This window comes from Muntiacus reevesi, chromosome 2 (assembly GCF_963930625.1).
Source record: "Muntiacus reevesi chromosome 2, mMunRee1.1, whole genome shotgun sequence".
Lineage (NCBI taxonomy): Eukaryota > Metazoa > Chordata > Mammalia > Artiodactyla > Cervidae > Muntiacus > Muntiacus reevesi.
In genome coordinates, this window is record NC_089250.1 from 238,488,946 (window position 1) to 238,610,841 (window position 121,896).

The 121,896-nt window shown below is 51.1% G+C and overlaps 3 protein-coding genes and 1 pseudogene across 5 annotated transcripts in view; 3 read left to right on the forward strand and 1 right to left on the reverse strand.

Moving 5' to 3' along the window:
* ADGRG5 (adhesion G protein-coupled receptor G5) overlaps nt 1–1,580 on the forward strand; it is an 11,232-nt gene extending 9,652 nt beyond the window's left edge. The window contains exons 10-11 of the mRNA XM_065920507.1: nt 827–1,104; nt 1,480–1,580. Of these exons, the coding sequence (XP_065776579.1) occupies nt 827–1,104; nt 1,480–1,580 (379 nt within the window). The remainder of the gene's footprint in view (nt 1–826; nt 1,105–1,479) is intronic.
* A 6,580-nt stretch (nt 1,581–8,160) lies between these two features.
* On the reverse strand, nt 8,161–9,177 carry LOC136157450 (nucleic acid dioxygenase ALKBH1 pseudogene; annotated as a pseudogene).
* Nucleotides 9,178–49,750: 40,573 nt separating this feature from the next.
* ADGRG1 (adhesion G protein-coupled receptor G1) lies at nt 49,751–94,652 on the forward strand. Of its 3 annotated transcripts, XM_065925408.1 has the most exons (15): nt 58,571–58,730; nt 69,814–69,933; nt 80,607–80,700; nt 81,254–81,676; nt 83,265–83,397; nt 83,892–84,039; nt 84,665–84,796; nt 85,122–85,238; nt 85,458–85,503; nt 85,763–85,866; nt 86,626–86,744; nt 88,825–89,093; nt 90,371–90,479; nt 91,518–91,786; nt 93,174–94,652. In XM_065925408.1, the coding sequence occupies exons 3-15, from the start codon at nt 80,613–80,615 to the stop codon at nt 93,302–93,304; spliced, it is 2,088 nt and encodes a 695-aa protein (XP_065781480.1). In that variant the 5' UTR covers nt 58,571–58,730; nt 69,814–69,933; nt 80,607–80,612; the 3' UTR covers nt 93,305–94,652. The 3 variants fall into 3 exon arrangements, with proteins under 3 accessions (XP_065781479.1, XP_065781480.1, XP_065781478.1); XM_065925407.1 differs by lacking the exons at nt 58,571–58,730; nt 69,814–69,933 and adding an exon at nt 49,751–49,883; XM_065925406.1 differs by lacking the exon at nt 69,814–69,933.
* Nucleotides 94,653–97,886: 3,234 nt separating this feature from the next.
* Nucleotides 97,887–121,481, forward strand: ADGRG3 (adhesion G protein-coupled receptor G3). The gene is made up of 12 exons (XM_065920508.1): nt 97,887–97,976; nt 104,598–104,760; nt 110,175–110,313; nt 111,892–112,038; nt 112,877–113,011; nt 113,530–113,569; nt 113,746–113,837; nt 113,990–114,102; nt 116,548–116,828; nt 117,037–117,130; nt 118,445–118,719; nt 121,185–121,481. Exons 1-12 carry the CDS (start codon nt 97,925–97,927, stop codon nt 121,292–121,294), a joined length of 1,641 nt encoding a protein of 546 aa, XP_065776580.1. The 5' UTR covers nt 97,887–97,924; the 3' UTR covers nt 121,295–121,481.
* The last annotated feature ends 415 nt before the right edge of the window (nt 121,482–121,896 follow it).

Here is a 121,896-nt window from a genome sequence, read left to right on the forward strand (position 1 = left end):
AGCATAATGATTTGGTATTTATATATATATATATTGCAAAATGACCATTGCAATACATGTAGTTAACATCCGTCACCATATGTAGTTATAGAATTTATTTTTCTTGTGGTGAGAACTCTACTCTCTTAGCAACTTTCAAATATGCAATGCAGTATTATTATTTATTTTTATTTTATTTTATTTTTAACTTTTTGGCCACACTTCACAGCATGTGGGATCTTAGTTCACAGACCAGGGATTGAACCTGTGCTCCCTGCAGTGGAATTTCGCGTCTTAACCACTGGTGGTTATTGTTGTTCAGTTGCTCAATCATGTCCGACTCTGCGACCCCAGGGACTGTGGATGCCAGGCTTCCCTGTCCTTCACTATCTCTGGGGGTTTGCTCAGACTCATGTCCATTGAGTCAGTGATGCCACTCAACCATCTCATCCTCTGTCACCCCCTTCTCCTTCTGCCCTCAATCTTTCCTAGCATCAGGGTCTTTTCCAAGAAAGACCCTTAATGGCTGGACCGCCAGGGAATTCCCCTGCAATGCAGTATTATTAACAGTAGTCATCATACTGTACATTAGATCCCCAAGACTTACTTATTTTATAAATGGAAGTTTGTACCTTTGACCCACTTCACCCATTTTTACCCACTCCCTCACCCCCACCCCCTGTGGCCTGGCTGGAAAGCCAGTTTCAGGATTTTGCCATGTGTGCGATCAGGCAAGAAATAATGGGGACAGGATTCAGGAGACAGTCCAGAGGCCTAGGAGACCGTGGCTTCCCCGCCTCGGGCCTTGGGAGCCATACCCATCCCGGCGCTTACCCCTCCTCTGCAGATGCTGGGTGCAGAACTCCTGGGTGCACAGTGTCCTGGTCATGGGCTATGGTGGCCTCACGTCCCTCTTCAACCTGGTGGTGCTGGCCTGGGCGCTGAGGGTCCTCAACAAACTGCGGGCGCGGGAGAAGGCGCCGGGTGCCCGGGCCTGCCGGGACACCGTCACCGTGCTGGGGCTCACGGTGCTGCTGGGCAGCACCTGGGGCTTGGCCTTCTTCTCCTTCAGCGTCTTCCTGCTGCCCCAGCTCTTCCTCTTCACCATCCTCAACTCGCTTTACGGTAGGGCCTGTGGATGGCGGGGAGGAAACCCTTGGGGGGGTGGTGGATCGTGGACAGCAGGTACTGTCTACTGCTGAAGGGCTCCAGGTCGAGGGGGCTGAAATTTGGCCCCTGACAGTCTGGTTTGGGGCTACACCAGCCCACAGGAAGGGGGCGCCACCTTGTAATTTGCACAAAGGCAACCTATGGGCTTGTGCAGGCTGGTCCTCCAGCTCCTACGCTCCATCCCTTTTGACTTCCTACAGTGAGGGCTTCTGAGAATTACTCCTGGGCGTCAGGGAGGCCCAACTAGCCCCGACCCAGAAGGTGCCTGGGTTTGGGGGGAGGCCCCACGCTGCTCCGTGACGCTCCCACTGACCAGTTTTTTGCTTGCAGGTTTCTTCCTCTTCCTGTGGTTCTGCTCTCAGAGGTGCCGCTCAGAGGCAGAGGCTGAGGCAGAGATGGAGGTGTTCACCTCCTCCCAGATGGTGCAGTAGTCTGGACTACCTGGACTTTCTGGCCCGGAGCTCCCAGCTTCTCTGGGTGCCTGCAGAAGAGAAGATGGCAGGCCAGCTGCTGGAGGCCAGAGGCCACTGTCACCTCCCGGGGGCCTTGTCCACCTCCATGGCTTCCCCAGGCCCAGAGGGCAGGATGTTGCTCTACCTCCTCTGGCATTATGCTCCGAATGCCAGGTCAACCCCACCTGGGGGCAGCCAACCCTGGTGCCTGGGCCCAGCTGGCCAAGCCTGTGACCAGAGCACTGGTCGCAGAGTCAAAAGGTCATGTTTCCGCGTCTGGCTCTGAGTCTCACTGTCTGACCTTGGACCTGTCATTTCTCACTGGCCCTCACCGACCATCTGTGACATTGGGACAGATGGCTCTGGTCTTGCCCTGTCCCAGAGCTCTATGCAGATTGAATGAGACCAGGGAGGAAGAGGTCATGGTGGGGTGGGGCAGCTGGCCGAGGGCAGCTGGGGGCAGGGTCTTGACCAGCCTGTCCTGGAAAGGCCTGCTGGGCCCTGCTTCCTTCCTTGGGGAGAGGGTCATCCCAGGTCTGGGGTCCCCAACCCAGTGCTTAGAGACCCACCTAGTGTCTGAGACCTCATCAGCCTGTGTCCAAAGTTTCTTTTCCTTTTGCTCCCAGATTATGAGGACTAACTCCAAGCCCACCTTTCCCAAAGATCAGAAAATCCTGTCCTTCCCAGAGGCTCCTCCTCCAGGGCTCCCCAGACCCCTATAGGCCATTTAGACTAGTGACTGAGGTCATAGGACTTCCTGGAGGTGGGAGGGGAGTGCCTCATTCCCCTTCATCTGAGCTCCAGTGGCCAGGCATTTTGATGACTGGGCGGGTTTGAATTTCCTCTGGTAAGGTGTGAGGATGTGTGTTCTAAATCTCAGATTTGCTGGTCTGTTCTCTTGGAGCTGGGAGGCACCTACAGTATTTATGAATTGGTATAAATTATGCCAATTTTGTCTTTTGTCTTTTGTCATGCTGCACATTCTTGTTTCCTTCTCATTTGCTATGTTAGCCGTCACTGTTGTAGAGACTCACCATTGCCCTCGACCTGTCCTAACAGATCGAGTGGACCACTCCTGAAGCCAGCGCATTTCCCAGACTTCCCACCAGGGGGCGATGTTGGCCCACATCGGAAGCCACTGGGTCCAAAACCACGTCTGGAGATGCTGTGGTCGCCTGTCTGTGGACAGGACACACCAGATGGAGAGGCCCTGCCTCCAGGACTGTGCGTGCTGAGTGACCAGCAGGGGGGATACCACCCTGCCTCCATGGCCATTCCTCTTTCCCAACACAGCTGCCCGCTCCGGCTCTTGGTGTCTTGTGCTCTGGGCATCTTGCACTAGAGCAGTGGGCTGGGGTAGTTCTCAGGGACTGGCTCCAGGCCATCAGACAGATTTTGATGACTTTGAACATCACAGGGGGGGAATTGGAGCCAGATCCCTTTTCTCCCAGGGGGACCCTCTGCCCTCTGTTCATTTCTTAAGTGAATAGCCTTTCATGAGGTGGCGAGTGGTTTAATTCCAGGGCTAGACGGCCTGGGCTCAAGTGCCAGGCCTGTCACTTGTTGCCTGTGTGACCATGGACAAACCATTCCATCTGTCTGTGCCCGAGTTTTCCCTTCTGTAAGATAGGGGTAATAGTAACACCTGCTTAGAAGGTTAAATAAAATAACCCATATAAAGAGGCTTAGCAGAGGGTAAGTAAGTGCTCAGTAAATGGTTACCGCCATCGTTCATGTTTTGTTATTACTGTTAGCAGTGCCACCTGAGTTTCAGAGGCCGATCCACCTAAGGTCCAGGTCTGCTTGTCCTCGCAGGTCCAGCTCCTCTCTGGGCACAGCCTGTGTCCCTTGGCTTTGCCACTTTCCCCAGAGCTGCCTCTGCCCCAACCTTGCTGGCCTTTGGTCATTTTAGGAGCATTCTCCATGTGGTACAGCCTCCAGGCCATTGCCACCGATCACCCTACCCCTCTGTTCCCCAATTCTCTGATCTAGTGAATTCTTAGCGGCTCAGTTATCATGTCTTCCATGAAATCTCTCCAGTTTTCCCACAGAGAAGGTCTCTTTCCCACTCTGACTCCAGGCAGAGTGTCCCCCTGCCTCTATCAGGGTGATGTGAGCCCCTCTCTGAACTCCCCTGGTTTGGCCAGCCCTGGCATGTACCAGGCTCCCCAGGCCTTGGGATGGGCCCCCATTCCAATGAGGGTGCCGAGGATCATGGGAATCTCCGGCCCCTCTCTTGGGCAGCTCCAGGGAGCAGTGTCCCAGGCTGACTCCGCAGACCAGTAAAGCAGGGCCTTGCCTGGGAGCTCCCTCCCCCATCCCCACCCCAGCCCGGACCTGGCCTTTTAGATCCTACCAAGCCTGGGCTGCCCAACGGAGGATGTGGCCACAGTGACACAGAATGGGGCTAGTAATTCTAGGAAACAGCCCTAGGCATGTGGCCCTGAGCCTGGTTGGGTTCAGGCTCTGGGTAGGTACCACTTCCCGGAAATGCCCCAGCTGGGTGTGGGGGCAGGGATGAGGGAGCCTCTGTGTCCGCCTCTCACTCCCAGCAGGGTCCTGGCCTTGCCCGGACTCCACACCGGGCCCAACTCTCAGGGGCTTCCAGACTTAGGAAGATGGAGTGGGTGGTGTCTGGGCAGGGCCGCTTCTCAGGGCCAGAGACTCCGAGGAGGCACCTGGTGAGGGATGACAAGTCGATACCAGGAAGGCCACAGACTAGCAGTTTCTGTGTTGCTTTGCTGTTGTTTTTTCAGAAAGGCATAGTGTGTACGGAGGGAGGAGTGTTGAATGAGGGTTGTCCAATAAAACCCAAGATGCTCGATTTGGGGGACAGATACACAAAAAGTTCACTGTTTATCTGAAATTCAAATTTCATCCTATAGATTTCCATCTGCTTATTTTTTCCTTAGTTCTTTTGCTAAGCCTGGCAACACGCTTTTTTTTTTTTAATATAATTTTTGGCTGCTCTGGATCTTCGTTACTGTGCACACTATTTGTGATGCACTAGTACTAGTTGTGATGCGTGGGCTTCTCACTGTGGTGACCTTTGCTGCGGAGCACGGGCTCTAGAGCTCTTGGGCTTCAGTGGTTAGTTGTTGCATGGGGGCTCAGCAGTGGGGCACACAGGCTTAGTTTATGTTGTTAGGAAGGAGCATCAGCGCGGGGGTCTGGGACGTGCAGTCTTTACCCTTCACACATATCCACTGTGTGCCAACTGGGGAACCCTCTGCCACCTGGGTGAGTCCTGACCTCCACTCAGGGCTTCTCTTCCCGGGCTCCCCTTGTCAATCAAGGTTGCCACCGGAATGCTCGAGGGCTCTGCCTTCAGGTGCCCCTCGCATCAACCGTGGTCCAGACCTGGCCTCCATCCTCCTCTCCACAGCCCTCCCTGGCTTCCCACTCCCAGTCTGAGCTTTACTCCAAAGCAGAGGGAATTTTTTTCATCCTGTAAGCTGCCCATGTTCTCTGCTGACACCCTTCCATACCCTTCCCCTCCTCATAGTCACACTTCCCACTGGAGCTCGAAAGGCCGTGGGGGTCAGACTTGTGCTCACGTCTCCCACCCTTCTTCCACCATTTCCTCCTTGTCCTCCTTGTTCCTGCCATGCTCAACCACTTCACGTTCTCTGAACAGGCGCTTTCTCACCTCCAGGCCTTGCACAAGCTTCCAGGAACGCTGTCCCTCAGGTCTTTCGTTTGCAGAAAGATGACAACACACCCTAATGACCTCAGTCTGGCAGCCTCTCCTGATTTCTCTGTCTGGACCAGGAAGCTGCTCTTGACCGGTAAAGCTGATTTTGGAGAGATAGCAGTGAGCGGTCCTGAAGAGAGATCTTAGTTCCCTGTCCAGGAATCGAACCTGGGTAACCCTGGATGAAAACCAGGAATCCTAGTCCCCAGGGGTGGAGGTGAGAAGCAAAGTGACCTGGCTCTTTCCTCCCATTTGAAAACAAGAATGTTTCAAGGAGACAAAAACTGTAAAAACAGGTACAAAGTTTATTATTCAAGACACAGCATAAGGTGTGGGAATGCACACAGAAGCAGTTTGTTTATTTAAGACAGAAGCCAGGCAGAGATACATACCTGGAGAGGAGTGCTGGCGTCCTGAATGGGGCGTGGTAAAGAGGCGATTCAGATCACTTCTATAGGACAGTCCCTCTGGGTCTTTGTTTACATTTGGCCAGTTATCTCATTTTTTCTTTATACCTGACTGGTCCTAGCACCCTCCCCAAGATGCATGTGCAACTATTTGCTAAGATGGATCCTACAGCAGAGGCCTGTGGGTGCATTCCATGCTTATTATGGAGGGTGCCCCTTCCCTTTTTGACCCCCAAGAAGCCTTCCTGCTCCTTCCTGCTCCCCAATGTCCTTCCTGGACATTACATACATGCACGTGTGCAGATAGGAAAGTTTTCCTGACCTCAGGAGCAGGCGGCTTATCTCTTTACTTTAGCAGAGCTCAGCTTTTGCAATTAGCTTTGTCCTTGGAGTGTCTGGATGAGAACAAACCTTCAGTTTTACTCCACTTGACAAACACCAGCTGTCCAGCCCAGGGGCCCCATCTATCGCCTACCTCAAAAGCTAGGATGGGGCCTTCTCTTGGCTCCACAGCCTTTGCCCTTCCCTCATGACAGTAATTGTGGATATCCATATCATGTAAAAAGTGAATTTTATCATCTGCAAGTTTACTTCAACCAATCTGACTTTTAAAAATTGATAAACTAGGGAGAAGCTGACAAATCCTCCAGCAACATGGGATGTTTCAAATGCCTCTCTCTCTCTTTTATTAAAAAAAATTATTATTTTATTTGGCTGTGTTGGGTCTTAGTTGGAGCATGTGGGATCTAATTCCCTAACCAGGGATCGAACTGGGATCCCCGGCATTGGGAACATGGAGTCTTAGCCACTGGACCATCAAGGAAGTCCCTCAGATGCTTCTCTTAGTTACAGATGGCAAAGCTGAACAAACTAACCAAGAAACAGAAGATCTGAATATATAAGAAACAGATTTGATGTAATGAACATTAATTGAATTTTGTCTCCCATAATCAGATTCTCCTTAAGCACTTAAGGACTATTTTTAAAAACTGACAGTAGACTAGATTAGAAAGCAAGTTTCAAAAAAAAAATTTGCAAAGAATTGCTATTGGAACCCTATTCTTTGAACTTGATGAAGTGGAGCTAGTAATAACAAAAAATGTAATTTAAAAATCCCCACATGTTTGGAAATTTGTCACTGGGATAAACAAATTGACCAAGGGAATGGAAAAGAGAGCCTGGAAACAGGAGAAGGCATATGTGGGACTCTGGTATGTGACAGTGGAAGCTAGCAGACCAGGGAAGGGGAGGGACCGTGTGGAGCAGGTGACACATGTGAGAAGTCCACTTGAATCTCTGCCTTACAGTGGATATGAGAATCAGCTCTAGGGACTTCCCTGGTGGTCCAGTGGTTAAAACTCAGGGTTCCACTGCAGGGGGCGCAGTTTCAATCTCCGATTGGGGAACTAAGATCCCACATGCCTTGCGGAGTGGCCGAAGATCTAAAAAACAAACAAACAAAAACCCAAAAAACAAGAATCAGCTCTAGATGAATTAAGTGTTTACATGTCAAAAGCACAACTTCAATACTGTTAGAAGAAAATATAGATTAACATCTTTCTGATTTCAAGGTGGGGAAAAGAGCCCTTAAAGAAAACATCAAAAAAGTGTTAACCATGATGAAACGATGGATGCAATTGACCACATGCTAATTTGTGTTTGAGACGGAGTCACAGATGTAGAAAACAAACATGGTTACCAGGGGGGAGGCAGGGGAGGGATAAATTGGGAGACTGGGTTGACATACACATACTACTGTTTAGATTAAATATAACTAATAAGGATCTCCTGTAAAGCACAGGGAACTCTTCTCAATATTCTGTAATGACCTGTATGGGGAAAGAATCTAAAAAAGGAGTGGGTGTATGTATATGTGGACTTCCCAGGTCATGCTAGTGGTAAAGAATCTACCTGCCAATGCAGGAGACACAAGAAACTTGGGTTCCATCCCTGGGTCGGGAAGATCCCCTGGAAGAGGACATGGCAGCATTCTTGCCTGGAGAGTCCCCATGGACAGAGGAGCCTGGCGGGCTACAGTCCATTGGGTCTCAAAGAGTCCGGCATGACTGAAGTGACTGAGCACGCACATGTATGTATATGTACAACTGATCACTTTGGTGTACAGCAGAAATTAGCACAACATTTTAAATCAGCTATACTCCAGTTTAAAAAAATTCTATTTCCCAAAATACACCTGAAAGGAAGTGAAAAGACAAGCCAAATTTGGGAAAAGATGTAAGCACAGAGTTGGTATCAAGATCCCCTATGAATCAGTAAGAAAAGAAAAACAACTTAGGAGAAAAATGAGCAGAAACCATGAACTGGCATTTCCAAAAAATTGAAAGAGCTCTGGCCAGATAACATGCCATGGCTTTCATCTCAAAAACCCTGAAATACATAGGCAGCGGCCACTCACTCTGAAAGGAAAATCAGATCGAAGTCAGGTCATTAAAGTAATTTAGCCTAGGGTCACTTAATGCATTTTCTCTAATAGACTTTGAGATCTCCATTTACTCACTTCTTTATACCTTAGAAACTCTTTGCTATGTTCCCACATATCTTGGGTCTCTTCCTTAGTCATATGTTTGTCCAGGTTACATACAGTAGGCTTCAGGGAATATAACTTAAGTAGGGGTCCCCAACCTCTGGGATCTAGCATCTGATGATCGCAGGGCGGGGAGGGGGCTGCTCATGTAATAATAATTGAAATAATGTGCACAATAAATGTAATATACCCTGACTCAGTATACACTGGCTATACAGAGTGTATATATTATATACATTGTATATAATATATACACAGTGTATATAATATACACTGGCTCAGTGGTAAAGAATCTGTCTGCAATGCAGGAGACCTGGGTTCGATCCCTGTGTTGGGATGATCCGCTAGAAGGGAATACTCCACTATTCTGGCCTGGAGAAGTCCACGGACAGAGGAGCCTGGTGGGCTATAGCCCATGGGGTCACGAAGAGTTGGACACGACTGAGTGACTAACACTTTCAGTTTTTCACTACTTGAATCATCTCCAAACCATACCTCCCCACCCCGGTCTGTGGAAAATTTGTCCTCCATGAAACCAGTCCCTGGTGCCAAATAGGTTGGGGACCGCTGACTTAAAGGCAGTGCTTTATGCAGTGCCACTGGTAACCTGAGAAGAAGGGGTGTGGGATAAAAAGAAATCCAAGATAGCCTTGCAGTCCAAAGACTCGCCACTTGCTGACTGGCCGTGGTCTTGCACTGTGGTCTCTGACTGGGGACACATCTAGCTGAGATTTGACCACCTTGTGGGCACCAGGCCCTGCGCCGTGGGTGTGAGCCGGCGGGAAGTCGATGTCCCCTCCCAGGTCTGAGGTCCCCGGGGCTCTGTAGGCAGAAGCAGAAAGGCTTCTGGAAGACGTCCTCCACTGCCACCATCACCACAGAACCCACAGCCACCACCTTCCCCGTTTTGCTGCCCAGCCTCGTCTCCATTTGCTTCTGAAAAACAATGAAAGTGAGCGTGGCATTGCTACACCTGGGAGTTTTCAGGCTTTTCTTCCTCTGAGCCCCATCCTCTCACTCATAATGGTGAGAGGGAACCCTTACTATGTACCCGATATTTCCTACATATATTAGCTCATTTAATTTTCCCCACAACCCTGTGACGTGGGTTTGATTGTCATCAGACTCATTCCACCCATGAGGAGACTGGTGCACAGAAAGTTTAAGTGACTTGCCCGAGGTCACACAGCTACTCAGAGCCGGAGCTGAGGTTCACATCAGCTTCTGACTCCTTATCAGAACCGTGAGGGGCTGGGCACAAGCCCACCGGACGGCGAATTCCGTGGAGCCAGGAGCCATGTGTATTTGCGCTGTGGACCCACCCACTTTCTGTGCTTAGAAAGTCAGCCACAATTGTCATCCCAGCAGGATCTGTCAGGGAGGCAGGGAGCTAGCCTAGGAGAGAATCTGAGACAGTCTGAGTTCAAATCCTGGCTCTGCAACTCACTCACCATAGACCTTGGCAAGCCTCTCGAGGCCCCTCTGAGACTTAGGTTTCTCACCTGTAAAATGGGGGCTGTCCTAGTTGCTATTTCCAAGACTGCTCTGAGGGGTCAGGGAGAGATAAGTGTGGCTTGGTCAGGAGTAGGCCCTTCAGAGTGTGCGTGAATGCCTGGTCCACCGCCTCACACACCATTGGTGCTGTGAACTGTCCAAGGACATTTAGATGAGAACCTCAGCCTATGGGTCAGAAGGTCAGCGCCTGGAATTAGGGTGAAGTAGGCTCCTTAGCTGGCCAGGATGGCCAGAGCTGCCAAGCCAGATCCTGGGGCGGTCATTACTTTCATGACCACCAGGGGTCGCGGTTGACCACTCCTGCCTTTCTCCCTGGTCCCAGAGCCCAGAGGCAGCCTGCAGAGGACCTGGGGGACCCCGACATTCCTGCCAACTGCAAGGTGGGAACATTTCCAGCAAGAGTGCATCTGAGGCCCTGACCTGGCTTTCCCACCTCTGTTAAAGAAGAAACCTGGTAGATTTTCCCATCCTCCTGTGGGAATGTCTGCTGTTCTTCTATCCACCCATCTGTCTCTGTTCATTCACTCATCTGTTCATCCGTTCATCCTTCTGTCTGTCCATCTGCTCATTATTCCTTTATTTTCCATTTCATTTGCTCATGAATACACTTATCTGTCCTTTTATCCAGCCATCCACCTGACCATCCATCCATTCATCCTTCCATCCACCCAATACCCAACCTCTGTCTATCTGCCGTCTATCAATCCCACATGCGCAGAGATTATATTGAGGCAGACTTGCTCAGCCTGGGGTTCCCCATGAAGGGAGGAGGCCCAGGTGCTGCTCCAACCACCCCTCTCCCCCAGGCTCACCATCTGCTGGGACCAGGGATATACCAGGCAATGATAACATAACATGATGTGTGTGGACAAAATTGGGGTAGCAAAAATGTCACATTTCATTATTTTTTTTTTCATTTATTTTTATTAGTTGGAAGCTAATTACTTCACAACATTGCAGTGGGTTTTGTCATACATTGACATGAATCAGCCATGGAGTTATATGTATTCCCCATCCCGATCCCCCCTCCCACCTCCCTCTCCACCCGATTCCTCTGGGTCTTCCCAGTGCACCAGGCCCGAGCACTTGTCTCATGCATCCCACCTGGGCTGGTGATCTGTTTCACTATAGATAATATACATGCTGTTCTCTAGAAACATCCCACCCTCGCCTTCTCCCACAGAGTCCAAAAGACTGTTCTATACATCTGTGTCTCTTTTTCTGTTTTGCATATAGGGTTATCATTACCATCTTTCAAATTCCATATATATGTGTTAGTACGCTGTAATGTTCTTTATCTTTCTGGCTTACTTCACTCTGTATAATGGGCTCCAGTTTCATCCATCTCATTAGAACTGATTCAAATGAATTCTTTTTAACGGCTGAGTAATACTCCATGGTGTATATGTACCACAGCTTCCTTATTCATTCGTCTACGGATGGACAACTAGGTTGCTTCCATGTCCTGGCTATTATAAACAGTGCTGCGATGAACATTGGGGTGCATGTGTCTCTTTCAGATCTGGTTTCCTCAGTGTGTATGCCCAGAAGTGGTATTGCTGGGTCATATGACAGCTCTATTTCCAGTTTTTTAAGAAATCTCCACACTGTTCTCCATAGTGGCTGTACTAGTTTGCATTCCCACCAACAGTGTAAGAGGGTTCCCTTTTCTCCACACCCTCTCCAGCATTTATTGCTTGTAGACTTTTGGATAGCAGCCATCCTGACTGGCGTGTAATGGTACCTCATTATGGTTTTGATTTGCATTTCTCTGATAATGAGTGATGTTGAGCATCTTTTCATGTGTTTGTTAGCCATCTGTATGTCTTCTTTGGAGACATGTCTGTTTAGTTCTTTGGACCATTTTTTGATTGGGTCATTTATTTTTCTGGAATTGAGCTTCAGGAGTTGCTTGTATATTTTTGAGATTAATCCTTTGTCTGTTGCTTCATTTGCTATTATTTTCTCCTAATCTGAGGGCTGTCTTTTCACCTTACTTATAGTTTCCTTTGTTGTGCAAAAGCTTTTAAGTTTCATTAGGTCCCATTTGTTTATTTTTGCTTTTATTTCCAATATTCTGGGAGGTGGATAGTAGAGGATCCTGCTGTGATTTATGTCGGAGAGTGTTTTGCCTATGTTCTCCTCTAGGAGTTTTATAGTTTCTGGTCTTACATTTAGATCTTTAATCCATTTTGAGTTTATTTTTGTGTATGGTGTTAGAAAGTGTTCCAGTTTCATTCTTTTACAAGTGGTTGACCAGTTTTCCCAGCACTACTTGTTAAAGAGGTTGTCTTTTTTCCATTGTATATCCTTGCCTCCTTTGTCGAAGATAAGGTGTCCATAGGTTCATGGATTTATCTCTGGGCTTTCTATTCTGCTCCATTGATCTATATTTCTGTCTTTGTGCCAGTACCATACTGTCTTGATGACTGTGGCTTTGTAGTAGAGTCTGAAGTCAGGCAGGTTGATTCCTCCAGTTCCATTCTTCTTTCTCAAGATTACTTTGGCTATTCGAGGTTTTTTGTATTTCCAGACAAATTGTGAAATTATTTGTTCTAGTTCTGTGAAAAATACCGTTGGTAGCTTGATAGGGATTGCACTGAATCTATAGATTGCTTTGGGTAGAATAGCCATTTTGACAACATTGATTCTTCCAATCCATGAACATGGTATGTTTCTCCATCTGTTTGTGTCCTCTTTGATTTGTTTCATCAGTGTTTTATAGTTTTCTATGTATAGGTCTTTTGTTTCTTTAGGTAGATATACTAAGTATTTTATTCTTTTTGTTGCAATGGTGAATGGTATTGTTTCCTTAATTTCTCTTTCTGTTTTCTCATTGTTAGTGTATAGTAATGCAAGGGATTTCTGTGTGTTAATTTTATATCCTGCAACTTTACTATATTCATTGATTAGCTCTAGTAATTTTCTGGAAGAGTCTTTAGGGTTTTCTATGTAGAGGATCATGTCATCTGCAAACAATGAGAGTCTCACTTCTTCTTTTCCTATCTGGATTCCTTTTACTTCTTTTTCTGCTCTGATTGCTGTGGCCAAAACTTCCAAAACTATGTTGAATAGTAGTGGTGAGAGTGGGCACCCTTGTCTTGTTCCTGATTTCAGGGGAAATGCTTTCAATTTTTCACCATTGAGGGTAATGCTTGCTGTGAATTTGTCATATATAGCTTTTATTATGTTAGGTATGTTCCTTCTATTCCTGCTTTCTGGAGAGTTTTAATCATAAATGAGTGTTGGATTTTGTCAAAGACTTTCTCTGCATCTATTGAGATAATCATATGGTTTTTACCTTTTAATTTGTTAATGTGGTGTATTACATTGATTGATTTGTGGATATTAAAGAATCCTTGCATTCCTGGGATAAAGCCCACTTGGACATGGGGTATGATTTTTTTAATATGTTGTTGGATTCTGTTTGCTAGAATTTTGTTAAGGATTTTTGCATCTATGTTCATCAGTGATATTGGCCTGTAGTTTTCTTTTTTTGTGGCATCTTTGTCTGGTGTTGGTATTAGGGTGATGGTGGCCTCATAGAATGAGTTTGGAAGTTTATGTTCTACTGCAATTTTCTGGAAGAGTTTGAGTAAGATAGGTGTTAGCTCTTCTCTAAATTTTTGGTAGAATTCAGCTGTGAGGTCATCTGGTCCTGGGCTTTTGTTTGCTGGAAGATTTCTGATTACAGTTTTGATTTCCTTGCTTGTGATGGCTCTGTTAAGATCTTCTATTTCTTCCTGGTTCAGTTTTGGAAAGTTATTCTTTTCTAAGAATTTGTCCATTTCTTCCAAGTTGTCCATTTTATTGGCATAGAGCTGCTGGTAGTAGTCTCTTATGATCCTTTGTATTTCAGTGTTGTCTGTTGTGATCTCTCCATTTTCATTTCTAATTTTGTTAATTTGGTTCTTTTCTCTTTGTTTCTTAATGAGTCTTGCTAATGGTTTGTCAATTTTGTTTATTTTTTCAAAAAACCAGCTTTTAGCTTTGTTGATTTTTGCTATGGTCTCTTTAGTTTCTTTTGCATTTATTTCTGCCCTAATTTTTAAGATTTCTTTCCTTCTACTAACCCTGAGGTTCTTCATTTCTTCCTTCTCCAATTGCTTTAGGTGTAGAGTTAGGTTATTTATTTGACTTTTTTCTTGTTTCTTGAGGTAAGCCTGTAATGCTATGAATCTTCCCCTTAGCACTGCTTTTACAGTGTCCCATAGGTTTTGGGTTGTTGTGTTTTCATTTTCATTGATTTCTATGCATATTTTGATTTCTTTTTTGATTTCTTCTATGATTTGTTGGTTATTCAGAAGCGTGTTATTTAGCCTCCATATGTTGGAATTTTTAACAATTTTTTTCCTGTAATTGAGATCTAATCTTACTGCACTGTGGTCAGAAAAGATGACTGGAATGATTTCAATTTTTTTGAATTTTCCAAGACCAGATTTATGGCCCAGGATGTGATCTATTCTGGAGAAGGTTCCGTGTGCACTTGAGAAAAAGGTGAAGTTGATTGTTTTGGGGTGAAATGTCCTATAGATATCAATTAGGTCTAGCTGGTCCGTTGTGTCATTTAAGGTTTGTGTTTCCTTGTTAATTTTCTGTTTAGTTGATCTATCCATAGTTGGGAGTGGGGTATTAAAGTCTCCCACTATTATTGTGTTACTATTAATTTCCTCTTTCATACTCGTTAGCATTTGCCTTACATATTGCGGTGCTCCTATGTTGGGTGCATATATATTTATAATTGTTATATCTTCTTCTTGGATTGATCCTTTGATCATTATGTAGTGTCCTTCTTTGTCTCTTTTCACATCCTTTATTTGAAAGTCTATTTTATCTGATATGAGTATTGCGACTCCTGCTTTCTTTAGGTCTCCGTTTGCGTGAAATATTTTTTTCCAACCCTTCACTTTTAGTCTGTATGTGTCTCTTGTTTTGAGATGGGTCTCTTGTAGACAGCATATATAGGGGTCTTGTTTTTGTATCCATTCAGCCAATCTTTGTCTTTTGGTTGGGGCATTCAACCCATTTACATTTAAGGTAATTATTGATAGGTGTGGTCCCGTTGCCATTTACTTTGTTGTTTTGGGTTCACGTTTATACAACCTTTCTGCATTTCCTGTCTAGAGAAGATCCTTTAGCATTTGTTGAAGAGCTGGTTTGGTGGTGCTGAATTCTCTCAGCTTTTGCTTGTCTGTAAAGCTTTTGAATTCTCCTTCATATCTGAATGAGATCCTTGCTGGGTACAGTAATCTAGGTTGTAGGTTATTCTCTTTCATTACTTTAAGTATGTCCTGCCATTCCCTTCTGGCCTGGAGGGTTTCTATTGATAGATCGGCTGTTATCCTTATGGGAATCCCTTTGTGTGTTATTTGTTGTTTCTCCCTTGCTGCTTTTAATATTTGTTCTTTGTGTGTGATCTTTGTTAATTTGATTAATATGTGTCTTGGGGTGTTTCGCCTTGGGTTTATCCTGTTTGGGACTCTCTGGGTGTCTTGGACTTGGGTGGCTATTTCCTTCCCCATTTTAGGGAAGTTTTCAGCTATTATCTCCTCGAGTATTTTCTCATGGCCTTTCTTTTTGTCTTCTTCTTCTGGGACTCCTATGATTCGAATGTTGGGGCATTTCACATTGTCCCAGAGGTCCCTGAGGTTGTCCTCATTTCTTTTGATTCTTTTTTCTTTTTTCCTCTCTGCTTCATTTATTTCCACCATTTTATCTTCTACCTCACTTATCCTATCTTCTGTCTCCATTATTCTACTCTTGGTTCCCTCCAGAGTGTTTTTGATCTCATTTATTGCATTATTCATTTTTAATTGACTGCTTTTTATTTCTTCTAGGTCTTTATTAAACATTTCGTGCATCTTCTCAATCTTCGTCTCCAGGCTATTTATCTGTAACTCCATTTTGTTTTCAAGATTTTGGATCATTTTTATTATCATTATTCTAAATTCTTTTTCAGGTAGATTCCCTATCTCCTCCTCTTTTGTTTGACTTGGTGGACTTTTTTCATGTTCCTTTACCTGTTGGGTATTTCTCTGCCTTTTCATCTTGTTTAGATTGCTGTGTCTGGAGTGGGCTTTCTGTATTCTGGAGGTCTGTGGTTCCTTTTTATTGTGGAGGTTTTACCCAGTGGGTGGGGTTGGACGATTGGCTTGTCAAGGTTTCCTGGTTAGGTAAGCTTGCGTCGGTGTTCTGGTGCGTGGAACTAGATTTCTTCTCTCTGGAGTGCAATGGAGTGCCCAGTAATGAGTTTTGAGATGGGTCTATATGTTAGGTGTGACCTTGGGCAGCCTGTATGTTGACGCTCAGGGCTATGTTCCTGCATTGCTGGAGAATTTGCGTGGTATGTCTTGCTCTAAATCTTATTGGCTCTTGGGTGGTGGTTGGTTTCAGTGTAGGTATGGAGGCTTTTGGACAGTCTCTTATTACTTAAAGTTCCATGTAGTCAGGAGTTTCCTGGTGTTCTCAGGTTTTGGGCTTAAGTCTCCTGCCTCTGGATTTCAGTTTTATTCTTCCAGTAGTCTCAAGACTTCTCCAACTATACAGCCCTGATAATAAAACTTCTAGGTTAATGGCAAAAAGATTCTCCCCCATGAGGGACACCCAGAGAGGTTCACAGAGTTACATGAAGAAGAGGAGAGGGAGGAGGGAGATAGAGATGAGCAGGAGGAGAAAAAGGGGGATCAAGAGGAGAGAGACAGATCTACGCAGTTGCCTGTTCCCAGAGTGTTCCCTGTAGCCCAGACACCCACAAAGATTCACAGAATTGGATTGGGAAGAGAAGGGGAAAGGAGGAAATAGAGGTGTTCTGAGGTAGAAAACGGAGAGTCAAGATTGGGAGAGAGTAATCCACACACTCCTGAATAAAAATGGGAACTGAATATTGGATTCTTAAATGTCCACAATTTATATCATATACTGAAAAACAAAGTTTAAAAATCTAGAGTAGAGGTTAGACTCTTAAAAATACAATATTAAAAACAAAAGCCAAAACACAAAAAAATTTTAGAAATATATATGAAGTTCGGTTTAAAAATAGGGCTTCTCTTTTTTTTGTAAGGTTATAGTGTAATGAAAATGAAAATTAAGGAGTAGTAGAGGAGTAATAGAGGACTTTAAAAGGAAATAAGAGAAAAAGAAAAACAGGAAAAAGAAGAGAAAAAGGAAGAAAAAAAACAAGAAAGAAAAAAAATTATTCCTAATTTAAAAAATCATAAAAATCTATGAAAATGAAAGTTAAGGAGTAATGGGGAGTAATAGGGAATTTTAAGAGAAAATAAAAGAGAAAAAATTTAAAAAAAAGAAAAAAAAATTTTTTTATTAAAAAAAGAAAAGTAAAAATATATCTAGGAATTTCTCTGGAGCTGTTGCGGTCACTGTGGGTTTGGTTCAGTTTCAGATAGCTCCTCGTTCCAGCTTACACTTCTTGATGTTTACCAGGCCCCTTCCGGTGTAGTCGGTGTTATCTACAGGGATTTTAATCTGTTGCACTGGTCCCTTCTGAAGCGGTTCCCTTTATTTATTTGGCTTCTGTTTGCCGGTCTCTTCAGTGCCTAATTTCTGCCCTGGCACAGGCGGGCGGAGGTGGTCTCTTATTCAGGTTGCTGGTTCCGTCGCGCTGCAGGGAGGGACTGGTGCTGCTTTCCCCGTCTACGCTGCTCAGACTCCTGGCTGCTCTATATGGAGCGCGCCCTGCGCTGAGCGGTTCCAGCCCTCGGGTGTTCCACAAAAGCGCAGAACAAAAAGCTGCGCCTGCTTTTTGTGCCTTCCCCGTCCAAGCGGCTCAGGTAGCCAGGCGCTTGACGGGCGCACTCTCCCCGGGTGCGGCGCGCCTTCTCCCCTCCGCGGTCCCAGCCTCAGTTTCCGCCGGCGCCACTCGGGTGCGTGTGCCCTGTGTCTAGCCGCGACCCTCCCGGCGGACGTCAACCATCCAGAATCTCGGGAGGTCTTTGATTAGAAACTGGAGGCCTGTTTGCAGTGTGGTAGGGGATGCGGTCCTTGGGGCCGAGCCTGCCCCTTTCCCCTCCCCCCTGCCTCCTGCCTCCGGCGGGGCTGGGCCGGTCAGCAGCCTGCGAGCTCTTCTCTGGACTTGCTTGGTCCCTTTGTTCTGCGAACGGCCAGCAGTATGTTCGGGCCGGTTAATTTTCTCTCTTGCTATCCCACAGTTTAAGTTGGCAACTCACAAAAGCTCCCTCCGATTGTCCTCAGGGCACTCAGGCCAGGACCCTACCCCAAGCAATGCCGCCTGCTCCTCTCCATTCCGCCCCCACTTGCTGGTGGGAGATGCGGGGTCTGGGGTACTTTTCTGCTGGGAGTTGCTTTTAGGCACGTGATCTGTGGGTTTTATTTATTCTTCCCCTCCCAGTCAGGTTGCCCTCCGAGATTCAAAAACTTCCCCCAGACCCGCCAGTGCAAGGGTTTCCTGGTGTTTGGAAATTTCCTCTATTAAGACTCCCTTCCCGGGACAGATCTCCGTCCCTAGCTCTTTTGTCTCTCTTTTTATCTTTTATATTTTGTCCTACCACCTTTCGAAGACAATGGGTTGCTTTTCTGGGCACCTGTTGACCTCAGCTAGCGATCAGAAGTTGTTTTGAGAAGTTTGCTCTGCGTTCAATTATTCTTTCGATGAATTTGTAGGAGAGAAAGTGGTCTCCCCGTCCTACTCCTCTGCCATCTTGACTCCTCCCCCATTATTAATTTTTGTATCACGTTAGACTCCAAGTTTTTCCCACCTTCGGCATGGGGATTGACATTGGTGGAGAAGACCTATGAATTAAACAAAAATGAGAGGCTTATGTTGCTCCTGGAAGGAAAATGGGGAAAGGGCCTCTGGTTCAAACTTCAGCCTCATAGTCACCACTTTGATGTCCTTGTATTGGAGTCCATGGGGTCTCTTTGTCAGCTGACTCCCTGCTCCTCCCCAGGGTTTGCTGGGATGCTTTGATGAGAAGTTACCTGTCGAAAGACATCCCAGACCTTCCCCACCAGCAGTGGGAGCCTCTGATCTCAGGCGGGTCCTGGCTTCGCTCTATCACCCCAGGAACCCAGGCTTCGGGAACACAAACCAACCCAAAGCCTGGAGTCTGTGGGCTTGGCTGCTTCCTTTGGTGGGGTGTTAGGGGAGGGTGAGGAGTGTAACCCAGGGTGGCAGAAAGCTTTCTTTTTTAATACAATTTATTTTTATTTTTGGTTGCCCTGGGTCTTTGCTGCTGCATGTGGGCTTTCGCTAGTTGCAGTGAGCAGGCTCTAGGCGCACGGGCTTCAGTAGTTGTGGCCCATGGGCTTAGTTGCTCTGCAGCGTGTGGAATCTTCCCAGACCAGAAACCAAACCCGTGTCCCCTGCACTGGCAGGTGGAGTCTTAAGCACTGGACCACCAGAGAAGTCCAGCAGGAAGGTTTCTCATGAGAGAGGGCTTCTCGTTGAATAGAGTGGGACAGGGGCGAGGGGAGGGAGAGATTTGGGGGTAAAAGAAAGAGAGAGAGAGTGCAGACATGTAGGCTTGTGGGGGAAGGTAGGAGAGGCAGGAGAGAAACCAGAGGGGCCCCATCACGGAACTTGGGCAGTAGGGAGGCATTGAAGCTCTTTGACCAGGTGAGTTCCCCATCTGAGTGGTGTTTCCAAAGGGTCACTGGCAGTGAGTGGAGACAGGTTGGAAGGACATCTAGGGGGGCATAGCTGTCTCTGGTTGTCCTTGGGTGGACCTGAAATGCATCCAGAGTTGTGCTGACAGCAGGAATGGAGGGAGGGGCGAGGCTCAGTGGGGCATTGGGAGGGGAAACCCATAGGATGGAAAGCTTGACTGGCCACCAGGTGGGTGGGAGTCATCAAGCCTGATAGTTGGGTCCTGAATGGTGGGGTGGCCTGTCTGTAACTGCGGTGGGGAACTCACAAAGGGAGAACAGGCAGTGTGTGTGCATCAGTTTTGCAGATGTAATCCTTCATGGTGAACATTAATAAATTGTGAACTATAGAGAGTTCACAGGATATACACACAATTTAGCCAAAATTATAGAGCAAATTGCCATGTAACTTTGCCCCTCTGCCCCCCCCGCCCCCCCCGAAACCTCTATCCTTTCTCCACCCCACACCTTCCTGCACGGGGCAGGAAAACATCCTGATGTCTAGAGGCATCACTTCCTTACTTGCACTGACAGTTTTACCACCTGTATCTGCATTTCTGAACAACATAGTTTTGGTTTTTCTTATTTTGGAAGTTTATATAAACAAAACCCACATTTCTTCAACTTACCATTAAATTTGTGGGATTCATCTGTGTTGTTGTGTGTAAATACGTTTTATTCAAGTTCATTGCTATATGCTATTCCAGCACGGGACAACACTACAGCTCTGAACCCTTTCTCCTGTGGACGGATGTTTGGGATGTTTGCAGGTTGAGGTATTGTAAGCGATGAGTGTTCTTGTATGTACACAGAGGTGAGTATTTATGTTTGTGTTGCTCCAAGCTAGGTATCTCGGAGTGAAATTTCTGGGCTACAGGTCATATGCGTCTTCAACTTTAGTCTTCGACTAGACTATGCCATTTTTCTGAAGTGGTTGAACCAATTCTCAGTTCTACTCTGCTCGGATGAGTACTCCCGTGGCCCTCTGGTGCCACACATGCGTGCATGCTAAGTCACTTCAGTTGTGTCCGACTCTTTGTGATCCTATCTATGGATTCTAGCCCACCAGGCTCCTCTGTCCATGGGATTCTCTAGGCATGAAAGCTGGAGTGGGTTGCACGCCCTCTTCCAGGGGATCTTCCTGATCCAGGGATTGAACCTGCATCTCTTAAGCCTCTTGCATTGGCAAATGGTTTCTTTACTACTGGCACCACCTGGGAAGCCCTTGCTTAATCTGCTGAGTGTGTAGTGGTATCTCATTGTTACTGTAAGTTGCATTTCCAAGGCAATTTGATGAGGTAGAGCATCTCTTCATATATTTATTGGCTGGTTGGATTCCTTCCTCCCCCTTTTAAAAGCATCTGTTTAAAATTTTTGCCTATTTTCTATTGGGTTGTTTGTAACATATGCCCCTGGTGGCAGCATCACTCTAATTTTGGCCACTGTCCAGGGTACAAACATCCCACTGCCAGAGAGGCAGTCTGTCAATATTCTATCCAGGGTCTTTTCCAACACTGGGGAAAAGACTGGAATGGGGGCATGATAGCTGATGGACGGGCGCCCCAGCTCCTGACCTTCACAGAGATAGCTCTAGAGTGCCTCAGAGGCCCTGGAGGTCCCACCGGCTACAACAGTGACTTTGATAATGTCCTGGTATTGGGATGTCTACCTGCTGTGTCTCACTCTCTCAACCCTCACTCCTGCCTTGAGCATCATCTTCTAGACACCCAAGCCCTTGTCTCAGTCTCCCTTCTCCTCTTGTTCTTATTGATTTTTAGGGGATATTTATATATCCTGGATATGACTTCATTGTCGGTTAATTTATTGCAATTATATTCTCCCACTCTGTGATCTTACTCACTTTTCTCTCCTACAGTCTTTTTTAAAAAAAATAGTTATTTGTGGCTGTGCTGGGTCTTGATTGCTGCATGGGCTTTTCTCTAGTTGCGGAGAGTGGGGTGCTCTCTTGTTGTGGGGCACAGGGCTCTCACAGTGGTGACTTCTCTTGTTACGGCTCCTGGGCTCTGGAGCTTGGACTCAGTAGTTGTGGCACGTGGGCTTGGTTGCTCTGTGGCTTGTGGGATCAGAGATCAAACCTGTGTCTCCTGCGTTGGCAGGAGGATTCCTTATCACTAAGCCACCAGGGGAGCCTCCCACCCCACCCCATCGTCTATTTATGAACAGAAATTCTTCATTTTTATTATGTTCTAGGTGATAAAATATTTCCCTGATGGCCAGTGTTCGTGTTAAATTCTTCCCTGACTCAAAGGCAGAAAGACATTTTTCTATATCATTGCCAGGAAGTTTTGTAGCTTTTCACTGTCGGGTCTTTATATTTACCTGCAATTGATTTTCGTGGCTTGTATGTATTAGGGTTGAATTTTCTTTTCATTTTTTCCCTGTATGAATACCCAGCTGTCTGAACACCACTTGTATAAACTCCAGCCTTTCCTCAATGCTCAGAAACGCCAGCTCTGTTGTAAATCAGGCAGCCACTTATGTGTGGAACTGTTGGTGAGTGCTGCAGTCTATTTCTGCACGTCCCAATTAAATTTTAGAACTTTATCTGAATTGTGTGCATTTCTGGTTAGATTTATTTCTAGGCACTTGATCTATTTTTGAAGTGTTGTAAATGGTGGTGGTTACATTAGTTTTCTATTAAGATGTAACAAATTATCCCTAAACTCAGTGGCAAAACCTCAAACATTTATCATCTCCAGTTTTTCTGGGTTATGCACCTAGCTGGTGGCTCTGCCTTAGGTCTTTTATGAGGTTGCAGTCACGTTGATGGCTAGGGCTGTGGCCTTACTTTTTTAAGTGTACAATTTCAATAGTTTCTAGTATTGGGTGGACCCAAAAGTTCATTTAGGTTTTTCCCATAAGATCTGGTTTTGCAGAACTGTGCCACCATCACCGCAGTCAATTTTAGAATATGTTTATTACCCCAAAAAAGAAACCTCATCCCCATTACCTCACTTCCGTTTCACCCAAGCTTCCAGCATCAGCAGACATTAATCTACTTTCTGTCTGTATCAATTTGCCTATGCAGTACATTTCATAGAAATGGAATTATGCAATATGTGGCCTTATAACTGGTTTCTTTCACCTAGTACATTTTCAAGGTTTTTCCATGTTGCAGCATGTATTCCTTTTTATTGATGAATAATATGTCATTGTGCGGACATGCCACACTTTTCTGTATTCTTTAATCTGTTGGTAAATATTTTGCTTTTCTTCCACGTTTTTAATAATGCTGCTATGGATATTCATATACAAGTTTTTGTGTGAATATACATTTTCAGTTCTTTTGAGTGTATACCTAGGATTGAAACTGCAAAGTCATATTATAGCTCCGTGTACCAGGGCTGTGGTCTTATCTAAAGGCTTTGATTCCCATGACGAAAAGCTGGTAAAAGAGGCTCGGTTCTTGCCTTCTTTGGATAAAGAATTCAGCAAAGAGACCAATATTGTGAAAAAGTTAAAAGCATTGTTTGTGTGGAAGAAGTATGTGTGAAAAACACAATACATGTGTGCAAAGTTACAGAGGTAATCTCGAGGTGAGTAGCCCAATAGAGGCAGCTTAGGTTGCTTATATAGAGGCAGTTTCTGTTTGTTTTGCTTTGTTTTCCTGATCAATCATCTCCATATTTGGTCCTGATGTGGGCATGCATCTCTCAGCCAGATGGATTCCAGCAGGTGTCTTCTTCATCTTTTCATCCTTCCCCTAGACTGAAGGCCTTCTCTGTGTATGCGTCAGGCTGGGAAATCCACAAGAATGCATCCAATCAAGACCCAATGCTCCCACTGGTATCCCATTTTGAAATGTCAGCAGGAGACCAGCTGCAGCTGCCAATCTACCTCCTACCTTGGCTTGACTTATGAAGGGGACCTGTAGGGCTGCTTCATGACATGACAGCTAGCTTCCCCAGGAGGGAAGTAATTTGAGAGGGAGAGGGAACACCCAAGATGGGAGTCACAGCCTTTTAATAACCTAATATCAGAAATGACGTGTCATGATTTCTGCTATGTTCTGTTCGTTAGAATATAGATCATAAAGAAAGATGAGCACTGAAAAATTGATGCTTTTGAATTGTGATGTTGGAGAAAACTCTTGAGAGTCCCTTGGACAGCAAGGAGATCAAACCAGTTGATCTTAAAAAAAAAAAAAAAATCAACCCTGAATACTCATTGGAAGGACTGATGCTGAAGCTGAAGCTCCAATACTTTGGCCACCTGAGGCAAAGAGCTGACTCGTTGGAAAAGATCCTGATGTTGGGAAAAATTGAAGACAGGAGGAGAAGGGGATGACAGATGATGAGATGGTTGGATGGCACCACTGACTCAATGGACATAATTCTGAGCAAATTCCAGGAGATGGTGAAGGACAGGGAGCCTGGCATGCTGTAGTCCATGGGGTCACCAAGAGTCGGACACAACTGAGCAACTGAACTGAAGTTACTAAGTGCAGCCCACACAAGAGGAGGGGATTACATAGAGGCATGACTAGCAGGAAGCCAGAATCATTTTGGACCATCATATAATGAATAGAACCTGTTACTGTGACCTTTTAAAAATTTTATTTTCTAATTGTGGCTACTATATAGTATTACACAATGATGTTTTAACACTGGTTTTTGTATCCTGCAAACTTACGGAACTCTCTTGTTAATTCTAATAGACTGTCGATTTTTTTTAATAGTTTTTCAATTTTTAAAAGTATACTCATCATCACATCTATGAATGGTGAGGTTTGTTTTCTTTTCGATGCTTGTCTGTCTTATCTCACTTCCTTTTCTTATTGCACAGGCTAGATCTTCACAAAACAATACAGAACTGGTATAGTAATAGCAGTCTTCCTTATCTTGTTACCAAACACAAAGGGAAAGTTTTTGACAGTTTCACTCTGAAGTATAATATTTGCTGTAAGGTTTTTTTCAGTATGTACCCTTTATCAGATTCAGGAAGTTCCTTATATTTCTAGTTTACTAAGATTTTTTTTTAAAACCATGAATGGATATTGAATGTTGTCAAGCATCTCTTTTTCATACTTTGCAATGATCATTAGAACTTTTGTTATTCAGTCGCTAAGTCATGTCTTGCAGCATGCCAAGCTTCCCTGTCCTTCACTATTTCCCGAACTTTGCTCAAACTCATGTTCATTGAGTCAGTGAAATAAAGTTTTATTATTATCCTTACCACTAATAATGCATTTTGCCTTTAAGTCTCCTTTGTCTTTTACAAATAAAGTTATACTAGCTTTTTGAAACCTAGTATTTTTATTTAATTGCCTTAAAATGTTCTCTATTCTTATGCTTTAGATGTGTTCGTTCATTTTTAAATAACATAAACTCCCCCGCATCCAGTCTGAAATTTTTGCCTTTTAACTGGAGCATTTAGTCCATTTATAATTAATGACTGTGTATAGGTAAATGTAAATGTAATGTACATCTACTGTAAACATTTAGAATTAAATCTACTATCTTATTTTGTGGTACTTATCTTACTCATCCTATTTTTTTCTTTTCTTTCTGGCCTTGAAAGAATTGTCTGTATATGTTTTATCATTTAACTCATATCATTTACTTTGTTAGTAAGTTTGAAATGATATACTCTTTTTCTATTCCTTTAGTGCAGGAGCTGGTAACTTTTTTCTGTAAAAAGCCCGATGGTAAATATTTTAGGCTTTGTGTGCCACTGATAGTCTGTCATAGATTCTTCTTTGATTGGATTTTTATAGCCCTTTTCATATGTGGAAACCATTCTTACTTGGCAGGTCATACCAAAAGCAAGCTGGATCTGATCCATGGAACAGTGTCCTGATCCTTGTTATGGTGTTTACCCTAGATAATGTAACATGCACACTTAACTTATTAAAGCCTGAAATTAATCAAGCCTTTATCATTCACCTGAATACCCCATTGATACTATAACATTTTGATACTATTTGTTTCCCACTCCCAATTTATGTTAGATTGTTTGGTACTTTCATTTCATTTTAAATTCCATTAGACTTTATGATTACTATTCCATACAATGTTTTATACATTTGTCCATATTTTATTTATTTATTTATGGCTGCTCTGGGCCTTCGTAGCTGCGTGGGCTTTCTCCAGGTGAGGCGCATGGGGGCTACTCTCTAGTTGCGGTGTGCGGGATTCTCGTTGCCGCGGCTTCTCTTGTTGCGGAGCATAGGCGCTAGGGCACATGGGCTTCAGTAGTTGTGGTGCACGGGCTTTGTTGCCCCGCAGCATGTGGGATCTTCCTGGACCAGGGGTCGAACCCACGATCCTAGCATTGGCAGCCAGCCTGTCAACCTCTGGACCACCAGGGATGTCCTTTGTCTGTGTTCTTTTAGCCACCTTCCTTAGTCCCTGTTCTTTTTTTATATCCCCTACCCTCCCATCTAGATAATTTTCCTTCTGCCTCAAGTGCATGTTTTAAATTTTTCCTTGGTGAGGGTTTGCTGGTGATGAACTCTCAGTTTTTGTTTGAAAGAAAATATCTTTATTTGGCCTTCATTGTTGAAAGATATTTTAGCTGAGTATAGAGTCTAGGTTGGCAGTTATTCTGCTTCATTACATTAAGGATTTCATTCATTCCACTTTTCTATGGTTTCCATCATTGCTGTTGAGAATGATTTGTAAGTCTAATGGCCGTTGCTTTGAAAGTAAATGGTCTTTTCTCCCTGGCTAGGTTTTAATATTTTCTCCTTATTTTTCTATTTATGTTAAATATCAATTTTTTGTATTTGTTCTGTTTGAGATTTTCTGGGTCACTTGTATCTGCCTGGGCCCCTTGTACCTTGCATCAATTCTGAAAAAATACTCAAAATATTCAACCACCATCTCTTTAAATATTTTCTCCTCTCTCCTTGGAATTCTGAAGAAATATACATTAGATTTTTCTCTCACTATATCCTCCATGTGTCTTATCCTCTTATCAGTATCCTGCATCTTTTTGTCTTTATGAAGTACATTCTCAATAATTTCTTCTGATCCATCTTCAAGTTTCTAGGAGTTTCCTTTGGCTCTTTAAAAAATGTGCTATGCCACTTACTATAGTTTACTATCCCCTGAAGCTATTTTCAGCTTGTTGTTCAATTTTGTAGAATGTAGTAAGAATAGTTGTTTAATCTTCTTTATCCAATCATTACAATATCTGCAGTAACCGTGGATCTATTTCTGCTGATTCTGACTTACATTCTCCCTTGTCTTTGTGTAGCTTGTCATCTTTGACCTGCTATGGCCGTTGGCTTCGAAAAATTATTGTGGGACTTCCCCCAAGGAATGGATGTGTTCCCCTCCAGCCTTGTATTTATTTCTTTTTTTTAATTATTAATATTTTTAAAAAATTTGAATTATAGTTTGTAAGGGGAGTGCAGGGACAAAGAGAGAGAGAGCTGGGAAGTCAGGCAAGAAAAGGGAAATTTATTAGAGGAAAAAGAGAGGGTGACTGGCTCTTAAGGAGACCCAGCGTCCTCCCTTTCTGACGGGGTGGGTCCTTCTTATAACCCACCGATGAAAAATTCTCTGAAGGGATGGTCATGGAGCCAGAGGTCTGGAATCTGGTGATCTCGCAGCTTTGAGAAGATAGGTACCAGTGAGAAAACAGCATGCCATTTGGGCAGTTTGGTCAGTCAAGCAGATCACTGTGATTTTACTCTTTGCGAGGTTGACATAATGAGCCATCTTATCAGTGAGGCCCCATGTGGGCCCTGTCACAGTTGATTTACGTTGCATTAATTTCTGCTGTGCAGCAAAGTGATCCAGTTATACATATGTATACACCCTTTTTAAAAATTCTTTTCCATTATGGTTTATCATAGGGTCGTGAATACAGTTCTCTGCCTATACAGTGGGACCGTGTTGTTTTTCCATTCTACATTTAATAGCTTACATCTGCTAACCCCAACCTCCCACTCCATCCCTTCCCAACCACCTTCCCCTTCTTGTATTTGTCTCTGATAGGCAGCTGGGACACTTACAGATGGAAAAATGTAGACGAGTTCACAGCTTGAGGCCCCCTGTCTGCCCCTGTCTGTACCTGGGGTGACAAAGTGCATGTGCGCCAGCCTACAGCTGTAGTTCTCAGAGTGGGCCTCTGCCCTTCCTTCTGCTCTTCTCAATCCCAAATTGCTTTCTGGGGCCAAGGGGAGGGGCATGATTTAGTTCTGGTTTACCTTTTTCTCGAGGAGGGGGTCCCAACCTACATGGGAAGGGTCTGCTTTACGTCTTCCCTCCCTGGACTGGTCTTTGGACTTGACTTCTGTCCTGCTTACTCCGAAGGCCCCCAGACTGAAGCCCAAGTGGGTGGCACCTGCCAATACCCTTCGTACGGAAGTGGCTTTGGTGTTTCTGTCATGCTGGTTACATCTGTGGGGTGATATTTTCTCCTCACATTTAACCTGCTGCTTCCCCACGATCTTTCTAGCTCTTCAATTAGGTTTTTTTTTTTTTTAACTCAGCATTTTAAGCTGTGTTCAGAGGTAAAAGGAAGTCTGCCGTCGCTGAAAACAAAAATCTCAAGATCAGTTTTAGATTTACTGTGTTGGAGGGTCTGAGGGGACGTTTTGTGTTGGGTCGCATCAAAGAAAGTCTTCTCTTTGTAATAATGCCAGTGTCTGCACACATCCAGCCTACAGCTTGTCTGTACTGTCGTGTACCATTGTGAGGGTGCTGGCATCCTCTGAGCTGGAGTGAGCAGAAGTGAGTCAGATGCAGCCGGCAGAACTCAGAGAAAGGTCAGATGCCTCACGGAGGCAGGAGAGTGGAGCCTGACTCCTCAATTCCTGGCACATCTCTCAGTGACCTCACGTCTGTCCACTTCTCCCCAGACTGCCACTGTAAGGACCTCCTGCTGCCTCCCCCGTGGATGGTTGCTGAAATGAGCGCAGCACTGTGGCCGATGTCACTACTGACTGTGCAGAAGTGGCAGCTCCCTCCCATACGAGGTATACAACCCAGGAAGCTACCTAACCTCTCCTGGCCTGTGTTGACAGATCTGCAATATGGGATGGTCATAATAGCAACCAGCTTTGAGTTGATAGGAGAGTTAACTAGCCAATAATTGCAATGCCCTTGAGAGAGTGCCTACAATATAGTAGGCTCTATAAAATCTTTTCAAAATGGGATGAGGTCTCACGCACCTCTCGAGGTCAACTGTAATAATAAACACAATATTACTGTCACATTTTCTCTTTTACTCTCTTGACACCCTTCACTTTAGAGGTGAGAAACCGAGACCCAGAGAGGGCAGGGATTCCACAAAGCAGCTCAGCAGGCCACCATCGCCATTAGGGAGGGCCACTCAGGGTCCCAGCCACACCTCTGTCACCTCAGACTGGCTGTGAGACTGTGGCCTGGTCTGTCCCCTCTCTGGGCTTCAGTTCCCCCCTTGGTGAACCAGGAAGAAAGGCCAGTCATCCCTCTGCCTCCAGCTCCATCTGACCGGTGAAAGGTGTTCTGACCAAGCCCCATGGTTTGTTCTGGGAGATTTTGGGGGGTTGCAATTGCCGAGGTGATTCAAGGATCTAAGCGGGCTGGGAAGATGTGCAATGGGTCATGAGAGCTGCCTTCCAGGAACCCAGAAACTTGAGAACTTGCAGCCTCAAAGCAGCCACATCTACCACTTATAGCACTTAGGAAGGTGTTACCCAGATGCTAACTTGGGTAAGTAGTTTCCCACGGGTCAGGGGGTGGGGGTGGGGGGGTGTGGGGGACGGGACGGACAGAATTCACAGCAGCTCTCTGGCTGGGGGGCCCCAGGCAGGCACAGAGGCCTACTCAGTCTTGTCTTCCCTGAGCTGGGGTAGGACATCTAGGCTCTGGCTTCTGACTCTGGTCCCAGCCAGTCCCTCTCCCTCTCTGGGGCTCAGTCCCTCATCAGTGAAATGGGACCAGAGCCAGCACAGATAAGTCTCCAAGGCCTCACGGGGCCTGGCATCAGGCAAAGGTCCTTGAGGTCAGACTTGTCCCTCCTAGTGTGGGGACACTAGGACCTCCACCTGGCCCCACCACATGGGAAAGGCAGCGCTGAGTGCCCTGACCACCTACTGTCTGACCTCTCTGAGCCTCGGGGCTCCTCACTGGTGCACGAGGAGAATGGCAACACCAACAGGACGGGGCTGGGAGGATTCCCTGAGACAATCACCCAGGGTCTGATGCAGCTCTCAGTGCAAAAAGTAATTCCCACTCACCGACATCCCCTCCTGCCGGGCCTCAGGGGCCAGAGGCAGCTCCCCAGCCCTCGCAGGCCTCCACGCCCAGAGGGAGCCAGACCTGGAAAGAGGCCTTGGCTGTGGTGATTTCGAAGCAGGTGCTACAACCGCCACTCCTGAGGCCTGGGCTCCCCCACACCCATATCCTGCCTCCAGGCCAACCCCCAAATTGGTTATCATTTAGTTAGGGCCACCAGCCTGCAGGCAGTTAATTGCGCCTGTCAGCAAAACAGGAAGAACTTTAGTGAGCAATTCATTAATAAAGCTGGTGACTCCCAGAGCCGCTTCTTTCAGGGAGGACTGATTTCATTAACCACTTCATCACTCAGGCAAAAGCTGATGATATCAGTGGTTTGCATCTTCCAAGATCCTTGGGGGGAGGGGGATATAGAATAACTGCTTCTCATTTGTAGAGAGCCTGCTCTGTGCCAAGCGGTATGCTTTAAATCCCACCAGATTTGGTCCTCACAGTATGAAAGTGTTATTCAGTCGTGTCTGACTCTTTGTAACACCATGGACTATAGCCTGCCAGGCTCCTCTGTCTTTAGGATTCTCTAGGCAAGAATACTGAAGTGGGTTGCTGTGCCTTCCTCCAGGGGATATTCCTGGCTCAGGAATCTAACCCGTGTCTCATATCTTCTGCATTAGCGGGTGGGTTCTTTACCACTAGCGCCACCTGAGAAAGGTACTATTATTATGCCCATTTTATAGGTGGGAATATTGAGGCTCTGAAAGATGATTCTCTTCTCCAAGGACATGTAGCTATTAATAAGTACAAATGGATCCCAGTCTGCCTGATTCCAATTCACGTGGGCTTTCTCTAGAGTGGTGAATGGGGGCTCCTCTTCACTGTGGTACATGGGCTTCTCTCGGCAGTGGCTTCTCTCATGGATCGCAGGCTCTAGGCATGAGGCTTTGGTAGTTGTGGTGTGTGGGATCAGTAGTTGTAGCTCGCATGTTCTAGAGTGGTTGGGGCACAAGGTTTAGTTACCTCATGGCACACGCGATCCTCCCGGACTAGGGATCAAACCCATACCCCTTGCATTGGCAGGAGAATTTTTAACTGGACCCCCAGGAAAGTCCCAAGTGAGATTAATTTTTAATATTAGTCTAATGAATAGCTTTTCATTAATTATGGCATGTGACCCTGGTCATTTAACACAGGATATTGTGTTTTCTTTTAAAAGCAATCATTTGAATTAAGTTTTAAAAGATCCATAGATTTAAAATATTAAGTAAAAATTTGGCAGATTTAATTTCTGGACTTGGAAAAAACTGTGAGAACAAACTTGCCTTCCTGAGTTGGGGATACATAGCCCGGGTTACCGCTGCCCCCTTCTTAACCAAACAGGTCCAGGGAGGTGTTTGTCAGTCTCAAGAGGGTAGTCCCTTCCAGGAGGGGAAGTTGGCCTTCCTCCTCAGCCAACAGACTCACGCTGCAGCCAGGTTATTTATTTCTCTGAAAATCTTATCAGTGTACTACACACACACTCAGTTTAGCATCATGGTTGCCTGGGGTGGAAGTGGCGGGGGGGTTGACTGCAAAGGAGCACGAAGGAAGTTTCTAGAAAGATGAAAATGCTCTGTATTTTGATTGAGGTGTTTGCTACACAAGTGGGCACACTTGTCAAGTAATTGACTTGTACACTTAAAATGTGGAGATTTTTTGCAGGGAGATAAAGCCAATTTGAAAACAATAAAAACCAAAGCCACAAGTATTCACTTATATTGGGAGCTCCTTGTATTCACTGCTAGTTCTAAATCCTGAGACCTGTGCATTGCTACATGATAGAATATGCTGGTCTCATTTAGCTGTTATTTGGATTGCTCCCCCAAATCAGCATTTACAGAGTTCTGCCATGTGCTGATCGTAACAAGGGTGTTTAGACAGTCAGAGAGTTATATTTGGCAAAGGGACATCACAAGTGATTGTTGGGACAATTGGCTCTCCATTTAGAAGGAAATAAAATTAGATCCCTACCTCACACCATATGCACACATACAAACACTCTAGATAGATTAAAGATGAAAGGATTAAATGTTATTTAAAAACTATAGAAGTATTAAAATAAAATATAGATTTTTTTAATAATTTTATTTATTTTTGGCTGTGCTGAGTCTTTGTTGCTTGCTGCATGGGCTTTTTTCAAGTTGTGGTGAGTGGGAGCTACTCTCTAGCTGTGGTGCTTCGGGCTTAGTTGCTCTGCAACATGCGGGATCTTCCCAGATCAGGGATCAAACCCATGACTTCTGCATTGGCAGGTGGATTCTTTACCACTCACTGAGCCACCTGGGAAGCCCTAGAAGAATGTTTTTAATAAGGTCCAGCCAGTAGGAGCTAAAACATGAGGGCCAAAATTCATAAAAGAACATTATGTTTGACTATGTTCGGTGGCTTCAGTCATGTCTGACTCTTTGTGACCCTGTGGACTGCAGCCCATCAGATTTCTCTGTCCTTGGGATTTTCCAGGCAAGAATACTGGAATGGGTTGCCATTTTCTCCTCCAGGGGATCTTCCCAACCCAGGGATCGAATCCACATCTCCTGAGTCACCTGCATTGCAGGCAGATTCTTTACAGCTGAGCAACCAGGGAAGCCCCATGTTTGACTGTAAAATAATGTAAAACATCCTGTGACCAAAGATACTGAGAATTTAGCTAAAAGCCATGCAGTGAAAGTGAAAGTGAAGTCGCTCAGTCCTGTCTGACTCTTCATGACCCCATGGACTGTAGCCTACCAGGCTCCTCCGTCCATGGGATTTTCCAGGCAAGAGTACTGGAGTAGGCATGCAGTAGACCACAGGAAAATATTGCCTCATATGTATTAAAGAATTAAAATTTCTAGCATGAAAAGGGGTCCTGTAAATTAGTAAGAAAATAAATTAGTGGCAAAAAAACCCCATTAAAAATGGGTGAAGGATATATGCATTTGCTTCACATAAGAAGAAATAAAAATGAAAAATGAAATTATGAAAAGATGTTCAAACTCCTTCACAATTATAGTTAGGCACATTAAAACAATGGCATCAGGACTTCCCTGGTGGCTCAGTGGTTAAGAATCCCCTGCCAATGCAGGAGACATGAGTTCAATCCCTGGCCCAGAAAGACTGCACATGCCACAGAGCGAATAAGCTCATGTGCCACAACAACTGAAGCCCACAAGCCCTAGAGCCTGTGCTCCACAACTAGAGAAAGCTGCTCACAGCAATGAAGAACCAGTGCAGCCAAAAAATAAATAAAATTAAACAAACAAACCCTCTGCCCCCAAACCCAATGCCATCAAGTCCCTCCAGACTGGCATAAAAAAGTGGTAAGAGTATGGGAAAACGGACACTTTCACAGAGTTCTGGAAATCTAAATTGGTACTTCTTTTTAAGGAGGGCAATTTAGCAGTATCTAGAAAAGTTTTAACTGCACAAACTCTGACCCAGCGATTCCCCTCTTAGGAATCTATTCTTCAGAAATAGCCACACATGTGCCCAGAATATATGTTCATTGCTGCTAAGCATATTATACTAAAACTTGGAAACTGCCTAAATTTCCTTCAAGATGGGGTTATGGCTAAATCCATTTTATATTGTATGCAATAGAATTCTTGCATCAGTTAGAAAGAATGAAATAGAACTGTAGGTACTGCTCTGGAATAATGTCCATTATATCTTGGCAAGAGAAAAGAAAGCAAGTTACAAAAAACTATGTGTAGCATAATAACCCTATTTTTATAGACCAATTGCATTTATGAATCATAGATGATGTTGTTCATTCACCAAGTCATGTCTGACTCTTTGCGATCCCATGGATTGCAGCACACTAGGCTTCCCTGTTCATCACCAATTCCTGGAGTTTGCTCAAACTCATGTCCATCGAGCTGGTGATGCCATCCAACCATCTCATCCTGTCATCTCCTTCTCCTCCTGCCTTCAGTCTTTCCCAGCTTTAGGGTCTTTTCTAATAAGTCAGCTCTTCACATCAGGTGGTCAAAGTACTGGAGCTTCAACTTCAGCATCAGTCCTTCCAATGAGGTTTCAGGATTGATTTCTTTTAAGATTGACTGGTTTGATCTTATTGCTGTTCAAGGGACTCTCAAGAGTCTTCTCCAGCACCACAGTTCAAAAGCATCAATTCTTCAGCTCTCTGCCTACTTTAATAATAGTAAAGACTCACAATTATATGCCAGCAGCATGGAATTATTATTATTCATATTCAATAGATGAGGAAACTGAGATACAGAGTGGTTAAATAACTTGCCCAAAGTGGCACAGGTAGCCAGTTGCAAAGCAAGGATTTGAATCTTAGCAACCTGATTCCATAACTTAAATACTTGACATTATTTTGGCTTCAAAGCCCCCAAATGCTTTTGTTAAGAGTTGTTTGTGTGTGTGTGTGTGTGTGCTCAGTCGCTCAGTCGTGTCCAGCTCTTTGCAATCCCTGCGGACTGTAGCCTGCCAGGGTCCTCTGTCCATGGGATTCTTCAGGCAAGAAAACTGGAGCGAGTAGCCATTTTCTCCTCCAGGAGATCTTCCCCATCCAGGGATCGAACCCAGGTTTCTTGCATCTCCTGCATTGGCATGGGGATTCTTTACCACTGAGCCATCTGTTAAAGAATTATGACCTCCCAAAACAACACTGGAAGGGCTGAGTCCCTTTTTGACAAATACTTTTAAGAGATAGATATTTTCAAACATGAACTGGTAAATAGTACTTATCAAAAGGCCTGATTTCCTGCCAACCCCCTCCTCAGAGTCCACCACTTAAGTTTTAATTTATGTCGTGGTTACCTCCAGGGCAATAAATAGCATGCTTATACTGCTGTTTTTTGATTTATTAACCTTGGACATTTTTTTATTGACTTCCGTAAGCACTGGAAGAAAGAAAATTCAGTTTATCTTTTTTTCCCCCTCTTCCTGTTATGGTGAGGTTTTCTGCTCTAATTCTAGGCTGGATCCCAGGCTGGGCATTTCATTTACCGTATTGTTGCTAGGATTAGGCCCACTGAGGTTCAGAGTTGAAAGGGCCGTGCCCAAAGTCAGTGTGAGTCAGTGATGGCGGGGGGACAGGACCCCTGGTCTACATGTCTCCAGGACCGGGCTGTTTCTATGACGTCCTGTGGCCCACCCCATGGGTGACTGTGGTGTATTTCTGGCCCGTAGCAGCCCCTTTTGCTCTGGTAGAGGCTCAGACAGCTGGGGTAGGGTGGCCCTGGCCATGTGCCCGAGGGAGGCTGGCCTCAGGCCTCCTGCTGCTCGGAGGCGTGTTTGCGGAGCAGCAGGTGCAGCCTCTGGGTGTTTGGCCAGCAAGGGTTTCATTCTCTGCTTCTGACGGGCGCAGACTTTGACCTTCTGGGGCCTCTACCTTTCAGATCCTTTTCCCCATCTACCCTATATCTTCCGGGGAAAGGCCGAGCCAGTGAGAAATGGTAACCTGATACCCAAGACTCTCAGGAAGAAAACACCATCCTCCCCCTTAGCTGACATGAAGTCACTCGGTAGGAGAGGGTTGAAAATAAAGGACTAATGTTGGGCATTATCCAGGGCTTGCCCAGTAGCTCAGTAGTAAAGAATCCGTCTGCAATGCAGGAGTCACAGGCGATGCAGGTTCGATCCCTGGGTCAGGAAGATCACCTGAAGGAGGAAATGGTAACCCACTCCAGCATTCTTGCCTGGAGAATCCCATGGACTGAAGGGCCTGGAGGGCTACAGTCCATAGGGTCGCAAAGAGTCGGACATGACTGAAGCGATTTAGCATGCACAGGCATTATCCAAAATCAAATAATTCAGAATCTGTGGCAGGAGGCCTTGAGTCTGGATGGACAGGAGCCCAGAGAGGGCAGTGATTGGCCAGAGGCCACACAGCTGCTGCGGGATGAGTACATAGGAGTCCAGTCTTGAAGGCCGCTTCAGCCTGGAGAGAAGCTGGCTGAGTGGGGCCATTGAGGAAATGCAGGGCCAGGGCAGAGGGGGAGGTGGCCACCCGGAAGGGCAGGTGAAAGAGCGGGCAGCGCTGTGGCCGGTATGGAGTCCTGCCCCAAGGCCACAGAAGCGGAGTCCCAGAACCGAGGTCACCTCCGGAACTGAGGCCCTTCGTGTGTGGGTGTGCACTCGGTTGCTCAGTCCTGTCTGACTCTTTGTGACCCTCCAGGGGATCTTCCCGGGGATCGAACCTGCATCTCTTGTGTCTCCTGCACTGGCAAGTGAGTTCTTTACCATTATCACCACCCGAGAAGCCCCTTTGTAACCATTGCCAAAAGCCCCTGGTCCTTACAGGCCAGCTCCCTGACCCCACATTAGGCAAAAATGCCCACCCCGGTGCTCAGCCTATAGCGCCCTAACCAATCACCTAATGCCACCCTTCCAGCAGCAAGTTTCTTTCTCTCGAGGATATAAACACTGGCTACTGACCCACAGAAAGCCTCAACTCTCCCTCGAGTCGGCCTGCTGTCCTGACAGTGTCCAGCTGACTTTCCCTGGTTTGTCAGTATGTCGGCCCGCTGTGCTCGCAGTGTCCACATTACCTTCGCTCTTTGTTCTTAATAAACTCACTCTTTTCTGCGATACTCTGTTCAGACTGCCACGACAGCTGGGTCTGTGTGCAGTGTGGGTGGCCTTCCTAGCCGGGTCCGGCATGACAGAGACGGGAGAGGCAGGGCAGGGACAGCCATGAAGGGGCTCCATGGACGGCGATCTTGCTGAACCGAGCCCTGGGTCACCTCATCCTCAGCAGGAGCTGCGTGCGGATGGGGGGTGGTGGGGCTGCACCCCTCTCAGGGATGCCGCTGGGCTTCTCTACACGGCACGGCTCTGAGAGAGAGCACAGAGGAGGCAGTGGGATTTTCGGGGTGCAGGTTGGGGGATGGGAGAAATGTGGCCCCCCAGTCCCAAACCCCAGTGCCTCCTCCTCCTCTTGAACTGTAGGGTCAGCACCCCCGACCCTGACCCTGGGGTGGCCCTGTGACTCTGTGTTCTGACTCACAGCAGCCGGGGCATCACGTGAGCAAACCCATCAGCTGGGGGGGCGGCCAGAACCCCAGGGGTCAGGCAGATGGCAAGTGGGGGTAGGGCAGGGCAGGGCTGGTACCGAGGGGCCTCTCGAGTGGGGTGGGGTCCTGGCTGGGCCCCAGCCTCCCCAGGCTTACCCTTTGCCAGTTTGGTCCTCTCACCCGTCAGGAGTTCCTTGGGGCCCCCGGGGAGCCCTGCAGATTTGGGGGTCAGGTTGGGGCTGCTGGAGGAAGGAGCATGAGATAAACATTTTCTGACCCCTGCTGGGTGCCTGCCCTGGCACAGGTGGGCTGAGATATCCACACCCCCTGCAGGCCTCTCAAGCCCCAAACTCTCTCTGGTTCGCTGGGGGCTTAGCTGGACTAGAACAGTCCTGGATCCTCACTGTCCTCAGACTCTGCGGGGCCCTGGGCTCAGCGCTTTGCACGTACCTTTATTCCCACCAGTCATAAGCTCCTGATGTGCCCATTTTAGAGACGCGGACACTGAGACACAGGAGGCTTATCCAGGAGTGACCTCTTATCGTGAGGGCTCCAAGTGGACTTTTGTCCATTGTGCTCTTCTGCTCCGCTCCATGGATAGGGGACCCCTCAGCCAGGCCAGACTCCATGCTGGGAGCCAGAGGACATGTGCTCTTGCCTTGAACCCCATCCCTGCCACTGCCATGCCTACACTCTTCTGGGGCGACAAGACCCACAGAGATAGCAAGGCTGCTTGTCTGGGGAGAATCCTGGCTTTGTTCCTCTTGGGTTGTGTGAACTTGGGCGTCTGCACCTCAGTTTCCTCACCTGGAAAAAGTGGATAAAATAGTGTCTGCTGTGGGGCTGCTGTGAGCATGAAGGGGTTAACGTAGCAACGTGTTGACAACCGCACGTGGCCCATATCAGTGTTAGCCTTTGGGATCTCTGGGTGGGGCAGATGGGTGTACTCGGTCACGTGGCCGTGTTTAACTACAAGGGAAACTCAGAAGTAATTGTTCTGGAGAACTGTAAGCCCTGATAAAAGTGTGAAGTTCCATTCCACTTAAAGGGGCACAGGGACATCGGGGAGCACCCCAAGGCTCTGACATGGGGTCTAAAGGCTGCCAATGAGAGGCCCATGGCGGTGTCTGACCATATATATAGGTTTTGACTCTCAAAGGGCTTTAAATTCATTTGACAACCTTTTTTTAAAGAAATTTTTAAAATGTGGACCGGTTTTAAAGTCTTTATTGAATTTGCTACAGAACTGCTTCTGCTTTTTTATATTTTAGTATTTTGGCTGTGAGGCATGTGAATCTCATCTCCCAGACTAGGGATCGAACCTGCACCCTCTGCACTGGAAGGCAAAGTCTGAACTAAAAGTTCTAGCTTTTCTCAAAAGAGCTGAAGGATCAGGCCACACGGGGCCCCAACCCTTTCAAGTGACATTTGGTTGGAGCTGGGCAGCGCTCCGCAAGATGGCCCCTGCTCTCCAGTTCACCCTGGGCTCCCCCACCCATTCTCCTCTCCCTCCTGCTCTCATCAGCTTTGCCTGCGCGGCCCTTGGCGGCTTCTGCAGTCTGTACCTCCTGCTCCAGTTACTTCTGCAGACAGTGCAGCCGAGACACAGAGAAATGCAGGGACTCGATCAAGGGTCACCGGGTGGGCCTAGACAGAGTCGCGCCCCCAGCTCCAGCCTGCAAACTTAGCTTGGGCTTGTTTCTGCCATGCCTGAGGTCCGGGCAGGTGTCCGCATGCCAGGGGAGGTTTGGGGTGCGGGTGGAGGGAGCGGGGAAAATGGCTCAGTGGTTAAGCCAGTGGACAAGCCAGTGGACACCGGAGCCTGGCAAGCTTAGGTTCACCCTGCTACTTTCCAGGGTGATTCACTTTGTGCTGTCTGTGGCTTGTGCTTTTTGTTTTGTTTTGACTTTGAGATGAGATAATAAGAGAGCCTGCCTCACAGAGTCCAAGGCAGATTCGAGTGAGGTGCAGAGTCCGGGGCTCCTGGCAGCGAGCACCTCTTTACATTTTGTACCCGAACTGCCCCTTCCTACCCCTACTCCCTGCCCCACCCTGCACTAGCAAATCTAATATTAGGACAGGAGCTCAGAGACGAGGGAGAAAGAAGATTGGGAGGAGAGATAGCTGCCCCTTCTATGAATGGGGTGAGGGTGGGGGGCAGACTTTCCTGCCAGGGTGGCCAGGCCAGCTCCCCAAGTTGCCGAGGCTGATCTCTGCAAGGCGCGGTGAGTGCTGAGGGGAATGGAATCTGTGTCAGCTGTGGAGGTGGGCCCGAGATGCGCCCATGCTGGGCTTTCCCAGCAACAACAGACACCCTCTCTGACTCAGGAGCTGCGCCTGTCCGCCTCCGATTTCCTCAGTCTGCTCAGGTTTTTAGCCCTGGCATAGGTTAGCATAACCTCAGAGAGAAACCAGCCAGCTGCATCTCAGCTGTTCTAAAGATACACCTCCATGAACGGCACGCTTTGGGGTCAGCCGCGGTGTCCGGGGAGCAGCCCCCCATCATATTCCCTCACCACAGTGCAACATTTGGTTTCAGGCTCTATTTATATTCACCCAGGTACATAGATACCTCCGGTTTTTGTTCTACTTTGACTGTGAACAACCATAATGAAAAAAATTCTAAAACGGAAAGAAACACCCGCAATTCTTCCAACTGGTTTTGCTTCCTGGTAGTATTGTTTCAGGCTTCCCTGGTAGCTCAGACGGTAAAGAATCCGCCTGCAATGCAGGAGACCAGGGTTTGATCCCTGGGTTGGGAAGATTCCCTGGAGAAAGGAATGGCAACCCACTCCAGTATTCTGGCCTGGAGAGTCCCATGGACAGAGGAGCCTGGTGGACTACAGCCAGTTGTGGGATTGCAAAGAGTCGGACACGACTGAGCAACTACCATACACACAGCATTGTTTAAGTGCCGGCTGCATGCCAGGCACTATGCTTTCTGTGATCGATCTCACTGAAGCTGCACAACCACCCAAGGTGGTAGAAACAACTTACAGATGGAGACACTGAGGCACAGAACTGTCAGGTCACCTCCCCAAGGTCACCCAGCAAGTGTGTGATAGAGCTGGGATGGAATGGACTCCAGGGTCCCACACTTAGCCACCCCTCAGGGTTGGGTCTCCTTTCCCCACATCTCTGCTATTGGAAGCTGGACCTAGAGACACAGATTTGATACCACCGGCTTTGCAGAGAATTTCTGAGTAGTCTCTGGGTATCAGCCTCACCTCAGAGCAGACAAACAGGTCCTTGGGATCGGTAGAGATGCCATATTTATTTTCTGCTTATTTTCACTGAATTTATTTTATTAAAAAAATTTTTTATTTTATTATTTATTTTTGGTTACACTTTCTTTGCTGCACTTGGGCTACTCTCTAGTTGTGGTGCATGGGCTTCCCTGGTGGCTCAGGCGGTAAAGCGTCTGCCTGCAATGCTGGAGACCTGGGTTCGATCCCTGGGTCAGGAATATCCCCTGGAGAAGGGAATGGCCACCCACTCCAGTACTCTTGCCTGGAAAATCCCATGGACTGTCGCCTACCAGGCTCTTCAGTCCATGGGGTCACAAGGAGTCGGACACGACTGAGCAAGTTCACTTTCTTTCTTCCTTTCTTTCTTCTAGTTGCAGTGCACGGTTTTCCTATCGTGGTTGGCCTCTCTTGTTGTGGCTCACAGGCTCTAGGGTGCAAGCTCGGTAGTTGTGACAAACGGGTCCAGCTGTCCTGTGGTATGTGGGTTCCTCCTGGACCAGGGATCAAACCTGTGTCCCCTGCGTTAGCAGGCAGACTCTCCACCTCTGCACCACCAGGGAAGCCCTATTTTCACTGAATTGAGTATTTATAGGCAGTTTGGGGGAGGTTGACCATAAGGTGGGGATGGCCAGCTGTCCCGATTTGCCCAGTACTCAGGCGTTTCCTGGAACCCAGAATATTCAGGGCTGAGAGCAGGGACAGTCCGGGGCAAATAGAGCTGGTTGATCACCCTAGTGGGGCAAGCTGGGCCGCGCTTTCTGAGCCACTTCCTGGCGCTGAGCACTTGAACTGTTTCCAGCTCTTGGCTGGTCAGGTCGGGAAGCCCTGTGACCACAGCTTGTCCCTGGAGCATCCTTCCCTCAGGACCCTTTCCTGGTAAGAAGAGGCTGGGCTCTCAGGGTTCCTCAGAGGAGACGTTCAGGACTTACCCCAGCTTTTCTGACCTGTCCCTCATCTGAGCCTGCAGGGCAGCAAGTCTGGGACTTGGGACAGAGCTGAGAGAGGTGAGGGCCTCCGATGTGTTGGAGCCTGTTCATACTGGCCTGCATCAGCCAGTTGTTGGTTATGAAACAGTCCTTGTTAAGCATTAAATCACATAAACTTACAATTAAACTATAATCAAAATGGTAATAAATCCTCAAAATATACTACTTTCTAATTATTATGCCACATTTTGCTATTATCTATGGTTATGGGCTTAATTGTATCCTTCCCCTTGATTCATATGTGGGATTCCTCACCTTCAGTACTTCAGATGTGACCTTATTTATAGATGGGGGTCTTTAGGGAGGGAAACAAGTTAATATGAGGTCGTTAGGGTGGGCCCTAACTCAATATGACTGGTGTTTTTATAAAAGGGAGACATTTGGATGTAGACACACACACAGAGAATGTCATAAAAAGATGAAGGCAGAAATTAGGGTGATGCTTCGACAGACCAAGAAATGCCAAAGATAGCCAGTGAACCACCAGAAGCGAGGAGAAAGGTTTAAAATGGGCCCTTTCTCACAGCCAGCAGAAGGGACCAGCCCTGTGGACACCTTGATCTTGGACTCCCAGCTTCCAGAATTGTGAGACAACCCGTTTCTGTCATCTCAGCTGTTCAGCCTGTGGTACTTAGTCACGGCAGCTTTAGCAAACGAGTCATCTACATGCTTGTGGTTTTTGACATCCATTGCACTGGTAAGATAGAAATGTTAAAGAATAGTGAGCCATGGCACATCTTTCCTCCAATTCCACATTCAAGGCGTGATACATCTTATGGAAAAATGCCTGGACGAACTTTTTGGTCAGTCCAATACCTTGAAATGGTCCGTGGTGGGAGTATTTATACCACAGACATCTACGTATGCTGCAGTACAGATCAGGCCTTGATTTCTCACTTTGTTGATCGTCTCGCTAGACTTAAGGAAGTGGTGGAGAAAATGGTGGTAGGACACATGCAATGAGTGTGTCACGTTTGTGGCCGTTATGTCGTGAATAGCACAAAACAACAGAAAACTGTTCTCCCACTCAGCAGTGTATTCAAAAGCTATTATCCAAGTCAACAAGAATTCCAGGCTTTGAGGACTGTGATCCAATTCAGTAAAAAAAAAAAACCGCTCATGTCACTGATGAACAAGAAAAGTTCCAACACGTCTTTGTCATTTCACTCTTGTCTTAGATGTTGATGAAAATTAAAATCTCAGTGTTTGGGACTTCCCGGGCAATTCTGTGGTTAAGACTCTGAACTTCCACTTCAGGGGCCACAGGTTTGATCCCTGGTCAGGGAACTAAAATCCTGCATGCCATGCAGTGTGGCAAAAAAGAAGGATAGAAGAAGAAAAGAAAATATCACCGATTATGTCTGAACAATACCCAGAGAGCCAGGTGTTACTGTTTAGCTGCTCACTGTTGGTGAGGGTCAGAGGAGGCCAGCCCTGGACCCAAGACTGCAGAGGGCTGTTGGGCAGATAGACAGAGAGACTGCCTGATGGATGAACAGGTGCCAGCCTTCCAGCTCTGGGGGAACTAGCTACTGTGGATGGACCAGCCTCAGTGTCTCCCTCCTGGATGGGGTGGGAGGCTGCCCTACCCTCTGCCCTGGGGGACTTCGGCACAGTTCCTGCTTGAACCCTGAAGGACCCTTGATCCTTGATCCAGCCTTGATCAACAGCCTTGACCTAGTCAGGGCAGAGACTAGTTCTTCAGCTACTCTCCTTAAAATGTAAACGGATGCCCTCACTCCTTGCCTAAGTCCACCCATGGCTTCCTCCTGCTCTGGGATCAAGATTGCACCTGCCTCCCTGTCTCCATGGCCCTCCTCTCTGGCCTCATCTCTCTTGCCCCTGTGCTTCAGACACATTTACTAGCTGCCTGTCTCCCCAACACTCTGAGTTCTTCTACCACTCTGAGCCTGTGTGCACAAGCTGTTCCTTCTGTCTGGTTCTCTGTGCCCTAGGCTCATTCTTTCCAAGACTGGCTCTTCCTCGCCCACCAGGACTTTATTACAAGTGTCACCTTCACCAAGAATCCTTCCATGCTTACCTGGCTAAAAGCAGGTTCCCTGTTGCATGTCATCTCTGCCCTTATGTTGTTGTTGTTTTTTTTTCCCCTTTTTTTGCCTTCTGCATTGCCCTTACATTATATAGAATTATTTTTACTTACTGAATTACTTGATTTATGAATTACTTCACTGAATCTTTTTCAATCCTTCAGCCCATCTGAGTATAAATTCCATGAGGGCAGAGGTGATGTCTGTCTCATGTCCACAGAGCCCAAGGGTGAGGTGTGGCATTTAGCGGGCCCTTGTAAAAATGTTTGTTGAATGAACGAATGAAATACATTTACTGAGAAGCTACATAAAAGAGACAAGTTATGCTCCAACACAGATATGGGTTCAAATGCTAGCTTGGGCACTCATAGGTGATGTGTTCTGGGGTAGGTGACTCAATTTCTTTGCAGCTCCATCGCCTCACCTATAATAATAGCATCCTTCCATAGGATTGTTTCCTGTGGAGCATCCCATGGAACATCCCTCCATAGCTTCCCTGGTGGCTCAGCTGGTAAAGAATCTGCCTGCAGTACAGGACACCTGGGTTCAATCCCTGGGTTGGAAAATCCCCTGGAGAAGGGAAAGGCTACCCACTCCTGTATTCTGGCCTGGAGAATTCCATGGACAGTCTAGTCCATGGGGTCACAAAGAGTCAAACATGACTGAGCAACTTTCACTTTTGATATTTCAATAGGACTGTTAAGGGGATTAAATGAATCTGTTCATGCAGAGTTTAGGCTTCCCTGTAGCTCAGATAGTAAAGAAACTGCCTGTAATTCAGGAGACCCAGGTTTGATCTCTGGGTTGGGAAGATCTCCTGGAGAAGGGAATGGCTACCCATTCCAGTATTCTTGCCTGGAGAATCCCATGGACAGAGGAAGCCTGCTGGGCTACAGTCCATGGGATTGCAAAGAGTCGGACGTGACTAAGGGACTAACATACCCTTTAAAGCTTTATAAAGGAAAGGGCCTGGCATAGAGATGCCCAGAAGAGTTGGATGGTAGTATTCTTGTAGGTAAAGTGCTGAGGACTTTTGAGATGGTGGGACTCAGGGCAGGCTGCCCCCAGTGGGCCACATTGGTGTACTGATTATTTTGAATTGAAGTTTTTCAAGGAGCAGCCGATGCAAGAAGGAAGCTCTGACCCTGCTCTGTCTCCTTGAAAAGCAGGAAGCAATTCTCTGATGTGAAAGGTGCCCTTCCTGTGTGTGGAGGAGGAAGGACACCCTTATCGCCAGAGAGCGGGAATTTGGGCCGAGAAACTGCATAAACAAACGCTGTTAGTTGTTTCCTTATTGACCGCCCCAAGTCCAAACTCTTGTTTTATGTCTGGCTGTGCTGGGTCTTCGTTGCTGTGTGGGCTTTCTCTAGCTGCGGTGAGTGGGGGCTTCTCATTGAGGTGACTTCTCTTGTTACAGAGCACAGGCTCTAGGGTGCGTGGGCTTCAGCAGTTGCAGTTCGCAGGCTCTAGCGCACAGGCTCAAAAAGCTCCATAGCTTGTGATATCTTTCTGGATCAGGGATGGAAACTGTGTCTCCTGCATAGACAGGTGGATTCTTTACCACAGAGGCACCAGGGAAGCCCCCCAAACTCTGTTTAGATTCTTCACTAATTAAGTGATAAGTTTCTCTGTCTTGTTAATTCCTCACAAAATTATTGTTTCTCTGTCTAAAAAGTATAAAAGCTGCCAGCTTGGGCCACTTCTTGGGTTCCTTTTTTTTTTTTTTTTTTTTTCTTTTCTTTCTTGGCTGCACTGCACAGCTTGTGGGATCTTAGTTCCCTAACCAGGGATCGAACCTGTGCTCCTTGCAGTGGAAGCACGCAGTCCTAACTCCTGGACCAGGGAAGTCCCTTGGGTCCCAGTTCTGAGACCTCCCTGCACACGAATTAAAATTTGTTTCTTTATCTCCTGTTAATCTGTCTTGTGTCAATCTGATTATTAGTCCAGCCACAAGAAGTCAAGCGAAGTAGGGGTGAGATGTCCCCCTTTCCAACAGAGGTTCAGAGGCTGACTTCCCCTAGGGAAGAATGGGATAACTCCAAGAGGACTATTTGGAAGAGGGGACATTTGAATCAGGCTATAAGGACGGAGGGTGGGATTTGTCTGGGCAGACACGGGATGGGAGATCAGGAGGGGTGAGGGACACTTGTCCCAATAAGAGACCCGTGGGCAGGTCAGGGCCATGCTGGGACTATGATGAGAGGTTCTCTAGGCTTTTCCCAGACATAGCCCCGGCAAGAGCTGCCCTGTTCTAGACCCACAGTTCCTGCCCCCACAGTCTTGACAGATGGTTTGTAACCTATTTCCTGTGTTAGTTGCTACCCGGGGAGTGCAGACTTCAAGGAGACATGGGCGGGGGGACCCAGCAGAAAATGGGACTCAGTTGTTCTAGAACACAGTGAACTCAACAGAGGACCCCGGGACTACACAAGGGCAGCCTCTGCAGCGTCACAAAATGCCAGGGATGTGACCTGCTGCCACCAACACACATAGGCGATGAGCAAGGTTTTCTCTCTGGGTTGCCCTCGGTCTCAGACACTTGGGGACAGGCACTCGACAGAGTTGTTGGGATGGGGAAATGAGTTTTTTGGTTGGCAGAGTGGTTCCCTGCCCCAAGTCTCCTCCTGTGATTCATTTGAAAACACTGTGGCATGGGTCATCTTATTATCTCCATTTCACAGATGGGAAAACTGAGGCTCAGAGGAGGGCCCTGACCTCTTCAGCATCACAGAGCCAGTGAGCAGCAGACCCAGGACTGGAACCAGTTTCTCCTGATCCTCAGACTGGGTACAGACGAAGGAGCAGGTACAGACAGAACCTGGAACACGTGTGTCCAAGGATGCAGAAGGTGGGGAATGAACTCCTCGTGGGAAGCAGGGCAATTCCCTTAGATATCTCTCTGCCCATCCCAGCACAGTGAGAGCTGTGGGTTTGTACACCCACATCTGGCCAGGGAGGTCACTTTCTTCCAAATGTGGCCAAAAAGGAGGAAGAGGCCAGCTCTGTTCAATATGGAGACCCCACTAAAGCCAATGACGGGCTTTGAAAGTGAAAGTCACTCAGTCTTGTCCGACTCTTTGCCACCCCATGGACTATACAGTCTTTACAAGGTCCATAATTTCATTTTCCCTCTGCACGTGGGTATGGCAAATACAGACTGAGCACTTACCACTTGCCAGTCACTGTTGGAAGCACTTAGCATTTTCCCATTTAATTCTCATCGATTGCTACTGATATCACTCCCATTTTGCAGATAAGCAAACCAAGGCTAAGGGAGGCAAACTGACTGGCAAGAGGAGCTGGGATGTTCCACCAGGCAGTCTGCTCTAGAGCCCCACGCCCAATCACAGCGCTGCTGCCTGCCCTGTGGGCAGTTTGCTTTTGAAAACGTAAGGGAGGTCCTGGCACCCAGGAGTCATTCGGCAAGTATCAGTTTAGTGAATGAATAAATGAATTAGTGAAAAATGACCCATGTGAATTAACCTGTGATTAGAAAATTATTTTAGAGATCATTGAGGAGAATTCCTTCACAGTCCAGTGGTTAAGACTCTGTGCTTCCATTATAGGGGACACAGGTTTGATCCCTGGCTGGGGAACTAAGATGCCACATGACATGGCCAAAAAAAAAAAGTAGAGACCATTGAATCCTCCTCACAGATGTGGCAAGTGTCTATTCTGCAACACTTCAGCTGAGCACTCCTTGGTTTCCCCTGGGTATGGGGAGCTCACTCCCTGACTGTGGGTAGCACTAGCTCTCAGAGGGAGCTTGAAGACTGAGCCTGAGGTCCTGCTAGAGTAATCGATGTCACAGCTGGGGACCCTTTACACCGCTCCACACTTCCCACTTAACACAACAATGAAGGGGTCTGCATTTCCTGAGACTCCCCTCTGAGTGGGGGTGGGGTTGAGCAGAGGGAGGCGGGGTTCACCTAGGGTTAGATAAAGGGCCCCAGTCCTGAGTCAGACTGCCTGGGTATGACCTCAGATGTGTTACTTAACACTCCCCTCCACCCAACCTCACTTATATCTGTAAAACCCACATGAAAAAGCAGGTGTAGCCGGGAGTTGAGGGGATAATCTGCAGGTCCTGGATGGGGGTTCCTAGAGACCCAGCCCCCAGCCCCACAAGTGCTTCTCAGACACCTGCTCTGACAGGGCACTTTCCCATCCATCCCCTCTCCTCCTCCTTTTGCCACTGGAAGAGAAGCAGGGCGAAGGCATGTGCTTTCATTCCACAGATGGCCCGAGGCACAGACGTTAGGCAACCTCCCCCAGGTGCACCCAGCGAATGAGGGCTCCAGCCCCTCCTGTTCACCTGGAGAACCTGCGGATGACGTCACCAGCCAGGGCCCTGAGGGCAGAGCGGGGCAGCGTGGGGGTTGGAATTGAGAGTCATTTCCTAGGCAGGTTGGTAAGAAGTCTAGGGGTCCCCAAGGAGAGAGGGGTCTGGAATTCTCATGCCTCATCTCTGGCCCCGGATTGAATTCTCCTCCGGAGGCCAAGAATCCTGACGTCTTTGCGGGTTCAGCAACAACCTTTCAGAATGTGGTTCAGCGGTGGGGGAGTCACCGGCAGGTATGGAGGAAGTCACAGGGACTCCCCTGCTGTCCTTATCGGGGTGGGTGGCATCTCTGGGGCCATGGGTGCCGCTCTCAGAGCCCCAGGGAAACTCCGTGGTTTTAGGGGTCAGGCTGTCTTCCTGCAGGCCTGTTTCTCCCTGACACCCCACCGCTCTCCTGGTGCCCCCATCTGTGCTCAACTGTGGGCACATCTTGCTGCTGAGCAGAGCAGCCACCCAGGCTCATGGGCAGAGCAGCGGTCATATCAGCAGTTAGAAATTTCCCTGGGGTGAAGATGGGAAGGTGATCTGGGGACCACAAACCACAGTGGGGTATGGGCTAGCCTCCAGGAAAGGGGCTGAGCTGTGGCCAAGAGGCAGACCCTCCCTCAGAGAGTTGGATCTCTCCCACACTTCACCAGACCCGCATGCCTCCCTTGTTCCCATCTGTCCATCCGTCCATCCATCCTTCCTTCATCTCCCTGGGCTCATCTCTACTTCGATCCCTTTATTTAACAAAGCCCAGCTCCTCCTTATTCCTTAAACACACCAAGCAGCCACTCACCACAGGGCCTTTGCACATGCTGTTCCTGCCCCCAGAATGCTCTTGCTCCAGACATCGCAAAGTCTACCTCCCTCATCACATTCAGTCTGTCATGTCATATTCTTAGAGAAAATTAAAACCAACCCTTCCTCCTCCATCCTCTGCCTCCCTTGCTTTATTTTGCTCCATAGTTCTTATCACTGGATATATTTCATATTAATTTCCTAATCCGTTTATTATCTGTCTCTCTCGGCTCTAGGAAGGCAGATGTTTTCTGGCTATGCTGGGTCTTCGTGGCTGCACGTGGGTATTCTCTAGCTGCAGTGAGCAGGGGTTTACTCTTAAGTTGCAGTGCATGGGTTTCTCATTGCAGCTGCTTCTCTTGTTGTGGAGTACAGGTTCTAGGGCAGGGGCTTCAGCAGTCATGATGCATGGGTTAGTTGCCCTGGGGCATGTGGAATCTTCCCAGAGCAGGGATCAAACCCGTTTCTCCTGCACAGGCAGGTGGACTCCCAGCAACTGAACCACCGGGGAATTCTGGACAGAGATTTTTATATTTTGTTTGCTGCTGTATCCCCAGTGCCTAGAACAGTATCTGGTACACTGTAGACCCTCAAGAAGCACTCACTAAATACGTGGCTGAGTCTATCCACCTGTCCATCCTTCTGTCCATCCACCATCCACTGCTTCTCCCCACATTTTCTCCTTCACCCACCAGTCACCCAGAATTTCTCCACACCAGGCCCTGTGCTGGGGTGCGGGTTTGGTGATCTGGCAGGGTTCACAGACAAGGAAGGGAATGACTCTGACCCTGGGGGATAGGCCCCAGGTGAGGGGAACCCAGGGGCTGTGGGAGACACTGTGTTGGGTGGCGGTGGCGGGGGGAGGTGAGGGAGGGCGTCAAGGGGTATTTATGTGGCTCAGTGCCTCACCTCAGTGCCTCACCGCCACGGTGGCTCCTGGAAGAGACTTTGCCAAACGAATCAACAACTGCCTGGATGGCTTCTTGGAAAAAGTGGCGGTTCAGTTCTCAATGCTATGGACACTGGGGTGGGGCGGGGCGAGGAAACAAGCCACCTGGGGAAGTGGGGCCAGGCGAACTGCTGGCCTCAGGCAAAGCCTCAAGGGTGATGCAGGGGCCAGGCAGGTAGCGCTGGGCAGGGGAGACGGGAGTGGGCACGACTGGTCCACAGAGGCCCAGGCCTCTGAGGGGATCTCACGGATGGACGGAGCAGAGCCTGCCTGGACCACTCCCCACTGTACCCCGGGAAAGCTGGAGCAGCTGCCCACAATCCCTCCCATTCTTGCCACCCTATCCTTCCTCTGTGTCAGTTCCCTTTATGACCCACACGAGGCTGAACATTCCGACAGCAGGGACCACACCCCCAGTCCCCATGCCCCAGAGCCCCACTCTCGCTTCCTGTCTCCAGCCAGCTGCAGGCTGTTGGCTTGTTCCTATTACAGGCAGGTGAGTCTGGGTCCAGGCTTCAGGTGGGGTCTGAGCTCAGAGAGGAGGCAGGCAGGAGCTTGCAGAGCTGATCATTACATACAGTGATGGGGGCAGTGACGCCCACCAGCCCTGGGGAAGGGGGCGCTGAGACTCAGAGACATTCAGGGACCCCTGGAGGGCCACAACCCAGGAGGCCCCGGAAAGAGGTGCTGAAAGCCCTTTAAGGGCTGAGGTGAGGGCTGGGGAGCCTTCAGCACCCAAGAGTCCAAGTCAGCCCCTGTAGGGAAACCCAGGAAAGAGAGAGGGAGGCAGGAGCCGTGCGGCCACCGGAAATGGGAAGAGACACACACGCGGGCGGAGCCATACCTGGGCCCGCCTGCCCAGACAAGCTCCGGCTGGGTGCCTGGGCGCCCTGGGAGAAGGTGGACGGGAGGAAGTTGCAGAGAGTCCGGCCAGGGGCCTGCCCAGACCCGAGGTAAGAAGTGGCTGCTTGGGGCGGAGGGGCTGGGGGAGCACGGCTTCCAGCCTGGCTCACTTGACCTTGGCCGACTCCAGGTCTAGCTCCACGCCTGAAGGCAGGTGTGCAGCCCGACAAGGACTCAGGATTCCAGGCTGACGTGAAAGTCCTGGCGGTCCCAGGGTCGCCCCTCGGGGCTCTGAAGGGGGTTTGGCCGTGCTCGCGTGCTGGTCATCGGGGAAGCTGGCAGGCGCTGTGTGCTCCCTGGGTTCAGCCGGGGAGATTGCGGAAGGTGGGGGGCCAAGGGGAGGCTGCAAACCTCCAAGCTTGGTGCTTGGATGGGGAGGCAGGAGGCAGGCACCCAGCACCCAGAGCCTACTTCCACCAGGGATCTCATGGGAAACCGGTTTGGGAGCTGGTTGGCCCAGGTTGTCTGACTTATCACAAGGCGGGGGAAGGCGGTCTCCCTGGGTGAGACCTGACACGGTGCAGGCCTGGGGGCGTGCCTGCCCCTCTGGCCAGCACAGGGTCCTTCCTGCCGCTCCCCAGACCCCTCACCTGGCGGCGTGTCCTGTCCCACCTTGGCTGTCAGAGACAGGAGGCGAAAGGCAAAATGTTCCCCAAATGGCCTTGGACCCGCCCTGGCCCAGGCCCCTGTGATGAGCCCATAGACAGTGGCCCAGGACCGGGGAGCCAGCCTGGAGCAAAGGGCTGGTCCCACCAGTGCCTCCTGTGGAAACTATGGCAGCCTGCCATCTCTGGGCTGGTTCCCTATCTACCTCTAGGGAGGTGGCAGGAGCAGAGATCTGAAAACAAAGACGGGAGCAGACGTCTCCAGCCCCACCTCCACCCACACACACCCGGTCTCCTGGCCCCACACGGCAGCCAGACGGAGGTGGGGGGCTGGAGCCGGGAGGGGGCCCGGCGCCCAGCCAGCTCTGCCCCCACGAGCTTGGCTCCCTGGGACGTGTGGGAAGCAGAAGGGGCTCCCCATGTTCCCTCTGTTAATTAGGCCACCCCTGCTATTGAGAGTCTGTCATCATGGCCCCATTACGCCTCCTGAACCATCTGCGCCCCTGCACTTATGGGGAGGCCCTGGGGGCGCCCTGGCTGCCAGGGCAGAGGCGCAGGCGGGAAGCGGTGCTTCTGGGAGGTGCTGGGGGCCTCTCCCGGGGTGAGGATGGCCTTTCCGCAAAGTACACCTGCCTCTTTATTTCTCAAAAGAGGAGTGACGGTAGCCCCGGGGTCCATGTAAGGACTCTGAGGCACCCTCTTTATGGCTCCCAGGTGCGTCTCCTGCAGCCAACACCTTCCACACAGCTCTGTGTGGGTCTGTGCGTGCGCACTCAGTCGTGTCCGACTCTTTGTGACCTCATGGACTCCAGCCCACCAGACTCCTCTCTCTGTGGGTTTTTCTGGGTTTTTCCAGACAAGAATACTGGAGTGGGTTGCCATTTCCTCCCTCAGGGGATCTTCCTGACCCAGGGAGCCAACCTGTGATTCCTGGGTCTCCTGCACTGGAAAGCAGGTTCTTTACCACTAGCGCCACCTGGGAAGCCTATGCTGGTGCGTGTGCATGTGTGTGTGTGCGTGTGTGTGTGTGTGTGTCTTGCTGGCGGTGTGGCACTGGCTGCACGGGGAGATCAAAGTTGAGAGCCTGAGCCCTGGGGAGCCTGTGGCAGTCAAGCAAGATGACACCTTGTTACCCCACGATGAAGCAAGATCTGCTGTCTTTGCCCACTGCTGTGCCACCTGGCGGGTAGTCGCTCAACCTCTCTGGGCCTTATTTGCCTCCTGTGACTCAGGAGTGGCAATGCCTCATCCCTGACCAGAGACACCTGGCCCAAGTCTTGGGTGTCTGAGCAGCTGCCACGCAAACCTCCCAGGCCAGGGCTGGGGGTGAGCACTGATCAAAGAAGCACAACCATCGAGACATCAGTGGCAGCTAGGGTGGCTGGCCTGGGTCTCTTGTCCAGGAAGGGAGGCTCCTATGGAGGAGGGAGAAGCCTCTTTCGCTCCTCCTAAAGGGCAAATCTTCCTTGAAAAGAGAGCCTGGAATAGTGAGAGCAACTGTGACTGCGCTCCCTGGAAGCCCTGGCCTCAGACAAGCCTGCGCAGACCCATTTTACACCTGTGAACACTGAGGCTCAGAAGCTCGGATCTGGACAGTTGGATGCCAGGTCCCGGGCTGTGCTGATTGGAGGACTTTGGGAGCAGTGCTGGGAGGAATTTAGGTGGGAGAGGGGCAGTAGGGAGCCTCCTAAGCAGCAGGCGAAGAGTTCACTCATTGGAAAAGACCCTGATGATGGGGAAGATTGAAGGAAAATGGAGAAAGTGGTGACAGAGGATGAGATGGCTGAATGGTATCACTGATTTAATGGACACGAATCTGAACAAACTCTGGGAGATAGTGGAGGACAGGGGAGCCTGGCATCCTGCAGTCTGTGGGGTTGCAAAGAATCAGACACGACTTAGGGACTGAACAGCAGCAACCACCGGGTCTCCCCCAGGCAAGCCTGCCTCAGAGCAGAGCACCAGAGGTCCCCTTGGGAAGAAAAGTTCTCCCAGATGTCAGCCCCGCCAACCCCGGAGGAAGGCTGCACCCAGCTCACCAGCTCCAAAACCCTGGGCTGCAAAGGGGTGCCTGATACGTAAAGACAGCATAGGGTCTCACCTGCGGACCCCAGGCCCCTGGGTGCCCCGCTCTGCACCTACTTCCTGCAGCAAGGGTGGTTCAGGCTGGTGGCCTGGGAGTGGGATAGTGGAGAGGGCTTGTGGCCCCTGTTTGCTGGGCCTGCCCTTGCCCTGGGTTCAGGGGCTTTTGGAGGCAGGAACGTGGTCAGAATGGCCTTCCAGGCCTGCTCTGGCCGGATCCAACCTTCCTGCCACGTGTACTTGGGGGGCTGGGCTGAGGTTAGACATTCCGTCATGCCCAGGGAGACGGGGTGGCTGCCCTGTCTACCTTCCGTCTTAGGTAGCTGGTCACCCAGGCGTGCCTGCCTCCAGGGAAGGTCAGCAGGGTGGTCCGGGGAGGCCCAGCCAACCTGAACTTTGTCTAAGGCCCTGCATAATGTGTCTAGGCAGGAATAGGGCGACTGTGGGAGATGGCGAGTGGGGGAGTGGGGTGGCGGTATCTGTCTGTCTGTCTGTCTGGGGCAGGTCCAAGGACACTTCTTGTTGGCATATGGTCAAGATGCCACTGGAAACAGGAAGAGGGTATTGAAGGAAGACGCCAGCCTTGAAGTTGGATCCTATGTGACCTTGGGCTGGGTGCCCTCCCTCTCTGAGCCTCCATCTCTCCCTTCAGCAAAAGGGGCAAGACTTCCTCGGGAGGACTGTGGGAAAAAACACAAGTCCCTTGCTTGGTACACAGGGAGAGCTCAATAGGGGCACATGGGCTCTGAGTCTGAAGCCTTCAGGGGGCAAGGGGAGGTGAGAGGTCAGTGCTGGGGACACAGCTGTGGACACAGGAGCCCAGCGGCTGGTATCCAGGGAGTGTCTTTTTCCCCAGACCACAAGCCCCAGTGCTTTTGAAACCTGATGCAGGTAAACATGGGTGGGGCACCTGCCTGGTGCCCCAGGAGGAGCCAATGGGGTTGAGTCTGTCCTTGGTCCTCCAAATAAGGCCTCAGAAAGCCAGCTTGGACCTGGGTGGCCTCTGCCCTTCATTCCACCGCTGGAGCTGGCACCAGCCTCTTGCACCCCAAGTCTGGACTTGAATCTCCATTAAACTTGTCCCATTGGCTGAAGGTGCCTCTAGCTCTCCTGCATCTTGGATTTGTCAGGCTCCCTGCTCCTCCTCCGGCTGGGGGATGGGTGGCGGAGGCAGCCCTAAAGCACCGGGCACACAGCTCCCTTTGTGAGGGCGGCTGAGTCACATGGCCTGTGCCAACCCCCTGCGCCCTGGGGTGGCTGTGATGGTGTTATCATGGGACTGTGGCTGCCCCCACGCCTGTGGCCAGGAAGCTTTCCCACGGGAATGAACAGGGAGGTGGCTGGGAGCATCAGCCACCACGTACGTAGTCTGAGTCAGGATCTGGGTTCGAATACTGTCTCTCATGCAGACGCGCTGTGAGTCTTTGGGAAAATTCTCTCTCCGAGCCTCAGTCTTCATCTCTGTTAAGTGGGAACAGTCGTCACTGTTTGTAGAGGAGACATTGGACATGAAAGGGCTTTGCGAACGGTGGGGTGTGGGCCTGTGGCATTTGCATTGACTTGATGATAATCATGACATTGACCAACATTTGTCGAGCACCTACTGTGTGCCAGGCACAGTGCTCAGTTATTTTCAAGGACCCTCAACTTGCAAGGGGGAGAAGCCTGAACTTGAACAATTCTTGCCCAATAAGAACCCACCCATACACAGGCAGTGGTGACCTTCCTGACGGTGGGCACAGCGCTTCACTTTGCAAGGCTGCCCAGGCTGAAGGGTTAGCGTCGGGAAAGGGTGAGGCCTCCAGGCAGAAGCCCCGCTGTACCCTCCTACTTGCCCAAGCCTCTGCCACTGTGACCTCCACGAATGTCCCGTCCTCCCTCCTGTACTGGGGACCACACATCCTCCCACCACCCTGACACCCCCACCTCTGTCTCCTGGGCAGGTTTCTCTGAACAGCAAAGCCCTTGCAAATATATCAGAGTACGCGTTTGTGCCAGGCTGGGCCAGGAGCTTGACGTATGTGGCCTCATTTATTACTATTGGTGGTGCTGTTACTATCTGCACAGATGGTGGATGGCTAGAGAGACGCTGCCTGGGTCCCTAGGCTGCCAGAGCCAGGAGCAGAAGCCCGTTGGCCTGAGCCCAGAGTCTGAGTCCAGCCTCTCGGCAGTAGCATTACTACCTCTCTTCCTTCCCTTCAAATGAAGCCCTTTTCTGCAACTTTCTGCACTCTTCACCCCATCTCTGGCCGCTATCACCAGCCAGTAATGTTCATGATCTTCCCTGGCCCTGGGAGACCCCAGCCCTTCAACCCTGAGCCCTAGCTATGTGTTTCCAATGACCTTTTGGAAGGTTCCCCCACTATGTCACAAGGATACCCCCATTCTGCTGTGCCCATGGGCAGCCTCTTCCCTGTCACCCAGATCTGCAGTCCATCCCATGCCCCCTGCATTTCAGGGCAGTCTACAACATCATATCCCCTCTCACATGTGGAGTGGGGGGTCCCAGCCTCTGCTTCTCATTTCTCAAAGTCTCTAGCCTCCCCTAGCCTCCCACCTGCTTCCATCTCTAAAGCCCCAGCGGGGCTCTGGCCTCCCTTCCATATCCCATCCCCTCACTGCTGGTGCAGCTCCTAGAGCAGACCAAGGTTTCTCCTGCTTGAATAAATGCTGGAACCACCTGGGGTTTTGTTCAAATACATATTCTGATTCGGCAGATCTGGGGCACACCTGAGATGCTGGATTTCTAACGTCTTCTCTGGTCATGCTATAGGTCTGTGAACCGCCTTTTGAGTGCTGGTCACAAGAAATTCCTTTCCTGACTTCTCAGCACCTCTGATGAAACCCCTTCAGAAGCAAACTCCCTGCTTTCAGAATCTTCCAGAATCTGCCCTCACCCACTAATTAGATCCTAATTCTTTCCAAAGACTCCTCCCATGTCTCACTTCTCCTCTCTCTGTAGATGCTGTCTCCTCTGCCCAGAAAGTCCTTCCTGCTGGTCTCTGTTCATTGAAACTGATTCTTCGAGACCCAGCTGGTCTCAAGGGGCGACAAACCTGGTTCAAACCCTGGCTGTGACCCTCACCCTCTCTGAGCCTTGTGCCTCTTCAGTGGAGCAGGATAACAACTGTCCTGAGATGCAAGGGAGATGCTGAATGTGATGAACCTAGCAGGAGCCTGGTGCCTGGCAGGTGCTTGGTTGGAGCCCATGGGTCTGGAGACCTAGACACAGACCATTTGTGTCTCTGAAATACCAGCATGACCAGCCCACAGGGTGGAGGATACAAGGACTCAGATAGAGCTGAGCATTTTACACAGAGCCTATGGACACAGCCTTGGTAATCAGTCCCGATAGTAGTACTAATAAGAGGTAGCATGCGTGCTAAGTTGCCTTAGTCATGTCTGACTCTTTGCAACCCTATAGACTGTAGCCCACCAGGTTCCTCTGTCCATAGGGATTTTCCAGACAAGAATACTGGAGTGAGCTGCCGTTTCCTCCTCCAGAGGATCTTCCCTACCCAGGGATTGAACCTGTGTCTCTTATGTCTCCTGCATTGGCAGGCAGGTTCTTTCCTGCTAGCGCCACCTGGGAAGCCCAGTAAGAGGTAGTGCTGTGATTAATAATAATTCATTTGGTTTCTCTTCTCTGACTCCCAGAGCCCCCTGGGGCTCTATGACTGATAACTGACTCCCCAGTGCTGCTACAATGTGAGCCAGGCTTGTCCCCCAACCCCTGGAGCCTGGCACAGTACCCAGCACATAGTAGGTCTCTGAGCAGGCTGATGTGAGAGAGCAGGCAGAGCATGGTGAGCAGACCCTGCCCAGCCAGGCCACCGTCTAGGGCCTTTCCTATGTGGCCAGGGTGGCAGTTAGCTCCAGGTTTCTGCGTCCCTTGCCTGGATGTCCAGCTCAGCAAGTCCTGGCCAACTGCAGAGTGGCGCCGCTGACCCTTCATCCGTGCCCTGCTAGCCAGCACCCTCTGTGGCGTGTGTGTGTGTGTGTGTGTGTGTGTGTGTGTGTGTGTGTGCGCGCGCGCGCGCGCTGTCTGGCTGGCCTGGCTCCCAGAGAGCAGCTGAGGCTGCTCCAGTGACCATCTGGCCTGGCCCTGAAGGACAGACCTTGGGGCAACCAAACCTTAGCAGTGATGATTTGCCCAAAGACATGAATTTAAGGAATCCTTGATCCTTTTCCTGGGTCCTTGCCTCCCTGTTGTTTTTCTGATGAGGAAGAACATCTTCACCCCTTGTTTCTTGGTCTCCAGTGTGGACCGGCCCCTCCTGCCCTGGCCATGAGGCAGTGCTCACTGCAGCCCTGGGAGGGAGCAGCTGGCTGGACATAGGCCCAGTGCCCACCTCTCCCGGGCAGGGGCACAGCCTGATCAGTGGTCTGACCGCTTGGAGAGCACAGCGCTGCTTTCCAGAAGCTCAGGCCTGGGGGCTTCCTTGTACCCCGCTATGTAGCTTTATTGCCCTTCCTCTTCCCTGTAGCTTGATTTATACGAGCAGGTGAGGGATGGACTTCACCAGCAGCAGCCCCTGGCCTCCTGGGCTACCTGAAAAGCTTCCATTCATGCTGCAGCAGGTGACTTTTCCAGGCCCTTCTGCAGATCTCCGCGAGAGAGAAGGGATCTTAGGGCCCTGGGCATCCGTGGTGTCCAGGGCCTGCTCCAGAGGCCTGGGGAGTCTAAGTTCGTGAGCAGTTAGGACAGCTGGCTGTGGAGCCAGACTCTCTGGGGTCCTGTCCCACCTCTGCCACTTCCCAGCTGTGTGATCCTGTGCAAGTCAATTCCCTTCTCTGGGCTTCCTAGCTCTTCCTTCTGATTCAGCATATTCATGGCGAATACTGACTGAGGGCTCATCAAGTGTCAGGCGCTGGTCTGAGCAACGAGTTTTCCCATGGTGCCATGACTATGGCGTCAGAGAAGAGTCTGGAATGTAGTAAATGGTCAGTATATATAATTCTTATTATTAATTATTATTATTACTGTTGTTATTGTTGCTGTCATCACTTGCCCTCATTAGGCTATGAAATCCTTCCAGCACCTGTGACTTGGAAATCATCAGTTCACATTGGAGGGGTGAGGGAAGATGAGGGATTCCCTGCCCTCCACAGTGGGGGAGCATGGGCCATCTGAAGTTCCCTGACTCCCAGGGTGGCCGTGAAGGTTAACCGTGAGAGGAAACTGCTGACAGAGGCCAGTGGCCAGAAAAGGAAAGGGGGCGTCCGCGCATTTCCAAATTTCTCTCTCTGAGCTTTGCGAGCCACCAGGAAGGGTTCCTCCCCTGGGCCTCAGTTTCCCCCTTTGACCCAGCAGACAAACTGGAAGGCCATTTCAAGAAGCCCTTGGGGTCTCAGAGTCCAGGATGTGAGTCTGCTGAATGCTGTGAGTGCTTGGGGGGCATGAGGTGGTTCCCTCTGCTGGGAGGATGAACTGAGGCTCAGGGAAGAGTCAAGGTCAAGTGGCCAGTTGTGTGTGGCCTGGCTGGCCGCATGCCAGGCGGCTTGACCACCCCCCCACCCCACCCCACCCCTTCCCCGGAGTCCCTTCCGCTCTGCTGGTCAGCACCAGCTCACCGGCTCCTGCCTGCTGCCAAGGAGGCCGGCCTTTCTTTCAGGAAGGGGCAGTTGTTCCCGGGCCCTGGGTGGAGGGGGCAGCATCGGGGCAGACTGTTGCCATAGTAACCCTGGCCTCTCTGCGGGAACTTGGGCAAAACAGCCCTGGGGAAGTAACAGATGGAGGGCGAGGAGGCAGTTATCTCTGACCAGCATCCGTCCACAAAGCCTGGCACCTGGATGGGGGGCAGGGGGGGAGGTGAGGCCGAGGTGCCCCCTTGCCCAGCGCTGAGTCACGGGCATCCCCCAATGTCCCCGCCTCAGTGCTCTCGGCCCTGCCCCCTCCCAGCCTCCCTCTGAGAAATCCGTGTGACTCACGTATGGTCCCGTCATCCCCGGCCGAGCTTGGAGGAGGGAGGAGCCCAGCTGGGGCAGGAGAGGGTGTCCCCCCCACCCCCCACAAACACACCGCGGCGCCTCCCCCCGGCTGCACACTGGCTGCCTGCCTTGCCCGGCCTCAGGAGAGGGAGTCTCCACGCGCACCAGCTCCCGCGGCCACTGCGGGACCACGGCTGGCAGGTTCAGTCTCAGAGGTGGATCTTGAAAGGTTGTTCCGCTGCCTGGCCCCACGCGGGACCTTCTTCTGCTCATCACCAGGTACCGGATCAAGGGCTCGATGGCAGGAGGGAGGCGGGACGGGGGTGTGTGCGGCTGAGGGTGGGGTGGCGGTGGAGCGGGGCTCTGAAATCTCTAGCCCACACATGAGCAGGGCTGTGCCGGGGCTGGAGAGCTGCGGGTAGATGGACATCCAGACGCCGCGGAAGGGGGTGGAGCTGGAGAGGGTGGAACCTCTCAGAGCCATTTGTTAGCGGGGAAACTGAGGCTGGGAGCGGTAGGGTCCCTGAGTCCGGCAAGCCTGGGGCTGCTCTGTGGACGGGAAGGTACTGTTGTCTCCTGCCCCCACCGTTCAGATGGGAGAAGCAAGGTTGTGAGAGAGGACAGAACAAGTCTGGGGAGGGAAAGCCAGCCTCTGGCTGCGGGGAGGAGAGGATAGTGCAAGGCGTCTGTCTGGGCACGGGTCCTTGAGGGGCAGCCAGCCTGGCCTGCAGCTGCCCTGGGTCTGCGTCTGGGGACCCCCGCCGCCCACGGAGCCAGGGGTACCGTGGCTCTTCATGGCCCAGGCCCTGCCTTTGAGAGGAGATAACCGGGCAGGGGAGTCTGAACACTGGGGACCTGGGATGAGACAGAACGTCCTGGGAACCAGAGGCTGACGATGGGGAAGTGCTCCCCGCTTGCTAACCGCCAGGCCCCAGGCCCCCATCTGCTGAGAGCTGATAGGGCCTCCCCACCTGGGGGACGGCTGGTTCCTCTCCCCACCTCCTTCCCAACCGGCCTCCTTCCTGTGGTGCCATTTCATGGGAGTTGGAGTCTCCCATGGCCCCCACAGAGGTGGCTGGTGCTCATTTTACTGAGGAGGGTTGGGGGGGCATGAGTTGAGGCAGGGGACCCCTCACCACACCACCACCACTACCATCCTGCTTGGAGCAGCTCTGGCCTGGGTGAAGTGGGGTGGGGAAGAATAGCCTTTGTGACTGTAGAGGGCCCAAGAAATTAATTATATAAATAATAATTGAGTGCCTACTGTGTGCCTGGTGCTGTTCTAGGGGTGAGGACTCATTTGAATGAGACAAATGGGTGTGGGCGGTCCAGGGCCAAGCCCCTGCCCTACCCACCCCATGCTACCCCCAATGGGGATACGCTGAGGGCAGAGTGTTGATTCCTCGGGACTGAGTTGGAGAGAAGGGTCTGGAGTCAGTGAGAACCATCAGGGGCTGAGTTGGTCCCCCAGATCCCAGGACAGGGGTCCCGCGAGGTCTTCCCTGCCAATGACCAGGGCAGGACTAGTTCTTGGGACCAGACCTGAACCCTTTTGCTGCAGGGACCCCAGGGGCCTGAGATGCACCCCCACCTTGGTCTTAGCATCACTGTGGCCACCTTGCCTTGCCTCTCTCTCTCTGGGCACAGTGGCCCTGCTGATAAGTGGAAGTGTGTGTTGGGGTGGCGGGTAGTACCTGCCCTGCCTCCCGTCCTGGGCTTGGCTCCCAGAGGGTCAGGTTGTGAAGGACACCACTCTGGGCGGGCGTGGCTCTGAGGGAGGCAGAGGCTCTGCTAGAGAGCCTGCTCCGTTGTTGCCAGCCTCGGTGTTTCCCTGGGCCACTGGGCAGGACACCCTCAACTTCTCAGGGACACAAACAAACAAGACAATTAGGATCTGAGGCCGAGGAAGGTGATAAGCTTGCTGACGGAGGTGGAGAGAATTTCCTGACCTGGGAGGATGGGAGGCTCCGCAGAGGGCATAGAGGCTGGCCTTGGAGGCTGGTGGGGAGAGGGGGAGGGCTGATGGGGTGGCGGGGGTGGCATTCCTGGCTGAGAAACTGCAGTGGGAAAAGGTTTGGGAATGATGAGAACTGGGGGGACTGGGGCAGGCGATGGTACTGGAGAGCTGGCATGTGTCATTTTGGTAGCCAGGCCGGCAGGTTGCAATCTGCTCGCAGGGGAAGGGAGCTGCCACCCAAGCTGGATGAGGAGGGCAGGGTTGTTAAGGGGGGAGGGGAGGGTCTGGCCACCCGAGGCTCCTGCTTGGAGGGAACAGCTTCATGGCTGAGGGGACAGAGGGGGATGGTGGTCGCCCAGTCCAGGAGAAGGACAGGTAAAAGAGGTGGCAGAGCTGTGGCCAAGTCTGTGTGCAGTGGGGGGTGGGCTTCCTAGCAAGGTCCAGCATGACAGATGCAAGATGGGCAGGGCAGAATCTGCCGTGAAGGGAGCCACGTACGTGGACGGTGCTCTGGTTGAGTCCAGCCCCAGGTCACTTCATCCTCAGCAAGACCATGGTGGGTGGCGAGGGCTGGAGTGAAGAGTCAGGGGCAGGGCTGCTGGGGGGTGGGGGAAATGTGACCACACAGCTCCAAATCTCACTGCTGCTGCCCCACCTAGAACCAGAGCAGGTTCAGCACCCCCAAGCCTGATCCCGGGGCAGCTCTGTGACTCTGTGTTCTGACTCACAGCAGCTGGGGCATCACATGAGCAAACCCAGCAGCTGGGGGGACCGGGACCCCAGGGATCAGGCAGATGGCAAGTGGGGGTAGGGCAGGGCAGGGCTGGTACCGAGGGGCCTCTCGAGTGGGGTGGGGTCCTGGCTGGGCCCCAGCCTCCCCAGGCTTGCCCTCTGCCAGTCTGGTTCTCTCACCCATCAGGAGTTTCTTGGGGTCCCTGGGGAGCCCTGCAGATTTGGAGGTCAGGTTGGAGCTGCTGGAGGAAGGAGCACAAGATACACATTTTCTGACCCCTGCTGGGTGCCTGCCCTGGCACTGATGGGCTGAGACACCCCCACCCCCTGCAGGCCCCTCAGGCCCCAAACTCTCTCTGGTTCCCTGGGGGCTTAGCTGGACTAGAACAGTCCTGGATCCTCACTGCCCTCTGAGGGCCTCTGCCAGGCCCTAAGCTCAGCGTTTTGAAGACACCTTTATTCCCACGCTACGAGCTCCTGGTGTGCCCATTTTAGAAATGAGAGCACTGAGGCACAGGAGACTCCTCCAGGGCTGACCTCTTATCTTGGGGGCTCCAGAGTCTGGGCTCTCGTCCATGGTGCTCTTCTGCCCCTCTCCGTGGGAAGGGGACTCTTCAGCCAGGCTGGACTCCCTGCTGGGGGCCAGAGTACATGTGCCCTTGTCCTGAACCCCATCCTTGCCCCTGTTAAGCCCATGTGCTTTTAGGGCAACAGAAACCCATGGAGAAGGCAAGGCCACTTATCTGGGAAAAGCTTTGTTCCTCTCGGGTTGTGTGAATTTGGGTGTCTGTGCCTCATTTTCCTTATCTGGAAAAGGTAGATAAAACATAACAGTATCTACTTCAGGGGCTGTTTTGAGCTTGAAGGACTAATGCAGTGAAGTGCTGATACCAGCGCTTGTCCCACATGTTAGCCTTTACTATTATGATCTTCCCCTTGGGCAGATGGGTGCACGGAGGCCCAGAGATACATGTAATAGCTTGACGGGGGACGTCTTCCTGCCTCCCAGCCCGCAAGAGACCGAGAACTACCTGGGCATCAGCAGGAACCCATCCCCCACCCCCCACCACGGCCTGACTTGTGTTTTGGTGGGGAGGCCAGGGTGGTGGGAGTTGGGCTCTTGGGCTGGCGCTGGCTCAGGCTCAGGCAGTTTGTGGCGCACTTGGCAGTTCCAGGCAGGCTGAGATAAAAGCTAAGCCCTGGAGGAGCTGGCAGGTCTTCCGGGCACCAGTGGACAGGCTTCTGCATTAGAGAGAGATGGCCTGGGGGTGGGGGCCTCTCTGTCCGGGAGCCAGCCCAGCTCTGGTCCCCTGAAAGGCTGGTGGTTAGACAGCTGATGGCTCCAGCCTGGCTCCCGGGGCTCAGGGCCACTCACACTACCTCCAAGATGAGCAGCAATGAGAGATCAGGGCCACCTCTGACTTCCCTCCAGTCCCCGGGTCTCTGCATTCCTCCTCTCAGAAGCCCTGCCCTTAGCTGTCTGGGTCCACGGGTGAGCGCAGAGGACTTTTGGGCTCGTATCCTGCTGCCTAAGGTCACAACCTCCCCAGACCTCAGTGTTCGCACCTGTGCATGGAGGTGACACCACCACCCCCCTCAGGGTTGTTGCTGGAATTTGGGGGAGATGGCTGCAAAACATGTACTCACAGTGGGCAGCTTTGATGGGTCTTCCCTAAACCTCTGCTGAAAGTTTGGGCTTCAGGTTCGGTCACACAGTAGTTCAGTTAGAACTGAGTTCACATCCTCGAAAAGTGACCTTGACCAGGTGGCTTAATTTCTCTAAACCTCGTTCCTTAGATTGTCCAACGGGAAGAGGGATACCTGAATCCCTAAGTGAGACCCTGTGGGAATCATGTGAATCAGCCCCGGGCTGTACGGGCCCTTGAACAGTAGAGCCCCATTCCCAGCTGTCCTGGACCTTTGCTTCCCCTTCACCAGCTCAGCTGTCCCCCTGGGGGAGGCAGCACAAGATGGGTGGCTCCAGGGTTGCCCCGTTCTGGGCCAGCTGTGTGAACTTGGACAGGTGTATTAGCCTCTCTGTGCCTATTTTTGTCATCTTCAAAATGAGGCTAGTAATGGCGCCTTGGGGCTCCTGGTGACTCAGTGGTAAAGAATGCACCTGCCCAGTGCAGGAGATGCAGGTTCGACCCCTGGGTTGGAGAGATCCCCTGGAGAAGGGCATGGCAACCCACTGCAGTATTCTTGCCTGGGAAATCCCATGGACGGAGGAGCCTGGTGGGCTATGGTCCATAGGGTTGCGAAAGAGTCGGACACCACTTAATGATTCAACAACAATAAATAACAGCAGTGGCACCTTGAGAGGGTTAAGTGAGCCAAGAAATCTCAAGCACTGGGTATAGAGCCGGGAACACCACGAGCGATGTCATCGCCACTCTTCTGGGCCGTCACCAAGCCCTTCTCTGAGCGAGCAGCAGTGAGCTTATCGCAAGCATTAGCCCTGTCTTCCCGTGATGTCACTGAGGAAAGCCCCAGGCCCCAGAGAGCCACCCCTGCCCCAGACACACTCATCCAATGGCCTCTTGATCTGCTGGCCTGAGGAGCTGTCCCAGAATGAGGGTCCCTCCTGCCCCTGGAGACCCAAGGCCTGCCTGGCTTGACCACTGTCCCAGACTTGCAGGGGAGAGCTGGGTTTGAGCTGGGCTGGTCTCCTGCGGTAGCTGAGTCCCCTTGGCCCCTGGGCAGTGAGGGCGGAGGTCACTGGCTGAGTCTGGCCCTCAGGGCTGTGGCTCTGTGGCTGGCATCCTGGTTTCTGACCCTATGGCAGGGGCACAACTGCCCAGACCCACCTGCCTTAATGGTGACAAATGTGAGGGGTGAACCCCAGGGGGCAGCTGAGTCATACTTGGCCTGGCACCCTCTGCCCACTGCTCCCCTGCTTTGTCACCAGTTGAGTGTGTGTCAACCCCCCTGGGTGACTCCTAACCAACCCCCACCCCTGGTGCGTTCAGCTCCACCGCCTACAAAGACCTTCATTCAGTCGTGGGTGCAGTTGCCCTTGGAATTTTGAATCTGTACATTTCACAGATGAGGAAGCAGGCCAAGGTCCCCTGGCTGATCAGAGGTAGTCTCCTGACTCCGAACCTGGATCTTTGCCCGTGGCCCTGCAGACAATGTTCCCAACTGAGGTAGTGAGTTACCCGCCCCTGCTGGTATTTAAGTCTGACAGGGAAGTTGTAGGGGGACCTCAGGTACCCTGTGGGGTTCTTCACAGCTCTTTCCCATTGTGAGCTTTTCCGACTCTGCCCATTCTGGCGACGTTGGTGGGCAAGTGGCACCTCCATATAAAAGCCCCCTCCATAGTCTTGCCAGTATACCCACCATTAGAACCATTCATTACATCTTCAGAGGCTCCTCAGTTCAGTTCAGTTCAGTTGCTCAGTCGTGTCCAGCTCTTTGAGACCCCATGGACTGCAGAACGCCAGGCTTCCCTCCCTGTCCATCACCAACTCCTGGAGCTTAGTCAAACTCATGTCCATTGAGTTGGTGATGCCATCCAACCATCTCATCCTTTGTCATCCCCTTCTCCTGCCTTCAATCATTCCCAGCATCAGGGTCTTTTCAAATGAGTCAAATCTTCACATCAGGTGGCCAAAGTATTGGAGTTTCAGCATCAGTCCTTTCAATGAATATTCAAGACTGATCTCCTTTAGGATGGACTGGTTTGATATCCTTGCAGTCCAAGGGACTCTCAAGAGTTTTCCCTACCACCACAGTTCAAAAGCATCAATTCTTCAGCGTGTTAACAGCTCAGTGAGCTGGATGGGAGGCACAGAGGGCAAGAGGGCCTCAGGGGAACAGAACGGGCGTGAGGAAGGAAGGGCTGATGGAGGAGTTGGGAACGGTGGACACCGCCTCCTAAATTATCAGGTACCCCTGGCTCTCCCTCATCCAGCAGACCTGCACCTGGTAGGTGTGTGCCTGGCCTCGTGGCACTCCCTCACCCCCACCCCTGCATGTGACATCACCTGGCGAGAGCTGCGGGCAGTGGGCAAGGCTGGAAGGAATCCTCGTGCAGTTTCCTCAAAGCTGTACTTATCCTTTGTCCATGACCACGTCTGCCACACCCGCCTGGGGCTCTGCCACCTAGATACACACCCCAGACCAAATGGGCAGAGTCTATTATTCGGTTCCTTGGCTAGAAGCCCAGAGGAGTCCCAGTACCGGGGCTGGGTCTGGGGGTAGTGCACATTGCCATTTGTGGTGGAAAGGACAGCCAGTGTCTCCCCAAGGAGACCCTGCAGCGGGTGTCAGTGCATCTGGGAGTCTGGCCCCTCCCCCGCCCCCCAGGTTTAGGGAATCAGAGTTGGGAGCTGTAGTAACTAATGACCTGGAAGGATGGGAGTGCTTGCAAACCCCATGAGCCTATGGGTGAGGGTCTGGCTTCCGGCCTGGAATGCTTTGGACCCATTGTGCAGCCTCTTGGGCCCCACGTCCACTTCCCTGGAGTGGCTGGCAACTCCTCTCCATGTCCTGGAGATTCCAGGGCTGGGGGTGGGACAGTGGGGGCATCACAGGTGAAGAAGTGCATAGAACTACCTGTGGGTTCAGTTTTAGCAGTCATGTGACCCCAGGAAAGAAGCTTCTCCTCTCTGAGCCTCAGTTTTCCCAGTTGTAAAACGGGCTTAATAATACCTACTCCTCTCAGGGCATCTGTGTATGTTGCAGAAGGTCAGGTGCACATTGTGTGGTTCATGCTCCCTCATGTTCCTGTCTCTGCCCCAGCTCCATCACGAGTCTGCCGGCTGATCCTGGAGAAACACCTGCTTCCAGGTGCCTAGACCCCAGAATCCTCCCCAGCCATGGGCATATACCATTTCCCCTGCTTGCTTCACTTTGGGGAGCCCACGGGGAGTCCAGATGGGAGACCTGGCATTTGCAGCAGTGGGTGCATGACCCACCTTCGTTGATAAATCCCATGTCTGGGCCCCCTCTATCCCGGGGCCATGGGAATAGGTGGTGGAAGGTGTGGCAGTGTTTACTTTGCCTCCATGTAGAGAGAAAACTCAAATTTTGATCACAGTTCAGACAGGATCTCAAACATCAAATACTCTGGCACCTGGGAAAGTATGTCTGTGGTCCCACTGGTCTAGGAAAGCCTTGGGCTTCCGGGCTTGTGCACTGCAGTTCAGTTCAGTTCAGTTGCTCAGTCGTGTTCAACTCTTTGTGATCCCACGGATTGCAGCACGCCAGGCCTCCCTGTCCATCACCAACTCCCGGAGTTTACTCAAACTCATGTCCATTGAGTCAGTGATGCCATCCAACCATCTCATCCTCTGTCATCCCCTTCTCCTCCCATCTTCAATCTTTCCCAGCATCGGGGTCTTTTCCAATGAGTCAGTTGTTCACATCAGATGGCCAAAGTATTGGAGTTTCAGCTTTAACATCAGTCCTTCCAATGAACATTCAGGACTTATCTCCTTTAGGATAGACTGGTTGGATCTCCTTGCAGTCCAAGGGACTCTCAAGAGTCTTCTCCAACCCCACAGTTCAAAAGCATCAATTATTCGGCACTCAGCTTGCTTTACAGTCCAACTCTCACATCCATACATGGCTATTGGAAAAACCATAGCCTTGACTAGACAGACCTTTGTTGGCAAAGTAATGTCTCTGCTTTTTAATATGCTGTCTAGGTTGGTCATAACTTTCCTTCCAAGGAGTAAGCGTCTTTTGATTTCATGGCTGCAGTCACCGTCTGCAGTGATTTTGGAGCCCAGAAAGATAAAGTCTGCCACTGCCACTGCACTACAGGACTTCTTAAAAGCCTTCATCAGGTGGCTCTGGATGGGAGGTGAAGTTTCAGGTCCTGTCCTGGCTCGCAGGCTGTGCACAGTCTTGGAAGCCCCTCTCTGGCCAAGCACCTGGCAGCAGTGTGTATGCCCCTAACTCGGATAGAAACTGGGGAGCGGGGGCGGCTCAGTGCTGGAATCCCCGTGCCGTAAGCATCAGGATCTGGCTCCTACTGGAAACAGGCTTGGAGCCAGCCCGGCCTGGTCAGAGTCCCAGCTCTGTCTCATTCACTCATCCATTTATTAACTAGCTGTCATTGAGCATCTACTGCGGACCAGGCTCTGTAGCACTAGGTACTAGAGATACAAGTGATGAGCAAGATAGACAAGAAAGAGCAAACACAGAGAAATGGATGACAAGCAAATCACAGGGTCATCTCAGACAATGTTAAGTGTTTTCAAGTTTATTATATAAGGTGCCATGGGAGAGGAGATGAATGGGGAGGTTAGTTTTGGTTGGGTGGACATGGAAGGCTTTTTAGGAGAGGGGAGACTTGGATTAAGACTTGAGAAGGGGGACTTCCTGATAGTCTAGTGGCTAAGACTGCATGCTCCCAATGCAGGGGGCCTGGGTTCAATCCCTGGCTGGGGAACTAGATCTCACATGCTGCAACTAAGAGTTTGCATGCCACAGTTAAAGATCCCACATGCCGCAGCTAAGACTGGGCACAGTTAAATAAATAAGTATTAAAAGCAAAATGAAGAAAAAAGTCTTGAGATGGAACCAGTCAGGGAAAGAACCCAGAAAGAATGCCCTACGCTGTGGGGAAAGCATGTGCAAAGGCCCTGATGTGTGTCTGGGGACAGAAAGTAGACTAGCGCATGGAGTTGGTATAACCAAGGAAGGGTGGGGGTGACACAAGGTGGAGGAAATGGAGTGGGGTCACTAGCTTGTTATTTTGGCAGTCATGCTGCTCTCAGAGCATCAGTTATCTGATTTATGAGGCTTATCACTTTGCCCCCGACCTCCACCCTGGTCAGGAGTGTTGTGGGTGTTAAGTGAGAATCTTTCCGGCAGAGACTTGGTTATGGCCAGCTATGCGCTACTGTAGGTTTTTTTTGTTTTTATTGTTATTACAAGTGCTTAGTGACTATGGGTGGGACCGGGGATCCTGGGCCTCTTTCTCTGCATGTGGCTGCAGTTTGTGAGCACCAAGTGTGTGTACAAGGCCAGGGGTGCCCCATCTGTGGCCCCCGCTCTGGCTCCCCTGAACCACAGCCCCCCACCAGCTCCTTTCAAGCCTAGGATCTTTTGATCCACAGCGACTGCCTCCTCTGGCCCAGCAGGCCCTGGAATCCTTTCCGGGCGAAGGTTCCACCGAGAACAGCAACTCTTTTCTTTGCTTTCTCTTCCTTTTCCTCTGGGCGCCAAAAATAGTGCCTGAATAGGACACAGCTCTGGGCCGCCAGTGAGACAATAGCCGCCTCCTGGCTCTGGTCCATCAGTGGGGGAGGGGACGATGGGAATGCAGGGGCACACCATCCCAGGGACCCCAGCCCCTGCTGCCTTTCCCATGGCCTCGGCCAGAAACCACCCCTGAGCCCCTTGGAGTGTGATTGCCGAGGGGATCCTTGCTCATTCTGGGGAAGGGCTCTGAAACCCTGTGCTTCTCCATGATCTGAACAGCCCCATCCTGGGTCTTGATCAGCTGCTGGTCTGGAGCTGAAGGCCCCAGTGGGGGCACCCATGGCCCTGGTCCTCTTCTGGGCCCTGTATGGCACACAGAGGCCATCCCATGGCATTGATGTCCTCTTCCTGTTGACTCAATGGCTGCGAAAGACTTTGCAGAGGTCAAAGAGATGTGTCCTCTTGAAATGAAGTGAGCCCCCTGTCAATGGACATAATCAAATAAAGTCTGGATGTACATTGGATGGGGGTGGGATTAGTCAAGCATCAGATGGACATTAGGTCTTGATGTCTTCATATCTCAGCGGAGATCATGGTTTGAATTCCATACACCTTGCTTACCAGTTAGGTGGCCTTGGACAGGTCACATCTTGTGCCTGAGCCTCTGTCATTCCATCTGTAAGATGGGTTCAACAGGGCTAACCTTTAGAGTGGTGGAAATGGTTTCCAAAATGCCCAGTGGAGTACCTGGCACACATGCAGGCTTTCAGAAGCTTTGCCTCTGTTCTCCCTCCCTCCCCAGACTGGTACTTACTCTAGGGTACAGAAAGGACCCACTCTTGGCCCCTAGGGAGCTCTGGAGGAAAGCCAGGGGGAAGCTCTGACCCCGGGGTTAATTCAGGAGAAAGATTCCTGCTGGGCTGTGGCTATCTGGGAAGGCTTCCTGGAGGAGGCACTCCTCTAAGACATTTCCAGGGAAGTGTTGGGCACTTGCTGTGTTCTTTAACCCAGTGGTGGGGATTAGATGGGTATCCAGGGGGATCAAGCCCTAGGCCACAGGCTGGCAGCCTCATGGGCAAATGTAGCTGATAACAGACATTTTTGTCACAAGGATAGACCTCACTAGTGTTCTAAAAAGATTTGGATTTAAACTAAATCTTGACAAACTTAGGCAGGTGTTCCCCCTAACTTAGTGTACTAAACTCTGCCCTTACTCCTGCCAGCTCCATGCCTGGCCAGCATCTGAGTAAGGGGATATGGGCATAGGACAAGTTAGTGGAAATGCACTGTGCTGGGTTGGAGCTGGGTGGTGACGTAGTAGTCACTGCAGCTGCCAACGGTTGCCAGGGCAACGGTTGCCAGGGGTTGCTGTCACCTGCGCCCCTTTTCCCGGGCTGGCGGCTGGGGCTTGCCGCCCATCTTCCCGGGCTGCCGCTTTGTTTGAGGCTCTGGTGAGGGGGCAGGAGCCAGGGCTGGGGTAGTTCAGCTTCAAAGTGCCCCTCTGGCCTCTTGGACTAGGAAGAAGTTGACCCACCGCCCCAGCCGGCTGCAGCCTGCAAATAAGGCGAGCCCTTAGCCCACTTATTCACGCGCTTTATGTATTGATAATCCGTTTGACGGCACGAAGGAGGAATCCAGGTATGATTCTTGCCCTCTCTCTCCATCCCTCTGACTCCCACTCCCCAAACCCCACCCCCACTTCTCATCCCCTCTCCCCTTTTCCTTGTCCACTTCCCCTCCATCCCTCTCCCCCTGTATCACCTTCTACTCCCTCTGCCTCTCCCTTCCATTTCCCCAACCGACCTTCCTCCCTAAACTGAAAGCTTAGCTGATAGGTAGGGTGGGGTTGGGGCTGGCTGGCTGACACTAGGAGCTCAGATGCAACTCCGAAGGGAACTGGCCAGTGAATCAGACAGCAGCCCAAAGTGACGAGGAAGTGGTTGGGGGTAAGGGCCTCACACCCCACACTCCTTCCCTCAGCCACACTTTAGCAAAAATTCTATTTCAGTTTACGGGCTGTACCCCCGTCATCAAAGACAAGCCTCTGCCAGTGCTGGGAGTGGGTGTCCAGAGCCTGCAGAGGACAGAGAGCAAGAGTGTTGCTGGGAGGGGTTCCTGACAGCCCCCAGGACCAGGGTTTCTTCAGAGGAAGGGAATCAACTAATCCCAAGGAAACACATTTCTGGAAGCATCTTTTACTGGGAATTTTAAAGAGAAGCCCTTTCTAACAGGTAATGTCAAGCAGGAATGGACTGCAAAATCGAGAGCCTGTGTTCTGGAGCCAGGCCCCCAGGCTGCACCTCAAGCCGCGTGATCTCCAGCAGCCAACCTGATCTTCTAGGGCCTCTGTTTCCTTATTTGTTAAATGGGCAGAATGGTATTTGTCTCGGAAGATTTGGGGGAGGATTAAATGTGTTCCCTTGGGTAGAGAGCTTAGAATCAAGTCTTGCATCTTCAGAGAGCTTCATTTAATGCTAGCTGTGTGGCTGGAGGTGGTGAGCACCCTGCCCGTGGGGGTATGCAAGAGGACCAGGTGAGGCGGTGCTGAGCGCTCAGTGAGCTGGGGTGGGACCCTAGTCTGTGCCTCCACCGACCTTCCCCGGAGGGAGCTGGAACCTCAGGCTCACCCTGGCCCCCAGCCCCTGTGGGGGAGCATGCCTGGCTGTGTGTCCGGTCTGCCCCTCAGCCAGGGATCTGGGACCCGGAGGAGGAGAAAAGGAAGGGAGGTCTGGCGGCTGACCTTGGGAATGCTGCGGGGTCCTATGCTCCAAAGGCGGGCGTTCTGCCAAGGCCCCGGGGAACTGAAACGCAACCCCCCAAAAATGAACAGGGAGGTAACTGGGCTGACCTTGTATGCCTGGCCTTGGCCAGTTTGGGAACACAGATGCAGAAGGGAAACTGCAGCCAGACGGCTGAGGTCCGTCTGTGGTTTCAGAGGGAAGACAGGCTGGCCAGGAGGATGAGATGGCCAGCACCTTTTTCCTCCCCACTCGCTGTCGGCCAGGAGGTAAGCCCTTCCCTTCCCTAGAAGCAACCTGGGGCTCTGGGCTATGGAGAAGACAGACAGGGGGACAGGGATCTTGTCACCTCCTCAGTAGAGGAGGAAGCTGAGGCCCAACCAAAGACGGGACTGGCTGCTACAAAGGTACTAGAACCAGTTAGGTGCGGAGCTACTTTAGGACCCTATGGGCTTCCCTGATGTCTCAGGTGGTAAAGAATCTGCCCACAATGCAGGATACCCACGTTCAATCCCTGGGTTAGGAAGATCCCCTGGAGAAGGGAATGGCAACCCACTCCAGTATTCTTGCCTAGGAAATTCCGTGGACAGAGGAGCCAGGCGGGCTACCGTCCATGGTGTCCCAAAGAGTGGGATACGACTGAGCGATTAACACATGTGTCTAACTCTTGCCTCCCCTGCTCTGGGAGTGTGCATTCCCTGGGCAGGTGCTGACTGGTGAGGGCCCCGAGGCCCAGCTTCAGCTGCTCTTTGTGGGGAGGGCTGTGGGGAGCCCTGGCTGTGGGCGGCAGGCTGCCCCAGGGCCATGGAGCTGGGCAGGGCTGGCGCCACTGTCCCAGGACTGCTCATGACAGGTCTTTTGTCTGAACACCACCCCCAAACTGGGCCAGACCCAGACCTTCCTAATCCCTCCCCTTCCCTGAGGTTCAAGATCTTTTCCATTCACACTCAGATTCTAAAAAGGTTGTGATTCTCAGCTTCTAAAAGCTCTTGCCTCCCCATCACTTTATCTTTCTTTCTCTCTCTCTCCTCCTCCCTCATTCCCTTTCAGTCCTAGCATTCTAAGTGTCTCTGCTGCTTGAGATGACTGCGGTTGACTTTAATGGCACAGCCAATCCAGAAACACGGCTGGTACTGTCCCTTTCCCCAAGAGCTGGTGCTGCCGGCCAAAGGGAGGTGGGATGGGGCTGTCTTTACCCCAGGTTCCCCCAGGACCTCTGGCCTGGAAGTGTCAAAGATGGTGATGAGTTGCCCTGGGGAACATCACAGCCTAAATGGCTCCTGTAGCCCATCTCCCGCTAGTTAATGGCCTTTGGGACAGCTCAGAGGGGAGGGGAGGGGAGGGGAGGCGGCTGGAGGCTGGGAGGGGGAATGCTGACAGTTTTCTTATCTGTGTGTTGTCAAGATTTCTGAGACCTCCTTTTTTTCATATTGTTAACAGGTATTCTGTTAAAAAAAAAAAGCATGCACCATCATATTGGGCTGGGAAACTAAGCCCAACCAAGCTCTGTGGAATTTCTTTCTGTAGAACTTATCAGAGCCTTTGATATGTTAATTCATACGACCAAGTAGGACCTGCAGTATTTCTCCAGCTTGGGAACTAGTGCTTCTTAGGGAGGAATTTCCCTGTCGCTCATACAGTAAAGAATCACTTGCAGTACAGGAGACCTGGGTTCGATCCCTGGGTTAGGAAGATCCTCTGGAGAAAGGAATGGCAACCCAATCCAGTGTTCTTGCCTGAAAAATCCCTCGGACAGAGGAGCCTGGTGAGCTACAGTCCATGGGCTTGCTAAGAGTTGGACATGACTAAGTGACTAAGTACACAGCTTCTTAGGAAGTGCTTGGCAAAGTTACCTCATGGTAAAGTCAGGGAGATAGTTCCAGAGAAGGGAAGGAAGCGGCTCTGGTGACTGTAATGGCTGAAATCATGGGCTTTGCGCTTTGGTAGACTAAAGTCTGGATCCCGGCTTGGCTACTTACTTGCCTGGGCATCACTTAGCCTCTTTGGATTTCCATTTTCTTTTTACATGGGGGCAATAACAGTATTTGCTTTATAGAGTTAAGGTGATGATTGAACAATCATTTGTGAAAAGTGCCTTGCACAGTTTTGGGCACCAAGTGCGTGCTCGCTGAATGGGAACTGTCACCCCCCACTCCCCTTCTTGGATTCCAGCTCCTTTTTGCTGTGCCGGCTAGACCTCTGTTTATTCCCGCCGTCTGCTGTTCTGCCAGGCACTGCGAGGCTGGAGTGCAGGGCAGCCGGGGGAGGATGTGCAGGCCGAAGGCCAGTGTATGGTCCGGGATCCCACTGGGGTCTGGTGGGGGTACCTCCTTTGTTTGTTGGGTACACGGTGTTTCTAAGTTAGACCTTTAGAGATACGTCACAAGGCTGGCATCCAGTGGGGAGGACCGGTGTGTGCAGAGGTTTGGAGGAGGGCACACTCAAGCCCAGGCTCATCTCCGGTGATGGTGTGTTGGCCTCTCTGAGGCCTCTTAAGCAAACACTCTGGTTGCAGATAAAGCAGGTGGCAGGGTGGGCAGCTCTGGACCATTGGCTCTCGGGGGAACCTGGCGTCCTTCTCCTGCGCAGGTGCCCCTCTCCTCCCCTTCATCGCTCTCCCCACAGGGCCGGGCCCGTCTGAGCACGCGGAGGGAGCCATGGCCTGGGGACCTGCTGGACGGAAGCCGTGGGGCGGCGGGGCCCGCGCTGGCGGGGCAGCGCTCCGGAATGTGGGACTCATCCTGGGCAGTGAGCCGGCAAGGCCTTGGCACCCGCCGGCCTCTGGGAGGCAGGCAGCTAACTTAATTTTTATTCTCTTTAATTGTAGAAAAATTCCTGGAACCTGAAGTCACTCTGTTTTCCCCGACCAGGCCAGAACACCCTTCCTGGGGGGAGTTCTGTGTGGTCACCTAGCTTGGGCCTCAGTCACCCGGCCTGTGACTGATGGGGGTGGGGGGGAGAGACGGGCTCCATGTATGCAAACGGTGCCCCCTGGAGCCCTGGGCTCTGCTGAGGGGCTGGGGGCCTGGCTGAGAGTGAGGTGCGGTCGGGAGTCCCACCGGGGTCTGATGGGAGCACCGCCTTTGTTTGCTGGGTACATGGAGTTTCTAGGTTAGACTGCTTTTATGAGAGTTTGGAAATGGCTGGTGGAGGGTCCTCTCAGCTCCCCACCCCACCCCCATGGGGGAAACACCTGCTGCAGAGCCTCCGCTCTGTTCTAACGTCCCTCCTCACTCCCCTACACACCCGCACACATGAGCGCACACACACGTGCATGCACACCTCATGTGCGTGTGTTCTAACATCCCTCCTCACTCCCCTACACACCCGCACACATGAGCACACACACGCGTGCATGCACACATCATGTGCGTGTGTTCTAACGTCCCTCCTCACTCCCCTACACACCCGCACACGTGAGCGCACACACACGTGCGTGCACACCTCATGTGTGTGTGTTCTACCCTCAAGGACTTCACGCTCACCCACCCCTCTCTTGGCCACATCCTTCTCCCCTAAGGCCCTCTATCCAGGGATGGGAGCGGGGAGCCAGCATCTCCATGTTATCCCCCCTCCATTGCCCCCACCGCCCCCCACACTGACCAGCAGCTGAAGATGAGGCTGGAGCTGGGAAGCTGGATTGGGTCCTCCCACTGCTGGCCCTCCCCACAGGAGGGCAAGACCAGGCTTATACCTGGAGACCCGCTGGGGCAGGGGCTCCCCGCCCCACGCCCCCCTGCTCCCGGCTGTGCTTGGGGAGGCCCCTTCCAGGTTCCAGGCACCCTGCTAAATGCTAGGTGAGCCACCCAGGACTGTGATTCATCTTCACCACCACTGAAGTGGAGACGAGACACCGCGGGGGAGGCAGGCTGCCCTGGCTCCCGTCCAGAGCTAACCATTTACCACCCGAGTGATCTGGGGCTGGGCCTCACCCGCCTCTGACTCCGTAAGACGGGGCTCCTGGTGTCATCCCAGCCTTGTAAGCCAGTGGTTCTATGCCCGCGGCGTGTTGGTCAACGGGATGCCTGGTCAAGCTGGACTCCCGAGCCCTGCACCAGACCTGGAGTATCTGCCCCTCACACGTTGTTATTGTTTAGTCACTCAGCCCACTTCTTTTGCAACCCTGTGGACTGTGGCCCATCAAGCTCCTCTGTCCATGGGATTTCCCAGGGAAGAATACTGGAGTGGGCTGCCATTTCCTTCTCCAGGGGATCTTCCCAACTCAGGGATCCAACCCGAGGCTCCTGTCGCATCTTCTGCATGGCAGCTGGATTCTTTACGGCTAAGCCCCTCACGCATATTCTATCACAAAACGTTTATGTATCCCTGACAGTACCCTGTATGTATGTGTGCAAGTGTTTTCATCCTAATGTTACTACTCTCCTGGCAAAAAAAAAAAAAAAAAAAGGAAAAAATATTGGGGAAAAAAACCCATCAGACTCATAGCAGCTACTGGGTAAAAATTCCCCCCTACTTCTGACTTGCTGAATGAAGAAAAAAATCTTTTGTGCTATTTTCAGAGATACTGAATGTCAGTGTGGAGGGATCTGTGATAATGCACTTCAGTGAACTTCTTGGGGTGGTTCTGACCCATCGTGGGTTTGGGCACCTCTGATGTGAACTTGTGGCAAAGGTGGGCATATAGGGTTGAGTGTAGGCTGTGAACTGCCCCCTTCCCCACCACACCAGGAACGCAGAAGTTAATTCTGATGGCAGTTAGGGAAAGCTTCAGGGGGAGGGCGTATCTTCACTGAGTTTCAAAAGCTGAGTTGGGTCATGGAAAGAGGGAGGCATTCCAGGCAAAGAGGCTGGTCAGGGGATGGATGAGTCTGCGGTCCACGGTGTATGTTACTGGCAGGAGAAGGCCTGGGGGCCTAGGTCATCTTCCTGGGGAGGTGCCTGCCCGGGAAGGGTTAACCCCAGAGCCACTCAGGTCCTGTCCACTCAACTTCCACCTCCGTCCTCCGAGGAAATGGGTTTTTCAGGGGCCTGGACTGGGCCAGCGGTGACTCGTGGCCCTATATGGATGGCAGAGGAAGTGAGTCAGGCCTCGGGGGAGAAAGTGAGCCACTGGTCCCCTGCCCATTACCCTCTCCCCCACCATGAGGATGGGCAGGGCTGGGCCCGCCCTGGAACTGGGGTTATCTCCTCCTGGCCATCCTGGGGGATGGGCAGCCGGGAGTCTTAGCTTAGATGAGACCTGCCCCCCACCCCCGGCTCTGCCTGGATCCTCGGGGACTCTGTGATGGTGGCCCCCATTGTGTCAAACTGGGCCGGATTGTTTTGTTCTCTACGTGTGTTTACGGAAGGCCTGAGGTCAAGGGCAGCTGCTCTAGAAGGAGCGGGGTGGGAGGTGTAGGGGCCTCTCTTGGGGGCTCGGCCCCCTAAATTCTCTCTGGTGGGCTGGAGTTGCCTGCACAGCTTGTGGTCTTGGCTGTCACCCACCCACCATTTCTCTCTCCTTTTGTTTGGGGGTCTCCCCAAACCAGAGGAGCAAGCCTCTCGAGAAACTATTGGCTCCAGCTCTCCAAGGAGTTCTCTAGAATAACACTGAGGTTCGTGTCTTAGCTCCACCAGTGGGGAGTCTTAGGACAGATAGCCCTGCCCTAGTCTCTATTTTCTGATCTGTAAAATGGCAAAGCAGCAGGACCAGCCTCACAGGATGGCTCTGAGGATTTCATGAGAGCGTAGATGGTGCCCCTGTTCAGCCCTCCTGTCTCTCAGAGGCTTCTGGGGACAGGTTCAGGTCCGTGCTGTGAGGTGGGAAGTTTTCTGGGTGGGGTTTCAGGCTTCCCAGAAAGGAAATTTCATGCTCGAAGAATTTCCGGTCAAGGCGCTTTGGAAGTTGAGCTGGCTATGGGGGCCACGAGGGGGTGACGTGGAGGGTGGGAGGGAAGGGGTAGGAGTCAGGACCTGTGATGGGCGCAGGGGGTTGGGTGAGGGGCAGGCGTGAGCTGGCCGGGAAGGATGCAGAGGTATTTGGCCGACAGCGATGGCACCTGCCGTGTGCATGCTCCTGCTCTAAATCCTCTATGGATATCAATTCATTTAATTCTCACAATGACCCTTGCGACAGTCTTGATTTTTATTCCTATTTACAGATGACAAAAGTGGGGCCCAGAGAAGGTGAGTAACTAGTCCAGAGACACACAGCCATTGAGTAGAGGAACTGAGATTTAAACCCAGACAGTCTGGCTCCAGAGTCAGCTCTACTAAGGATGGGTTAAAGGAAACCAGGAAGCCCCTCCCCCTCAAATTCCAAGAAAGTCTATGAGGCTAGAGTTGTTCACCTTGGAGTGGCTATTCAAGCAGCTAGGGTAGAGTGGGGATGACCCAGGAATGTCAGAGCATGCCATTGATCCCTATCTGTTGGAATCATGGCATTTTCACAAGTGCAGCCTCACTTGTATCCTTCTGGTGATGGGAAGCTCATTCCCTCTTTCTGCTTTTTCGTTCTCAAAGAGATCAGTCCAGGAAGATAAATGAAAACAGATGACTCTGCCCTGTCCTGGGCACTGTTTACTGATAGTGGTAACTCACTTTGAAAGTCAGTGGGCCGGAGAGATACTTGGATTCTGGTCAGCTCCATCCTTGCTTGCTGTGTGAGGTCAGGGAATCACTGGCCCTCTCTGGGCCTTGAATGCAAATGCCATAATGAAGAACTGGGACCGTATTTGCAAAGTGATCTGTGAACTCTGAGTTCACAGATAGAAAGCAGAAGTCAAAATAGGGGTTGGGGAGTTGCCTGGAGGAGATGTCATTTGTACTGAGGATCAGGTATAGACAGTGACAGGGACTGGCAGAAAGGAAAAGGAAAGAGAAGGGGTCCAGGAGGCATACTTCTGTCCTCAGATGCTGGGTTTCCTTCCACTGTTCTAGGGTGACAGTTTCAAAAGGAGCCAAAACGGGAGACACTGCTTTAGAAAGATCCTCGGCGTTCTCCTTACTTCAAGTAATAAATCCTTCATTCCCCCTAAAACTAAAAACGAAAGCACCAAAACCCAAAATGAACCAAAATGCTCAGGAAGGGTGTAGAGTGAAACCTTAAAGATCACAATTTAGGAAATAGCAGCCATTCCCCCAAAGCCTTTCACTTCCTTCTTCTCTGGGGTCTTGTGATGTCACCAGGGCAGGGTGATGGACCCAGTTGACCAACGATTAGACCGACCAGACCCAAGAAATTAGGGTTCCGTTATATATGTTGGGATACTGGAGACTGGCTTGAGGGGGCCAGGTTTGTTCAGTGAATTCCTGCCTGGGCCACCCCTTCATTTAATGCCGCCCTCAAATAGTCCATCCAAAAGTCACTTCCTCCTGGAAGCCCTCCTAGGTTCCCCCAAATCAAACTCCTCACATGCCCCATGGATGCCAGGCTTCCTTTTGTCTGGCTTGTGGCAAATGACTGCATCTGTCACCACAGACATATGCAGCTCCCCACAGGATGAGGGTGTCTGTTCGTGATTCCCAGCACCCAGCTCAGTCACTGGGCCAGATGGCCGTGGGGTGGGCCAAGCCACCCGGCATCTCTCTGTAAGTACCAGGCACGCAGGTTCCCTGCCAGGCACTACAGTGCTGATCAGGCAGGGAAAGCCCTTGGCCTCTGGAACAATTAAATGGGCAAGTCATTTAATTCCTTGGATCTCAGGTTCCCTATCTGTGAAATGGGTCAAATGGTAGGGCCTATTTCACAGAGTTGGAATGAAGATTAGCATAGAGGTGGGGGTGAGGAAGCTGGGTTAGCACAGGCTGGCAGATAGTGGGTACTCAGCTAACAGAGGCTGGAGGAGTGACCCATTCTACTCCAGGAGAGGGCTGAGGGGAGCTGGATCCTCCCCAGCTTGGGCCATACTGTTTGTCTCTGCCAGACTGGGACGGCCCTCTGCCTTTCCAGTTGCCTTGGGAACTGGCTCCCCCTGGTGGCCATACCAGGAAGTGCCTTTCTCCCCCATCCCCTGTAGAGGGCGCTGTGACCGCACTGATCCTTCACTCCAATTCCCCCTGCGGCCCTGTGGCCCAGTAACCTCTGTCAACACCCAGGGCCTGTGCACAGCGATGGATCAGGAGCTCCGTGTGGAGGAGGGATGCATCGTCCTGTACCTCCCAGAGCTGGCTAACAGGAGACCTTGGCTGGAGGCGGGAACCAAAGGAGTCCAGGACTGACTGTATAGGGCGTTGAGGAAGACTTCCGTAAGGAGATGTCCTCTGAGCTGGGTCTTAAGGGATGATCATGGTGAGATTCCTGGAGGAGAACCCTGAGAGCACCCTTTTTCTTGTGTCTTCTGAAGGTCTGGAGGGGGCAGGGTGGGGTGGTTCCTGGTGATGCTATGGAGCTTCCCCCCACAAATTCTAACCTGATTACCCCATCACTGCTGGGTTGGAAGAGAGGTACTATTATTAGTCCTGTTTTCTCTGACTTACACAGGGTTATGCAACAAGCGAGAGTTGGAGCTGGGACTTGAATTCAGTCACTGCCTTTTCTTTTAATTAAAAAAATTTTATTTTAAAATTTATTTTATTGAAGAATAGTTGATTTACAACATTGTGTTAATTACTGCTTATAGCAAAGTGATTCAGTTATATAATACATATATATTCTTTTTCATGTTCTTTTCCATTATGGTTGATCACAGGATATTGAATATATTTCCCCATGCTATACACTAGGACCTTGGTTTTTATCCATTCTGTATGCAATAGTTTGTATCTTCTAACCCCAAACTCCCAATCTATCCCTCCCCCACCCCCTACCTCTTGGCCATCACAAGTCTGTTCTCTATGTCTGTGAGTCTGTTTCTGTCTTCTAGATGTGTTCATTGGTGTCATATTTTAGCTTTCACATATAACTGATATCATACTATATTTGACTTTCCGTGACTTGCTTCACGTAGTGTGATAATCTTTAGGTCCATTCACGTTTCTGCAAGTAGCATTATTTCATCCTTTTTTATGGCCAAGTAGGATTTCATTGCATATGTGTAAACATCTTTATTCATTCTTCTGTTGATGGACATGTTGGTTGTTTCCATGTTTTGGCTATTGTGAATGTTGCTGCTATGAACCTATGGGTATGTGTATCTTTTTGAATTATAGTTTTGTCCAGGTATATGCCCAGGAATGGGATTACTGGATAATATGACAACTCTATTTTTAATTTTCTGAGGAACTTCCACGCTGTTCTTCATAGTGGCTGCACCATTTTACATTGCCCCCAACAGTGTAGGAGGGTTCCCTTTTCTTCACCCCTTCTCTAGCATTTGCTATTTGTAGGCTTCTTAATGATGGCCATTCTGACCAGTGAGAGATGATACCTCATTGTAGTTTTGATTTCCATTTTTCTAGTAATTAGTGATGCGGAACATCTTTTCACATGCCTATTGGTCATCTGCGTGTCTTCTTTCGGCCACTGCCTCCTGATTCTCCACTCCTGGCAGCTCTGGGGGAGGTCCACAGGCTGTTGCCAACGTGCCTCCCTGCCTCGCATCCCATGTCCATACTACCCTGGTTTGTCCCTCTGTGGGACTGGTAGTCACCCTGGGGGTCAGGACCTCAGCTAACACTGCTGGCTTCTTTCAGGCGGTGATGTCTCGGGTGCCTTGGGGGAGGAAGATGACTGCCCAAGTGCTGCTGCAGATGCCGCTGTTCCTGCTGGGTCTCCTCCTCCTTCCAGGTAGGTTTTCCTGGAGGTGCCCTGGGACTTCTGTTAAAATGCCATCCTTGTGTTAAGGACCAGCACATCCACTAACCGCTTTGGGCAGGCACAGGCCTGCAAATACAGCTTAGCAAGTAGGCGGTACCTTGGAGAAAAGATTAAGGCTCCTCTTCTTTCTGTCAAATGCAGCCCCCCAGTACACAGCTTGGGGTGCATTTTGGCCCCACTCATCTTTGCAGCCAGAGAACCCTTGTGCAGTGCACAACCTGTACTACCACTGTCTGTAGCAGTCATGGCCTTGTGAAGTATTTTATTGCTATTTAAAATATTATTTTGCCTTTGAAATTTTTTTTCTTTCTTTCTTTCTTTCCTTTTTTTCTTCTGATTTTGAGTTTGTTCTTTACCTATTTTGAAGCCAACCATCTTGGAGCGGGGTAGATTCATATTTTTGGAGACCCTTTGAAGTATAGGTCCTTGGAATGTGAGTGGGTCCCAGGCACTGGGCTCCTGTGTTCTGGGCCCAGGGCCTGCCTCCAGCCCAGAGTCCCATCTGCAGTCTCTGCCCCCTCAGGTGTCCGCGGCGGGGGCCCCCGGGAAGACTTCCGCTTCTGCGGCCAGCGGAACCAGACACATAACAGCAGCCTCCATTATAAGCAGGCGTCCCAGCTCCACATCTCCATCAGGAACTCTGAGGAGGCCCTCATCATCCATGCCCCCTTCCCTGGAGTCCACCTGGCTTCTTGGCCATTCCCTCAGCCCAGGGGCCTCTACCACTTCTGCCTCTACTGGAACCGCCACGCGGGGAAATTGCATCTTCGCTATGGCAAGAAAGACTTCGTGTTGAGTGACCAAGCCCCTGACCTCCTGTGTTTCCGGCATCAGGAGGAGACCCTGGCCCGGGGGCCCCCGCTGTTTGCCACCTCTGTCAGCTCCTGGTGGAGCCCCCAGAACACGAGTCTGCCCAGCGCGGCCAGCTTCATCTTCTCCTTCCACAGTAAGGCGACTTCCAGGCAGAAGGAAGGACTTGGCCCAAGGCCTGGAAATGGGGAAGGCAAAATGCACAGGGGCTGGGAAGGGGGGGTTAAAGCGGTCTGGGCTGCATGTCAGGTCATGGAGTTGGGGGGCTCTGTTCACAGGCAGTGGGGACTCAGGGAAGGTGTCTGAGGAGTGGAAGGAGTGTCAGGCAAGGTGTGTTTGTGGGAAGACAGGGGTGAGGGAGAAGGGTGAAGTCCCGTCCCGCAGCTGCAGCGTAGGTCCAGGTAAAGCAAGACGAGAGATGAACAGGGTGGGAGCAGAGAGAATGGAGAGATGGGACTAGAGGTATGGAGCCGGAGGAAAAATTCTGCTTCATCAGCCTCATCTAGACTGCTTATCCCCATTTCACAGAGGAGAAACTGAGGCTCAGACAGGCCCAAAGTTGCAAGAGTAATGAGTAAGAGAGGGAGTCAGATTTGAACCCAGGAGCTGATTGGCATGGGGCCACAGGACAGGAAGAGAGGTCAAAAGTCAGGAAGCGGCAAGGCTGGAGGCCGACACTGAGGTCTGCAGACTGAGTCTTCTGGCTGAGATGTGACAGGTGTGGCCGGACCACTGCCTTCTATTCAGTGCGGGGTAGAGGCAGGGAGCAGGGGCTGGCCAGAAGGAGCTGGAGGCTTTACTTCGGGTTCAGGATTTCCCTGATTCTGGTTCCTTTCAGGCAGCTCCAGTTTGGGGTAGGGCTTCCAAGGGAGGGGGCACAGGGCTTTGAATATGTTAGCATCTCCAGGCCCATGGAAATGCTACGGGGTGGGGGGGTGGTGGTAGGGAGAGGGATGGAGGAGGCAGAACTGGGGCAGGTGGGGGCGGGTAGATGGGGGTCCCTGTTCCCAGGCCTGGATTCTTCCCCAACCTGGGAGGGTTTAGGGCAAAGTCAGGAACAGCTGTAAATTGGCCTCCTGAAGAGGAGATCTGGCCTGGTCTTACTTGGTCTGTAGAGAGTTTTTGAAAAACATGAGCCAGGGTTTTCAAAAGACTGAAAAATCAGGCTTTCTGCCTTAAAACTTCAGATGTGACCACAGGGCCTGCCTTATTTGATGGTATAGGGCCTGCTCCCTCCCCCTATGTCCCTATTTCCATCTGCCTACTTCATCAGAGTTCCATCTAACCCCTGGAGATGCCTGAGTCTGCGGCCCTTGGGGGCAGGGTAGCCCGGGGAAGGCCCTGGAGCCACCACAGAAGCCCCCCACCCCCCAGCTCCTCCTGAAGGAGGCCTGGCTGGTCCTGAGGAACTGGCCCTCCCAGCCGTCTCTGTGTGGTCAGAAGGATGCCTGGGGTAGGGGTAGGGGTGGTCTAGCCCACCCTGTTGGGGCTGGAGTTGCTGCGGGCTCTGTATGACAGAGCCCCATCTGGCTGGCTACATCTCTGAGTCACCTGGGGGAGTCAACCCCACTACTTGGAGCCTCAGTTTCCTGTTCTGTAAAATGGGGACAGAAGCTGTCAGAGTCACAGGGGGAGTAATTGAGAGTGTGATGAGCGTGGCCTGAGTTGAATGAGTGGAACCCCATTCAACAGCCTTTGGTGGTTCTGTCTGTCCCTCTCCCCAGATCCCCCTCACAAGGCCTCCCACAATGCCTCGGTGAACATATGTGAGCTGAAAAGGGACCTCCAGCGGCTCAGCCAGTTTCTGAAGCATCCCGGGAAGACCTCAAGGAGGCCCCCCTTCACCCCCATGGGCCAGTAAGTGTGGGTCCGTAGCATGTGAGGGGTGAGGAGGAGGCTCCCCCAGACCTCCCCTTGGTCTCCATCTCGATTCAGTCCCACAGGCCAAGACCCCTCACCTGCCTGTATCAGAAAAAAAAAAAAGTCTCTCTTATTAGCACCTAAGCCCTCCTCTCCACCAATAAGGGGAAAGGATTGACCCATTTTACAGCTCAGCAGACTGAGGCCCAGAGATGGGTAGGGCTGCCCGGCGGCGCAAAGTAGGTCGGTCCAGGCAGAACTGGGCCCAGAACCTGGTGGCTGAGTCTGAGGCCCACTCCTTTCCTGTTGGCGCTGAGGCCCCGGTTTCCTCCGCATCACCCCCGCAGGTCATTCTCTCGGGCCCCACACTCTTTCCTGTGTATCAGCCTGAGTTGCCTCTCTGCTCACTCTGTCTTCCTGCCGGCTGGCCTATCTGGATCCCCCCTTCACTCCCAGCAAGTCATCCCCTCCTCTCTCCCCCCTGCTTCCAGGCAGCTGCAGAGCCTGGAGTCGAAGCTGGCCTCTGTGAACTTCACAGGGGACACTGTGTCCTTCGAGGAGGAGCGGGTCAATGCCACAGTGTGGAAGCTCCAGTCTGACTTCAATCCACGGGACCTGCACATCCACTCCCGGCGGGAGGTCAGGGGTCAGGATCGGTAGCCAGGGCAGGAAGCAGATGTGGAGGCTGCGAGTGCTCCCTCCCCCCACTCCTCACATGGCCCACCCCCACCCCCACCCCTGGCCTCTGGGAGCCAGATGAGTGCTGATGAGGAAGGCCTCAGGCCCAGAGAGTCAGGCCCAGACCTGGTAGCATTGAGGACCCTTCAGGTCACAGCAGTGGGGACAGAACAGGCAGGGACCTGGGCCCTGCACCAGGGGTCTTGGGACACATCCCTGTGGACCGACAACCAGTGCCAAAAGGCCCATGCCTTGATGGGCCTGGTTTCGGGGAGGGGTGGCCACCCCCCTACCCTCCATATCCTCCAGCACACCAGGGGGCCATAGGCAGGGTCAGTGTCTGACACCCAGACACCAGAATACCACATGATCCTCCCAGGCCCTTATCCCCTGGGAGGGGGATAAGGTTCCCTAGCCAGCCCCGGTGCCAAGGAAAGGAGGAGTGAGCGGGGTTGTTGTGAGTCTGGCTTCGTGAAGGAGGTGGGCTTAGAGATGGCAGCATGCAGGAAGGCGTGTGCTGGGGGGACATGGCAGGGTCCTGGAGGCCCTCTTCTGGCTGAGCCCCAGCGGGTCCTCTGGTCTGCAGGAGGAGCAGAGCGAGATCCTGGAGTACTCGGTGCTGCTGCCCGGCGTGCTCTTCCAGAAGAGCAAGGGCAAGAGGCAGGAAGCTGAGAAGAGACTCCTGTTGGTGGACTTCAGCAGCCAAGCTCTGTTCCAGGTAGGGGTGGTGGTCCTTGTGGCCTCCCTTGGGGAAAGCAGCTTCTGTCTGACAGAGAGAGGGAAGGTAGGCATGGAAGGTAGCCCTCTCCTCCAAGAGTCCATGTAAAGTCAGAAATCAGGTGGCAGTGTGCATGAGCTTTAGAGCTGGGAAAGGCCTAAATGCTGTCACTCTTACTATGGTGTAAATGACTACCTATGCAAGAATTGTTTCCAGAGGGATACTCAAAATCTGGGAGCAATGTACTGGGCAGAGACAAGAGTGTACTCTTCTTCTCAGTCCTGAGCCCCCTCCCTCCCCTCTCCTCCATACCCCACTTATCTAGGACAAGAATTCCAGCCAGGTCTTGGGAGAGAAGGTCTTGGGTATTGTTGTGCAGAACACCAAAGTAGCCAACCTCTCAAAGCCCGTGGTGCTCACCTTCCAGCACCAGCCACAGCCGGTGAGTGTGAGCCAAGCAACCCAGGGAAAAAGGGTCCCTGTTTGCCCATGTCCTCCTGTCCCTCCTCTTTTCTGAACTACTCGCCTTTAACAAACTGACTGGCTGAGGGCATTGGCCAGTCAGGTTGAAATAAGCTGGGGCCCTGGCACTGGCTCCTTCGGCCTGGCTGGAAAGGAGTAGACTGTCACAGGGCCCACCCCTTCTTTCTTGTCCCTACAGAAGAACGTGACTCTGCAATGTGTATTCTGGGTTGAAGACCTGACATGTGAGTGTGGAGGGGGCTCTGAGCTGGGCAGGTACCTGGAGGCAGGTAGTTGGGGTCCTAGAGGGTGGGGTAGATGGAGTTAATCAAAGAGGGCTTCCTGGAGGAAGGTGGCTTTGAAGAGGGAGTGATGGCAAGTTAGGGACCTGATGAGGGAAGCAAAAACTCAGAAGGGGGATGCAGTCATGCATTTGTGGGGTACCAGGGGTGACAGTGGGGGTGCTGAGCTTGATCTCAGAGCCTCATGCTGGCCTTTCCTCAGCGAGCAGTCCGGGGAGCTGGAGCGATGCGGGGTGTGAGACCATCAGGAAAGAGACACAGACATCCTGCCGCTGCAACCACCTGACCTACTTTGCAGTTCTGATGGTGCGTGACCCCCTCCTGCCCCTCTGCCGCCACTTCTCACATATATGTCGTTCATTCCTCACAACAAGCCTCAAGATGACTCCTGTTGTTGTCCCGTTTTATTGATAAGGAAACTGAGGCTCAGAGAGGTTAGGCAATTTACCCAAGGTCACACAGCTAGTAGTAAGTAAAAGGTCTTTGAAGTCCTTGCTCTGTATCCCCAAATTTGGGTGCCTGATACAAATGCAGGTTCCTGGTCCTAACCTAGGATTCTGATTCTACAGGGCTCGGGTGGGGGCAGGACTGTGTTTCTATAGAACCTTCCAGGGGATGCTGAGGCCCAGTGCAGGGGCCCTTGCGGTGGACTTCAGTGCCCACCCCCCGCCAAGATCTCTGTGTTCTACATTCATTCTCTCAGAATTTTAGGACCCAGCATCCGAGGGACCAGCATCTGAGGGACCAGAGTGGTCCTCTGGTGCTCTCTGGGTATTGGGAGCTCACTCACTCCCAGGAGACTTATTTCTGGGTTGAGTGTTCTAGAAACATATTTAGTGTCAGGACAGAAAAGGGGTTCTCTGGTGGAGGCCACTGGACCTTGGTGGGGACAGGGATCCATATGAGAATGTGGTGAAAAAATGTACTCATGGGACCACACTTTGCTCCGCTGGGGGGCAAGAGTGGCTCATAGATGCCCAAGGTCCTCCAGGGACTATGGGTTAGCCCTCCCTCTGGGCAAACCCTCAGCACGGAGGCCAACCCCGACCTGCCCTGTGGCTCCAGGTCGCCTCCGTGGAGGTGGACGCCGTCCACAAGCACTATCTGACCCTCCTCTCCTACGTGGGCTGCGTCATCTCCGCCCTGGCCTGCGTCCTCACCATGGCTGCCTACCTCTGCTCCAGGTAGGGTCTGGGGCTGGGAGGGAAGGGGGAAGGGACAGCCTCCATGCCCGGCCCCTGAGCAAGAACCCCACAATCAGGGAGACCCACCCTGGAGACTGGCCTGACTGACCCTGACGTGTGTGTGTGTGTGGTTTGTGGGAGCCCTGGGAGGTTCGGTCCGCTGACCTTTTTCCTCGGATTTATGATGTTTGGATAACATCGCACTGACAGTTTATATTAGCTGCCAATATTTAAAATTGGGCGAGTTGACATAAGAATCTAGATTCCTGTCTTTGAAGAACCAGATATGATTCCACTGGGGGCATATACTAATATGATGATGCTGGTGATGATAATGGTGAACAATTACATCAAGCTTCCCACATGCCACACCCTGTTCTTTTTTTTTTTTTTTTTGAGCATAAAGAATACATTCCTTTATTTTAAATATCCCATGTTTCCCTCTATTTTAAATGCATTTCAATACTTTTTTGCTTAAAGGCTACTCAAAGATTTGAAATTTTTTTAGTGCAATTTTTTTTTTGAAAAAATTTATTTATTTTAATTGGAGGCTAATTACTTTACAATATTGTAGTGGTTTTTGCCATACATTGACATGAATCAGCCATGGGCACACCCTGTTCTAAGTGCTTTATAGGCGTGAACTGGATTCATCCTCACAAGGGTCCTATGAAAGAGTCCTCAGAGAGGGTAAGTGACCTGACCGAGATCACACAGCATGGAAGTGGCAGAAGCAGGCAGGCTCCTGGTCCACAGGGCCCCAGTTACTGAGCTGTCTGGCAGTGGCCTCTGTGGACAGGCAGAGCCTCCAGGGTTCTCCCCAGCCCCCATGCCCTGGTGTCTGTTTTGAGGCCTGGCCTCCTAGCTCCATGGAGGAACCTGTCTCACTAGTCATTTGGGTGCCTGAGGAGAGAAGAGGTCACCTTTGGCAGAGTGAAGAAATACCTCCCCCACCCTCAGACAGGCTTGTGTGTGGGGTCTGGATTGTCAGAGCTAGGCTTTGCCTAAACTGAATCTACCTGCAGTTGGGGCCTACAGCCACTGGGGCAGAGGGGAGACAGCCTTGGCTCTGGAGTGACACCTGGAGTGTGCTCACTGTCCTCGTGGGGAGAAGGGGAGGGTGGAGCCGTGTGCAGGACGGTCACAGATGCACACATGGTGGGCTGCAGTCGGTGACGAAGAGAGACGGCTGGCAGGCTTAGTGGAGGGCCAGGAGTGGGGGCACAAGCCCCCCAGCCCACTGATCACAAAAGTGCCCCAGGACACAGAGACGGGAACCCTTCGGGACTGAGCATCTTATCTGTGCCGGGTGCTTTATATCAGTGTAACCCTCACCCCCCTCTTGAGCGGGGCCAGTTCTCCCACTTCACAGATGGGTAAACTGAGGGTGAAGGGGGTGGGGCCAGCCAGTAGTGGTGCCTTGTGTTAGGGGCAGGGCAGGCATGGAAATCCAGGATGGCAGATGTTCTTCTGTGCCCTCTGGGATGGGCAGTGGGTGGTGTCAGGCAGGCACATTGGGGGCAGAAAGGCTGATGGTGCCCTGGACCACATGGTATCTCGGATGGGGGCAGGGCCTGCACACACAGGCTTGCAGACTCAAGGACCCTGGCACACATAGCCTGTGCTCACAGATGTACAGTTGTACAGACAGACACAGACATGGAACGTGGGTGGCATGGATTCTCCAAAACAGCAAAAATCCAGTCTTTCCCTTCTGACTTTGGGAACATCTGGTTGATGGTCGTGTCTGTGTTGATTGGAGCATCTGTGCCTAGCTGAGACTGCTGTTAACTGCACACACAGTGCCCAAGCCTATGGATGCTGGGTACAGGGTAGATGCAGAGGGACAGGTGGGCAAGAGCCTGGCTGCAGCCACAAGAGTAGAATAGGAAGTGTGTGTGTGTGTGTGTGTGTGTGTGTGTAGTCTAGGAAGGCTGCCTGGAGGAAGAGGGGTGGGTGGGCCCTCCCTCCCACCTCCCTCCCACCTCCCTCCCACCTCCCTCCCACCTTCCTCCCACCACCCTGCTTTCCCACACTGGCCACCAGAGTGACCCTGTCTGCCCATCCCCGACCTATGCAGGAGGAAATCTAGGGATTACACCATCAAGGTACACATGAACCTGCTGCTGGCCATCTTCCTGCTGGACGTGAGCTTCCTGCTCAGTGAGCCGGTGGCCTTGTCAGGCTCTGAAGCTGCCTGCCGTGCCAGCGCCATCTTCCTGCACTTCTCTCTGCTCGCCTGCCTCTCCTGGATGGGCCTCGAGGGTTACAACCTCTACCGACTTGTGGTCGAGGTCTTCGGCACCTATGTCCCAGGCTACCTGCTCAAGCTGAGCATTGTGGGCTGGGGTAAGTTAGTGGAGGGGGTTTGTGGGTTCCCCCAGACCTGCCTCTCCCTCTTGGCTTTTGACAAAAGGTGGGCACTTCGGTCTACTTCTCTACCTACCCTTCTGATTATTCCCTCACTGCTTTCCTTCACTCACCCATCCTCAGGGGTTCTTTACCTTGGCTTGATCAAGGTCTTCTTTAGGAGGATGAGGTGATTGGAGTCCTGTCTCCAATAAAAGCTTACATATTCTCTTCATCTCTGTTTTACAAGTGGGGGTTGCAGACAGAGCCACCATGTACAGATGTGCAGGTTGTGCACTGCTCAAAGGCACCCAGTTGTGGATGTGTGGGGCTGTAATCCAGTCCTCACATAATTCGCCTAGGCTGGTGGTGGCCCAGTCTGTGGACCCCAATGAACCTCAGATAACAGATTCCCAATGGCTCTGGCATTTGATCTTAGCCAATAGCAACCCAATTCTCCTATGGCCCGACCTCTCTTTTGTCAGACCCAACGCCTAGGGGCCAACACCACAAATCCTTTTGATCATTGCATGGGCCCATCAACCTCCACATGTCCCTGATCCCAACTTGCTGCTCCTCCCATATTTTTCATTTGGTTCCTTCCTGGTTCATATCATTGATTTATATGAAATTCCCCCAGAGTTGGTTGTCAAAATCCAGGTGTTTAATGGTGGGCAACCCCTTCCAGGGAGCTCTCAGTCTCCATCTCACAGACAGAGTCAAGGCCCAGAATAGACATCCCTTTGGGGCATAACTCTAGATGTCCCCCATTGAACTGTCCTCCACCCCACCAATGTCTGCTTCTCCCATTTCTCCTGTGACATCCAGCCCCCCAGCAGGGACCTGCTGGCCCTTACCCAGGGCCTCCCACGATGGCGAGGGGGCAGGGGTTAGGTTAGGGGAGATAGGCCCCCCTTTGGGAAACCAGGAGCTTCCTTCATAGCTCAGTTGGTAAAAAATCTGCTTGCAATGCAGAAGACCCAGGTTCAATCCCTGGGTCAGGAAGTTCCCCTGGAGAAGGAAATGGCAATCCACTCCAGTATTCTTGCCTGGAGAATCCCATGGACAGAGGAGCCTGGTGGGCTACAGTCCATGGGGTCACAAGAGTTGGACACAAGGGAGGGTCCAAGCTTGGAGGACTTCCCCCAGGTGGAGCTGGCTGGGCTCTGGGAGCACGGGTCCTGGAGGGAATGTGAGAGGAGGCGGGCTCACCAGAGGGAAGGGGAGGGCAGACCTGGGAAGGTGGGAGACGGAGCTCCCTGCGTTATTGCCCACAGGCTTCCCCGTTTTCCTGGTGATGCTGGTGGCCCTGGTGGACGTGAACAACTACGGCCACATCATCCTGGCTGTGCACAAGACCCCTGAGAGTGTCATCTACCCTTCCATGTGAGTGACTTGTGCAGTGGAGGCAGGAGTGTGGGCCTCCTGGTGCAGAAGTTAAAGTAGCTTGGGCCCAGGTCACACTTACCAGGAGACTCTTGGGCGCCGGGTGCTGGAGGTACTGGCCTGGCCTTGGCTGGAGCTCTGGGCTAAGGGTGATGCTTCTCTCAGGGAGGGTGAGAACAGGCCTGGATCTGCCACTCACTTGCCAGATAACCTTGCACAGGTCCTGGCCCCTCTCTCCCCACGTGTGTGTAGGAGTCTGGGCTGGAGCAGATGAACCTTTAGCATGTTCCTTTGCTGCACACTTCTATCTCCCTCCCCATGGAAAGATAGAAAGACTGAGTCCCAGAGAAGGCAGGGATCCACACCACCCTGCTCAAAGGTACCCAACCAGGAGATGAATGGGGCTGAAATCCAGCCCTACTTTCAGCTAATTCACCCAGGCTGGTGGTGGCCTGGCCTGTGATTCTCTCTGAACCTAGAGTAGAATCCAGAGCTCCTGAGCCCTAGGCTAGGAAGGAATCCTTTCCATTCCTTCAGTGTTTCACAAATTTCAGTTTTTTGCACCATAATCTTGTGATTTCTGCCTTACTTTGTATCATCTGTATTATTATTGCTTAATTTTTTTCTTTAAATCTTCTGACTTGTTAAATGTATTTTTTTAAAGTCATATTACACGTAAATGGGAAATAAGTATTACTTGTCTTAAACAGTGAATAGTCATGAAAGCAAACCCAGGAACAAGAAAACCCTGCTACTAAATTCTTGATGAAAGCAGTGAGCCTAAGTCTGGCACTTTTTGAAAAGGGAGACTAGCAAGTGTTAAAAGTGTTAAAAACGTATTGGCACCAAACCGAGGCTTTCTCTTGACTATAGAGAAGGAATATAGGATAGTTGAAAGAAGAGCGACTTTTTGGCCCTTGGATCGGTGGTGTCTAAAGTAACTGCCCTGTCACTGGGCTCACCATGATGCTTGCCCACGGCCCAGGGAGCGCCACGAGAGCCCGGCCTTGCCCCGAGCCTGCGTACGCTTGCCCACAGGTGCTGGATCCGGGACTCCGTGATCAGCCATGTCACCAACCTGGGCCTGTTCAGCCTGGTGTTTCTGTTCAACACGGCCATGCTGGGCACCATGGTGGTGCAGATCCTGCGGCTGCGCCCACACGCCCAGAAGTGGCCCCACGTGCTGACCCTGCTGGGCCTCAGTCTGGTCCTCGGCCTGCCCTGGGCCATGGTCTTCTTCTCCTTTGCTTCTGGCACCTTCAAGCTTGTCGTCCTCTACTTCTTCAGCATCATCACCTCCTTCCAAGGTAGGTGTGGAGAAGACCCCAGACCCCGGCCCAGGAAGGGTGCCCAGGCCTAGAGAACAGGCCACGGACGAGATGACCCAGACAATTTGAAGCCTCCCCTTCTCTGGGCCTCAACCTTCCCGTTCGTAAAGTGGGGGCCTCTGGGCCACAGTGGATAAGTCTCTGTTTGTACAGTAGATACTGACAGGTACCTACTCTGTGTAGACTCTGTGTTAAGCCCTGGTGCTCCAGTTGTGAACTAGCCGGGCAAGAGCTTTGCTTCGCAGAGCTCATCTCTAGTAGGGAAGACCAAGTGTGGCCCTGAGGACCAAGGGCCACAGGCATCAAAGGGCATCTGGGAGAAGAAGGAAGTAATAGTGGGTAAGGTGATAGACAGTCTGAGCCTGCTGGGGGACACTCAGGGGAGGGAGGCCCCTCCGTTTAGGAGACATCCAAAGACAACAGAAGGATCCAGTCATGGATCCAGGGTGCCCTCCACTTCGCCTCCCTCACGCCTCACCCCCGTTGCACGGGGACCCCATGGAGGCCTCGCCTTCCCTGTTATCCTGCCCAAGTCCTGCTACCCAGCACGGTGAAAAACAAAGGTGGGTCTCTCTACCCATGGAGAGATCAAGGGTCGTGTTACTCCAAGGGTGTTTCTTGAACCAGCAGCATCAGGAGCTTGTTGCAGATGCCGCCTCTGGGCCGCCCCAGACCTGCTGAGTCAGAGTCTCCTTGTTACAGACGCCCAGGTGCACCTTACAGGCTGAGGAGGCCTGGTCTAGGACTGGAGTGCTCCAGGCAGAGGGAGAAGTGTGAGCAAAGGTCCTGAGGCTAGAAGTAGGGTGTGTGTTGGAGGAACCCTGAGGAGGAGCTGCGTAAGGGGTAGTGAGCTTGGGGGGAGACGGGGAGGAGGTGAGGGGGGAGGAGCAGAGGGGCTGGATTGTGGGGGCCTGGCTTGATGCCATGAGGGTCTGTTCCTGGTCTGCCTGCACCCTGCTTCCCCCACACCCCCAACATCACACACACACACCCCTTCGTTTTTCACCATGTTGGGTAGGGAGGAAGGCTTGGACAGGAAAACAGGGAAAGCAAGGTAGCTCCAGAGCCAGACCACTGCTGCTAGACTCCTGGCTCAGCCAAGCCTCTTATCCCCCCTGGGCCTCAGTCTCCCTGTTTGTAAAACAGAATAATAACAAGGCCTGGTCTCAAGGGACCTGGAGAGAATAAAGTGAGATGATACATAGAGCGTTGTCCAGTGCCTGGCGCAGAGTTGGTACTCCTGGGATCGAGTCAGTGTGGGGAGCCTGTGAGGGGGGTGTGGGCAGACATGGGTCAAAATGGAAGGGAGTGGTGTTGGGGGGGCTGCCCCCAGCCTCTGAGCCCTGTACCCCCTTGCTGCCCACAGGCTTCCTCATTTTCCTCTGGTACTGGTCCATGCGCCTGCAGGCCCGGGGTGGGCCTTCCCCTCTGAAGAGCAACTCAGACAGTGCCAGGCTCCCCATCAGCTCCGGCAGCACCTCGTCCAGCCGCATCTAGGCCGCCAGCGCCCCCCGCCGGTGTGAAGAAGCAGAGTCACCTGTCTCTCTTCACTGCTGCCTGCAGCTCCTACAGCCAGGCCCGGCCCTGGGTGGGCCAGCTGAAGACTTGAGAAGGCCCGAGGACCATGGAGGGATGGGGCTGTTGCCATGGCAGCCAGAAATTCCCAGGCTGGGCCGTCTGACTACTTGCCTCTTGGGTCCATCTCGGGGGGCCCAGGAGTGGAACTGAAGGCTGGTCTTAATGCACCACCACTGGACCGGCCCTTGTAGCTGGGGGTTGGGAGCCTGCAGGACTTGAACCTTGGAGGCTGGCGGCACCCTTGGTCCTGGGCTCCCGCCCAGGACAGAAATGTGCCATGGCTGCTCTGTCTCTGGTGATCACCACAAGGGTACTCTGTAGCCCCGATCATTTTAACCTAAGGATGGCATGCAGGGAAAATGGGTTGAGGCAGAGCTTTGAGCCAGACCCCTGGAGAAGCACAGCTTCCCTACCTCTGAGCCCAGGGCCCTACCCCTTTGTCAGCCTCCCCAGCCTTCCCTCTCCCCTTCCTGCGCCTCCCTTCCTCTGCTAGGACCTCCCTAGCCTTCCACTCACAGCCCCAGGGTCCCTGATTCCAACCCTGGACTTTGGGCAGTGGTTCCCAAGAGCCGCCTGGTGCCTGCTGTAAACCTTTATTTACCGTGTGGGCCTTTGACTGCCCCTACTACTCAGGCGTAGTAGAAACATTTCTGGGCTGAGCTAGGTCCATCTTTCCATCTGGGCCTCTCCAAAGCTGCATCACCCTTGCTCACCACTGCCAAGCCCACACCTCACAGGGGCCCACAGCTTCTCTCGAAGCCCTCTTGCCTCACAAACTATGGGACATCACAGTCCAAAATCGTTTCCACCGCAGCCCTCCAAAGACAGACTCGCCTCCGCTGATAATGCTGGCAGAGCCTGACGTGCCCCTTAGCGCCCCCTACAGGCAGTTCTTATCACACCACAGCCAGTCACAGTTAATTCTGTTGGACACGAATGGCCAGACCTGGTCGTTCCCCTCTGTGAGTTCTCAGTTTAGTGTGGAAACCATGCACAAACACAAGAACTCTTAGAGCTGCAGGCACAGGGTTGGGGGAACCATCACTCCTAGCTGGGATTCCAGGACGACTTCCTGCAGGAGAGCAACATTTGATCTGGCTCTCAGACTTAAAGATGGGGAGGATTTCCTTTGTAATTACCAGTGCATTTGTCTTTTGATATTAAAAAGAAGTTTGTGTTCATTGTAGAGAATTTGGAAGCTGTAGAAGGGTACACAGAAGAAAATAAAAGTTGTTGTCACCTAACCAACAAATGCAAACATTTGGGGGGGGGGAGGCATTTCCTCCTGAACTTTGCTCTGTGCTTCTGTTAAGAGTCACCGATGGGGGTGGAGCAGGGGTCACAATGGAGAAACAGGAACAAGAGAAGACGGCCATCTACTGGAAATGTTATCAGGGCAAGGGGCAGGAGAAATGGCAACTGGGTGTCAGCACTGGGGAGGCAGTGGCAAGTGGTGGGGTCAGTGGGGAACTGAAGGTTACAAGCCTCACGCTGAGGGTGCAGCTGCTACTCAGCTCGAGCCGATCACCACCTTGCAGGGATGAGGGCCCGTGTAGCCAGACCCCACCTGCCTTTTACAAGGAGAAATCCAGATTGTGCTGGTGTAAAATCCCCTGATTTAAAAAACTTGACTAGGGACTTCCCTGGTGGTCCAGTGGCTAAGACTCCACACTCCCAGTGTAGGGGGCTGGGGTTTGATCCCTGGTCGAGGAACTAGACCCCACGTGCCTCAACTAAAAAAATCCCGCATGCTGCTACTGAAGATGTCACTTGCCACAATGATCAAAGATCTCTCAACCTGCATGCAGCAACTAAGACTTGGAGCAGCCACATAATTAAATAAAAATAATAAATATGAAAAAAAACCCTTGGCTAATCCAAAATATTCGCTGGTCAAAGAAATCACATTTGAGGGCTGAATGCAGCCCTTGGCTGGTCACAGGACGTATGTAAACCAGTTTACTGACTGGTGTGTGGTGGGTGGGCTGCAGGAATAAGCTGATTGAACCTCTTTCCCATCACTGCCTTCTTCCTTGTCCCGTCAAGTCTCCCCTCTCTGTCCTGTGACACAGGTGAGGCAGGTCAAATAGCTTCTCATCCCCCTTCAGTTACCGGGAGGAGTCTTGTTTGATCACAGCTCTTTGTGTCTAAAAGTCCAGTGTAGCTCCAGCCCTGGTCCGCATCTGAGCTTTCCGTCCCCGCGATCTCCTCCCTCCTGTCCTGGCTGCTCCAGGAGGAACATGGGCTGGGGAAAGAGGCACAGCCTCCAGAGATGGACAGGAAGGGGGGCGAAGTGCCTTAGCAGCCAGGGATGGGCCGGCAGTGATGTGACAGGCTTGAATGTGGGATCTTTGGGGACCTGCCCAGATCCACTTCCATTGGCCCCTGCCTCTGCCCTTCTCCAAGTGGTGGGCTCCTCTTGTGCCCCAGCCCCTGAAGGCAGAGGACAGATGTCCTCCCCCACTCTGTTGTCCCGATTGCGCATCTGGGTGGGATGCAAAGAGATCAGGGCCATCTCCCCTCTTGGACCTCTCTGGGGGTCTCTCAGACTTCTGTTACTTGGCTAGACGTTAGGAAACATCTCCGGCCATCCTCAGGGAGGGCAGCAAGGCGGACCCAGCCCCTTCCCCCAGGCTGGTAGCACTACCCTCAAACAAGCTTTCCCACTTCAAAGGACTCTCTTAGCACCTAATGTCTGTCTCCGGGGCCAGCTCAGGTAGTGGGGACCAGGTTTCTGGTCGAGTCTCATCCTCTCGTGACAGCCCTGAACGGGCCATCTGACAGCTCCGTGGTGCTCCTTAACCCACACAGTTCTTATCACACACGTCTCTGGGCTGTGGGACTGTGGACAATAGGACCACTGGTCCCAGCAGGCTTGTCTCCCCCTTGGCATGGGAAATGGGCTGGGAGACTCCAAACCTGGAGCCATTTGGGCAAGCTGAGGGTGGGAGATGGCTGGAGGGGGAGGTTTTCCTGGGACTCCCCAGGGCTCTAAGTGGCTCCAGGCTAAGCTCCAGCCCCTGTGGGGTCTAGGAGAGGCGGCCCCTACTCTGGCTCTGCCGGACCCTCGCTCGTCACTTGGCCAGTCCCGGGTCCTGTCTTCCCAGACGGGCAGCACACTCTGGGTTCCGGTCTGCAGGGCTCAGGCTCTCCTTTACAAAAAGGCACCCGGGAGTCCCTCTGGGAGCCCCGGGCGCCAGGCGGGTCTCCTAGCGGTCATGGTTCACAGAGCCCTTGCCCTGACCTGCGGCTGGGAGGGAGGAGGCGGCCGGCCAGGTGGAGGTGGGCGGAGGGGCAGGCCAGTGGCTCTCATTCACCCTCCCAGCCTTCCCTGCAGAGGAAGTGCCTGCGGTCCTGCCAGATTCCCACCTGCCTGCTGCGTGGCCCCGACCCTCCCAGGGCCCAGAGGGCCTAGCAGGAGGCTGTCCTGTCTGGACACTGTGTGGGAGGAAGGGGAAAGAGAGGCCAGCCAGGGCTGGGCGGGCCTACCCATCTCTCGAGTCCTCCCCGTGCCTCATAAGAAACAGAGGCTAGCTCACGCAAGCTCAGGCAGCCGGGAAGTGGCCAGGACAGACGTCAGCCCGGCTCTAACCAAGCCCCAGGGCCCTCGCTCATGTCTCTCCTGTTAGTCCATCTGCTGGGAAGGGGAGGGGAGTAGCCCCAGAGGCCTCCAGGCCTGGCTCCTCCTCTCCTCCCATGACCCTAGCAGGCCTGGGCTTGAGCCTTGGTCTTGTTCGGAGGAGAGAGCACGGATGCTCTCCCCTTCTTCATCTTCATCCCTACTGCCGGGTTGCGTGCCTTGCGTGTGACGGGTCTCCTCACACACCCGACACCCTAGGAGGCATTGCTGCGTTGCTGTGTCTATTTTGGTGGTTTAGTCGCTCAGTCGTGCCTGACTCTTGTGACCCCATGGACTGTAGCTCACCAGGCTTCTCTGTCCATGGGATTTTCCAGGCAAGAATACTGGAGTGGGTTGCCATTTCCTCCTCCAGGAGATCTTCCCAACCCAGGGATCGAACCCTGGTCTCCTGAGCTGCAGGCCATCTCCTACAATGCAAGAAAATTCTTTACCCAATGGGCCACCTCGTGTCTGTTTTACAAAAGGGGGAATTGAGGCCCAGAGAGGCCCCTCGTTTGTGAAAGGAGGATCTGAGAAAAGAATTCTTGGTTCCAACGCCCAGGCTCATCATCACTCCCCAAGAGCCTGCTCAGAACTTCTGTGGCTGCTGGATCCCCACACCCACCCAGATAAGACCCCAGGAGCAGTGTACCTGGGGTGGGTTCAGCAACTCTCAGGGCGTCTGGGTCCCCCTGCAGGTGGTCATGGGGCGGGGTGAGGCTAGGAACACTGCCCAGTTCCCCATACTCACCTTTCACAACTTAACCGACGGTGCCATGGCACAGGAAGCGTGAGAAAGAGGCCACAGGAAGTGGTGACGCTGCGGGATGGGGGCCAGGGAGGGCCGGCTCAGCAGAGCCTGGGACCAGAAGGACGCACAGCTGCAGGGCTCGGGCCGGTGTGGACGAGGCTGGCCCAGGATGGTGGCGCCCAGGGCCCTGGGGGTCCTGCTACTCCTGCATCTGGCCCCAGGTGAGCAGTGGGTTCCTCACCCCCTCCTGCCAAGCCTGGGAGAGCCAGGATCGGAGACGGGGAGGGGTGGGAAGGGGGCATGTCCGGAGCGTGTCCTCTGGGAGCCCACCCTGACGACCGCCTCACCTCCTCTGACCTCTGGGTCAGTTTTACTGTCCTGATAAACTTGGGTCAGCCCTTGTCTTGGGTCCCCTTGGCTTCTCCCCACAGTGCCCTGGAGATGGGAGGGGGCCATGGAGGGTGCTCCCCACCCCTACCCCTCAGGCTGTGCTCTCTGACAGTCATGGCTCCGGGACATGGGGTGAGGGGTTGGGACAAGCCCTTTTCCACTGCCTCTGAGTTCCTGGGAAAGGAGTCTGGGACCCTCTGGAGGCTGAGACCAGACACGGCCTGCAGTGCCCTCCCACCACAACCCCTTTCCCCCGCCACACTGGCTCCCCTCCCCTGACCCCACAATAGCTCCACGGTACCCAGTCACCCAATCTGAGAATTCGATTTTCCATTCCTTCACTCTTGGCCTTTTATTTTTAACAAAGAATTTTTTTTTTAATGTGGGCCATTTTAAAAGTCTTTCTTGAGTTTGTTACCATATTGCTTCTGTTTTTTATGTTTTGCTTTTTTGACCCCGAGACATGCAGGATCTTAGCTCCCCAACCAGGGATCGAACCCACACCCCCCACACTGGAAGGCGAAGTCTTAACCACTGGTCCTCCAGGGAAGCCCTCACTCCTGGTCTGGCGCACACCCACACAGTGTCTGTCCAGAGGCAGCCTGCGGGTGCCAGGCTGTGCCCTTGCTGTCCTCTTTCCTGGGAAGGTGGGCCCCCACTCCTGGCCCACCTGGTCAGCTCTCCTGGCTGCTCTGTGCCATCTGTAGTGACCCCCTGGGGCAGAGGAAGATGCACCCTCCCCGTGGGCTGTCTGTTTCCGAGCCTCACCTGCTCCTCCTATTTCATTCCTGATTCAGTGAGTGACCTGCATGCCTGTCCCGCATCCCCACCCCTGTGTGTGTCCAGCGTGGGGTCACATGGCTTTGGATCGACCTCTGAGGGCTCCAAGTAACCCTCTTCTCTTCAAAAGTTGGGAAATTCAGGGAAATGCAAAATTCAGTCTATGGCACGAAATAGGGCTTCCCTGGTGGCTCAGATGGTAAAGAATATGCCTGCAATGCAGGAGACATGGGTTCAATCCCTAGGTCAGGAAGACTCCCTGGAGAAGAGAATGGCAACCCACTCCAGTATTCTTGCCTAGAGAATTTTATGGACAAAAGAGCCTGTGGGTTCGCAAAGAGTCAGACGTGACTGAGCAACTAACACACATGGACATGGATCCAAAAAGTGTGAGAAATGGCAATTGTACCAGAGGTGTGGCAGCAATACTTGAAGGATTAATTCACTTCATAACCAATAGTTGCTCCTGCTTGATCTCATAAGGACCCTGGGCCCCTCACAGAAGTTGTAATTTTCTGATTGGGCCTTGAAGTCCCCTCGGAGTGATGGAGTTTCCCCTGTGGTGACATAGGTGCTCTGGTTCAGCTGTTTAAACAGTGTGAGGAGCCCTGAGAGATTTATGTCTTGAGGTAAGCTCCTTCATTTGTGGGTGTTTTTGGGCAGTTGCCATGTGTTCACTTGCTCTTTTCATTCATTCATTTGAAAATGAAAGGAGCCCTTGACACAGTATCAGGCCCTGTGCTCATATCCCATGTGGTCCCTGCTCTCAGGGGACTCACATTCCAGCAGAGTGACACAGGAGCTTCAGAGGAGCAGGGACCCAGAGGGAGAAGTGTGTGCATTCGCAGTCGCTCAGTCGTGTCCAACACTCTTGAGACCTCACGGACTGTAGCCTGCCAGACGCCTCTGTCCATGGGTTTTCCAGGCAAGAATACTGGAGTGGGTTGCCATTTCCAACTCCAGGGTATCTTCCCAACCCAGGGGTCAAATCCTCTTGCATCTCCTGCATTGATTGGATTCTTCACCACTGTGCCACTTGGGAGGTATCTAGAGGGAAGCAGACAGTCTCTTTAATAAAGGGTTACTTTCCTGGGACTTCCCTGGTGGCCCAGTGGTTAAGACTTCACCTCCCAGTGCAGGAGATACAGATGTAATCCCTGGTCGGGGAGTTAAGATCCCACCTGCCTTGTGGCCAAAAATCAAAAACATAAAACAGAAGCGTTGGGGAGTTTGTAATTTCCTCGGTTCTGTCTCGTCGCAACAAAAATTTGAAGTGATGGACGGACCAGTGCTACACCCTCGGATGGGCCAGTGTTACAGCCCCATGTAATTTCCTCAGATCGACCAGTGTTACAGTAGAGCTCTTTTTTTTTTTCCTCTTTATTTTAATTGGAGGTTAATTACTTTACAATATTGTGGTGGTTTTTGCCATACATTGACATGAATCAGCCATGAGTGTACATGTGTTCCCCATCCTGAACCCCCCTCCCACCTCTCTCCCCATCCCATCCCTCAGGGTCATCCTAGTGCTCCAGCCCTGAGCATCCTGTCTCATACATTGAACCTGGACTGGCGATCTATTTCACATATGATAATATACATGTTTCAATGCTATTCCCTCAAAATCATCCCACCTTCACCTTCTCCCACAGAGTCCAAAAGTCTGTTCTCTACGTCTGTGTCTCTTTTGCTGTCTCACATATAGGGTCATCGTTACCATCTTTCTAAATTCCATATATATGTGTTAATATACTCTATTGGTGTTTTTCTTTCTGGCACTTCACTTTGTATAATAGGCTCCAGTTTCATCCACTTCATTAGAACTGATTCAAATGTAGTCTTTTTAATAGCTGAGTAATATTCCATTGTGTATATGTACCATAGCTTTCTTATCCTTTCGTCTGCCAATGGACATCTAGGTTGCTTCCATGTCCTGGCTATTATAAACAGTGCTGCGATGAACACTGGGGTACACGTGTCTCTTTCAGATCTGGTTTCCTCGGTGTGTATGCCCAGCAGCGGGATTGCTGGGTCGTATGGCAGTTCTATTTCCAGTTTTTTAAGGAATCTCCACACTGTTCTCCATAGTGGCTGTACTAGTTTACATTTTTTATTTAGAAAGCAAGGGAAAATATACTCTCGAGTGGTGAGGGTGGGCCGACCCAAAAGACGTGAAGAGAAGCCCCTGAGCCAATTTTGACTTCTCTTTTTATATGTTTTTTCTCCTCCCCCGAGCCTGCGCTTTGTAAACTGGGCTAGCCAGGAGGGCTGTTTGTTTTACCTGAGGTTCTCACTCCGGTCCTGAAATCTTCCTTTGTTCTATTTTCAGGGGCTTTTCCCTTCTTTGTCCTTGTCTTTTAGCCACCACCATTCTGGATTTCTTTTTCCTATTCTAACTACCTAACAAAGCAACATTGTAACAAATTCAATAAAGACTTCAAAAAGATTCACATTTAAAAAAATCTTTAAAAAAGGTGGTGGGGATACTTTACTAAGCACAGGTCAGGGACAAGAGTCTGTGGCTGTTGGCAAAGAGAAGCAAGCCAGTGTTGGGGAGGCTAGGGAGGGGCAGGTACTGTCCTGCCCTCTGACCTCCTTGCCCATCCCCCACTCCCCATATGAACCTGGATTGAGGTGGTCCTTGGAGACCAACCTCTGGGTCAGAGCAGGATGGAGAAGAGTAGGGTGGGTTTGGAGGGACCTCTGGCACAAAGGCCTGGGTCTGAGTCTCCCTGTCTGCACTAAATGCTTCTGATAATGTCTTCCAAAACTAAATGCAAAAAAGATGTTTTGTAATCTTCTCTGCCCCAGGCACTTGCCAAGAGCTTCATAAGTCTGAAGGCCCTGAAATCTCACGGTGGGCCAGGAGGGAGTCTCTGTTTACACCTGCCGAGGTGCCCCCTGTACCCAGCACCCATGAGTAACCCTCAGGCACACAGAGGGCTGCCATTAAAAGACAACGGTTACCTGCCCTGGAGCTGACATGACACTTTCCTTGGCTCCCCTCCTCTTCCTCTCTGCTCTTCTTCCTTCTTCTCACGTCTCCCTCTTTCCCTGTTTTCTCTCTCTTCCTCCTTTTTAAAAATTGTTTATTTTTGGCTGGGCCAGGTCTTCATTGCTGCCTGGGCTTTTCTCTAGTTGTGGTGAGCAGGGGCTCCTCTCCAGTTCTGGTGCATGGGCTTCTCATTACGGTGGCTTCTTTTGTCTCGGAGCATGGGCTCTAGGGAGCGCAGGCTTCCGTGCTTGCGGCTCCCGGGCTCTGGAGCACAGGCTCAACAGTCGCGGCTCACAGGCTTAGTTGCTCTGCTGCTTGTGGGGTCTTTCCAGATCAGGGATCAAACCCATATCTCCTGCAATGACAGGTGGATTCTTTACCTCTGAGCCACTGGGGAAGCCCCTCTCTTCCTCCTTTCCTTAAAAGCAAACATGGATCTTACTCTACATATTCTCACCCATCCTCTACTTGTTTCCCGTTAAACAACATATTATGAATATCTTTACAATCTAACAGAAAACTAAAATTCTTTTATAAGCTACTTAAAACATTGTCACATATAGCCCTAATTATTATAAAATCCACTTGAAAATGTTACTATTTTACCCTACATTTACCCTAACTTTGGTGTGCTGTTGTCTTTACCATGTATTTCATTTTTGTCTGAAAATTTAACTGATTTCATTTAATGTGAAAGTAATACTGTACATAGTCTAAAAAAAAAAATCAAACACTGGAGAAGGGTGTGAAAAAATGAAAAGTAAATGTCTCCCTGCCCACCTCACCCTCAGCTCCTGGTGGGCCAGTTAGAACTTAAAGGTACAGATTGTCAAGATCCAGTCTCACCCCTGTAAAGGAAACAATAAAGCAGTTCGTGGAAAAAGACATACAAAAAGATGCTCAAACTCCTAAAATTAAAATGAAATCTAATTTTACCCCCCAGTCTAGCAAAGATTTGGAAGTTTGGTGAAGCCTAGGATTGTGAGTGTGTAAATAAGTAGTCACTCTTGCCCATTTGGGTGCAAGTATAAAAAGCGATAGCCCTTTTGAGAAGAAATTCTGAGGACTTTGAGGACTTCCCTGGTGGCACAGTGGTTAAGAATCTGCTTGCCAATGCAAGGGTCATAGGTTCAATCCCTGATCCAGGAAGATTCCACATGCCGCCAAACAACTAAGCCCACAGAACTGGTTGGTTTGCTACAATCACTGAAGCCTGAGTGCCCACAGCCAGCCCACTGTAAGTAGACAAAGCCTGCCTGCAACAGCAAAGACCCAGTGCAGCCAAATAAGTAAATAAAATTGCATGCATGTCTTTTTAAAAAAGAAGGAAATTTGATAATATCTAGCAATTTTCCAAAGTGCGTACATTTTGATATAGAAATGCCGAGGATAGGAATGTTTTCTATGAATTCATAACATACACTGACAAAGATGTAAGTAGCATTATTCAAAATAGCAAACAAAATAAAACAAAAACCCCCTAAATGTTCACCAAGAGAGGACCAACTGAAGAAGCATTGCAATACCCGTATACTGAAATAGTATGTAAATATATGATTAATGAGATGGATCAGTATATGCTGATGCAGAAAGCTCTTTTAGATATAATGCTAAATGATCCCATTCATGTAAAATTGTAAATTCACATAAAATACTTGCATATGCATAGTCATTCCCTGGAAAGTTGTACAATAAACTTTTACAGGTAGTGAACTCTAGAGTGTGACCTGGGAGTTTTACTTTTCATTTTATGTACTTGTGTACAGTTTGTTTTTAAAAGCTCTGTTCATATATTATTTTTGTTGAGAGATAGGTAAATATATAGACACATCCTTCCATTCAATGTAAATACATAAATATGCAAATAGTTTTACAATGCCTTTCTCACCTCCTGGAATAAATAATACTGACTCTTTGTACCCCTCCAGTGAGCTATGTCCTTAATGCGTATGATTTCTAATCCTCCCCACAACTAGGAAGGAAAGTATCATCAGCCTCATTTGGCCAATGGGACTGAGTATCAGAGAGTTTAAGTAATTTATCTGAGGTCACACAGCTAGTGACCCGAAGCTTGCACTCCATCCCATACCAGGTGAAAGGTGACCTTTGGTCCTAGAGCCTCCAACTAACTGGTGACCTTGCTCAGTCATTCTGCTTCAGGGAGTCTCACTTTGCTATATTTTCCACCCATACCAGGAGGTAGCCATGAGGGTTGTGCTGGGAATGTGGGAGAATGAGGCAAACCAAAACAGATCATGTTAAGAGTTACACCTTGCGTCCCACTTGTGTAGGCTTTGGAAAGTCTGATGTGGAACAAATGCAACAAAGCCAGGCAGACTCCCTGGAGGAGGCAGGAAAGGGTACTTGCACTAACATGAACCTTTATCTATAGAGTCACGTGCCAAGCCTTTTGTACGCACTTTCCCCAAAGCAGCCCACTGGCCTTGTGAGATGGAGGGTGGCGGGGGGTGCGGCAGGGGCAGGATATTATCTCCTTCACCTTGATACTGAGGTCCAGGGAGGGTATGGATCCATCTCAAGTTCACACAGTTGGTGTAGATAGATGGAGCTGGGGTTCTAATCCACACCACTAAACTCTGGACCCTGAACTCCTCTACCCTCTGCCCTTGTGGCGCCTCCTCATGCAGAACATTCACATCTTGCATCCCTCTGTTAGGTAAGGGAGATTCCACGCTCAGACCGGAGAAGCCAAGAAATGTCTGCCAGGGCTTGCCTGATATGAACTACTATGAAGACTTCGACCTTAACAGAACTGCTGGTTGTTTCTCAAAGTGTACACAGTCGCAGAAGGAACCCTGTCATCTGGGAAACTTGCAGAGGTAAATGGCCCTCTGAGCTGGAGCAGGAATCTGGGCCTCTTCCATAAACATTTGAATTCAAGTTCTTTATAGACATATGTTTTCATTTCTTTGGGAATGGAATTGGTGGGATATACAGTAAGTAAATATTTAACTTTATAAAAAGCTGCCAAACTGATTCTCAAAGTGACTATATCATTTGCTTTCCCATAAGCAGTATAAAAGGGTTGTAGTTTCAATACATTTTTACAATACTGTTGATATTTTGGGTTATAGCCATTTCACTGAGTGTGGATGGTATTTCACTATGGTTTTATTTGCATTTAACAAATGACTAATGATGTTGAGTAAATTTTCATGTGCTTATGTGTTTTCTTTGGTGAAATGATTATTCAAATCTTCCTCTCTTCTGAAAAACTGGGTTGTCTTCTTACTACTGAGTTTTAAGAATTCTGGATACAAGTCCTTTATCAGATGTATGATTTGCAAATATGTATTCTCTCCCAGTATATGTTTTGTTTTTTCATTGAACATCAAAAGCATTTAATTTTGATAAATTCTAACTTAAATTTAAAACATACCAAAGAAATGTTCATCTAGCAAGGATATAAAATTTCTCTTCTAAGTTTTCTGCTCTAAGTGTATCGTTTGAAGTCTTATAATTAGGCTCAATTAGCATTTTTGAGCCATTTTGAGGTTCATTTTTTGTGCACAGTGTGAGATAAATGTCTAGCTTTATTCTATTGCTGTCATTTTGCATTTTAATAGCTAATGGTTTGGCAATATCTTTCCTTTTTTAAATTTTTAATTAATTAATTGACTTATAGCTGCTCTGGATCTTTGCTGCTGCAAGGTGAGTGGTGACTTTTCCTCACTGCACTGCACAGGCTTCTCACTGTGGTGGCTTCTCTCGTGTGGAGCACGGGCTCTGGGTGTTCAGGCTTCAGTAGTTGCAGCTCGCTGGCCTAGTTGCTCCGAGGCATGTGGAATCTTCCCGGACCAGGGATCGATTGAACCCGTGTCTCTGGCACTGGCAGGTGGACTCATAACCTCTGGATCACCAGGGAAGTCTGATTTTGGCACTATTTATTAAAGAGATTATGCTTTCCTCCATTGAATTGCATTCGGGAGGGCATTTCATTGAATAGCTAAATACTAGCTTCTGGAATGTCTTCTTCCCACTGAGATAGTAAACCAGAAACAAAACAACATCGATGGGGGCAAATATAGAGATTAATGCAGCCATGAAAGACTTGAAAGAAGCAGAAGTGGTAACACCTGCCATAACTCCATTTAACACACCATCAGTCAGGTGGGACTTGGAGAATGACTTGGGCTGTCATAAACTTAATCAGATAGTGAATCTAATTGCAGCTGCTGTCCCTGATGAGTATTTCTACACAAAGAAATCAACATAGCCCCTTGCTATCGCTATGCGGCTATTACATGGCTAATTTTTTTTTCTCCAAACCATTTTTCAAGTAATTCTAAAAGTAGTTTGCTTTTTGAAAATGTTTTGAAAAACTTGTTGGCTGTGCTAGGTCTTCATTGCAGCACATGGACTTTTCTCTAGTTGTGGTGCAAGGGCTTCGCGTTGTGATATGTGGACTTCTGTTGTGGAGCATGGGGTCTAGAGTGCTTGGGCTCAGTAGTTGCAGCACATGGACTCTAGTGGCAGTGAGGGGGATTTAGTGGCCCTGAGGCATGTGGGATTTTAGTTCCCCAACCAGGAACTGAACCTGAAAATAGTGAAAGTGAAAGTTGCTCAGTCGTGTCCGACTCTTTGTGACCCCATGGACTATACAGTCCATGGAATTCTCCAGGCCAGAATACTGGAGTGGGTAGCCTATCCCTTCTCCAGCAGCTCTTCCCGACCCAGGAATCAACCCGGCGTCTCCTGCATTGCAGGAGGATTCTTTACCAACTGAGCTATGAGGGAAGACCGTTGAACCTGAGTCCCCTGCACTGGAAGGTGGATTTTAACCACTGGACCACCAGAGAGGTCCCTGAAGTAGTTTGCTTTTACTTGGCAGAGCTAACAGTATATAGCCACAGTGTTTCCTCAGAGTTACATCAAGTCTCTTCACTGTCATAGGATAATTCACAGAGACCTCACTAATCTTGACATTCTACAAAGTTCACCATATTGACAACATTGCTGATTCGATCTGATGAGCAGAAAGCGGCAAGTAGTTAAGATGCTGTAGGAAGACACGTGTGAACCAGAAGATAGGAGACAAACTCCATAAGAATTCAGGGTCCCATCACCTCAGTGAATCTCCTGGACATTCAGAGGACTAGAGAATATCAAGATGTCCCCTCCAAGGTAAAAGACAAGTTGTTGAACCTCACACCACTTACAATGAAAGAAAAATGTATCATGCAGACAAGCACAAAAAAAAGATATCTCAATTGTTAAATTATTATCAGACAAAGAAGATGACCCTTAAATGGGTGTCAACTTTATAATTAAAAATTCAGTTATACATCTATGGAGAAGGGAATGGTAACCCACTCCAGTATTCTTGCCTGGAGAACTCCATGAGCAGAGGAGACAATCCATGGGACCACACAGAGTTGGACAGAACTGAGCAACTAACACTTTCTTTTCACTTTCACCTATGCTTTAGAATTTCTGAATATATGTTACTTTCACAACTAAAACAGTTTTTTTAAAGTGCTCTGAAAACCAGATCAGAAAATCTTCCCTCAATAAAGTAAATTCATGGGCTGTTTTGTAAGGGAAAAGAATGTTTGGAATGCATGGGGTGGGTGACCTATATGTATTGTGAAATACAATTCTCTATTTTATTTGGTAACAATAAGAATCACAAAACTCTGCTTAGATTTTTGAAAGATAAAAAGTAGCATCAATTGGTGTATCTCAGTCAATGGGTTTGGACAGTCTCATCCCACTGTTTCAGGCTGGATGTTCTAGCTGCCTGATCCATCCAATCTCATTTGCACATGTTTTCATGGATAATATTTTATAATATTTTTGTCATGTGGTTTCCCTGGAGTTTTATTTCTTGGTGCTGTGCTAACTCACTTCGGTCGTGTCTGACTCTTTGTGACCCTATGGACCATAGCCCACCAGACTCCTCTGCCCATGGGATTCTCCAGGCAAGAATACTAGAGTGGGTTGTCATTTCCTTCTCCAGGGGATCTTCCCGACCCAGGGATCGAACCAGAATCTCTTACGTCTCCTGCATTGGCAGATGTGTTCTTTACCATAAGCGCCACCTGGGTAACTGTGACTATTCAAAAAGTGATGTTGAAATAAAATTCTCCCTTTTGTCTCCGTTGCAAGCCCTCCATAGCTACTCCTTTCCAATAGACTTGATCTGGCTCTATCTGCTCTTGTTCCACTTCTCTCCCATTTCTACTTCAGCCTTCATCTGTTTAAAATTACTTTCAAAGCATGGGCAACACATCTTAGGACCCCTTGTTTAGGAAAAGGAGCTCTGGCCAGAGACGTTTCAGCACCGTGGAGAGCACCCGGACAAGGACAGGGTTGGGGGGGGGGACTTGCCTCACCCCAGATTTCTAGCCCAGTGGTCCCCAAAGCTTTTGGCACCAGGGGCAGTTTTGTGGAAGACAATCCCTCACGTCCTGCTGTGCGACCCAGTTCCTAATGGTCCATAGACCAATACCCGTCTGTGGCTCCGGGGACTGGGGACCCCTGTTCTAGCCCATGGCAAGAGGGCTGAATTTGTGTCCTATGTATTTCCAATGCCAGCTCAGTTCCCATAAGTCAGTGTCCATAGAGCTAAGTCTTCAAAGGCTGAATTCCCTGTATTCACTTAGCACTTGGTAATAAATGTGAGTGAGCTCTCACAGTGGGGCTTCCCTGTAGCTCAGCTGGTAAAGAATCTGCCTGCAATGCAGGAGACCCCAGTTTGATTCCTGGGTCAAGAAGATTCCCCTGGAGAAGGGATAGGCTACCTGCTCCAGTATTCTTGGGCTTCCCTGGTGGCTCAGATGGTAGAGAATCCACCTGCAATGCAGGAGACCTGGGTTCGATCCCTGGGTTGGGAAGATCCCCTGGAGGAGGGCAAGGCACCCCACTCCAGTATTCTTGCCTGGTGAATCCCATGGACTGAGGAGCCTGGCGGGCTGCAGTCCGTGTCACAAAGAGTCAGATACGACAGAGAGACTGAACACAGCATAACAGAGCACAGCCCTCACACCACACACTGATCATCCCACAGTTCTGACTACTCAGAAGAATTTCTCCAAAGAAGATTTACACAGACCAATAAGCACATGAAAATGTGCTCAACATCATTAGTCACTAGAGAAATGCAAATTAAAACCACAATGAGATACCACTTCACACCCCCTAGGATGGCTATAATTGAAAATGAAACAAAACAAAATAGAAAATGTTGGCAAGTGTTGGCAAGAATCTGGAGAAATCAAAACCCTCATCCATTGGTGATGGGACTATAAAATGATGCAGCTAATATGGAAAACAGTTGAACAGTTCCTCAAGAAGTTAAACAGAATTACCAGCAATTCTGCTCCTAGGTATCCACCCAAAAGAATTAAAAGCAAGTCTTCAGGGGCTTCCTTGGTGGTCCAGTGGTTAAGACTTCACCTTCCAATGCAGTGGGTTGTGAGTTCAACCCCTGGTCGGGGAGCTAAGGTCATACATGTCTCTGGCCAAGAAACAATAACATAAGACAGAAAAAGCATTGTATCAAATAAAACAAAGACTTTAAAGAAAAACACCTCTTCAAACAAAAGCTTTTATGTGCATACAAGCAGTTCTGCTCACAACAGTCAAAAAGTGGAAATAATCCAAATGCTTGTCTATGGAAACATGTATAAACAAAAGGCAGTATATACATACGAATGTGTATCCTTCATCCATAAAAATGAATGAAATACTTACACATGCTACAACAGAGGTAAACGTTGAAAACATACTAAGTGGAAGAAGCCAACAGACCCAATAGCACATAATTCCATCTATATGAAATATTCAGAATAAGCAAACTCATAGATTGGTGGTTTCCAGAGTCTAGGGGGAGAGTAACTGCTTAATGGGTTCAGGGTTTCCTTTTAGGGTGATGGACATTTCTGGAGCTAGATAGCAAAGATGATTTCACATGTTGTGCCTGTCTTTAATGCCACTGGATTGCACACTTTAAAACAGTTAACATGACAAACTTTACATTGTAATGTATTTTGTTACCAAAAAAGAGAAACAAGTACTCAGAAGGGCCTCTGACTAGAATTTCTCAGAACCAGCAAGAATCACTCCCACTCTTCTCCTGCAGCATCATGGTCTTCCCTTTGATATCCTGGGTCACCTCTCCTACACCAAGAGCCTGATGATCGCTGTCCATGGTGTTCCTCCTCCTGTCATCCAGGTGAGCGGACCAGGTGAGTGAGCGACTCAACCTGCAAGACCCTATTTTCCCTTGTAGATACTGGCTGAACTTTGAGACCTATCTGGTGGAGAGGAGTCAGACAGACACATTGAATACATCTTTTTTGACGGCGCTCGTCAAGAGCATCAACACCAGTGCCCCAGAAGACCTGTACTTCTCTCTGACCCCCTCTCAGGTGAAGACTCCCCCATCCCCTTTGGTGGGTTCTGGCCCTACATTCCTCAGACATATTTTTCTGAGAGAATCCTGGTCTGTGCTTGGGGTCCACCAACAGTTGTCCTTCCCATGTCACGCTGGGTAGTTCTCTGCCACCTGGCTAGTGCGTGATGGTGAGTTAACTGGATGAGTGGATCCTGGTAACAGGTTATCCAGGGTGCTAGCATGAGACCTGCAGAAAATCGCCAAATTGAGAGTCAGGGTTCTAGTCCTGGACTTCCCCCCACCTGACAAAGTGTCCCCCAGGAAATCCCCTCCCCTCTCTGGGCCCCTGAATCCTCATCGATAAAATGAGCTTGAAAGCTCCTCCAAAGTCTGACATTCCCATGAGAACGTCTATTGGGGAACACATTAGAAACCAGGTAAAGGCACTGATAGAGGTACTGCAAAGGGTTAACAGGCAGACTCTGAGTTTACACTGGTCTGGATTCTGCCCCTCACTAGTTACTGTGATCTTGGGCAAAGTACTGAACTTTTCTGAGCCTCGGTTTCCCTATCTGTAAAATGGGGATGGTATTGCCCACTTTCAAGGTTATCAGAGAAAGCAAATGCAATAACCTACAGGGAATGTTTGGTGCAGTGAGGGCACAGCCTCCTTCAAGGCATAAAGCAGAGGGTGGAAGTTTGGGCAGCAGGGAAGTGGTCTGTCACTGAGGGACTTTTAGGTCAGCCTAGAGAAGGAGAGATGGAAGATGGAGGGGCCTTTATCACATCACCCTAGCAGCTGAGCCCTCTGCATGGGTTAGGTACTGGCCTCTGAAATCACCCACTTGTCCTTTAGACAAGGTTCTGTGCTAGGAAGCAGAAAGTTGAGCTCTTAGCTACGACACTTAGCTCCCCCTGTCCCCATGCCCATGGGTGCTTTTGAGGCAGGATCAGGTGAGACCAGGCTGCAGCCCCAGGGGTGTTCCCTGTGAGGTCACAGAATGGATGAAACACGCTTGGCAACTACCCATGAAAATTTATTTTAATATTTTGAACATTCTTAGCTGTTACAAAATGTGTTGTTGGGTGGGGATGGATATCACATTTAACGTGAATTCTTGTATTCTTCCTCTTTGCCCTCACTGTCTCCCTTCCCGATAGCCTTATGCTTTCTGATTATCCCTGAGTCAGAAACCAGACATTGTCACCCTAGCCCTATGCCAGCACAGCAGGGGTCAGGGCCCTGGTCAAAAGCACTACCACTGACCCTTCCTCACGCCTGCAAACTGACCTGTCCAGGTGTTGCCCCTTCATAGCCCACTTTCAGCCTGCCTGACCGGTGGCCATGTGACCACCTTGCTGGCTCCATTCTCCATATTGGGAAAACCGAGGCTCCATAAGGGCTGTGACTTGGCCAGGGGCTCACAGCCTGATCAGAGCAGAGCTTGGACTGTGTCCCAGGTGTCCTGCCTTTCAGAGCTGTCCTCAGACCCCGGTGCTGTCCCACCACCTAGCGTGCCTCAGTTTCTCCTCCAGTTGGGGGAGGGGCAGGAGCTGTGTTGGGGCTGGGCTCCTCCGGGAAAGACAGAAGTGGCTGGGTCTGTGGTTGCAGATTCCGAAGCAGGTGACCAAGGATGATCACCAGCACCCTGACAGAGTCCGGCTGCCCAGGAGCTTTTTCGGATCCCTGAAGAGCGGCAGGCCGATGGTCCGGTTGGGCATAATCATCCTGGACGTCGGTCCGGGGAGTGTCTTCAAGGTGAGGAGAGATACAGGCTGACTGAGATTCAATACTGGGTTCACTGGGACACGCTTGCCTCCTCTGGAGTCTTTGCTGAAGGACCCAATGGGGACGAAGGAAGTGATGAACGTCTGCAGAATGTTCCTCAAGCAGCCAAGGTCATCTAGACCCCTGTCCTTAGAGTCTGGACCTCAGGCTCATGCTGGTTATTCCCATCTGGTATTTAGACTGCACACCGCCCCCACCCCACCACCAGCCGGTGTCCTTGGGTTTGTATCTATATCCCAGGTGAGTTCATGTCCTGTGTGCCTCCTTGTCCATGCACAAACATGCATCCCTTTTCTTATTCCTGATTACACACATAATCATGTATGTGCTGGTGTGACCATGTTCACTTGAGCAAGCATATGCATTCCTTTGCAAATGTGTACCAGGTATGTCCCCAGAGGTGTGTCTGCCCTCACATGGGGGCTTGTGCATCCCTGAATGCTGCTGGCCAGGGGCTCCCCACCTGTAGGCATCCACTGTCCTCCCTCTCTCAGCTGATATTCCTTCTTACCATGCGCTCCAGTTAAGAGGGCAGAGAAGGCCTGGGGACCAGAAATGGACAGCCAACAAATACATAGCTTTGTGGCCATTTGGGCTAGAGTGTAGGGTCCATCCTGGCACAGCTGGTGCAGACTTCGGAGAGCAGCAGGAAGAAGGTCGCCCATGACCCCCTATCCCCTGGACCTCTGGCCCCAGACTTTTCCCTCCAGGCAAGGTGCACAAGCCCTAGAGGGTCCTAGGAGCCCCTACCAGGGTTGGGTCGGGGGAGCCCCTTGTGTAGCCTGGCTTCCCCTGCATCCCTCCACAGGGCTCCCTGCTCAACCGGGAGGACGGCAGCAGCGTGTTGAACAATCGCATGGTGGGCTTGACTCTGAGTCACATAAATGTCATCAAAATGGCCGAGCCTTTGGAGATCACCTTCTCCCACCAGTACCAGCCCCCCGTGAGTCCCCCACCCTGGCCTGGCAGTTCCCGAGGGTCACATGGGCAGGTGGGCATCCCCAGGCATATAGACAGACACGCAGGGGACTCTGCACGCCATCCCCCACCCTCCCACATCCACCTGGGAGAAGCCATTAGGACCAGACACACAATTGTGCCCATGGATACATGTCCAGCCTATGCACGCATGTCCACGTGCCTCCCAACATGCTCCACTCACGTGCTCCCAGAAGGGCCCAGTGGATCTGGCAAACCCACACGCACACACACGGCTTTGCACATCTGCTCACATGTGCACTTCCCTAAAGGAGCCCCACCCACACCAGTCCACACCCCACACGCTGACCTGGGATACATCAAATGCTTCAAATGTGGTTCCTGTGTAACCACAGGCTGAGCCTTACTTCCACCTAATGCAGGCACGTGCTGAGACACGGAGCATGCCCTGCTCCCCCAAACTTCCTCTCCCCGTGCCCAGTCACCCCTGCCTCGCCCCTGACTCCCACTCTCTGGTTTTAGAACATGAGCCTCAGCTGTGAATTCTGGGATGCGACTAAAGGTAGGGCCTGGAGGACCTTCCCCGGGTAAGGGGAGGGTAAGGGTGAGTCCTGTCCTCAGGGGACAGGACTCCAAGAGCAGGGCCGTCCCCTCTTCCTTTCCTCTCCGGAACTCTCTCTTCCCTTTTCCTGCCCTCCCCTCTGCTGTGCTCGCTCTCCTTCTCCCCTGGGTCATCAGGAGACTGGTCCTCCAAGGGCTGCTCCACAGAGGCCGGAGTCCGCAGGACGGTCTGCCGCTGTGACCACCTGACCTTCTTCGCCCTGCTGCTGGTAACAGCCCCTCCCCGACCATCCCAGCAATTCCAGAAATGCTGAGGCTCCTGGCCCGGGTATCGGGGTGGCTGTGGGCAGGGCCAGGCCTTTGGGGTGTGCGGGCCTGGCCTCCAATTGATAGGATTCTCGTTCGGGGGAACCACCCACAGAGGCCGATCTTGGATGAGGCCACGGTGAAGGCCCTCACACACATTTCCCAGGCTGGCTGTGGAACCTCCATGATCTTCCTGGCCTTCACCATCGTCCTCTATGCTGTCCTGAGGTGAGTCACCCCATCCCAGCCCCACCCCACATCTCCTTCCCGCCCTCCAGGACAGCAGCAGGGCAGGGTAGAAACCAGCGGAGTAGTGTTAATCCTGTGTTATACTCATATTTTCTCCAAACCTCAAGTTCATCATCTATAAAATGGAATTGGAGGCTGGCTATTTCAGTTACAGGGGGCAGAAACTCAACTCAAATTGACTTAAAATAGATAACGCATGGTTCACAGGGTTGAAAAACCCAAGGTGATCTCAGTTCAGGTGATGCTGGATCCAGGTACTCAAAAGATGTCCCTGGGACTCCGTGTCCCTGATTCTCACCACGTCGCTTTCTCCTTTGCCAGTCATGTCAGGCAACTTCTCCATACTCAGGGGCCTTGGGGAGCCCCAGGCTTGCATCATAGCTTCTTAGCTGCCTAAACAGCTAATCTTCTGAACCAAGCCTCAGAATTGAAATCTCTAAAAAAACTTTATTTTGAAATCATCATAGACTAACAGGAAGTTGCAAAAATAGTACCTAGAGTCCCAGGGTTCCTTCATCTAGCTTTCTGCAGTGATGACATTTTCTGTAACTCTAGTACAGTATAAAACCAGGAAATTGATATTGGTACAGCACTGCTCTTTGGAGAAGGAAATGGCAACACACGCCAGCATTCTCGCCTGGAAAACTCCACGGACAGAGGAGCCCAGGTGGGCTACCGTCCATGGGGTTGCAGAGTTCGGATGTGAATGAGCAACTAACACACATACACACGCGCTCACACACGCGCGCGCACACACTCTCAGCACTGCTAACAAGAATACAGAGCTCATTCAGTTTTCACCATTTTCCACATGCATTCAATTGTGTGCGTATATGTATGTGTGCATGTGAGCATGTTTACGCATGCACACGGGACTGGCTAAATCATTTGCAGGGCCCAGTCCAAAACGAAAACATTCAAAAATCATTAAGAATTTCAAGATGGTGACAAGAGAGCATTAAAACAAGCATAGAGCCCTTCTGAGTGCAGAGCCCTGTGGAGGTCACACCCCAAGAAGCTGAGCCTGTGCATGCCCTGTGTGTGTGTATGTATTCAGTTTTGTCCCTGTTCTGCAGAGTTGAGTCTCATTGGTGTAACTTAGACTGTGTGCCCATGACTAACCAGGCCCGCTGTGGTGAAAGGATGGATGACTCTGATTGGTCAGGCCAGATCACATGCCTGCTCTTGGGTTTGAGGTTCACGGCTGAGAGTGGGGAAGGGTACTCCTTGGGGAAACCTAGGGCTGTTCCTGGAAGAAGGAGGAGCAGGAACAACAGAAGCTGCTGCAGCCGGTCCCAGGCTCTCCTGGGCCCTGGCCCTGGCTGAGGGACCCACAGGAACTTCTGCTGAAGGAACCCATGGGAGTAGCCCCATGCCTGGCCTTCTGACCCATGACTGGCTTGGAGCAGCCCTCGGTCTCCCGACTCCCAGTCTGGGTCCTCCCATTGACTTCCTCCACATGCTGGTGCTGTTTTTCTGGGGGGTTGAGGCCCCCACCAGCTCCACCCCCCCATCTCAGACCAAATGGTGAGTGTAAGTGGTACCACCCCTGCCCCCATCCCCAAGCCCTGGCCCAGGACACGACAACAAGCTGAGCGTGACTTGCCAGCTGGTTGCCCTGCTGGACCCTGTGGGAAGCGCCTGGAGCTCCAGGAGGAAGTGTCAGTATCTCCCAAGGGTGGGGCCTGGCTTCTCAGGTGAGGTGGACATTATTCCTCAGGCCCCCTCCAGGCACAGTCCTGAGGGCGCATCCCTCCAGTGAGAGTCCTGTGGGAGCTGATTGGCTGGGAAGGTGCAGTGAGCTCCGCAGAGCAGGCGGGGAGCCCTGGGCTGGGAGCCTGGAGCCCCAGTCCTGCTCTGTGACTCTGAGTCCCTGTCCATCTCCGAGCCTTACCTCCTTACAATTTCTAGGCCTCGGGCATCCATGCACCGTCCGTCCAGTCACTCAAGCAATGCAGGGCCTCCTCCTGCTTATTGAGCTAGGTCCACGGTCACAGCATGGGGAAAGACGGAAATAAGGGACAGGAGAGTTACACTTCACTCACTTCTGGGAGACTTCCACCTAAGCCTGTGATAAGTGGCCTCCAGAGACAGCCTTTGCAGGAGGAAACATCCAAGGAGTGTTTTGAAGGTGGAGCAGGGAAACGCGCCTGAGAGCAGAAGGAAGAGCATGGGCAAAGTCTGGGAGCTGTGGAGAAGCATAAGGCATTCAGAGAGTTGCAAGTTATGCAGTTTGGCTCTAGCATGGAGTCAAGGAATGAAGCCAGAAAGATCCAGAACCCACAGGGTCCTACAGGTCGTGAGAGAGCCCCTGGGTGAGAGCTCTGACTTGAACCAGAGGGTGCTCATACTGGCAGAGATAGAACAGAGGTCGTGAGACGGAGAGGTCTGGGTGCCCTTCTTCACTGGCCCTTCTTGCCCCAGGTTCTCCCGGCAGAGGTTCAAGTCTGAAGATGCCCCCAAGATCCATGTGGCCCTGAGCATCAGCTTGTTTCTCCTGAATCTGGCCTTCTTCATCAATGTGGGGCAACGCCTGAGGGGGTCCGATGCTGCCTGCTGGGCCCGGGGGGCCGTCTTCCACTACTTCCTGCTCTGTGCCTTCACCTGGATGAGCCTGGAAGCCTTCCACCTCTACCTGCTCGTCATCAAGGTCTTTAACACCTACTTCGGCCACTACTTCCTGAAGCTGAGCCTCGTGGGCTGGGGTAGGTGTCTCCTGGCCAGGCAGAGGGTTGGCTAGCTCTGTCTGGATGAGGCCAGAAGGGGTCCAGCCTTGGGGAGGGCCACGGGCAGGGGCAGCTTCCACTCTGATTGGCTCAGAGCTCGAGAGATGGACCGCGGGAGGGGGATGTGAAGGAGGACATGCCAAGGGAGCCTCAGCTATGCCATACGTCCTCCCCTCCTCGCCCTCAGTCCTGCCTGCCCTAATAGTCATCGGTACTGGGATCGCCAACAGCTACGGCCCCTACTCCATCCGTGATGAGAAGAACGTCACCACGCTGGAGCTGTGAGTGGTGGCTGTGGGAGTCGGGGTGACCTCAGGGCCCTGGGGGCACAAATTAGGGCCAGAAGGAGGTGGAGAGAGGGGAGAATCCTGGGAAGAGAAACGTGTAAGTCAAGGCCGAGGATCCTCAGATCCAGCTACCTCATGGCCCGGAGGGGAAAACTGAGGAAGGAGAGAGGAAGGACAAGGAGAGAGGGGGCTGAGAAGGAGAGAGGACTGGACCAGGAGGCAGGACGCCCTGCTCCAGCCTGCGGCACCACCAGCCTCTAGAGCACCGTTGGGGAAATTTTAAAAGGTACCCCCTCCACCCCTCTGACCTACCATGCCAGATGTGGCATGGTAGGTCAGAGGGGTGGAGGGGGTACCTTGTGAGCTGGATTTCAGCCTCCACCTGCCCCCCCCAGCCAGGTCCCCTTGTGCAGGGCATAACTGTCCAGCGCTTGCAGCAGCCCCGGTTCTATGCAGACTCTGCCTCTGAGTTGTTATGTGACCGTGGGCAAGCTCGGCCCCTCTCAGAGCCTGGGTCTCCTCCTGTGGATCAACAATGGAGGCTGATCCACTCTTGCTATGGGGCCTTTCCCAGGGGTCCTGCCTAAGACCCGCGACTCTGTGCTAAGAAGAGTTGGTGGGGCCTTGGTGCTGTGCCCAGGGCCTCAAATGCAGAGTCCCAGGGGCCAGACAGGTAACATAAATGCATGCAGCGGCCTGGGTGGGCACGGCCACAGGCTGGCAATCACACACCAGCCTAATTGGCAGCTGATTACTATCCCTCCAGAGGGTGTCCACAGAGCTGCCAGTTGTATGGTTTCATAAGAGAAGCAGAAATTGGCACATTTAGGGAATTCTCAGGTGGTCCAGTGGTTAGGACTTGGTGCTTTCACTGCCGGTGCCTGGGTTCAACCCCTGAAGGGGGAACTAGGATCGAACCCAGGTCTCCTGCATTGCAGGCTGATTCTTTACCATCTGAGACTCCAGCAAAGCCCAAGATCCCATAAGCCGAGTGGAATCTGGATGTATATGCCAAACCTTTCACTTTTAAAAGGGTGTTCCTTAATTCTTTTTTCCCCCCAATATAAGGTGGGGTGAACAAAGCATGCCTTTGGGACCAAATCGGCCTGTTGTACCCACTGGTCTAAAGGGATAGCAACCTGGAGCCTCATGACATCCTGGAGTCTCTTCCCTGGGAGAGCAGGGGAAGGATGGGTGGATATGGGGGCGGTGCATCTTCTTGGTCAGAGAAGAACAGGCTGGGGAGAGTGCCCAGGGCTTGCTTTCAGGGGACTTCCTCTGGTCCCAACGGCCATCCCTCTCCTCCAGGTGCTGGTTCCGTGAGAACACTGCCCTCTACGTCACTGTGCACGGCTATTTCCTCATCGTTTTCCTCTTCAGCGCGGTGATTCTGAGCCTGGTGTCCTGGAAGATCTTCACTCTGTCGAGTGCCACGGCGGGCAAAGAGAAGGCGCAGCACTGGAAGGGGGTCCTCACCCTGCTGGGCCTCTCCTGCCTGGTGGGCATGCCGTGGGGGCTGGCTCTCCTCTCGTCCCTGGGCCCATTCACCGCCTATGTCTTTGCACTGTTCACCTCTCTGCAAGGTGAGGCACCTGGGCTAGGGAGGAGACCAGCTGCCTTCCTGCACCAGAGGGTGTTGGGGGGCTTTGGAGGAGGGTGTAGATAGCAAGAAACACGATTCTACTCAGGCTCGCTCAAATCAAGTGTTGTTGTTGTTTAGTCTCTAAGTCAAGTCCGATTCTTTTGCAACCCCATGGATTGTTGCCCTCCAGGCTCCTCTGTCCATAGAATTTCCCAGGCAAGTATACTGGAGTGAGTTGCCAGTTCCTTCTCCAGGGGATCTTCCTGACCCAGGGATTGAACCTACACTTCCTGCATTGGCAGGTGGATTCTTTACCACTGAGTCACTGGGGAAGCCTGGTGGTACTCACGGGTACTGATTTTAAATATCCAAGGCTCTCCCAAGGACCCCAGGGCAGGAAGACTGTCTGACTTCATGGGAGCTGGTAGCAGGGTCAGGAAAAGTCACCAAAACCAAAGCAGATACTTGCTCCATCTTTTTCTCTGGAGTCACAAGAAGTCTCTCCCCTTCTCTCTGTGGTAACTTTTTCCCTCCACTGTCCCATTCTTACCCATATCCTCCAACTGGCTGCCCAAGATGACCACCTCATCCCTATGTCATCTTTCTAGTCTGCTGACTGTGGTCTGGTTCAGTCTCTTCTATGTTCTTAGGAGAGTCAAGGATCTGACTGGGCCATCAGACATCCATCTCTGGTCCAGACATCTGTGGCCAGGGGAGCAAGATCATGTGATGTGATGGCTATGTAACATGAACAGAGTCTTGAAGGGTCTGTGGAGGCGGGGAGGAAATGATTAGTGGAGGAAATGGTAGATAAGCCTGCTCCCTGCCTCCACAGGGTTTTTCCTCCGATATCCAGCAAAGGGTCAGGCACTCAGGGTGCATGCGGGGCAGGGTTTCCCTGCCTGCACCTGTCCCCTTTCCTCCTCATACCCCTGTTTCATACACGCAACTTAAAGAAGTATATCATAGCCTGACTGTGAGGGAAAAGAGTCCGGAGAGGAACGGCAAGTGTGGCTTTGACTCACAGTCTCATCCTGTCCAGAGCACTCACTAGGGACGCAGGGGGTCTAGATCCAGCGGGTACAAGCCCACAGGAGTAGGGCTGGCTCCTGGTGCCTCACAAGACTGCATGGCAACATGGTTGGCAGCACTGGGTACAAGCAGTACTTGTTGTTTAGTTACTAGGTCATGTCTAACTCTTTCCCGATCCCGTGGACAGTAACTTGCCAGGCTCCTCTGCCATGGGATTTCTCAGGCAAGAATACTGGAGTGGGTTGCCATTACCTTCTCCAGGGGATCTTCCTGACCCAGGGATCAAACCTGCGTCTCCTGCATTGGCAGGCAGATTCTTTACCACTGACCACCTGGGAAACCCGGGGAGAGGCAGACCTAGGTTCAAATCCTGTCTTCACTCACCACCCCAACAACTCATTCAACTCCTCGGATCCTTGTCATCTGTACAGTTGGGCTAATCCCAGTACTTATCTCACCAGATCTCTTGATAAATAGCTGAGATAATGTGTGTATGAGACACAGTAACCTTTAATATGTGGGAACTATGTTAACAACAGAAGTCATTACTATTAGGCCATCAGAGACTGGCCCTAGATGAAGATTCATGAGTCCACATCTGAGAAGTCTCAGGGGTTAAGGTTTGGGGGCACGTCTTGAAACTATGGATTGTCATTCTTTCTGAGGTGACCCATCATAGCTAAGTCTGAACACTTCACTGCACTGAGGTTTTTCAACTCTGAGTAACTCAGTATTTCCCTCTTTCTCACAAACAGAGCCCTCAGCCCCACTTTAACTGCCCTTGAAGTCTTTTCAATATTTTTTTAAACGTTTACTTGTTTTATTTTTGCCTGTGCTGGGTCTTCATTGCTGCACACAATCTCTTTGTTGTGGTGTGTGAAGTTTTTTAATTGTGGCACACAGACTTTGTTGCCCAGTGGCATGTGGGATCCTAATTCCCTGACCAAGAAACCAGTGTCCCTGCATTGGAAAGCAGGTTCTTTACCACTGGACCAGCAGGGAAGTCCCCTCAATACTATTATTGTTGTATAGGGTTTTAGTTCTAAATTTCTTTTAAAGACACAAGAAGATTTTTACTTCTCCCGCAATGTCTATACTTATTACAGTTTTCATACCTCACACCTTCCCTCTTCTTGCTGAAGCACATCCTGGAATAACCCTTTATAAGAGGGGCAGTGGTCGTTGTTTCGTATGGTTGAAAATCTCTTCATTTCGGCCTTTGTTTTATGTGATAGACATGTATATAGATTTTATTTCAAGGACTGGTTTTCATTCCCAAGATGTTGATTAGGTCCTTTTTCAGGAGTAGATTTCACCTTGGGGGCTGATGTTTCTGTACATTCTTAAACCGTTACAGCGGAGCAGTTTCGCCTCTGGGCAGCCGCCAGCCCCAGCCCTGCCCCAGGCTCACTGAGGCTTTCTCCTCCCCGACAGGTGTCTTCATCTTCTGCTGGTTCATTGTCCTCTACTGGCCACGCCAGAGCACCGCGACCTCGTCTGGCACTGCCCGGGTTGACCACGCCCACACCGTGTCTCATGAATAGAGGACGGCCGTGTGGCCAGGCCGGCCCGCCCTGCGCTCTGGACCCAGCTCTAATTTGCTGTGTGACCTGGGGGTGGGGGGAAGGCGGTCCCTGCCTCCTTCTGGGCCTCAGTACCCTTCTCTGTACCACGTGACTGGGGAGCCAGGGGATGGGAAACACGTTGGCCATGTTGTCTCAAGGGTCTTATCCAGATACGCCTATGGGTCTGAGAGTTCACAGATCCAGGACGGCAGGAGTCTCAAGGCCCTGTAATCCTGAGACCCCTGCCGGCACAGAGCGACACCCTCACCCCGCCCCCACGCCCACCCCCTGCCCTCAGAGCAAAACGGCCTTCTAGTCTGAGAACACCTGAGTTCCGAGAGGGAAGTCGGTCCTCGGCCTCGGGAAGGAGTCCCCAGCCGCTCCCCTTCCCCCTTCCCCTCATCGCTGCCCTCCCACAGCTCCGCCCTTGGGCCGCCTGTACCTGAGGGGACTCTCAGGGCCGCCGCTCGGGCGTGGGGGGCTGCTGTGGACTGGAGGTCTGTTCTGAGGGGGCGGGGGGCTGGTCCTCCTCTGGCCTCACCGGGTCTCAGCCACTCTCTCCCGGGCCCGTCCTCACAGAG

What these genes read in the sequence shown, in the direction of transcription:
- ADGRG1 (XM_065925407.1), top strand. Translation starts at nt 80,613, where the DNA reads ATGTCTCGGGTGCCTTGGGGGAGGAAGATGACTGCCCAAGTGCTGCTG. An exon ending in CCTACTTTGCAGTTCTGATG is followed by an intron (nt 85,867 to 86,625) that starts GTGCGTGACCCC and finishes CTGTGGCTCCAG; the next exon opens with GTCGCCTCCGTGGAGGTGGA. An exon ending in GCTGAGCATTGTGGGCTGGG is followed by an intron (nt 89,094 to 90,370) that starts GTAAGTTAGTGG and finishes TATTGCCCACAG; the next exon opens with GCTTCCCCGTTTTCCTGGTG.
- ADGRG3 (XM_065920508.1), top strand. Translation starts at nt 97,925, where the DNA reads ATGGTGGCGCCCAGGGCCCTGGGGGTCCTGCTACTCCTGCATCTGGCC. An exon ending in ATTCTGGGATGCGACTAAAG is followed by an intron (nt 113,570 to 113,745) that starts GTAGGGCCTGGA and finishes CTGGGTCATCAG; the next exon opens with GAGACTGGTCCTCCAAGGGC. An exon ending in GTCCTCTATGCTGTCCTGAG is followed by an intron (nt 114,103 to 116,547) that starts GTGAGTCACCCC and finishes TTCTTGCCCCAG; the next exon opens with GTTCTCCCGGCAGAGGTTCA.